Source organism: Cheilinus undulatus, linkage group 5 (genome assembly GCF_018320785.1).
Source record: "Cheilinus undulatus linkage group 5, ASM1832078v1, whole genome shotgun sequence".
Lineage (NCBI taxonomy): Eukaryota > Metazoa > Chordata > Actinopteri > Labriformes > Labridae > Cheilinus > Cheilinus undulatus.
This window is the reverse complement of record NC_054869.1, coordinates 49990496-50114446: the sequence shown is the minus strand read 5'-3', so window position 1 is coordinate 50114446 and position 123951 is coordinate 49990496. Positions and strand designations below refer to the sequence as shown.

At 38.9% G+C, this 123951-nt stretch overlaps 1 protein-coding gene across 1 annotated transcript; it reads right to left on the bottom strand.

Moving 5' to 3' along the window:
* Nucleotides 1-9110: 9110 nt before the first annotated feature.
* adgrd2 (adhesion G protein-coupled receptor D2) lies at nucleotides 9111-101335 on the bottom strand. Its single transcript, XM_041788251.1, has 26 exons — nucleotides 101236-101335; nucleotides 100953-101057; nucleotides 100657-100714; nucleotides 100283-100522; nucleotides 98091-98720; nucleotides 91928-92050; nucleotides 91703-91797; nucleotides 87802-88089; nucleotides 82531-82642; nucleotides 71972-72106; nucleotides 71523-71631; nucleotides 63362-63467; nucleotides 60605-60660; nucleotides 60285-60411; nucleotides 60083-60186; nucleotides 59727-59829; nucleotides 56304-56457; nucleotides 43629-43762; nucleotides 39785-39900; nucleotides 28240-28360; nucleotides 16266-16307; nucleotides 16073-16126; nucleotides 15744-15891; nucleotides 11150-11208; nucleotides 11031-11061; nucleotides 9111-9335 (listed from the first exon to the last, which is right to left on the bottom strand). The coding sequence occupies exons 2-26, from the start codon at nucleotides 100995-100997 to the stop codon at nucleotides 9328-9330; spliced, it is 3198 nt and encodes a 1065-aa protein (XP_041644185.1). The 5' UTR covers nucleotides 100998-101057; nucleotides 101236-101335; the 3' UTR covers nucleotides 9111-9327.
* Nucleotides 101336-123951: the final 22616 nt, after the last annotated feature.

Here is a 123951-nt window from a genome sequence, read left to right as displayed (position 1 = left end):
AATCTATAAAAATAATGGTTACAAAAAGGAATGAATAAACCCTCACCTCATCACTGCTGTAAATGATGTCCGGCTCACGATCCTTTTTGGTCTTCACAGGCTCTCGTTGCTTAGTGATGTGACGTTTTGGTAACAGATCGGCTCATTCTAAAATCTGAAAGCTAGATGTCGCTAAAATGCCAGATTCTACACATTGTACCTTTAAGCATTCATCCATTATCTACAAAACTTTCCCTGATCGGGGTCACAGAGGGCTGGAGTCTGTGCCAGCTGTTGTTGGGCGAATGGCAAAGACTGGTCAAAAGTCAATCACAGACCTGACATAGAGAGACAAACAACCACACTCACACCTGCGGGCAATTTAGAGTCACCAATTAACCCAAGGGGCATTTTTTTGGTGGTTGGAAACCAGACAGAAAGACCCTGACCATGAAGCAAACCAAGAACCTTCTTGCTGTTGGGCAGCAGCGCTAACCTCTGTGCCACTATGCAGCCCACAATTAAGGTCATAAATAATATGACTGGATTGGCACAGTGGCAGGTTATTATGCTGTGCATGCATAGTGATCATAGACTTGGTAAATTAAGTTGCCTAATGGCAACTCTATATAAGGTCTTTTTCTAAATAAAACAACGGCAGCAAAATAAAATAATATTGCCTCACAGATTTTTGATGACTTACTCTTTGATGATGGTATTTCTTGAAAACAGTGGTCCTCTTTCATCGACCATTCTAAGGAAGAAATTTGTTCTTAAATCCCTTTAACACATTTTTTAAGAAGATTCTGATATTCAACATTTGAATATTTGAGTGCTAATATGACAGGATAAAATTACTACTTTTTCCACACACAAACACTCAAATATGTCAGATTAAGAATGACAAAAAAAAACAATAATAATTTTGTTTAACATCATTTTTGTCAATTTTAAACTTTTTATATAATCAAATAATATGCACAAATACATGACTTTAATATGGCCAAGTAATAATTTAAACATGCAGTGTTTGATCTGAACTGCAAAATGTAGAATTGTTAAAACAATACCTACCTGCCTTCACAAATATGGAGCTAATATTGTTGCAAAACTATTTAAAAATGTTTATCTTTTAACAGATCTGAAAATCTATCCATGCATTTGCAGATTTGTGTGCTGATCTGTGTACACATTTAGAAATAGTTTTGCAAAAATAAAAGCTCCATACACACATGGGCATTTAAATGTGTTTAAATGTTGTTCAATAATCTTGAAGTAGCAGGTGTCAGAATAAACCTGCTGCCCCCCCTCACCCCATTTAGCTATTTTTAAATCAAATGCATCCATTTCTTATAACAGCATGATGTGTGTCATTTCAGATCAAGGCCTCGGTTTTGATTTGATTTTAATTTGATTTCATCCAATGAATGTGTCTGTATCATATATTAAATTATGATATATTTGCCTTCTGTGTTTGCACACTGCCCTGCAGTATCATGCCCTTATATGGACACAAAAGGTGCATTTCTCTGTGCTAATTGACAAAGCGAGCACGTAATTGCAACTTTAAACAACCTGGCATTCATCAACTTAAGAACACAGGAGAGAACAAATTAACAGTTTAAGACCTAGTCCAAGTGTGAGGGGTATTTTCAAAACTGGAGGATTTTTCAGCATCCATCTGCAAAAATATTCCTCTTCACTCACACAGCATTTCAAAAGCATCTTAGTCCACATGAAGATACAAAAACACACTGTTTTAAAGGGGACATATTATGCAGAAATCCCTTTTTCAGGCTTTTCTAACAAAAATATGTGCCCCTGGCCTGTCCACGATCCCCTCAAATCCCTCCTCCCTCTCTTTCTCCACCTTTCAGAAAATGTGAGCTGAAACAAGCTGTTTTCAGATTTTCCCCTCATGATGTCATGTGGGGAGTTAGCACCGCCCCCAGGTTCAGTTGGCCTCCCTGCTTGGAAGAAAGTTCCACGCTCCTCTCCTAATCTTCCCCATCAGCTTAGATGCTGGATAGCTCAGTGGGTTACCCTGCTGCCCTTACTCTGGGAAATTGATGGTTTGATTCCCAGTCAGGTCCTTAACTTTGGCAAAAAAGTGTAGGCAACAATGTGACATCAGGAGTGCCACATCCATTTTCTGAGAGGGGTGTGGTCAGGGGCGGAGTCAAACAGCTCAGTAACATTTAAAGCCACAGACACAGAAACGGCTCATTCTGAGACGGGCTGAAACAGTGGGGTTTTGAGTTATTTATACCATTGGGGGTCCCTGGAGCCTATCCCAGCTATCAAATGGCAAGAAGTGCGGTACACCCTGGACTGGTCAACAGTCAATCGCAGCGCTAACATATAGAGACTGACAACCAGGCACACTTACACCTACAGGCAATTTACAGTCACCAGTTAACCTAATGAGCGTGTTTTCGGTGGTGGGAGGGATCAGGAGTACCTGGAGAGAACCAACGCACCCACGGGGAGAACATGCAAACTCCACACAGAAAGGCCCTGACTGGGAAGCGAACCAGGGACCTTCTTGCTGTGAGGTAACAGCGCTAACCCCTGCGCTGCCGTGCAGCCGAGCATCAGACTTCTTCTTATTAAATATTTTGTGCACAGTTCCTGCAATCTCACAATGGAATTCAGGCCTTGTTTGGCTATCTTAAACTTAAGACAAGTGAAACTTGGTTTCAAAAACCCTGTAGCAGGTAGACCAGCTGTAGTACTATACTGGGTCAAATCATCCCAGCACACAGCTGACTGTAAATATTTGACAGTAGCTCTGATATGGAGAGGAGGAGGCCGGATACTTGTGATTGGACGAATTAAAATTGGTAAAATCAACCAGGAAACCACAACTTAATTTCTGCTATTCTTGGTTACAAATCAGCCTGCTCAAAAATCCAAAAAATGAGCCACAAGTGAGCACAGCACATGAGTTTTCTTATTCAAGTAACTCATTCTTAGTTATAATCAATGACAGTTTAACGACTGTAAGGTCACAACATTCACAGGATGTTAGTTACTACCAGTGCAGGCCTTATCAGCCCCATTCTCAGTATCAGACAGCTGACCTAGAGCTCTCACTCTGGGCTGAGTGTCTGTGTATCAGCGCTGAAAAATAACAACTCGTATTTATGAGAGCGACACCCTTTTTTTTTATAAAACACTTGACTCTCAGCGATGAAGACAATGTAACTGTCATCACAATCAGAGCAGTGTGAGTGTGTGAGAGAGTGTGGGTGTGTGTGTGTATTATTGTGCAGCTCAACTTTCTCCCTGTGGACGTTTCTGACCAGTCTTTGTTCATGCATCGAGATGAAGGTATTGTAGACAATCACTCCGCCTGCCTTAACTTAATGTCTGCCTAAAACAAACACAAACGTATTTTCCATTTGAGACCGCTGTTGTGTTTCCACTTTGTACAGTATATTTATGTTGTGAAGTGAATATCTACTGCAGAAAGAAGATAACATTTCAACACTTAAAAAAAGCTTTATGTTAAGGTCAAATGGCTGATGTTGTGGAGCTGATTCTCTTGATATTGCTTTGTTTTTTGCTTAGTTCACGTTTTTATTTTCCTGTGAGTTGACAGTCCGTCCCGTCTTTAACTGAAAGTGTTTTTCCCCAAAAGTTACAGTGACCAAAACATTTTGTTTCTTCAAATTTATTTTATTGTTATAGCATCAAACCAATAAAATTCAGTGAATTAAAGCTCCACTTTGTGTCGGCTATTATTGCATAACATCCATCAGTCATGTTCAAATGTCAAAAAGGATTCACATAGAGTTTATACACACGGGGTTCAGTAGAGCAGTCACTATGTGGCTGTTATTCAGCCTCGTCTGACTTCAGCATTCACATCAGTTAGATCCCAAAACAAGAAAATCCTCACTCAATACCTTCAAAACAGACATTAATCACACTGATACTTTTGTCATTTTTGTAAAGGTTGCTAATGTTTGCCATTTGTGGAACATTTAAATGTTTGATGAAGTAAACAGATGCCCTGAGAGACATTTTATAGAGCTACTTGCAGATTGGAGACCCTGGTTTTTTCCTTCACCTTGAAGGAAAAAACTTTAAAAGTATTTTCTATTAAAGAACAAATTTCCACATCATTGTGACTCAGAGTCTTTTTTGAATGTCTCATTATCTTGTCTTTTCCTCCTAAAGTCACAGTGGACTCAGTGACCTGTCAAGCTTGGATTTGTTCACCTGGCACAAACTGCTGAAATGTCTTATCATGGTAAAAAAAAAAAAAAAAAAAAAAAAAAAAAAAAAATATATATATATATATATATATATATATATATATATATATTATAAAAGTTAGGTATTGTAAAAAAAAATCATATGAGAGATAAAGTCAGTATTTTGGTAAAAAGCATGTAAAATGCTTTTCTAGTCCTCTGAAAACTCAAAGTGCTTTTACACCCCAGGTTATACCCACCCATTCACACCCATTCACTCCACATTAACACACTGATAGTGAAGGCTGCTATGCAGAGTTGACCCTCAGTGTTGTCTAAACCTTTCAAACACATCTGCAGATATTTACAATCAACCAACGCAGTACATTGGAGTTAAGCATCTTCCCCAAGAACACATCGATATGTGAGTACAGGAGCTGGGGTCAAACCCACGACCTTCTGGTTGTTAGACGACGGACTCTGCCGACTGGAAAACTGGGATAGAAGTCATGACTTTAAGATAAAGTCACAATCAGATGGTAATCCATAATTATGGGATAAAAATTCAAAATTGTGAGTTAAAAGTCATAGTTTGATTTACAAAGTCAAATTTAAGATGAAAGTCTGAATTATGATAGAAAATTAAATTGTAAGATAAAAAAGGGCTGTCAAAATCTTAAAATTTTTGATCATGATTAATCCATGGATTTCCATAGTGATTAAGTGATTTGTAAGTGTTAATCATGATTAATGCTAGGATTTTTTGAGATAAGTATGATCAATCCTAGGATCTCTGTAGTTAAGTGTGATTAATCTCAGGGTCTTTGTGGTTAATTGTGATTAACCTCAGGATTTCTGTAGGTAATTGCATTTTATCCCAGAATTTATGTAGTTAATTGTGATTAATCCCATGATTTTTGTAGTTAATCATAAAAAGTCACAGGATTTTTGTAGTTAATCATGATAAATCTGAGGATTTCTATAGTTTATTTTGATTAACCCCAGGATTTCTTTAGTTAATTATGATTTATACCAGGATTTCTTGAGATAATTATGATTAATCCCTGGATTTTTGTAGTTTGCTATGATTTATCCTAGGATTTCTGTAGTTAATCATGATTAACCCCAGGGTTTCTCTAGTTAAGTGTGATTAATCTCAGGATCTTTGTGGTTAATTGAGATTAATCTCAGGATTTCTGTAGGTAATTGCAATTCATCCAAGGATTTCTGTAGGTAATTGTGATTAATCCCAGGATTTTTGTAGTAAATTATTACAGATCCTAAGATATTTGAAGTTAATTTTGATTAATCTCAAGATTTCTGTAGTTAATCATGATTAATATTAGAATTTCTGTAGTTAATCATACTAGATAAGAGGATTTTTGTAGTTAATGAGTCATCCCAGGATTGCTGTAGTTATGATGATTGATCTCAGGATTTTGTGGGTAATTGTGATTCATCCCAGGATTTCTGTAGTTAATTGTGATTAAGCCCAGGTTTTTTTGGTTGATTATGATTTAATCTCAAAATTTCTGTAGATAATTGTAATTAATCTCAGGAATTCTGTACTGAATTGTGATAAGTCTCAGGGATTTTGTAGTTATTTGACAATCTGTCAAATTAAAAATGGTGGAAGTTAGAAAGATAATATGTACAAAACAATCTCCTTTAATTCAGATGTCAGCAATAACAAAAATATTCAAAGTCAAGCATTTATTTTTCTCCCTCTTGTCTCTCAGGGCTTCCATAGATCATGGTTCATGGCAGAATAAAAATCTTCAGAGAGAAATTAATTTACTCCTAAATTAACTAGCTAAAATTAATATCTAAAAGAGGAGCATAATCTGGATTTTGTTGAGGAACAACCTCCATGTCCAACAGTGAAAAACCATTTACACCTCTGCAGACCTTTGGAGTTCTGCTTAACATCAGCAATCTGAATAGTGATGTAGAAAAATAGAAACAGGATTCTTGGAGGAATTGTGACAAAAATGTTTGATGTAACCCCAGACAGTCAAAGCATTTTACAACATGAATCCAAACAATGCTGGGGAAAAAAAAAACATATTTAAAACAATAGAAAAGTCAGCCATCTGAAGACAACAAAGAGTCAGAGTAGATGCTGTTGATAGGTTTAAGAAGAAACAGATTCGGTACAGTCTGATGCGGTTGGTGGAGTTAACATGTTATGTGGGGGCACTTTGGCAGCAGAATGGGAAGCTGATGGCGGAATATAATCACAAGATCCTTCAGAAGTTAAAACTCTCTCTCTAATCAATCATCCATTTATCTGTTATATTTCCATGGTTGATATCCACATAATAAACGAGCAAACTTTTGTGTCTAAAATGAGGTTTCAGTATGAGAGAGGAGGGAATGGGCGAGGGTGAGTAAGCAAGGAGGAAGCAGTGGGCACTATTCTGAATCATCAATCTCCCATTTAAATGACTGGGAATTATGTGAAACTTTGCATAAAATCAAACCTGTTCCAGAAAAAAATATGACATATATGAACAACGTGCTCAATTTCAGTTTTTTACCTGCGAAAAATTCGGATGAAAAAGTGTGCAAAGGCCTACAGTCTGCTTCTTTTAATCATCCAGGTCTCCAGTAACCTGACACACCAGATGGATGTGTGGATCTGGGAAACCTCTCATACACAGTGTTTGGGAAAGGGCAGAGGCTTTGGAAAAAAAAAAAAAAATCGGAGAGTGATTGGATGAACGTTCTGTCTGTAACATCTTTTCGGGCCAATCAGAGCAAAAAAACACGTGACTTTGTTGCCGCTACCCAGGAGTAAACTCCATAGAGAACTGCATAACGCGAACCATGGCAACTGTAGACATGTCAGTGCACGACTTTTGGCATTTTTGAAAAGAAATCAACTCACTGCTGTTCTTTGTTCTTCTTTTGACGAAGAAATGTCGTCAAGTCCTGATGAAACTGAGGCTTTAGCAGCATCCACGATAATGTCTTCTCCCATATTTCTTGCTGCTTGCTTACGTCATGACTCCACCGCACCTGAAAATACTGCCCCTCATCACTGATTGGTCCTGTCACTTTCTAACCGGGCCCAAACAGTTCAGACGGGAGCTTTGCAAGATGGATTCACCAGTAAGGAACAAGAAAATGGGCATCTCATCTGCTTTGCGAGGTTAGGACTCCAGGATCCATGGATTAAACACATTTTCAGCAGGTATGAAATTTGTTCTTGCTGCATTAGGTTTAAGTGAAAAATAGACACAACTATGGACTTCATTGGTTTTGAGTTTGACATAAGCACGGCCAGCAGAGAAAACGCTGGTGTTCTGTCAGATTTTGCTTCCTTGTCAGATTTTGCTGCCACTGCTTTTTCCGATAGACATGTCTATCGACAACCCTAACCATACCCTAACCCTAACTCTTATAGACGTGACGCTGATGGCGTAGGGTGCATGTGCAGAACCACAAAGTAGCAATTTTTGATGGGTAGTAAAAAATAACACAACACCGGCCCTAATTTAAGAAATGCAAAGTAGTTAGCATATCTTGCAGTTTTTGCAGAGCGCCTGCACCGAGAGAAGTTTTAAAGTAGAAAAAAAAGGAAGAAAAACAAAGAAACATTGACAAAAAATTTAAAATCTAGGGTAAAATAAATCTATGTCTCTATGTCTGACAGGGGTAGGTTTGTGGATTTTGGCCTGACGTGGCTCTGGGCTGCAGGCCAAGTCGGTCCAGTCACAGGTAAAGACTCTAACCCATGGGTGTCAAACTCAACCACAGCAGGGGCAGATTCTGGATTCAGGTCTAACTTGAGGGCCTAACAGGGTCACCTTATTAACCATAAACTGTCAACCTCATTTCACCAGTAATAAAAAAAAAAAAGGAAAAAAAACAAACAAACTGTGCACCGATGATAAATGATTTTGAGGTTAAAAAAGTAAAAAAGATCAGTTTAAAAGCTCATAATCTGAGAATAGTAAATTTATTAGTTCAAGAAGGTCAAAACATGAAATTGAAAGAAAAAAAAGTCAAAATTATGAGCTTAAAAGGTCAAAATAAGAAATAAAATTTGTAATCATGAAATTAAAAGTCAAAATTTGATTCAAATTTTTAAAAACTGAGTCTAAAAGGTCACACTATGGGATTATGAAGTCAAAGTAAGGACTTGAAAATATGAGATAAAATACAGAATAATTACTTTAAATGGTCCAAACATGACTTAGAATTTTAAATTACGAATATAAAAGCTCAAAATGTTATATTAAAAGTCAAAATTATGAGTTGAAATGCTCAAAGTATGAAATAAAAAGTCAAAATCGTAAGTTTAAGTCCTTATTGTGAGATGCAAAATTGAAAATAAATTGAAATTAAAACACAAATCAAGTTATTTTCCCATATTCCTGACTTTTTGCCTATTTTTCTACTCCTTTTTCAGATTTTATAGCTTAACAAGGATATCTTAAATCATCAATGATAAGTTCACATTTTTATACTTGAGGAAATCTGCATACTGATCGGCCAGTTATATCAGCCCTATCATATGATCTTGCGGGCTGGATTTGGCACTCGGGCCTTGAGTTTGACACCCCTGCTCTAACCTCTAATTGCAGGGAAGCAGCACAAAACATGAATGAAGCTGCAGCAGAAGTAGTCCCCACTTCCTAAAGTAGCAGTCTTTGACATCAAATCCATCTTTTCCACATCAGTGATAAACATGTGGTGTCTTTCACTTCAGCTGCTATTATGAAACAATGGCTATTACAGCTATAGAAATGGAGAATTTCTCTGGCTTTGCAAACTGTTGGAAATATCTAAAATAATTCAAGAATTCAGCTAAAAAACATTTATGACATAAGAGTGAAAATTCACCACAATGTCCCTTAAGATCACACTGTCCATCTGCTGTTTTGCTACATGCCTCTTATTAAAATAATGAGCGTTCTGGGATCTGATATGTGCAAAAACCACAGAGACTATTAGCACAGAAACTTTGGACCTTTATCTTTTATGTTCCATATTCTCTCTCTCTGCTGCTTTGTGTATGTGCGGCTGCGTACATGCACTTCTTGTAGTTGCTCTGAGTGTTCCCACTTCCTCCTTCCTCCTCGTGCACTGAGGTGCACGTTTATTGTGGTCAAGTATCGGGATCCACTCCATTTGCAGTTCAACAACCTGCAGTGAAATAAAGTGAAAGACATTAGCTACGACTCAGAGCCCGGTCTGATGTTTAATGTTTTTGCATTACAGGAGAGTGAGTGTGTTTGTGCACAAAAGAGAGAAGAAGAAAGATGGAGAATGAAAGGCGGAGTGAGAGAGAGAGCAGGTGTTGAAGTGGTTAATGGCTGATAGCATGAATAGCCAGCGCCGCCCGCTCCTGATTAAGGGAATGAACTTGTCCTTTGTCTCACCAGTTAACAATGATCACTGAGCAGCACTCAAACACCCTCCATCAGGCGTTCTTCACAGACGCCTAAATATTTAATGAATCTGTTTGGAAACTTCTGTCAACATCCTGCCAGGCAATTCAGAGCCATTGACGGTGACTTAACCCTTCAGAGATCCTGGGACCATCTGTTGTGACCGCTCGCACATTCAAATCCACAAAAGACACAGGGGCAGTTTTCACACAGGCCCCATCCTGAACACTGTGCAGGTAAAGGGAGACGATATGGGGAAAATAAAACCCTCCATTTGCTCTTTCTCCTCCAGTCAGCTCTTTGTCTGATCTGTGTATCTCCCCTACATTTGAGCTCCATGTAGGCAGAGGCAGACTCCTCACACGTCTACCCAGAGGGTACTTTTTTAAAAGCTCATACTGTTGAGACTGAGGTCACAACGAGATGGTGCTCTCCACCAAAGATCAGAGACTTTAAACTGTAGAAATATGACTATTATTCTGTTTACTACTGCTTTATGAAGAAGGAAAAATTAAGATTAAGAATAAATTCTCTGCATTCATTCCACACCAATCTACCATTATAGATGACCTCTGTGAGTAGTAGCTGAAATATGAGTGAGTTCATTCAGCCAACCAAAGCCAGGAATTTCAATGAGAAAAAATGCGAATACGCACTTTTTTGTCCTCAGAGCGGCTTTAAAATGCTCAAATGTAGAGGTATGATAAAGAAGACAGAAAGAAGAGAAAGCTCACAATATTCCAAATATTCCTAATACTGGGTTGGAAGAGAGTTGCACACTGGGAAAACCTACAGAAAGAAAACTTTTCAGAAATGTGAAGGGGGTGGAATTGATCAGACTTGTTTAAAAGGATTTATTTACAAGTCAAAGCTTCTTTACCTCCAATTTCCACATACAGCGACCGCGACGTGATCCACTGGTAAATCGTACTGTGGAGTAAATCGCTCTCTTTTTAGTCTATCAGAGAAATTCCACAGCTGCCGCTCCAGTCCGGCATCGGCCGTCTGTTTTCAGCAAAGGTCGCTGCCAAACCGCATCAATCCCCGTTGATATGAAAGCTCCAAACGGAAAGTCAGAAGTGTAAAATATCTGTTTTTTTCAAAATACAACACGCACGATGCACAAACTCCTGACCGTAAATCATCACTATATCAACGTTACGTCTCATCCTGCAGCGAGAGGTCAGTGGGTCGCAGAGCTACCACGGCACCATTGACGAGGAAAAGTTCACTTTTGAGGACATTTAGCCAAAGAATTTTTGACATACTATTCCTGTGTGAACTTGCAGTTCTCCCGTGATCTCTGCCTGCTGCTCAAGGCTGCGCGCCTGTCGCCAAACCTCAGGACCTTAGCTTTAGTGAGGTATTTTCATATAAGTGTAAAAGGCCTTTTTCTTTTCTATTCTTAGACATAAAACCAGAGGAGTTGATAATCTTATTAGAGTCATACCCGATGGCTTGAACCCAGTCAGCTGGACCACCTGTGTAAATTAAAAAGACATGAACAATTCAGTCATACGTAAGAAGCATAATTAACGATAACAGTGCAGAGAAAACACACCAACTTACTTGATTTCCTGATGATGGTTTCAAAGAGAAAGTCACAAAACTCTCCTTCCTGAAGCTCTCTGAAAGACAAAAATGGACCAGTTCAGTTTCAAACATGTTTTTTGTTGTTTTGTTTTTTTTGACAGGGTCACTGTGACATGTCAGAGAGTAAGAGAGAGTAAGGCTGGTCGAAACACAATCCCAGAAATTTGGAATGTTGTGTAAAGTGTGAATAAAAACCCCAGAAAAATTCTTTTCAACCTTTATTCAATTAAACACAGCAAGAGAAGACACCTAATATTCAAACTAATATACTTTATTATTATTTTGGAATCAATTCTGAATTTGATGCCTGCTATACTTTCAAAACATTGTGGAATGCTCACAAACACCAGGAGCTGAACATGTTACACCCAGCTTAAGCCGGGTGTACACTGTGCAGTTTTCCTGCGATTCAGCCACGAATTTGGAGTCGTGCGACTCTCAGTCGGATCGGGCGTCATTTCTCGTGCTGTGTACAGGGGCATACGACGGCCGATCACAGTCCGACTATGACCGTACGACCTGTTCCCAACTGGTCGGGAGGATTTCTGGCATGTTTGATATTTTGGTCGTACGACTCCAGACACTTAACAGTGAGAGCAGAACGTAAAATGAACATCTTTGGGGGATTGTTTTCCTTAGTAAACTGTCAGACAGTGTCCTAAATTACCATGACAACGGCTAGAATTACTTTCTGATGCCCCTCCATCCTCGCTATGATAAAGGAAATAAACGAGCAGAAAATATTCCTACCCGCGGACCTGCATCTGGCACAGATATAATGCTGTTTGTGTGTGTGAGACAGAGAGAGATAGTGGGAGAGAGAGCGAGAGAGCAAGAGGGGGGAAAGAGAGAGAATATGACTGGAAACACTTCACCCTGAGACCCTGAGACTTTTAAAAAGGAAACTCTGCAGGTTTCTGTCACAGTCCGTCCCGACTTCAGTCGCACAGTGTGAGCTCTCGGGTCTTGCACGACTGTCGGATTGTACGGTGTGAGCACACGACTCGTGCACGATGGTCGTGCATCGTAAACGATTCAGTCGCACAGTATGAGATAACATTCTGCCACAACAGTTGTACGGTCGGCTTGAAATCGCACAGTGTACACCCGGCTTTAGAGCTAGGAGTTACAACTGGTCTAAAGTTCTACCCTGTGCACAAGCTGGACTTCAGCTTTGTTTGAGTTCTGCCTGGGTGTAACTTTAATACCTAGGATGGAGCAGGCTTAGTTTTAAAACGTCAGACTTAACCAATGTGATAATCTTATTAAAGAGACTCCATAATTCAATTTTATCAGGGCTGGCCATCTAGGAATTCGGGCAGCATGAGCCTGAATTCAGGCTTTTTCCCCATCACATACCAGTAGGCCTGTGCTACTACATTCATTAACATTCAGAACTCTTATTATTGATTTTAAAATGTTACCTGTTATTTATTTTCTATTATACTGATATCACAATCATATAATATGTTTGCCGTCAACATATTTTCATTTTTTGTTTCTGATAATTTGTATTTGTTCATGAGATCAAAAAATGGCAGCTATAACTGTTAAAAAGTACAAATAAGTAAAGGGATGTACTGGAGTAGAAATATACAGAACCTTCAAATGTAAATTAAAGCAGAGATGCTTTTCTGAAGTATTCAAAATCAAATTTCTGTTAAATGCCACTTATACTGTAATTTACATTATAAATCTGCAGTTTCAGATTAAGCATACATATTAGATTGAGGACTTTCTGATTAAAAAATAAAGTGAATTCTGGCAGAGATTTTTATTTTTATTTTTTTAAATATGTGTAGGCTTTATATTTCCTGCACTTTTACTTTAGTCACCTCTGACCATAAATTAGTCATAAACACCACTAGATGTGTCTTTAGCACTTACATTTAAATTGAGTCATAGTTTGCAGACATTGTTTTAATAGCTCCTCTTAATAAGGGGACAAAGGAACTTGAACACAATTACATTTTATTCGGGCCTGTTGTGAGGGGCTTTTTTGAGACAAAAATGTCAAGGCCAAGTGTTCTCCTGAGTCCAGCCCTGGACGTAGCAGATAAAAACGACTTTCTTTATGCCTAGCTGGTGCACTTGGCTCCTAGAACACTTCACAGATAAGAAGATTCATTGGTGATAGTCAAACAGTTCATGAACTATGTACCTTAAGCTTGGTATACACTGTGCGATTTCAGGCCAACTATACAACAGTCATGGCAGAATGTCATCTCATACTGTGTGACTGAATCACTTACAACGCACGACCATCGCGCACGAGTTGTGTCCTCACACAGTATAATCTGATGGAGTTTCCTTTTCTAAAAGTCTCACACACTGAGGGTGAAGTGTTTCCAGTCATATGCTCTCTATCTCCCCCCTCTCCCTCTCCCACTATCTCTCTCTATACCACACACACACAAACATCGTCATCGTCAGCTGCAGGTGCTTAGGCAGGATTATTTTTTGCTCGTTTTTTTCCTTTATCATAGTGGGGGTGCATCAGCAAGTCGTTCGAGCTGTTGTCATGGTAATTTAGGACACTGTCTGACAGTTTACTAAGGAAAACAATCCCCCAAACATGTTTATTCTGCTCGCATTTCTGCTGTCACTGTGAAGTGTCTGGAGTCATACTACCAAAATATCTAGCATGCCAGAAATCCTTCCAACCAGTCGGGAACAGGTCGTCAGGTCGTAGTCTGGCTGTGGTCGACCATTGTACCACCCTGTACACAGCACGAAAAATGACGCCCGATCTGACTGAGAGTCGGCCCGACTTCAAAGTGAGTTGTGTGACTCAAAATTCGTGGCTGAATCGAGGGAATTTGCAAAGTGCACACCTGGCTTTAGCGTGCACTAGCAAGAGATTTTACCATCTACAATTCATATCATCAAAAGATCCAAAGAACCTGGAAAAAACTCTGCATGTAAAGGCCAAGGTTTATATCAGATTTATAGGTCATTTCCAGTAGTTTGGTTCTGTTTGTTAAGGAATGACACACATTTTTTTGTTTCCATTAAAGCTGTTCCGATTCCAATACCAGTATCGGACATACATCAGATACTGCTTAAATGCAGCTATTGGTAATGGCGAGTACACGTGTTTATGCACCAATCCGATACTGTTTAGTTTAGCTTTATATTTAGCTTTGTTTAGCCATGCTAAATATTAACGCTATAAAGCAGAAATCAGTTCTTCTTTGCTGTTGGAAAACACTGCATGCACGAGCTACCGTTTTAAGAGCACCAACAAAGAATTAAAGGACCCACTGCAGCAGCAAAGAATGAAGACACAGTTTATCAAGGGTTATATAACTTTGGAACCATAAATAGTTGCCTCTTAATTGTTTTTCCTCTTCAAGCTAGCTGTTGTGCCTTCCCATTGACGCTATTGATGCCTTTGAGTCCCTTGTCCACTTTTGGGGACTTTAATGTTTAAATCCACACCAGTAAACCTGATATTGAATGTCTTTTTATCCATTTTAATCCATTTGTTACCACTAGATTGAATGCTGTCTTATTGTTTACCCTTTGTGAAGGTCTGTCAGCCAATGGCAGGCTGTTCCATAATCACAACATGCAGCCCGGATAGAGCATAATGGAGAGACAGGACCTGTGATGCAGCCCCCTGTGTTATATTTATTTTAATATTTAGTTGGAAAACAACTTTAGGATCACAGAGATGCTTTACATTATGATTCTATTTGTTGAGTTATGTTCTTAGTCAAATAAAGGTCTAAAAATAATTTGCCGGTCTGAACAGTCAGTCCAGAAAGTTCACACTGGTATCAGATCAGTGCTCAGTATTGGCTGATACCCAACACCTTGGTATCGCTCTTGGGAAGGAAATAAATGGTATCAGAACATGTCTAGTTTCCACATATCAAAATTTGTAAAGCATCCCAAAAAAACCAACCCATACCATCCCACATTTTGGCACCCTTACACAGAAGTCTGCTCTGTAAGTGGGCAAAAACGGGAGAAAGAACAGATAATATCTGTTTAAATTAGGGATATTTCGACTCGACAGAGATACACACTGTCACTTTGAGCTGAAATAAAGCGGTTTACAGCTTATTCCCCTCCGCCACTCATCCTTTCTACAACTAGAAAGGACTCGGACACCATGTGACATCACACCCATAGCCTGGATAGTCCACCCACCAAGTGAGGGTATGGTATCTGGGGGTTTAGGGTACCAAAACCTAAATGCTAAATCAAACAGGACCACCTAATGGAACCACGGCTTCAGTGACTAATTGAAATACACTTTATTCTCTATTGTCTCAGGATACCTCATATCAGTGTTACCTTTTCTCCCTGCACATATTTTGACCAGAACAGTTTTAATTTTACAAATTCCAATAGAACTGCAAGGAGATGAACATTTTTAATGCTTTCTGATGGAGATCTTCTGGAGCTGAATGCTGTGGGGTTGAAGGTTTGGGCTTGACAAATGTTCAACTGGTTGTGACAAGTCTCAACTCAGGCCAGACCCCCCCCGATCATTTTAGGGCAGGGGTTAACTGACACCAAAATCAGGCCTAAAATCATAATGAAGCCAGCCATAGCTCACCATTCTTGATGACCAGCGATGTGGAGGCTGAGCTGGGGGGTCCAGAGGTCTCACTGGTCTCAGGGCTGGAGGGGGTCAGAGCACTGTGGCCCCAGGAGGAGATGGGGGCCCTCTGGGAGGGAAGAAAGCTGGTTGGCTGGGAGCAATTCTGAAAATCAGACATGCGGCAAAGGGATTAATTGACATGCTTAGTGGCCTTCTACACTGCTAAAGATTCATCCACACAAATTGAAGTCTGAGTTACAGTATGAACTTTTCTTAAGAGGGAATGTCTTCTCTGTACTGTGATGATGGATCTGATCATTATTATGCACTTCTAACTCACTCACCGTGAAAGATAAGGCCTTCCTCTTCTCTTTGATCCTCTTTATGGCATTCCTCACCTAAATGAGAAGCAGCGATTACACCCACTGGTTAGTCCAAAAGGCAGGTAACCTCACATACCACACAAAGATGCATTCAAAGATTCTGCCGCAGTGACGGCAGCCTGCAGCACTGACAATGGACAGAAAGCATCCTCACCTCACTGTTGTAAACAGCATACACCAAGAAGATGTAGAGGCCCTGTGGAGAGGAGAGAGACGCATTAGGAGGCTGATGTGAAAGGACAAAAGTGGAGCAGAATAAACTCCGTTTATACAGCTTCACAGAGTCCATATAATACTCCAATATGTCATGTCTGTTTGTATTGAAAGCAATGAAGAGGGGATAATTTAGAGCAAAATACTTCTCTCACCCTTTAATCTGGGAGGCTTTTCACTCCCTTTTTGGCATCAACTTCAGTCAGATTCAGTCGGGTGTGGCTGAACTGAAACCAAATCTGATTGCTCTCATGTGTGTGTTTTTACTCTTAAAAGTCCTTCTTGTAACCACCTGTACATTCTGAATTTTTAAGAACTGTGCATCGCTAAACGGTAAAACCTTTAAGGGACAGGTTATGCTTCAACTGCACACTGTTTTAGCAGAGTCTGCCAGGAATAAAAGGAATTTACAGTGCTTAACAAATTTATTGGACCACCTGTCATATTTGTCTCAGAGACCATCCAGCATCATGAAGTGCTTCAGTGCAGACTCTTTCATTTTCAGTGAGCTCTCCACATTTTACCATTTTGAACAGGAATGAGGAATTTCAAACTGAATTCACCTTTTTATACCCAAATTTGAGCTGGCTCACCGGGCTTCTTTGAGGAGTCAGAAATGAATCAAACATAACATTCAACCACTAAAACTAACATTTATACTGAGACAGGCAGACAGTTTAGAGCTATAAAGTCATTAGCATTGTCATTAGCTGCTGAAAAGCTTAAACTCCCTGATGTTGCTCTTCCCTTTCCCATGATGATTAGCACTGGAGGCTTTTCCTGTGACAGACAGGAATAGAATGTGTCTATCATCAGATACTTTACTAAACTTTAGCATCTCAAAGCGAACAGTCAGGAAGGATTAAACTGTGGCTGCTTGGAGAGAGACAGTCACAGTCTGCGTAGCTGCCTGGCTCTGTCCCACAGAGAGGCAGAAGTCTGGGATTATATTCACTGTTTTCTGGCACATATCTCTCTGTTATGATACTTGTAATGACTCAAAGGCCAATGTGGCTGATAGATTTGGGATTTACCTCAAAATAACCTAAGCACAGCATGTAGCTGGCTGTTAACTTTCAAAATGGAGGCAGGGACATCAGGGTGTAGAACTGCTCTGTGATTTTACATTGTTGTAGCGTTAGGGGGCAGGTTTTCCCCAGAGGGACTGGTGATGTCATGGGCATCTTATATTTGCCCTGCTTGAATACAAACAAGCCAGGAAAGAGGTGTACAACTTTCTAATGGTCTTAATCCAAACTTCGGCCACACAGTGTTTCACATGTTTACAGCAACCTTATTCTAATATATCTAGATTGTTATGAAACAAAGTTTGGATTTCACTTTACAAGGACTATAATGAACAGAGTAAAAATGACCTAACTGAAGTAGTTTCCTTCTTCAGTTTTATATTGAATGAACCAGTAACCAGAGAAATGTAATATTCAGAAGAAGAGCCTCTGCTGGATGTCATCCTTCAGCCCTACAAGCTCTCATCCTGCTACCTCAGCCCTCAAACCGTCTCCATCATTCTCTACTTTCTTAGAATTCTAAAGCAGCCAAGTGCTGTTCAGTTTTTCTTCTTTTAGAGAAGCTCCGACCCATCGTCTTCCTCCTTCCTACATGAGGAAGAACTCCTACTGTAGTGTTATCTGCCCTCAGCTGGAGACTGGCAGTAAATCTAAATTAACTAGCAGCTCTGTGGGGGTCATTGAGGGGCCAGCTTGTTTTGATTAATTAAAGAGCGACGGAGACGGGGGTGGATGGGATGAGAAGAAGTAGGGAGAGACAGGAAAGGGATGTACAGAATGGACAAAAGGTAGAAGAAGAACAGGGCCAGTGTATAGAGAGGAAGTAAGTGCAGTGTTATCAGGGGAGAGAGAGGTAAATGTGGAATGACCTGTTGTTTTAAGGACTGACTCCCTCTCCCACAGCTAAAATCAGACAGTAATTTTTCATTTTAACATTCTTGTAAAGCTGTGGGTTCTATAGAAACAAAGATCTTCACCTATAAAGCGTTTTAAGATGCTTATGTGTCAAACAACATTACTTGATGGTATTAAGGTGACTATTTCAAGAGCCACAGATATTCATAAAACAGCTTAAAACATCTATTAAATATTCATGAAAGAAAATTAGTTAACCATTCAATTAACAGTTTACAACTAATTATGTGACAGCTAATGAACTAAGGACTAGAGTTGATAATCAAGTGCAAACATGAGCTGTATTTCACCATGCATTCCCTGATCTGATTTTATAATGCAAGACATGATGCAAAAACACCAATGTATTTTACCATTAGTCAACGGTAGGCAACTGCCTTGGGCCCCCAGACTAGGAGAAGCTCCAAGAGTAGGGTGACCATATGTTCAATCCTCAGAATAGGGAATTAGGTTTCATCGCAACCCCACACTGAGTTTCCGTTAGCTGGTAATTGCCGGTCATTGGCTGGTAAAATGGGCGGAAGTCCGGCAGATAAACATATAACTGGTCAAAATGTCGGGCAGAAAACATGCAAATGACCAGATAAGTAAATACTGAATACTTGCATAGTATATTTTGTGTAACCTAGAAGATATGTTGCGAGAATGTGTTAATATAAACTAAAAGTTGCCTAATCTTACTACATCTACTGTCCTGCGGTGCTGGGGTTGTTTATCTCCTCAGACGGCAAGCACATGGCTAATTATGTATGCACAGTGACGTCAAAGTGAATCTATCTCTCTACTGCGCCTGCTCATTACTGCTGGAGACTCTGCAGGGAAAGTTTGACCAGAGCTTTCGCATAAAGCAGAATTTTAATCTAAATGAGGTTTTCCTGGTTAACCAAAGGCTTAATATCATCAGCGGTATGGAGGGAGTCTGTCATCGTTGTGAGTAATGAAGAGGCTGAATCAAAGGAAACTGTACAACTGAGCATCTGAAACCCCGATGCAACAGCAGAGAGAGGCCTACGCTGGCTAATTAGCAGAGGTAGTCTTGGATAAGCCATCAATGAGAGGAGGACTGGACTATCTGCTGTGGAGCTTTTATCTTTTTGGGATTAGTCCAAATAAACCAGGATGGTTGGATTTACTGCTTTATTGGAGGTTACAGTGATATCATCATGAGGACTGATATTAGCAACTGACGGTAAGACTCATTTTTTATTTGGAATGTAGAGTTCTAATGCAGTGTCCAGTTAAGAGAGCACTTTTGTTATATGTTTGAAAGCTTTGTGTGGAGGATGGTATTTGGCTGATGTAAGCTACAAAGAACTTAGCGGCCAATGAGCTAACAGGCTAACGGTGCTAATGTGAAGCTAACTGTTGTTTATGAGTTTAATGTGGGCGATTATTGTGTAACTGACTGTGTGTGTAAGGAAAAGCGCGCAGCCTTTATTTTGATACTTCAAACCACTTACACAAAGAAACATAAGAGAAAGTCGTTGTGCAGTCGTTTCTAGTGTGTAATCACGTGTCTACCAGTTTATAATAACGGGGTAATAATTAGTCAGGTTTATTGACGGCTTGGTTTCTACTGTCTCGGTTTTGGGTCAGGTCTAGAAATAAAAATGTGTCCTCTCTCCCGTTTAGTGCAGACTTGTGTATCAATGTATCACAGAGTATCAGATTTATGCATTTTGCTGCTGTTAATGCAGAAAAATAATGTTAAAGCAAATGTCTGGTAGTTGTTCTAAATGGCCAGAATTCTTGAGGACTGCTGGTCATTTTGACTGGCGACAAAAAAGTCTAGCGGAAACGCTGACCCCACATATACAGTACTGTGCAGAAGTTTCAGGCATGTTTAGGCCAAAATATGAGGCTGAAGTAAGGCGTGTAATGGTACGCCCACCTGAGGGCCCCATTGGGTGGGAAGGAGGATTCGCACAACCCAGGTCATGCTCTGGATGTCCTTGTACATTACCAAGGGCATGGGAAAATAATCTGATGAAAACAAAACAAAAACCACAGCTTTAGGGTGGGGTTATGGGTAGATGTGTTGCTTCAATAAGCCTAGGGTACTGTTAGGGCGGGTAGGAGGGTTGCCACAGCCCCCTGGTTGTCGTGTGTATGTTCTAAGCACCTTAAAACTGTTGGTGGTTGTTGGGCGTATTACCAGGGGTGCAAAGGCCCAGACAAAAGAAATGCTGTCAAGCTCGACCTTGGCTGCTGAGAGACATACGCACATGTCAACACATTTGGCCGCCCTCCCTCCTCTCTTCAGCCTGGGGTTGTGGAACATCAGGACCTGTGAAGGACCGTTGACACTCTACATGCCTCTGCAAACTTCTGCACAGTACTGTATGAGCTTACATCCGAGGATTTTGAAGATTCTTGAGCTTATACATCATTTTAAGGTAAAACAAACAGGAAGTCTGCCATTTTTATTTTTGTGGTCAAAAAGCAGCACATTTAACATAACATAATTCTTCTTTATTGTTTTTTTTGTTTTAAGGTTTGGTGTTTAAATGTCAATCAGATCCACTAATGTGCCTGAGACTGCTGTAGTATGCATGCCAGGCCAGTAGTTGGCAGTGTGACTGACAATGAAACACATGCATGCACACCTATCCTTCCTCCTGGAAGGATAGGTGACATGGCTGACACACAAATGTTTGTGTGGACAGATGAGGTCGGGTTGCTTCCTAGTGACAGTCAACCACAAAATAAATATATATTTAAAAAATGGGAACATATAAATGTTGGCTGGAAGTGAGCAGCACAAACAAACAGCACATTTTTGTGTGGTCTGTGCAGCACCAGGCCAAGATCAAGTCTCTGACGGACTACATGCAGAACATGGAGCAGAAGAAGAGACAGCTGGAGGACAGCCAGGACGCTCTGACCGAGGAGCTCCCTAAGCTGCAGGCTCATGGTTCGCACATTTATATTAACCATTAAAACATCTTAGCTCAAGTAAAAACAGGCTAACTTGATGGAATTTTCCTCTTTGTTTTTCATCAGAGAAAAGACAAGATGTCAGGAGAGGAGAAGGAGAAGGGGGACATCGGCAGACCCGATGGGGACGGGGACATAAAGGTGAGGAGGAAACACTTCACTAAGAATCTCTGTTACAGAAATGACAGATTGAAATAGCTGAATGTTTTTGTGTCTGTGTGGCACAGAAAACTCTGGAGGAGCAGCTGGAGAACCACAGAGAGGCTCACCACAAACAGCTGAGCCCACTGAGAGACCAGATCGGAGACGAGCAGAGGATGCTGGACGAGCTCACAGTAAGTCTGACTGTTTTAAATCCAACTACATTTTTAAAGACGTTAGAGACCACAGACATAAAAAGGAACACATGGCATGAGATATTTGAATCAAAGTCTGCAGTAAAATAAGTATATTAATTATTAAGACCAGTGTTACTGAAAACTGCTCAAAAAAAGAGCCATAATGTTGAAAAATACCTTGCAATAGCCACATTTAAAGTGGTGAAAAGTGGCAAAAATGGATTAAAAGAGGCATAAATGGTCAAATAAAATGGCAAAAACTGTGTGAAAAATGTCAAAAAAGGAGTTACAGATAACAAAAATGGTCAGAAAGCAGCAAAAAAGTGCTAAAAATTGTGAAAAGTGACTAAAATGGCCAAAAAGCGGAAACAGAATTGGTGAAAAGGCGAAAAATAGGCATTAAATGGCAAAAACTAGGTGACAAGTAGCAAAAATGGGGGAAAAGTGATATAAAAAAAGGAGTTATGGATGATAAAAATAGTCAGAAGCTGCAAAAATGTGGTAAAAAATAGTAACAAGTGACTAAAACAGGCAAAAAGCAGAAAAAATGTGGTAAAGATTAATGAAAAGTGACTAAAATGGTCAAAAAGTTGCAAAAATGTGGTATAAAATAGTGAAAAGTGACTAAAATGGCAAAAAGCTGGAAAAAATGTTAAAAAATAGTGGATGTGACTAAAATGGGCAAAAAGATGCAGAGATATGCAAAAAATGAATGAATAGTGATTAAAATGACCAAAAGCAGCAAAAAAATGGTGAAAAGGTGCAAAATTGGAATTAAATGGCAAAACGGGTGAAATGTGACATTAAAAAAGAAGTTAGAGATGATAAAAATGGTCCGAAAGTGGCAAAAATGTAGTAAAAATTAATGAAAAGTGGCTAAAATGGTCAAAAAGCAGCAAAAATGTGGTAAAAAAAATAATAAGTGACTAAAAAGGTCAAAAAGCAGCAAAACAAAAAAAATGGTGAGAAGGTGCAAAATTTGAATTTAATGGAGAAGCGACATAAAAAACCAGTTACAGACGACAAAAATGCCAGAAAGCAGCAAAAAATGTGGTAAAAAATAAATAAAAGGAAGTAAATTGGTGAAAAAGCTGCAAAAATGTGGTAAAAAAGTGAAAAGTTACTAAAATGGGCAAAAAGATACAAAAATTAATGAAAAGTGACTAAAGAAGTGGCACAAATGGGCTAAAGCAGCAAAAATGGATTAAGAGTCTCAAGAGTCTCAAGAGTCTTACTGAGCCAGGAACTTTTAGCTGCATACGACTGTAGTCTGGCTTTACACTGGCTCTAAAAGTCTACACACACCTGTTACATTGTTGTCATGTGAAGGTTCCCTACCTGGGGTCCGGGCACCCCTGGGGGGGCGCCTATAATGAACTTTAATTTATAGAGTCATGATTGAAAATGTAAGAGAAAGTATTAGAGACCTCTAAAAGGTCCAATAAAATAAAGAGGATCTGTACATTTCTTGGAAAAAGGTGACATTTAAAAGTACATTGTTGAGATGATGAAGTCGTATTTTTTCAAGAACCTGAACTCAGAATTTTCTAGTTCAAAAGTCCTAAATTATTTCATCATACACTTTAAAATGTCAGAATTTAACATTCTAAACTAGTGAATTTACAAGGATCCAAACTGAAAACAATGAATAGAAATGTCTCTTCAGAGTCTGGGGAATAATGATAATGTGATCATTCTTGGATCATTTCCTCACTGATCAATCCTACTAAGAAAAATCTCCTGATTAGATCAACTGTAGGACTTATGGAAGGAAAACAGCTTCCTCTGTTGTAATTTTCTTTTTCCACGGCTCTTTTGGATTTTATAATGTCAAAAAATTCTACCTTTTAGTTGACATAAATTTCCAGTTTTCTTTTTCTGGTAAATTTATGACTTGTTAAATTAGAAATGTTTGAGATTTTACTTAAAAATTGACTGAACCTTCTCATTTTGGTATTCTTATGGTGGCTCTTAATGCCGTTGTAATAATGGATAGTTTATATGCAGATATTTATGAAGAACTCATTTATGCAGGCCTGTTATGCTGGGATTTAGTCAACAAAACAATAACAATGATGTTTAATTTTTCAGAGATTGTCCTGGGGGGCTTTAGAGTGTTTAGAGTAGAGGGACCCCTAAAGAAAAAAGGTTGGGACCCACTGATGTAAAGGTCTATCATTTCAGAAATGTTCTGCCTTCTACCATTTTTGAAGCCAAATAACTGTTTGGAGAAATTTCCAGAAACCAGATGAACAAAATGAATCTATGTTGATGTGGTTTGTTGACATTTGTCCAGACAGTTACTCTGCTGTTAAAAAGCAGCCAATCAGAGCTTAGCAAGCGTCTCCTTCAGTCTGAATCAGGGTCTGCTGCTGGAGCAGGAGAGGCTGATGTCAGAACAGGACAAACTGAAGACTGAAGAGCAGGAGAAGGACGCTAAGCTGCAGAAAGTCATGTGAGTAAAGGACTCATCCGTACGTTTATTTATGTGGAATGTGAGTTCATATGGTTTTTGTTTGCAGGCTGCTGAATGAGCAGAGGGAGCAGACCAGAGAGGACCTGGAGGGCCTGGAGGGTCAGGGTACCAAAGTATCATTTATTTTGACAAGGCATTTGAACGTACGGAAATCAAGAAAACGGACAACTTCACTGGTTTTTCCATTTGTGTCCAGAATGGAAAAACCAGTGAAGTTGTCCATTTTCTTGATTTCCGTACGTTCAAATGCCTTTTCAAAATAAATGATACTTTGGTACCCTGACCCTGACCCTGACCCTGAAGGAGGCCACGGTAAGTATTTCCTGTTTGTACAGTGGAGGAGATGAAGTCTCCATGGGGGGCTCAGTGATCATCCATGCATGCAAATAAAGACTCCATCCTGTAAAACTCCAGCTGTGTCTGCGTTTTTGTTGCATAACCCCCTACTTACATCTCTGAAGGATCCCCAGGGGGACACCGCACCGCGTCCCCCCTTCTCCATCAGGCATGCCTTGATCCAGGTACCGGCCACAGTGGGGTTTGAACCCCAGCATCCCCTGCAGAACTGGTCTAGTCCAGTCCTCTGTGCCACCGCCGCCATACCTTTCACGCTACCATCTCTTCTCCTGGTGCATTTATCCTCTTTGTTCAGGATGTGGCTTTAAAATTCACTGAGACCAAGAAGGGGTTTGAACCTGGAACCTCCAGACTCTGAGTCAGTCCACTATCTCTTTAGGCTACAGAGCCAGACATGCAGCAGAGCCTCAGAGGGGCTTTTCCTTCTTCTTTTGGACTCAAATCTTAAAAAACTTAAAGACATTGGTTAGATTTGAAAGGCCAACTCCTGTCCAGGTCTCCTGAAGTCTAGATTTGGGCTCAGACTTTTAAACTAGATGAACCCATGGTAAGATTTGAACCTGTGAACTCCTGATTTACAGTCAGTTGGCTTTTCCACTAATCCACTAAGACACACACCTGCTCATGTTTCTCAGAGGATCTGATCTCTGCTTTTGGGGACTGGACTTAAAAATGCACCAAGAATCAAACCCACAACCTTTCAACTCTATGGTAGAATTCTTTACTCCTGAGTCAGCGATTTACACCAGCAGCTTCAAAAATCCACAGAAGATTTGAACCAACAACTTCATGATTTCAGAGCAGCTACCTGTCCAACTGAGCTAAAACATAGGCTAAACCTAACCGTAGTTTCTCTGAGACTTCACATCTGGAGAAGAACATCTCTACAATCCACAATCTTTGCTGCTGAAGACCACTTTCATGCTTGAGTTGCACATTGCCATGAGTGATAATCTTTGCTGCTGAAGACTGTTTTCACATCTTGAGTTGCACATCTCAATGAATGATAATCTTCGCTGCTGAAGACCGTTTTCACATCTTGAGTCGCACATCTCCATGAGTGATAATATTTGCTGCTGAAGAACATTTTCATACTAGAGTTTCACATCTGTCCCACCGCCGCCATACCTTTCACGCTACCATCTCTTCTCCTGGCGCATTTATCCTCTTTGTTCAGGATGTGGCTTTAAAATTCACTGAGACCAAGATGGGAGTTGAACCTGGAACCTCCAGACTCTGAGTCAGTCCACTATCTCTTTAGGCTACAGAGCCAGACATGCAGCAGAGCCTCAGAGGGGCTTTTCCTTCTTTATTTGGACTCAGATCTTAAAAAACTTAAAGACATTGGTTAGATTTGAAAGGCCAACTCCTGTCCAGGTCTCCTGAAGTCTAGATTTGGACTCAGACCTTTAAAATAAATGAATCCATGATAAGACTTGAACCTGTGAATTCCTGATTTACAGTCAGTTGGCTTTTCCACTAATCCACTAAGACACACACCTGCTCATGTTTCTCAGAGGATCTGATCTCTGCTTTTGGGGACTGGACTTAAAAATGCACCAAGAATCAAATCCACAACCTTCAAACTCTATGGTAGAATTCTTCACTCCTGAGTCAGCGATTTACACCAGTAGCTTCGCAAATGCACAGAAGATTTGAACCAACAACCTCATGATTCCAGAGCAGTTACCTGTCCAACTGAGCTAACACACAGGCTGAACCTAGCCACAGTTTCTCTGAGACTTCACATCTGGAGTAGAACATCTCTACAATCCACAATCTCTGCTGCTGGAGACCATACATGAGTAGCACATCTCCATGAGGAATGATCTTTGCTGCTGAAGACCGTTTCCACATCTTGAGTTGCACATCTCCATGAATGATAGTCTTTGCTGTTAAAGACCATTTTCACATCTTGAGTTGCACATCTCCATATGTGATGATCTTCAATGCAGAAGACCGTTTTCACATCTAGAGTAGCACATCTATATGAGTGTTAATCTTGCTCCAGATGTTTTTCCTCTCTCCTACAGCATCCATTACCATTAAATGCATACCAACAATTATGCAAATTAGGTGTTGACGTCATTTAGCGACTTCTGGCTACTTTCAGGACAGCCAATAGCTTCTTTCCTTACTGAGGAGTTGGCAACACAGAGCCTAGTTCAGTCTGAAGCAGAACTCAGGAGATACAGAAACTATTCTGCCTTTTCACTCCAGGGTGCCATGACAGGGCTGGTAAACCTCCATTGTGTTTTTCAAAGTAAAAGCTTGATCTGTTTGTTTATGTGGGGAGAAAATCTGCGTTTCTTTATGGTACTCTTATTCTTAAAGTGTTTCTCAGACAGCTCTTCTGTTGTTGCAGTAACATGCAAAGTTGATTTGGTTTTTAACATTCCTTTTCTTTCTTCTCCATGTGCATTATCTAAATACATCAGATTATAAGAGATTTTAATTTACATGTGATATATATACATATACAGTGCTTAACAAATTTGTTAGACCACCACCCAAAGTAATTACCAAAATCATTTTTTAGGTTTCTGCAATGGTTAATACACCAATATGTAGAAGCTCTTTAAACCAAATGATATTTTTAATGCTAAAATATTCACATTCACACACTGACAAGTTGTCTTCAGATGTCAGAGGGTGTCAGGTGTCAGTCTTTTTAAAGTCTTTTAAGTCCTCTAGTGCAGTGATTCTCAACCTTGAGGAGAGGAGGTCTCCAGATGCCTAAAAAACAAACCCATAGTATTTTTAAGATTACACATTTGCTACTTGACATCAATTTTGCCAAATTCACATCTGTTTTTATCATTTTCTCCCACCAATTTTAACACATTTTTGCCAATTAAAACCCATTTTTGTCCATTTTAAACCCTTTCTTTCTGCCTATTTTTTGCCACTTTTAAACCAAATGTTGCCACTTTCTGCATATTGTTGCCTCTGTTGACCCATTATTGCCTCAATTAGCCACTTTTTACCACCTTTTTGCCCATTTGTGCCCATTTTAACCAATTTGAACCACATTTCACTTTTATTATCCCATTTTTTGGCAGTTTAACCCATTGCTGCCTACTGTTTCTGCCTCAGTTAACCCATTTTTGCCACTTTTAACCCCCCCTACTAATTCTTATGCCTGTTTTTGCCTCTTTAACCCATTTTTGCCATTTTGTGCTTATTTTTGCCACTTTCTTTAATTTTCACCGCTCCTAACTCAATTTTACTGGATTCAAAATCCCATTTGATCAACTTCCCCACCTATTTTTGACACTTTTAACCTATTTTAATTCTGTTTTTAAGCTAGGGGATTTAAATTTTGAATAAGGCTACTTACTATGGCACAATATAACTAAAAATGGTTTATTTGGTAAGAGTGGTTATATTCCGGTTAAAAATATGGATATATCAGCTTTATTCTACAATGGACCATGATTTTGCTGACCTCCCTGGTCCCCCAGTTTATATGGGCCCCAGAAAGCTCTCCCCTTTTTCCCCCTCTTATGAGCAACCTTGTTTGAACATGACTATTCTAGAATGTGCATGGCTGTGTTCAAACATCTTCAGGCACAGTCAGGGTCCCCGGTCTCTGGCACCTTTATTTTGGGGGTCTCAGGCTGAAAAGGTTGAGAACCCCTGGTCTAGTGTAAGGCTGGCATTATATTCTGGATTTGATAGTAAGAACAAAAACACCTTTTTCCTATCAAAGAGAGCTCTCAGTGCTGTTCTCTGCTCCTCTTTAACTAAAGAAATGTTGTCCAGTTCAGAATCAACTGCCTTTATGACTGAACTTTATGACCGTAAGTTTGGGTTCATGAATAAAAAACCTAAAGTAAAGATGAATAAAATGTGTCTGTTTACCTGGAATGCATTGAGAGCGATGAAGACGTAGGCCACTACTACAGACAGATGGACGAGGACTCCACACAGCCAGGTCAGACCCAGCACAGGCAGCAGGATGAGAACCGGGCGGGTCACGGCCCTGTACCACACAAATATGAGTAAGTGATACAGCAAAATAAATATGAATAGGACTAAAGACTAGAAGATCTATGTAACTAAACTTTTCACTGTGATCCCCCAGTACTCTGTGAACGGCTTTGAAAACACAGGTATAGATCCACAATAGAAGCCAGAAGAGAGGAGTTTTCAAGGTATTTTGATGACATTTTCTTCAAATATGTCCTCCTTGAATCTTCATCCAACATCCCTGCGCAGCTATAGATTTTACCGCCTACCACAGTTGTCATTCTGCTCCTTGCAATCATCCTTTCAATGATACTGTGCTTATACGGCCAATAACCATTTCATGGGGCAAGGCGTAAAAGGTTGCCTTTGTTCAAAACCCCATTGTTGTCAGGCTGCTGCACCTGGGTAGAAAGATTGAGTTTTAAGACTGCGCTGTGTCTGCAAGGACAAAGACAGCACCCACTTCCCTCTCTTCCCTTTTATATTTGAATGTCGATTTCCCTCTAATCTCCTGAATTCTCATAGCCCTCTAGAGCTGGCACAGACTTTAGCGTGTTTGTGAGGGAATGAAGAGAGACAGCCAGCAGGGGAAATGGATTTCTTGCAATACCATCAGTTTAACACAAATGTGTGAAAATAAAGTCGACTGCAGACTGAGTTGAAGGACACTTTAGCTGATTATGAAAAGGGATCCAAGTCTCTGAGGTTTATTAGTAATGCCTTCTAATTCTAGAGCACTGACCTGTGCCTCTGTAAAGGCACATTAGTGTTCAAAATTCTGACAGAAAAACGACCCTGGATATGCTGAAACTAAATCTTGTTCAAGTTATTTTAAGTACAAGATTGAGACAGGAACACTGAGATGGCTTTTAAAATCGTGCATGCACAGTCACCGTGATTCAGCTACTTAGTAGTACAGTATACTTAATTTTTGCACAGAAATGTTGATTAATTGAAAAAAATGACAACACCTTTGTCATTGTTCAGGTGGAGTTCTTACATGACCGCAGACATTTCTATCTGTTTAAAAAGCACAGATATCCTTAATTTTAATATTCATAACAAGCAGGCATAGCAACAGGGTTTATGGGCCCACCTACTTGTCTTACTGGTCCACCCTAAATCATCTGGAGACAGGCTAATATATCATACTTTTATTGATATACACAAGTATTCAGACCCTTTGCAATGAAAGCTTTTATTCAAAGTTTTTTGCAAACTCCAAGCACCGAGGAGAGATTTCCGTCTATCCATCCTGCCATAAAGCCCAGATCAGTGGAGGGCTGCATAGCTCAGTCAGAGTGGCCATCAAGTTCTCGGTCACCTCTCTTACTAAAGGCCGGCTCAGACTACACGAATTCAGCCAGATTTAAGCCCGACTGCTACGTCGCAGCTCGTCATCAAAACTCGGGCCCAATTTTGAGAGTCGGGAATGACAAACCGTCTTGTAGTGTGACATAATTAACGACGCGCCCGGGACTCCTTATGATTCCTCATTACCACAATTCAACAAGTGTAGCATGTCAGAATTTTTCGTACATCGTCGTCTAGTTTGACACCGTGACCTGACATTAACGACGTGAATCCTGACATCTAAAAACATTTGCTCATTATCTTTGCACCATCATTTACAAGATTTACAGCTTTTATCCCCTTTTATTCCCTAAAACTACCTGCACATTTTATTTTATTTACGTTAGCACATGCATATCTTAAGTTCTATCTGAAGGAGAGCCAGCCCATATTGTCCTCCTTTTGATACATCCATACTTATTATCCATAATCCAATCCATAATTGTTTCTTAATTTCCTTTTTTTTAAGCAAAAGACCGCTACAAGCACATAGAGCGCTTCTGTTGTAGAGTGATTCTCTACTCTTTGAGCTTTGAGCTCTGCAGACAGATCCTTTGACCTCATGGCTTGGTTTTTGCTCTGATATCATTGTCAGCTGTGAGGCCTTCTAAATCATGCCCAATCACTTCAATTTACCACAGGTTGACTCGAATCAGGGGCTGCATGGCTGCACAGCAAGAAGGTCCCTGGTTTGCTTCCCGGTCAGGGCCTTTCTGTGCAGAGTTTGCTTGTTCTTCCCGTGCATGTGTGGGTTCTCTCCGGGTACTCCGGCTTCCTCCCACCACTAAAAAGATGCTTATTAGGTCAACTGGTGATTCTAAATTGGCTGTAGATGTGAATGTGAGCGTGCCTGGTTGTCTGTCTCTATATGTCAGCCCTGTGATTGACTGGTGACCATTCCAGAGTGTACCTTGCCTCTCGCCCAATGACAGCTAGGATAGGCTCTAGCCAACCCGCGACCCCCAATGGGATAGGTGGTATAGAAAATGTATGGATGGACTCCAGTCAAGGTGTAAAAACATCTCATTAAAGATCCAGATAAATAAGAGGAACCTGAGAAAATTTCCAAGTGTTTTTGAAAAGGGTCCGAATACTTATGTCAGTGTGATATTTCAGTTTTTTCTTTTTCAGCAATATGAAAAAAAAAATCTAAAATTCTGATTTCACTTTGTCAAAAATATTTTTTTCAACTCTAGCATCGGGCAACAACATTAGAAAGTTGAATAAAATGTAAGGGGTCTGAATGCATTATTTAATTTAAATATTTCTTACAGTTCTGAGTAGTCGCTTAGGGGCTGTATTGTAAACTAAAATCATTCTTTTTTGACGATAACATGAGAATGTGGATCATCAAAATGTACTAAAAAAAAGGACAAGAACGCAAAAAGTCACTTGTCTTACTACTATTGGTGGCTGTTTCTGTGCAGCCAAACAGTGAAATGCTTTGTTAAAAGACAAATTCATCTTGTTGGATGAATATTTGTATCTCTCATATGCATTTTGAACTGAACAACTCACTAGATATCTGCATTTTGAGTAATTTGAGTTCATAAATTCACAAGGACACCACCATGTTTTGGTCCACACTGGTAGAGTGATGTCACAGTGCCACAGCGCTTAAAATGGACATTTTAATTTAAAAAATAATCATTTTGTAGGTTTAAAGAGACCCATGAGAACACAGTATTTTAATTGTACTGCAGAAAAAAGTATCAAAGGTCAAAGCATCAAAATGCCTCTTCATTTGTATGTTCTTGGTGATATACTCATTTTCATGACTTCATTAGTATGCTTCTGCATCCCGCATTGTTTCTGATCAGTGTTTGATTTTCAGCAAACTGGATCAATTTTTTAAAAATGATTTTATTTGTTTTATATCCTTCAAATACATAAATCAAGCATCATGACTACTGGCCTAATTTGAAGCCTGAGAATGAGATTACACTGGGAGGCCAGCGTCTCCTGCACCTGTTTGGAGTTCTTCAGCATTCCTGGATTTAGCAGCCATAATATGCTGCTGGTATGTTACGTGCATACTAAATTATAGCATGGCAGAATTTCTAGGAACGTTAGAACTGCCATCTGGTAGCCATGGCAACATGAACACTCTTGATACAAAGAAAAATATGTATGCTGCTCAACCTCTGACTAGCAATCATGTTGTATGTAGGAGACAGTGAATCCATCTGTGGTTTTAACAGGAATGGGAACAAGATTAGTCTGATGATATTCTTTGTAAATCTAGTTTCATTATGACCAAAACCAACAATGAATGTTTCTGACATGTTTAAGACCTGAGATATCTAACTCCTCTGAGCTGAGGAGCTTCATTGTTGGACACAGCAGAAAGCCACACCTGTGCTGGGCGATATGAAGCTTTACTATCATGAACAGACTCTGCAGTTTATTCTAAATCAGTCCTACAAACAATCCTCCTGTAAAAACTCCCACTGATAAAGCCTCAGCTTAATACAATCAGCCAATTCAACAATTCCAGCTGTTTGTGAACCTTCATAACATCCCTATATGTGCATCAAACATCCCTTTTTACATTAGAATTGATGGGGCAATGTAAGACACTGTAATATTATTTTTGTAAAAAAGGTGTTATTGTAAATTTTAGGGTGCTTTCACACCTATAGCTTGTTTGATTTTTTTCTAAATCAGGTGATTTAATTTTTCATTGTTGCATTGTTTCTCTTGAGTCTGTTTGTGTTCATAATGAAAGCAGGGCTGTCCTTATGGCATGCAACTGCTTCAGTGTTGAAGCCACTAGATGCCATACAGGACCTATAAAAACTATTCACCATCTTGGATGCTTAAACCTTGTATTGATTTTTTAACCCTTTACCTACTGACCCAGCGCCTGCACTGTGTTTTATATGTCCGGAATATTATTACTGTAACTCTGTCAAAGTTTGTCTGATCAGAAAAATTTCAACGGTGTTGGAAAGCTGAGAATTGTGGGCATGTGGACATATATGGCTCATTACGGTACTCGCAACCATATGATTTGGGCATTCATAGCAAAACACCAGAAGTATCACGAGACCACTACACGGACTCTCAACACTGTAACTCCTCGAAAGTTTGCTCAATCTAAAAAATTCCAACGCTGACAGAGAGATGAGAATCTGTGCTTTCCAGCAATATATGATGTGTGGTATATATATTACGGTAACGTCTAACAGCACCACCAAAACCGCAGCTTTAGCAGAAGATGAGTGAGAAAGGAGAGTGAAGGAAGAGATTAAAAGGAGAGCGAGCGAGAGTGGTGTTTTGTTTTCAAAGCTCAAAGCTCTCAGACTTAGGGCATTCCCTGACTATTTTACAGCCATAATAACAAAATATGTCCAAATCACCATCTTTAGACTCAGTAGGTAAAGGGTTAAATCAATCATGCTCAATTCAATGAGGCTCTTTTGACACAAAAACACTCTTTAATGTCAAAGTAAAAACAGATTTCTTCAAAGTAATGTCAATTAAATAAAAATAAGTATTGTAAAATAAGTGACTGCATAAATATTCACTCCCCTATAAAGTGGCTGACCTAATCCAACAGAGGTCAAGCCAATTGCTGCTAGCGGTGGTGCAGACACCTGTGTCTGGAAGGTGCATTCACTGGTTAATCAGTATTTTTGGCTACCATTACACCATGAAAACAAAAGAACACCCCAACCAACTCAGAAAAGGTTATTGAAAAGAATAATTCAAATGATTGATACTGAAACATTTCCAAGGCTCTGAACATCCCCCAGAGTTCAGTTAAATCCATCACTGAGAAATGGAAGGATTATGTCACATGTGTAAATCTGCCTAGATCAGACCATCCTCACAAACTGAGTGACCGTGCAAGAAGGAGACTAGAGAGAGGGGCCCCCAAGACACCAATGACTACTCTGAAGGAGCTCCAACTTTCAGCAGCTGAGAAGGCAGAGACTTTGCAGACAACAACTGTTGGTCTGTTACTTCACCAGTCAAAGCTTTATGGGAGAGTGGCAAAGAGAAAGCCACTGTTGAAGAAAACTCAGATTAAATCTAGACTAGAGTTCACCAAAAGCTACGTGGGAGACTTCATTGTCAAAAGATGCCAAACACTGTTCATCACCACAAACACATCATCCCCACTGTGAGGCACAGTAGTGGCAGCGTCATGCTGTGGGGATGCTTCTCAGCAGCCAGCTCTTAAAGGCTTGTAAAGGTAGAGGGTAAAATGAATGCAGCTATAATGTGGAATAACTTCCATATGATGGCTAGGTTACCCTCTCTGGTACCACACAGTGCTATTTAAGAACTTGTGTCTTAACTACTTAAAAAAGAAATTTAGATGACCAGTGACAGATGACCAAGGCAATGCATGCTGGTCACACTTTGCATTGTGGGATTGCCAAGTGAGTGGCGGGTTGACTTGAGGCAGCAAGGAAATCATATATCTCATCTATATAGGTAGATAAGCATATTTGTCAAACATTTGAAACTTCTCAAAAATACAGAAGTTTTAAATTTGTGAATCAGAGTATAACCAAGAGGGGCTTTTTAATCTCTGACGGTGTTGTGGTTTAACATGTGCCCATGTTAGCTGCTGACTTTCACCAAATTTCCCTTAAGTTCTTCACATCAGCTCTCAAAAACAAACAAAAGGAGTTGTCAGGAACATTTCTTTGTTTAGTTTTCAGTGAAAACATATCTGAATGGATAGTTTTGATATTAAATGAGAAATAAAGAAGATTTATTCATGAATATTTTTTCAGCATCTGCTGTAACTACAGCCATCTCAGATGTAGGTAAAGGCCGGCTCAGTCTAAACGATTTTTTTGGTTATTCACGATGGCACCATGTCAGACTATGCAACCAAAATCTTGTCCTGTCTTGGCCGACAACCTGTCCACATTACAAAAGTGGTCTGGACCGCTCAGTGTATGCTGACATCACCACTGTCTCCGCGACTGAGTGCGAGTTCACAGGTTGTTGCGGGGCGGGCCAAAGAGTGTCAATCACTCTACAACAGAAGCGCTCTGTGTGCTTGTAGCAGTCTTTTCTTAAAAAAAAGGAAATAAAGAAACAATTATGGTTTGGATTATGGATAATAAGTATGGATGTGTCAAAAGGGGACAATACGGACTGGCTCTCCTTCAGATAAAACTTAAGGTATGCATGTGACAACGTAAATAAAATAAAATGTACACATTAGTTTTAGGGAATAAAAGGGGATAAAAACTGTAAATCTTGTAAATAATGATGCAAAGATAATGTTCTCCTGTTGTTATACGTCAGGATTCACGTCGTTAATGTCAGGTCACGGTGTCAAACTAGACGACGATGTACAAAAAATTCTGAATTCTGGTCTTGTTGAATCATGGTAGTGAGGAATCGTAAGGAGTCTTGGACGCATCGTCAAAATCGGGCCCCAGGTTTGGACGACAAGCTGCAACGTCGCAGTCAGGCTTAAATCTGGCTGACTTCATGTAGTGTGAGCCAGCCTTAAGATTCACTGCCTAAGTCAAAGACCGTTCCAACATGGCCTATATCCTGGGGCGGGCCAAGATTCCCTACTCTTACTGTCGGACACGGCAGCGTTATTTTATTTTACTGAAGATTTTTTTTTGTTTTTGCCAACCTTTTCTTCCAAACAACTTCCCTCAGTGCAGAGCCACTGCTCAAAACAATGTGTTGGGTAGGTCTGCAGCCTCTTGCAGCAGCTTTGTGCAAGTTATGTGTAGATTTTCGTAAAATTATGGTATTAAGTCCACACTAAATCCTGCTTCTTACTATGATGATGGAGCAGCAGTGCGCATGCGCCGTCGTCATCAGTTCAATAGTCTTTTTCTTTGGCATTTGATGGGTTTTCTGTTCAGCGAGCATTTTAGCCATCTTTGAGATAATTTAAATAAGTTAATGTCAAGAAAACACATAAATACATTTTGAAAAAGGGGCAAGTGAGAAATTAACATTGACTTTGTTAGAAGAAATATTCAAATCAACAAATGCATATATTTTAAATTATCAGCAAATAATACATACTGGGGGGGGGGCATGTCTTTTCGTCTGTGTGTATTTGCCTACTGGTTCCAAATTGGTGCCACGAATAATCACAAATATGTACACATTTTCCATAAAATCCCAAACGGTTGCTCTGGGTCACCATTCAGGACTTCTGTTGCATTTGCTTTACCCTGGATTTCTAGTAAAATGTTTTCCATTTGCAACGAGCTTGTAAGACAAATAAACAGAGCCAGAACTGGACGTTTTTTAAGACACGCTCACAAGGAAACGTATTTGGTTGAGGGATACACCTGCTCCATGATCCTAATCAAAGCAAGCCCTCTTTAAAGCACTTTTCCATGATCTTATTAAACAAGATAATACAGGAGATATGTCAGAGGCTGTCAGAATCATTCTCTGAGAAATCATGGTTTAATTTGTGTTTTGTCAGCTGTAGTCGCCACTGCTGTGTAAACATGTTTAAATGTGGGTCTGTCTCATCACATGGCAGGTATCGATACAAAGTACCTTGAATACTGTTGGGGTCTGTGTTGACCCCCAGGTGAACACATAAACCAGTCTGGGAAGGTGGACTTGTTAGGGTTAATAGTAAATATTTCTTTCATCAAAACTTCTTAGTATCACTATAACTACTGGGATGTGATGACTCAACCACTACTTTGTTGCAGTTGCTGGGTCAATTTAATTCTCACTGCAATTAAATCCCTCCAGGTTTCAAATGGATGTGAGCCCAAACCACCTTCTCAGGCAATCTCAGCTTGCTTTTGTTCCTCCTGTTTCAGAACAACTCCTCCAAAAGATCAAGGTTTGAAAACAGTGAATAAGAGAAAAAGAGTTTTTGTTTTTCCTCAGTAGATTACATAAGGGCCAACATTTTTCCCCTGAGGGTGCTAGCTTTGATAAATGATCCAGAATGCTATTGAAAGAGTCTGAAAACATTTCTGAATTGATCTCTTCAGAGTTGAGACTTTTTGTGGAGGAATTCTGTTGTTAATAAAAGTTGAAGCAGCATGAAACTGGGGCTTTCAGAGTTAAACTGAGTCATTCTTGGGTGGCTATTCTACCCAACACTACCCTGTAATCACCAGCAGTATTCAACATTAGTTTCTATAAGCTCCCAGAAATATAGCAGACTATTAGGGCCACACGAAAGGAAAAAAAAAAAAAATTAAAGAATATATATTTTTTTGATATCATGAGAATAAGGTTGTAATATTGCGAGAAAAAAGTTGTAATATTACAAGAATAAAATATTACAAGAAAGACAGTCTGCCGCAGCTACGACGGAGTATTGTCCTCAGTATTGTCCTGATTCTGATAGTAATTTGATGCTGATGTGTCAAAATGAAGTATTTCCTTACTTGTGAATTATTAGTGATTCTTGGGGGGATTGTGGACTGGCCAGGGGCAAGTTTTTTTGTCAGAAAATCCTGAAAAAGTGTATTTTGCATCATATGTGAGCAAATTAGGTTAAAAGTGACAGATTAGGGTAAAACAAAAAACAAACAAAAAACAAGACATATGGGTTAAAAGTGGCAAAAAGGTGAAAATGGGCCACAGATGACAAATAAAGTGGGAAAAAGGGACAGAAAAGTAGCACAAATAAATAATTTCAACATCTGAACCGCAAAAAGGCTTGTCACACTTTTCAGCTCCAAAATGAGGGAACTATTAGCCAGCACGCTAACACCAATGCTACTGTTCCAACACACATGCACTGACATCATCAATAAATCTCAACCCGGGAGGGCCCATCCTCTGGGTTTTTCAGGGGTCCAGCTAATTCTGTGAGAAAAACCAGTCACTGGCTCAGCTTTGAGAGCTCCGGCTTTAATAACGCCGGTGCCGGAAAAAAAGGCCCAAACGGAAAGTGCTTAGGACCACCACGGCCTGCCACCACTCCACAGCCTGCTTCAGGGGACTCTGGAGGGGAAAAATCCTCCACCCCAAAAGATCGCTCTGTGGCAGCAGTGCTGCAGGACTCTGTGTCACTTTCTGGCAAGGGGACGTCACTGTCACTCCTGCTTCATCTGGAAAACCCGGTCCCTCTCTCAGTACCAAACTGCCCACTTTCTGAGCATTTTTTGAAATCCTGAGGTGGGCGGAGTTAGCTTTGAGCTGGGGGTTCACTTACACTTAAAATAAGTTTGATCAGGCTTCCTCTTTCTGGGAGATTATAGAATCCACTTCCAAACACTTTTCTCTTGTGAAAACATGTCACTTGGTTTTCATGTGGACTTTTTGCAAACTCTTCGCAAAAACCTCAAACCACTTTCATATCTAATCAATTTAATTTACCACAGGTGGACTCCAGTTAAGTGGTAGAAATGGGAGGAACCTGAGATATATTTACAGTGTTTTTGTGAAGTGTGTGTGAATTTGTGAATTAGTACAATGTTGTGAACATTGCATTCTGCAGGTGACGTTTGCTTCATGTGTCCTATACAGACTGTTTACCAGAGTGTCCAACAAACAACATGTTCTTTAGTGTTTTTTCCCTCTCTTTATATATATTTTAACATTTTTACCTCCACCAAGGAGGTTATGTGATCGGGTGGGTTTGTTGGTTTGTTAGTTTGTTAGCAACATAACTCAAAAAGTTTAGGACAAATTTTCATGAAATTTTCAGGAAATGTCAGAAATGGCATAAGGAAGAACTGACTGGATTTGGGGAGTGATCCGGAACAGTGTCTGGATTCAGAATTTTTTTTAAGGATTTTGTACTATTGGGAGATAGGACTAATGGTGGAGGTCTGCGCTATTACCACGTTACACCAGGAGATGGCGGACATGAGTAACTTCAATCCCAGCAGCATTTTTGGGTTTGTTTCTGTTCAAAGTTTTGGAGTTTATAGAGTTTGAAAGACGTACGCCTGGTCGAGGAGACGAGTCAGAGCATAACAGAGAGAAAGACAGCGAATTGTAGCGAGAATACTCACAATGCTGGGAGGAATAGAGGAATATTCACCCTCTGTCATGACTTTCAGTCATCCAGTGAGACCATGGGTGAGACTGTCAGTGCATCTGTTGGGACCAGCAGGCAATGCTTCTGCCATGACAGTCCACCCGTAGCGAAGCCAATGCTTTGCCTCACCCTACCGGGGAGGGAGTAATCGGCGAATGCCGTGGTGGGGGGCACATGGGGATGGATCCAGGATTTTTTTAAAGGATTCTTCACTATTGAGAGAGAGGGCTAATGGCGGAGATCTGCGCTCTCCGATTGCTTGACTAGTTTAGATTTGTACACAGCTGTCCATGACTGATAAACTAGTGAAATATCTCCCTTAATTTCCATTTCATATGAAGGTTGCATAAGTCACCTGTGTAATCCACAGCTGATCAGACAGAGGCAGAGAAAGAGAGCATCCCTCCCAATAATGTATCAGAAAGGAAAACGTCTAACCTTAAATATGAACCTCTCCTGTCATTTTTTAACAGTTTTCATGCAGGTGATGTTGATTATGTAATTCTGCACTCTATTAATTTAGGATCATTATGCATATAAAACAAACCCTCCTCGTGCACATCAGCTTTTGCAGCCTAACCACTGAATATTGAGTGACAAGTTTCAAATCATAGTTGTGTTATGCATTAAATATACAGCTAAATAATACTGATATATGATCTGGCACTTGCAAAGAGAAATTGTAATAAAAACAGCCATGGTCTTTTAGTTAATCTTAGAATTTTACAGTTAAAGTTCAACCTTTATTCTTAAATTTCATGTTTGACACGACAATCAGGGCGTGGAGTGCGTAGGTAAACACAGCTAACTGTAACGGCAGATTTAAAGATGAACATTATGTTGCAGAGATGTGCACATGTGAGCAGAGATATACTGCTGTGTTGGGACCAGGTGCTGAGCTGATAAGCCCTCACAGCTCCCACAGCAGACTCCCAAGTCTAAACTCACAATCTCTCACACTGTCTCTATTGACTGAGGCTTGCTCGCCCAAACAGGATATTTGTGTGAGAGAGAGAGAGATAGTGCATGCACGGAAGAGAGAGAAAGAGCACAGAAGAGAGAGCTCTCAGGAAACAGAAGAATAGAAAGAGAGCTAGAGAAGCCACTGAATCTCACCAGGTGAGGTCAAAGGTCTGCATCTTTGATGCCGAGCTTGGACTGAGCATCTTAGTACGGCGGCGAGCGCTGGAAACCGTCACCATGACAACCCGACACAGCACAACCGCATTGACCTGCAGGCAGAGGACAATACCGTCAACATGGCCTCCAGCAAACACGAGACGTACCTCTGCACACCCACTTGGCCTTAAGCCCACATGTAGAGGAGGAAAGGTTTCCCCTCCTCCTCAGACGGAACAAAAAATGACTTCACAGTGGAAAGTATTCTGCTTATGTTAATTCATTCACTTTTTAAACCTCCTGGCTGGAAAAAGGGAAAATATAAAACAGAAATTTAGAGTTCAGTGTGAGGTAGTTCTTTATTTTCTGGTCATTTTTAATTATTGATGTATGAAATGACCTTTAGTGACCCCTGTAATTCATTTCATAAGATTTCAATTTCTATAGATTTTCATTTATATATTTAAAAACTACAAATAAAAATGTTGCTAAAGCCTTAAGCCTTGTAGAATTGTTTCCTTCAAGGTCGCTCTCATTGTCTTCCTGTGTTTTTGTAATTTATGTAACTGAAGCTCTTTTGTCTTATGTTTATCTGAAGCTTCTATATGAATAAAGTTTGGATATGTTGATTTAAATCCACGAAAAATAACACCGTCTCACTGTCTTAATACTTTTTGTCTCTCTTTGAAGCCTGGAAAAATCTGAGTACATTTCTTGATCTTAAGAATATTTTTAAGGTGACCTTTTTGAACTTTCTGAAACTTATTTTATTAAAAGTTTGACTATGTAGCAGTTTTCTTCTGTGGTGAAAAACATGAGATTTCCCTTTGGGTTCATGTTAGGACGTCACGGTAGAACAGCTCAAAGGTGATAGCAGTTGAGCTAAAAATAACACAAAAAAAATGCTATCCAAACAAAACAACTATAATGCCTGTCTCTGTAGCTGTTAAATAGCTGTATGAATTATACTCCAATGACGTCAGTGTATTCTGTGGTGATAATGCTGTAAAGACCGGCAGTCCAAGGTTACAGTTTCCCATCATACATGTCCCGTGGTTAAAGATGACTGGTGTGTGGCTTCTCTTTGTGACTTTACTTTGTCTGTTTCAGACTGGATATGTGTTTGCTGTGTGACTACTGCAGCACATGTCAGCTTTGGTTCCCGCCATCAAAGCCCCCATATCTGTGACTGTGAAACAGAAAGCTCCAGCGGTGGTTAGGTTTAGAAAACTCTCTGCTTGTGCCCTTCATCATGGTCATCATGATGCACTCTGCAGACATACAGTGACCAGATGCATTCCAAAAATAACCACATTTTTATAAAACATGCATAAAATCAGTTAAATGTAAAATAAAAACATTGTGATTTTATGAGATTTACACTCTAATCAAAGTTATGTTTAAAAAAAAAAAAGCAAAAATAGTTAAGTCTGCACACGACTATTCTTGAATGTGCAAGGCTGTGTTTGACTACAACCAAAATCAGGTACAGTGGGGGCCGCCAGTCTCTGGCAACTTTATTTTGGGCGTCGCAGGCTGCAAAGTTTGAGAACATCTGTTCTAAATGATCTTAAATGTAAACTTATCAAGCTTTCCAGCCTTATGAGTTATTTATCATGTTGTACTGAATTAGAAACTGACTCAGAGACACTCATACACCTGACTATAACAATGTTATTTTTATAATCAAAGCACAATTACTATTTAGAATCATGCAGCCTACAAGCTAACATCAGATTATTGTCAATAGCCCTCACAAACTAACAAAGAAGCGACTAACTGATGGATGGGACATGATCTGCTACTAACCCTAATGCTCTGCTTTACAACTGGAACAAAGAATGACTGGTGTCTTTTTTTTCCTGTTGTAAGAACCCTCATACATCCCTTCAAGTTTTTAGCTTGCATGGCCCTCATAGTACATGATCCAATACTGCTGTTGGTCCTGACCTTTAGGGCAGGGGTCATCAACTACATTTTCAAGGGCCAGATTATATCTGTGTAGATACTGTGGGGGCCGGACCGCTAAATGACCTAAATATTAGAAACACTTCTGTCAAAATAATTTCATTTTCTTTGAAAGGTACCTTACATTTAGCATTTAGCAGTGAATTCAGTCCCTACTACCTTTACTGAACCCCACCACAAGGGGCCTATTGAGATATTAAAGGCACATATTTCTGGGACTGCCATGTAGTTTTATGTGAAAATGCTGCATCGTGATTGGTGAGAAACACATGAAGGAAACAAGTCTTTTGTTTTGATTCTCAGGCAGTGAAAAATAAACTTTCATCCCCCTGAATTTTGTTATTCGTGCAGAAATCTGCTGCTTCAATCAAGAACACACCTATGAGTGTGTGTCATGCATCTTGTTTGCTAATAGTGGTTAATAAAAGTCGGATTTTTTAAAAACTGATCAAACCCCAGTCCAATCTTTAAAAATAAATAGTTTCAGTCTCACTTGTTTTACCCTAAATGCAGCAATATATTTTTTTCCCCAGCACATTTTCAGAATTCAATCAAGCTGGGCCACCCCTGGACCTCCAGTTTATGATCAGTGCTTTAGGGCAGGGGTGTCAAACTCAAGGCTGGGGGGCCAAGTCCGACCTGTGGTACAGTTATACCCACCAGATCATATCATATTTTTATTATAACTGGCCCACCTGGCCCAGTATGAGGTCTGCAAATTTCTTCCAGTATAACAATGTAAACTTAACCTTGATGATTGAAAATATCCTTGCTAAGTCATAAAAATTAAAGAGTAAAGAGTTAGAATGATCAGATAAAAAGTCAAGAATGTAGGGAAAGAAATTTGTGTTTTAATTTTGTATTTTGTCATTTGCATCTCACAGTTGTGACTTAAAGTTATGGTTTTGACTGTTAGCTAACATTTTGACCATTTAGATTCACCATTTTAATTTCTAAGTCACATTTTGACATTTCAAACTAATCAATTACAATTTTATCTGTCATTTTGACATTTTTAACTCCTAACTTTGAATTTTAATTCTTAATAGAAACCTTTTCGGTTTAAAATCATACATTTTTATCTCACCTTTGGACCTGTAAATTAGTATTTTTTAATTTTATCTCATATATGACATTAAAAACTATTGATTTTGAATTTGATCTTATATTTCACCTTTCAAACTTTTTTATTTTATTCTCATATCTTGACCTTTTCAACTCCTAGTTATAACTTTTAATCCCAAATACTGACCTTTTTGATACAAATTTTTACATTTTTATCCCATATTTTGACCTTTAAAATAATGTTTTTTCTTTTAATTTTATCTTAAATATTTACCTTTTAACTCATGATTTTTTAAAAATGTTATCCCATATTTTGACCTCTTAAACACATGATTTTATAATTTTATACCATATTTTGACATTTAAACTCATAATTGTGAATTTTATCTCATATTTTGACCTTTGAAACTCATGATTTTGAATTTTAATTATTACTTTAACTGCTAAAAATCATGATTTTAATTTTGATTTTTTTTTTTTTTTTTTTTTAAACCGTCTATCATCAATCTTGCGTTTTTCCCCCCCTATAATCCTCTAGCGGGGAAGATGAGGTTGACAATTTATGGGAAATTTCGACCCAGTTAAGCTCTCAGGTTAGACCCAAACTCAGGATTCGGCCCCTGCTGTGACTGAGTTTGACATCCCTGCTTTAGGGGATACTTCAATTGTTTTCTTCAGGAAGTAAGTTTTTTCTTTTTGTGCTCACACATTTCTTAAGATTAATTCAGTTAGTCCAAAAAGAAGTTTGCTCACATGCAGCCTAATGTATCATAAGCAGCTGAGCACACAGAGAGAAGAGATCACGTACCGCCAACACAAATATAACGGGACCCACGAAGGCCCAGATGGTGTCAGTCTTCACATTGAGCCAGCAGTGACCGTCTGCCTTGTACTTGTCCACTGATACCGCCAGTGTTACTCCAACTATTAGAACAGGTAGTCCTGAAAACAAGAATGAAAAAAGAAAACATGGAATGGTAGCACTGTGACAACAAAGGAAGAAGAAGTGTGTTAAATTAGAGATGTATTTATAGAACAATGGCTGCAGCCTGCACAGTACAGTCTATTTAGTCTGTTAGCATCTCTCTTCTATTTAGTCTGACAGAGGAACATGCAGCCCATCAGCACGGTGAGCTGAGAGGAACACCTGAGAGTGATGGCCATTATTCACATTCTGTTCTCAGCCCACTGTGCGTCATAACACACGATCACAGATGGGTTTAAAACATGAACAGAACAGATGCTGGATGTTTAGTGAAGGAGACAACTGGGTTAAGGCTGCATTAAAAACAATATCACATCACATAATCCATGCACAAAATGTTTGTGCAAACACCCACTGATAGAATTTTAATTTGCATGTCAGTCAGCATGACTGAACGGTGATTTTCAGTGTGTCCTATGAAAAATTTTTTAGCAAGATGGTGCACAATCTGGGCACAAACCAAGGCACAGAGTGCACTGAGAATAAGGAGTCAAACCAATCAGTCAGACATTATCAAACATTTCAGCTAGGGTCTGCCTGACTGTGAAAGCCATTATATCTGTTCAAACTTGACATAGCTTGTACCTTACTTCAACAACTCTCCATTATGTTGTTACTTTGACAAACTTAAATCCTGGTACTTGCAGATAAATTCTGTTATATTATACCTTGCATACCGCTGAAGTGAGTCAGACTGGAGCTGCAATAAAACTTATATTCTGCTATTATCATGAGCCTCAAACGGAACTCCAAATATTTTTACATTGCAGAAGTTTACTCCACAAAGAAAAGAAAGTCTGCTGGCTTCATCAGAGGAACCAGAATCTAACTCTGGAGGTCTTCTTTGACTTAGAGTTGCCAAGTGTCTGGTATTAGCCGGGACGTACTGTATTTCAATCTTAATTTGTTTGTCCCGAGCAAGATGTCTCTTGTCCTGTATATTGACATTACTTCTCTATAAACACAAGACAGCACTGTACTGAACCTAGATTACATCATCTGACAAAACCAGTTGCCCATCATTCACTGATCTACACAGCAAAAAACAAAACAAAACAAAACAAAAAAAACAAAACAAGTTTTCAGAGTTAAAGACCCTGTAAAGTGAAAATAAATCTGTATTTAGGTTTGTTGTATGACAAGTCACTGTGTCATGAACCCCTAAATCAAATTTCAGTCAATTAAACCATCTCTAAGTTTATGAAATTAAGCTTAAAACTCATGAAAAATGAGGCAGTAAAATCTTCTCTGGGCTGGTGTGGGCGTGTCTGTTGAATGAGCTGAAGTCACGCCCACTCAGGAGAAATATGATCATCTCAGATTCAAAGAAAACAATAAAATCTGAAAGTTAACCTTATAATCCAAGTGCAGCTGCCTGGCTCTGGTCCAAGGAAGAACCAAAGTCTGTTTTCTGGCTCAAATCTCTGTTAGGATGCTTTAAAGCAGGGGTTTTCAAAGTGTGTGAGAGTGGGCCTCCCCTAAGAAGAACTGATCCATCCGGTGGATCCCCACCCACAATAAGGATTCAAATTTGAAAAAAAAAAAAACAACAACATTTCAAACATTTATGTCTAATCTTTAAACATTTTTAACATTAATATATTTTGGATATTTTGGTTTGCAAATGTCCTTAAACATCTGCCTTTCCCTGTTATTCAGTTATAATGCCATTAAATACCCCTTTTTCATATTTTTTGGGCCATTTTACAACTTCCTTGTGCTTCTTTTTCCCCATTTTTTCCACTTTTTCCCATTTTTGCCATTTTTAACCTTTTTGCCCATTTGAACTACCTTTTATCATTAATTATCCTTTTTTTCTATTTTTTTGTGGTGTCTTTTTGTCACTTTTTCCCAAGTTTTGCCACTTTTATCCCATTTTTTGCCATGTTTTGTCCATTTAAGTAACCTTTTATCATTGAATACCACTTTTATCCCCTTTTTTCCCAATTTATTCCTCTTCCTTTTGCCATTTTTGCCCTTTTTCACAATCTTTTGCCACATTTTGCCCATTTTAACTGCGCTTTGCCATTACATACCACTTGTTTCCTCTTTTTTTTGCCCATTTTTGTCACTCTTGACTGCTTTTTTGCCCATTTAAGTCACTTCTCACAAGTTTTTGCTACTTTCTGACCATTTTTCCACTTTTTCTCCCTATTTTCACCCATTTTTTGCTGCTTTTTGACTTATGTTGCCACCTTTAACCTATTTTTATTGCTACTTCAAGCTGTTTTTGCCTCTTTTTACCTCTTAGATTGTGGCTCTTGCAAAGGTATTTTCAATAATTTGGCTCTATGGTTGAGTAACACTGCTCTATAAGTGACTATAAGTCTATCCATTTAGCTCCATGCACAGCAGAGGTTAGCAAAGCAAATCACCTTTTTTCTGTTTTATGGTTCCACGCCTCCCCTGAAGCTCTGTGGCGCCCCCCAGGGGAGGCCCGCCACACACTTTGAAAACCACTGTTTTAAATGATCCATAAACCACTTTGGCTGATAGATTTAGCAAATTTACCTCACAATGAACAGAAAAACAGCATTTACCTGACTGTTAACTTTCAATAAAGGCAGTGACATCAGCTAACAACACCCCGTTCATTCCCTCCTGTGGGCTCATGACATCATGAGCCCACATATTGGCCCCGCCCACTTTAAACCCAGCCAGGAAAGAGGTGAAAAATTTTCCAACAGTCTAAATCCAGAATTCAGTCACACATAGATCTCAGTGTTTTCACATGTTTACAGCAACCATATTCCAGCATATCTAGAGTGTTAAGACAAAAACTTTGGATTTCACTTTACAGGCTCTTTAAACATTTCAGAGTTGATTTTAACTCCCAAAGTGTGATTTCAACTCTGTTCAGAGTTAAATGGCCTTCAGTGATGAAGTTATTTGACAGTGTTAATCCATCCAGTGTTAATTCAACTCTGTAGAGTCAACTGGTCTAAGCCCTGCCCGCCACCATTTCAAATCTGATGGATGGAGTTTTCCCATCATGCCCCAGGGCAGAGTGTTCAGATGTGTTTGGGTGTGTTAAGATGTGTGCTGTACAGTGATCACTGCTAGGTTTCCTTTGCTTTTGTTTCTGGTGGATTATTGTTTATGATGCTAAACACTTCTGCACCATGAGTGAAGTCGTCCCCTACGTTAGTCACTTCCTGGTTGTAGTGGAGGACAGTTTGTGTGAAAGGCTGGAGCGCTGACTTGCAACATAGCGCATATTCTAACTAATATTAACTAATACTGGCAGATCTGAGTACATCACTCCAATTTTATCTTCTCTACACTGGCTCCCAGTATGTTTCAGAACTGATTGTAAGATTTTACTGATAACTTTTAAATCTCTTAATCGCCTGGCTCCTACCTACATTTTAGATCTTTTAACCCCTCATGAGCCAGCACGTACCCTGAGATCCTCAGGCAGGGGTCTTTTTGTTGTCCTAGGGGCCCGGCTGAAATCTAAAGGGGACAGGGCTTTTCAGTCAGGGCCCGAGGCTCTGGAACTCCCTGCCTGAAGAAATCCGATTGGCTGAGTGAGTGACTTCTTTTAAATCTCTTCTTAAGACAAACTTTTATTGAAGAGCCTTTCCTGATTTTTGTTGAATGTTAGCTGCTTGTATTTTCCTGATTTTATTTGAGTTTGACATGTCTTGTTCTTTTTTCACTGCCAGATTTCTGGTATTTTATTTGCATTGTAATTACTTTTTCTTGTGAAGCACTTTGTACTCTGTTTTGAAAAGTGCTCTATAAATAAAGATTGTTATATTGTAGCTCTGTGTCTGTCTCTTTGCATGTTTGACATAAAACACCTGACTGTATTAGGTATTCAATATGAAGTGGAAATTTTTTTATTAAGTATGAAAAGTGCATATTTTCATATCAACAATTTAAGTAGTAAATACCAAAAGTTAACACTGTAAGTGGAAGGAAATAACACAATACTGTGTTAAAAGTAGACTTTAATGTTTAAAAAATAACAGTGTTAAAATATGAACGCTTTCCAAAGTGTTATTTTAACCCGTGAGACTTATATAAACTTAGAAAAGTTAAATTTAACACTATGGGGGCTAAAATAAAACTGATGATGTAGTCACATCTGTCATCCAATCATAGCCTCTTAGCGCATCATTTACAGCTGCAAAACCCACAAATCCTGCAGATACAAGTGTCATTTATGATTTTCTTTTTAGGGTTGTGCACTAATATGGAAAGAGGAGGGATAATAGATAGATCAAGTAAAGGACAAAAGCTTTTGGAACTCAGCGCTAACAGGAGATTTAAAGGTGAGCATGACCAAACCCAGCATGGTGCAAATGAGATTCAAAAGAAGGCCGTGCTTGCAAAAGGTGCAAGCAATATCAGAATATTTTTGTCACATCAACAACAGAAAACGGCAAAACTGCAGCAGGTAAAGCATCATTTAAGTTCCCTCTACCACACTGGCTGCAGGTTCAAATTAAACTTCTAATATGTGTTAAATGTGTCTGGCCATGTAGAAAAGCACCAAAAACAGCATGAAGCTGTGAAGAGCAGCAAGACATTTCACCGGACAGCTGTGAGGTTGGTGAGTCATGACTCTCTTTTGTCAATTTAATTGAAAGGCTTTGAGCTGTGGTGGTTTATCTAATCATTTATTTTAAGGTTTATTAAAAAGATTCTCAAAGTGGAGTCCAGGGACTGTCAGAGGCCAGTGAGAGGGTTTCAACATGATAGTTTCATTTAAAATGACAGAATAGGACATTCTGGGAGGTAGTTTCAACTCTTTTTAAACGTATAAATATATCTAAAATTATTCGCAGACAGAGGTCAGTGGGTTTTTTCAGTTTATGGGAATTTTACAGGAACAAAGGGGTTCATTAACATGCAAATACAGTTTTTATGACCCCAAAACTAAAGAACCAACTATGACATATGTGACGCATTACATCCCTGTTCATACATATCACCAACACGACTGTGTCCCTTATTTGGCACAGAAAAGGTTTTCAGCCCCTTAGTCGAGCTATCATCATTGGTAGTTTAATTTTTTATTAAGAAGACAGTACTTTCAAGTCAAATAATTGTCTGCAGCATGTGAACAGGCATGGATTCTGTTCAGGCTATAGCAATGATGATTAGTTATTGGCTGATAAAGACTCTGAAGCTTTAGAACTAACAAACATTGTACTAGGACAGAGGTTCTCAACCTTGGGGTCAGGACCCCCATTGGGGTCGCAAGACACTGAGAGGGGGTCTCCAGATGCCCCCTAAAAAAAACTTTTAAATTACACTGTTGCCACTTTAGACCAATTTTGTCACTTTTTTTTTTACCCATTTTCATATTTTTTTCCCACCAATTTTAACACATTTTTGCCATTTAAAACCTATTTTTGTCAGTTTTAAACTCTTTACACCACTTTTTTTCTGCCTCTTTTTGCCACTTCTAAACCAATTCTTGCCCCTTAGATTAATGTTGCCTCTGTTGACCATTATTGCCGCTATTAACCCCTTTTTACCACTTTTTACATTCAATTTCTCCCATTTTAACCACATTTTACCATTTAATATACCCAATTTTGGTAGTTTAACCAATTTCTGACAATGTCTGCCTATTTTTTCTTTCTCAGTTAACCCTTTCTTGCCAGTTGATATCAATGCTTCAACCCATTTCACCAAATTTCCACGCATTTTTGCCCATTTAAACCCATTCCAGCCACATTTTAACTCCCATTTACCACTATTTATGCCCATTTTTGCCACTTTAACCCACTGTTGCCACTTGTAACCCATTTCTGCTACTTTTAAAATCCTGCTTCATCACCTTTTCCACCATTTTTGCCATTATTAACCCATTGTAGCAATTTTTAAACCATTTCAATTCTTTTTTTTTTTTTTTTAACAAAAGGGTTTTACATTTGTAAGAAGGCTTTTTACTGCATAAATGATTAAAAATATATATTTTTGGCTCTTCGATAAGTGTGGTTATTATTCAGGTTAAATATGAAATATAAATACCACAGCTTAACTTTACAATGGACCAAGAGTTGGCTGACCTCCATGGGCCCCCAGTTTGACTGGGCTCTCCCATTTATCCCCCCTTATGGGCGGCCTTGTCTGCACATGGCTATTCTTAATTGTGCATGGCTGTTAAACCACCTTCAGGTACAGTGGTCCCCGGTCTCTGGTACCTTTATTTTGGGGGTTGCGGGTTCATGAGTATTGCATTTACTGGGTGTGCAAACCAGGGCTGAACTGTGCAGTTCTTTGTAAATAGTACATTCTTCATTATGTAAATGAAACAATAATAACATTTAGATAACCTCTGCTCATTGTTAGAAGCCTAGGAGAACAAACAGAGTTATTATTGAGTCTCTGCAGCCAGGTGAGGCTGCCTCCCTGTGTGTCCCCACATGAACTCTGTCTCCCTGACATCACTCTGAGAAAAAAAAGGCAGAAAAACATCTCTTTCCTAACAGCTGCTGAACCAGGCTAAAGCAAATTCCTCAACCAGCAATCTCTCAGAGCATGTACAAGTGAAAAAACTGTAAATGTGAACACTTTGTTGGATCATAGCAGTATCATTCAAGCAATTAAAGCTACTTACACAAAAGGTTAAAAAAAACACAACTTTTGTCTCAGAGTGAATTTTTCTTTGTGCTTTTTTAAATTCTGCCCACCTCAAATGTGGTGCAAATATTACTTCTTGGTTATTACATTTACCAGTAAAAATGCATTAACTGTAAATAAATGTTTGATTCTAAAACAATCATAAAACTTTATATTTTGATGCAAAATTTTGCAGCATGTTTGTGGATAATAAATACAGACAGTCTATACATTCAGGGGTGTTTACTCTGACAGTGTAAGACTCACAGTCTTAACCTTGCTAAGCTGAAAGATTGGCCAGATTCCATTTCTGTCAGCAGACAGACCCATCTTGCAAAGATTCAGGCTGAAATGTTTCAAACTAACCAGACCAGTCAGTGCGATTTGAGGAGAATGAGGCAGAAGCGGCGAGTTTGTGGTTTGTTGATGTTTATTATTTTCTTCTGAATGGCTGGGGCAGAAGTTTAACAGAGCCTAACGGTGCTCATCCACTTTTTCAGAGACTCTGGTTCTAGAGCAGTGTTACTCAACCCTGCTCAACCTAAGAACCAATTTAAAAAAAAAAAAAAAAAAAAACCTTTCTAAGAGCCACAATCTAAGTGGTGAAAAGTGGCAAAAACAGCTTGAAGTAGCAATAACAACAAGTTAAAGGTGGCAAAAATGGTCAAAAAGCAACAAAATGGGTGAAAAGGGGCAAAAATGGAGAAGAAAAAGTGGAAAGAGTCAGAAAGTAGCAAAAAATGGGTGAGCAGTGACAAAAAAAAAGATTTATAAATGGCAAGAAAAGGTCCAAAAGTGGCAGAAACAAGGCAAAAAAAGAGTAAAAAGTGGCAAAAATGGGCAAAAAACAGGAAACAAGTGGTATTTAGTGGCAAAAGGTAGCTCAAATGGGGGGAAAGGGTGAAAAAGGGCAAAAAATGGGATAAAAGTGGCAAAAAGAAGTGGCTTAAAAGGTCAAACAGTATGAAAAGTGATATTTTTGACAAAAGGAAGCTCAAATGGGTGAAAATGGGGAGAAAAAATGGTGGAAAATGGGCAAAAAATGGGATAAAGTTCCAAAAATGAGTAAAAAGTTGCAAAAAAAAGGCAAAAAAGTAGGGAAAAAAATGTATTTTATGTCAAAAAGTAGCTTAAATGGGGGGAAAATGGTGAAAAAGGGAAAAAATGGGATAAAAGTGGCAAAAAGAAGTAGCTAAAAAGGGCAAAAACTATTTTAAAAAAGTGGTATTTAATGAAAAAAGGTAGCTTAAATGGGTGAAAATGGGGAGAAAAAAGGTGGATAAGGGCAAAAATGGGATAAAGGTTCAAAAAATGAGTAAAAAGTTACAAAAAAAGTCAAAAATGGACAAAAAGTAGGGAAAAAAGTGATATTTAATGACAAAATGTAGCTTAAATGGGTGAAAATGGGATGAAAGTGGCAAAAATTGAAAAAATAGTTGCAAAAAATGGGTAAAAAGGTTGCAAAAAACGTGGCAAAAATGGGCAAAAAAGTTGCAAAAAATTTGTATTTTATGTCAAAAGGTAGCTTTAACGGGATGAAAAGTGGCAAAAAATGGTGAAAAAGGCAAACAGGTTTTCCTCTTTTAAGTTTTTTTTGGGAATAATGTTTAAAATTAAGACATAAAAAAGATACAAATAATCATAAAAGAGCCACATGAGGCTCCAGAGCCACACGTTGAGTATCACTGCTCTAGAGTAAAACTCACCATTTAAACCCTCTATGCACATTTAGCAAAATTCTTATTACAACACTTTTAACACAAGCACCAAGCTAACCAGCTACCTGAAGACTCGAGATGACAAAACATTTGATCTGGCACAAAAACAGCATTGAAAACTGAGAAAATTGTGTACACATTTCTTTATGACAACAAAGGAACTACATATCCCACAATCCATTGTGGTTCACTTTATTCGTTGTTAGTGGTAGTTTTTCCTATCTTCACTGTAGTGTTTAAATTTGAAATGATAATATTGTAGTAAAGTTTTAGGATAGATTGCTTCATATTATGGCAGTATGGATTTTTGTCATCAACAGTGCACAGTCATCGTTCACAGATGCAGTGATATAAAACATAATGTTATACCATCAAGCTTGTGTCCCTAATGTGAGATGTGCTTGTTAAAGTGTATGTAGAACAGATCATTCCTGATAATCAGTCACATAACACACAAACAACATACAAATAAATAGTAAAAGTAATCGTTATAATGATATATAATGGCTCTCAAACAGGATCCGGCTCTGCTCATTCAAATAGAAGAGCTGGCTCTTTGAACCAACTCGTTCAGGAACAGCCCATCACTAAAGTGCGAGAAAAGAAGAGAGGGAGAGGATGGGCCGGGCGGGGCTGAGCAAATGGAGCAGTGGGCACTGTTTTGAATCATCAATCACCCATTTAAATGATTTGGACTGATTGAAATTTTGCATAAAATCAAACCTGTTCTGAAAAAAAAAATGACAGACGAAAATTTCAGTGTCAGAGAGCAAACATGATTAGAACAATATAAGCTCGGTTTTATTTAATAACATGCGAAAAATTCAGATGAAAAAAACTGACCAGTGTGCAAATGCCTTTGGTCTAATATTTCTGACAATAAAGCGAATAATCAAATGGAGAAAGCTCATGGGATTTTTACCTCAAGGACCACACTAGGGAAAACAGGAATTGTGACCAGTTTACAAAACAGGGCTACTAAATCCCTGTATTAAACCCTCATTTGTTGATTAGATTAGTAAATGCTCGTTATCTCCACTAGAGAGCCACAGACACAGTATAAGCCAAGCAAAGTGTCACTATCTTCAAGACACCACTTCCTGTTTTCACCAGTTAGTGCACCTCAGACCATGAGACGATCAGCAGATCGACACACTTAAAGCAGTCTGAAAATTCTGCTTTAAAAATGTGATAAAAAGCTGTAAAACCTGAATAATCTGGTCACATCAGAGGTAGAAGTGTTCATAAATGTATTCTTTTAGCTGAACACCAACTGTGAGCCACAGGGAAATACTTCTGCGGAGTTATTAACATCTTAATGAATCCCCGGTGAGTTCAAAACTTTGTTGGCCTTTAGTGTACTAGCTTAAGGAAAACAGACAATGTGGGCTGTTAAGTTGAAAACTATTGTTTCAAAAATGAAGCAAGGTTAAAAGATCTGTTCTCCAGTATTTCTTTGTGTTTGGTGCACTTTGTCATGCTTCAGAGACTGTTAACACTATTCGTTAGCACTATGCGCTCTAATTCTAGCACTAATTCTTCTTGAGCAGAAATGCTAACTGCTAACGCGGGGTGCTAACCGCTAACGCAGGTTGCTAATCCATGATGTTACGTTGAGTTATATGCTTTGTCACTTCATGTTGAAGCAACAAATGCTAATTGTGAAGCTAATTGCTAACTCAGGTAAGTGAGGCAGCTCAGATAGTGCAGTGAGGCCTTTAAGGACATTTCACCTATTTTGTTTTGGGATAGTTAGCCCACTTTAATGGTTTAAGTGCAGTAAAGATGTGGTTTTAATAATTTATTCTGATAAAAAAAATAAAATAAAATTGTGAAAGTAATCTGAAGTAATTACTGCATTTATTTCATGTTTTAGGAGATAAACGAGAGTAAGTGGTTTCAGAAGGTAACTTTCATTTATTTGTATGAAACACCTTGACATTTGGTAATTCATGTGGAGTAATTCATGCTTTTGGTGCTGAAAACTTACTGTCACAATACTTAGCAATTCATTTCATGCTGTTTGGATTTATTTCATGGGTTATACAGTGGATAGACAAGCTACAGTGGATTTAGAAAAGAAGTTAATGAGGTCTAATGTTAAGAGAGAAATAGAACCAGATAACTCACAGTTCTGCACTGTCTGTGTTGGCTGGTTAATTTCATCTAGTAAAGAACTGGAGCACAGATGAATGTTATGATGGTGAACCTGGCCCGGCGAGACCGAGGACAGTCAAGGACACGGTGTGGCCAGCAGATTGACCCGCCCCAGAGGAGGTCAGAATTTCTTGATTCACTTGTTCAGATCCAGATAAGACACACACTGTTAACCTGCCCAGGCAGTAATAGACTGACACTCAACACATACACACATCTGGATTCCTCAAACCAGACCTGAACTCTTTGGGTGTTTTGAACGTTTCAAAACCCCTCCTGACAGAAGAACATCCGGCTTGGGAGGCCAGCTCAAAGCAACTGTTTGTTTGTTTGTTTTCCACTTTATTTTAAAGAGCACTCTATTGTGTTAATATTGTTATTATTATTATTAATGTTTCTCTAAGGTGAAGAGGTATTACATTTTTCGAGTGTTCAAACATTAACTACGTTCTGTCATTTAGGGTTCTTTTGAACCTAGAAGATGTCTAGTTTCTCATCAGCCCCAACAGGTCAAGAGCAGAGGTGTTACAGATGCAATATGTAATGCATAAAGTCAGGAAAATATACTCTCACTGGGTCCTGACTTTTTTGGATGTTATCTATCTGGAGTTAGCTACAGCTCGCATAAATGGAGCTGGAGAGACTAGTCTACACAGTTGGTGCTCTGCAGCCGACTCTCTAAAAGAGCTTTTGAAGTGAATTCTTTTTTAATAACTAATCTGTTCTGAGCAATTTTATTTTCCTGTTAACCCACAAGGTCCATGGTATGAATGTGGAGACAAAGATACTTGTACATCTCTGCTAGAGAACTTGTGCTGGAAAGGTCGGAGCTGTGTAGTACACTTGCCATAACCTGGTATACAAACATAAGTTGTCATATGTCTTCCTACATTGCTACTTATTAATCCTTGTACACATAAGGAACAGTTGTTTTTTTGTTTTGTTTTGTTTTTTTTTGTTTTGTTTTGTTTTTTGTTTGTTTGTTTTTTCCTGGGATGGGGGTATTTCTCATATGCTTATTTTCTGTATGTTTCTTATCGATATTATTTCTGTTGTATATTGTAAATTTCTTAAAATCTAATAAAAAATTTGATCACACAAAAAAAAGGAAAATATACTCTCACTATATGTGCTTTATTGATAATTCATTGTGAATTTGTCCATAAATTCAATTAAATAACGCTTGATTAAAATATTGGACACAGTTTTAGTACTGTCAGCATGAATGCATTAATCACAATGTGCTTAAGGTCCATAATTGTGCATTCACTTTTTCTAACCATGATTAATCATATACCTTACTATCCCTTTCAGCATAGTGGTTAAGAAATGCATTGTCCCCCTGCAGCAATCATGATATCAAATAAGTCGACCACTGTGGCGTTTAAAAAGCTCACAGACAGCTCAGTGGACCGGTCACATCATCTGAACCTTCTGTTCTCTTATTTCCTTTTAGATCCATAACAACTGTTCATGTCATAATCTACTCAAAGTTCAATCTTTTCTTTCAAAAGAAAACACGAGAGTCAGTTTTTCCTTTAGTTTAAGACTGAACAGAAATCCAAATAAAAACAGATTAAAAAAATCAGAGTAAAAATACAAATAGTGGAATTATAAAGTAAAAAAGAGGAGGTTAATCATAAATAATTATGATTTAAAAATGAATCATCTCACACCCTTCCTGTTCCTACTAAACATGTAGAAATTTTCATCTGTGGTGACAGGATGTCTAACAGGGTCACACTCTACATGGAGCAGAGCTTCAACAGCATCATTTAGTTTTAACAAACCCTTGTCAAAAGTACCAGGATGTTTGTGCATTGACTTGAAATAAAACTTTGTCATATGGGGCTCCTAAATCTACAGTTGGGGGGCCACTGAGTACCATTAAGTGGCTTATGTTGAACCATGACAATAGATATTACTAATTCTAGGATAAATCATGGAGAAGAATACAATAAGGAAGTTTTGATGGAGATCTATTTGTAACTAAAAAGACCCAACTTCAACTGATGAGCCATTAGGGAAGATAAGATTTTACCCCATCCAATGATGTAGTAGAGCTTCATCCTGCGGTCCTCGCTGATGTTGACTGAGACGACTTTGCTCCAGAGTAGGAGACCCTCCACCAACATCCAGGAGAAGGAGGCCATGAAGAAGAGGTGGAGCAGTGCGGTTACCGCAAAGCAAGCTGCCTGCAGAGACATACAGACAGACAGAAAATATGACTATTAACCTTAACTAACACAAAAATCTATGATAAAAAATTGTTGTATGGGAGAGATTTTCTTTTGGACTAGTATATTATTTGACTGTGTTAGCTACATAAGCCCTTTTTGTCATGAAGGTTTGTCATAAAAGCCTAAAGAGATTTTACTTTTGTGGTAGTTCAGAGTGTATAATAGTATATTTCATTTGAAGCCAAAATGACTTATAGGACATAAGCTACTCCTGAGAACATTCTGCATTGTGAGTCATACACATGTCCAACAATGAACTTGAGTTTATATGTGAAACTATCAGCTGAAATTATTACCATATAATAATCTTAATTTTAATATTTGACTTAAAGGAACTTCAAAAACATTATGTCTTTTCTCTACATTTATCCATTCAGAACCTGTTGTTTTAAAGTTATATCTATAGAAAAGAAAACCTCATTCTTCCTAAACAGCACGGTAGAGTATTGTATAAAAACCTTTCAGTGGATTTATGTGACTGCATTGTGCTGTGTTCTATTGAGGCTACTGTGGACAGACGGGTCTGATTTTTTTGTGTGAATACTTTTATTATGTAGGAAAGAAGATAAAAATAAGCTTTAAATGTTTCCCCCATCGGAACACACCTTAAACTACAATGCAACTAACACTTTACTATAGGGTACATGGCAACTGGTGTACAGTGCTAATCAACAATATTCACCCTCTCGTATGTTTGATTCTTATATAGTTTTTAATCAATCATGGTAAACATAACTGGGCTTTTTTGACAAGATACAAAGACACTTCAAAACTTTTAATGTCAAAGTGAAAACAGATTTCTACAAAATAATGTTAATCAAATAAAAGCACATCACTTGTGCACATCTCAAATTGACTGGGTCACAAATGGTACAGCCCCCGAAGTGGCTGCTCCCCAAGAGGATCCATCCCATAAATTTCCCCCTCCTTCCTCCTTAACCGTCTATACTTGGAAGTATACAATAACTCTGCTCATAATTAAAGACACATGTCTGCACCTTCTTAGACAAGAACTCACACATCACATAAAAAAACTTTCCTCTCAATACCAGAAAACAAAACCACCTGATCTTCCCCATTATTTTTCTTTTATTCCTTCTTTGCCATTTGTTTTTTTCTGTTTTTTTTTCCCTTGTCTTAACTGATAATCTGATTTGTCTTTGTTTTGATGTCTGCATTCATTTAACTTTATGTTCATAATTACATTCACTCTCTATGTTCTTTTTGCCCGTCTGCTCTGTTACTGTGTTTTATGTTGTATGGCACTTGTGTCACCCGTGTCGTTTCACACTTTGCCTAATAAAAACAAACAAAGAAAAAAACATGTCATGTAAAAAGTGACATAAATAATCACCCGCTTTAAAGTGACTGGCTGAATTCAACAGAGGTCCAGCCAATTGGTCCTAGTTGTCTCACAGTTAGTGAAATGGGGATCACCTGAGTGCAGTGAATGTGTCTCAAATGATTTTGGTGTGAACACACCTGTGTCTGGAAGGCCAAGTCACTTTTTATCAGTATTCCTGGCTACCATTACACCATGATGACAAAAGAACACTCCAAACAACTCAGAATAAAGATTATAGAAGTATAAGTCAGGAGACAGATACAAAAAAAAAAAAAAAATAAAGCCACTATACATCAGAGTTCAGTTAAATCCATCATGAAGAAATGGAAGGAATATGGCACATGTGTAAGGGTGCTTTCACACTAGGGGCCCGGTCCTGGATCTGACTGCACTTGAGCCCAAAGTCTGGTTTGTTTGGGTAGTGTGAATGCAAACGAACCGCGCCCAGGCACCCAGCCCGTGCCCACTTGGGGAGGTGGTCTAGGGCATGATTCAAGAGGACTCTGACATGGTTCGGATGAGATGTGAATATGTCATATCAGCTTTATGACCTCATCGTAAAAACAAAACTTCTTTCAACAGCGCAGAAATTTATTCACATTTTTCCTCAATAAAAAGTGGACATCATCAAAATCCAGCCAATAAATGGTCTGTTGTGACTCCTCTTAAGGATGAACACAAGTTGGAGTCATTGAGAGGAGGTGCAAAGGCAATAAAAGTCTCTTGCCACCTCAAAAACTGCTGTATCTGCCCAGCACGAGCCCATTTAATCCTCTGAGCTGCACGTAGATGTGCAGATACGAAGAACGAAGTTGCTGGCATCTTAAAAAGTGATTTTAATCATCCATGGCTGCAGGATGGCCTTTTTGCTGAGTCAAAACAAAAGCAGTCTTCGCTCAGGTCATTACTCCAGTGGTTGCCATGGTAGCTTCTTCTTCTTTCTCCTCCTTTGCGGGGTTGTAAACCAGCTACATACATTCCGCCACCTGCCTTTTCAGACTGAGTAAATACACTAGTGGGCCTGGGCACAGTTTGATATTTCTAGTGTGAAAGCAAGCCAGTGGAGGGAAGGGGGAGTGGGAGGAATCGCACCGCTGCACGATTCGAAACAACTGGGCCTAATGTGAAAGCGCCCTAAATCTGCCTAGATCAGGCCTTCCTCACAAACTGAATGAGCATGCAAGAAGAAGACTAGTGAGAGAGGCCACTGTGGGAGACTCCATGGTCAAGTGGAAGAAAAAGCACCAAGAAAATTGTGTTTTGTGGCCATCAGACAGGACACTATGTTTGGTGGATACCAAACACTGCACATCAATGCAAACACCATCCTCACTGTGAAGCACGGTGGTGGCAGCATCATGCTGTGGGGATGCTTCTCAGCAGCTGATCCTGGAAGGCTTGCAAAGGTAGAGGGTAAAGTGAAGATGACACAAAATAGAAAAAATCCTGGAGGAAAATGTGATTCAGTCTGCAGGAGGGGAACTAAAAAGGGCTGTTCACACCTGATCCCTGTGCAACCTGACAAAGTTTGAGTATTGCAAAGACGACTGGAGTAACATTGCAGTGTTCAGATGTGCAATCAGGCTTGGATTGCAGCCAGGGGTGACTTAGAATTTTTTTTTCACTTTGACATGAAAGAGGTTTCTTTCTTTGTAATTTTTAAGCCAAATTATATATCGACCGTGATTGATTTATAGAATTAATAAAACGGTCAAACATCTGAAAGGGTCACAAGTACCTCTCACAGTCACAGTTTTTCAGTCTGGATTTCTGGCCTGTTAACTAACAGTTACTGATTGATTTGTCACTTGGTAGTTATGGCATTTTGTTTGCACCTAATTGTAAAGTGATTCCAAAGTATGATATACAAGAGTCTCACCTCATTTGCAGATGCCCAGTCGCTGCACATCAGCAGCAGCTCAGCAGTGCCCAGAGCAACGATCAGGTTCTTGTGAACAGTGGTACGGTCAGATTTAGGGACACTGTGCATGCACATAGACACAAAAAAAAACATTCAGACACGCTAACACACACGAAATAAAGCATCTGAGAAAAGATCTAACGCTAGTTCTTAGGATTTCTCTAAAATGTTCGCTCTGGTGCTGTTGACATATTTGCAGAGCACAATGTTCTGTTTTTTCTCTCCAGTTATTGAAGTGAATCTGGCAGGGTTTTATGAAATGCTTTTCACCCTCTGCGCTTTGCAGAGTGCACTCTGTGATGTTTGTGACTCACCCCACAGCGATGAAGAGGATGAAGGTGAAGAGGAGGCCACACAGAGACACTCCACAGCCGATGAACGTCAGCACCTGCAGAGCTTTTTCGTTCTCCGGGCTCCTCTGACACACACACAAACACACACACAAGCTTTAAAAAGCACACAAACTGCAGATGAAAGCACAAAATACAAAGTGGTGATTGGAGAGAGGAATGTTACCTGGGCTTCATAAACCTGAAGCAGCAATGCAAAATTGGTGGTGTGGTTGCAGTAACACACAGTGTATCCATATTGTTTGGACACTATCTCACAGCCTTTCGTATTCCACCACCCACCTGCCTCCAGTCTAGTCAGACACAAACAGCAAACACTGACATGTCTACATACACAGAGGAATGTTTAAAAGTATTCTCCTATCTAAACTTTGGTGCATTCATCAGATTTTTTAAAATAGAACTGGAGAGATAACTGAGCTATTAAAGAGGAACCTGAGACCTTCGAAATGCCCACGCTTTTTATGTGTGTTCATTGGTCCTTACGTGAGTTCAAAATCCCAGAAGGCACACACCGGATCATAAACAGTACCAGCAGGATTCTGTAAGACATCAAGAATACAGAATCAATCTGTGCGACTGTTAATCAAGACAGCAGTGGTAGGGACGTCACAGGGTGCCAAAGAGGGACACATTCAGGAACACTTTAACATGATGGAGACTGGCACAGGTACCCAGTAACAAACAACCCCTAATTAACCAGGCTAATGAAAGAGGAACTATTGAAAAGGTTCTGATGAAGTGATTGTTAAGCATTGCATTAAGAAACTAGCCAGTGTGATGATCTTCTGAAAGCTATGAGCTGCTTTATAAAATCGATAAGGACTTACTACCTATCTAGAAGTTAACTAGAAGATCACTAATTCACTCACTAATTCAGCATAACTGTACATAATTTTCTGTACCTTATCTTAGATTTATTATCTTTAACACTAAAAAAGATTAACATTTAAAATAAACTATTGGTTAACTGTTGGTTACGCATTTGTTCCCCACTTAATTGGCGGTGAATTTCCCCTTTTCCCTGGTTAACCAGACAGTTTTTTTTCATGTCATGTTTTCCCTGATTAGAAGCTTTTTAACTTGTTCTTTTCCTGTAAAACTAGCGACTAATTACCAATTATTCAAAAATCACTTTTTCTAACAAAAATATGTGCCCTTGACCTGTCCAAAATCCCCTCAAGCAACATCCACTCCCTCCCCCCTCTCTTTCTCCACCTTTCAAGAAATGTGTGCTGAAACGAGCAGATTTTCCCCTCATGATGTCATGTGGGGAGTTAGCCCCGCCCCCAGGTTTGGTTGGCCTTCTTTGCTTGGAAGAAAGTTCTGCCCTCCTCTCCTGATCCTCCTCTTCAGCTGTGATGAAGAAATTGTGCTATAAATGTGGTTAATGATTAATCTGACTTATGTTTAGTAGCCCTATCTACCTACTGGTACCTCTGACCTGATCCTTATCAAAGAACTTTTGAGACCCTCAAACAGCCAGAGCCACACCAAGCCTCTTTTGCTGGCCTCCCTACTGTGACCCCTTTTGATCTTTGCACCTAGCCCTCCAGGCCCTTACGACACCCAGGTGTTGTTTCCTTTTCCTTTAGATGACCCCTCTTCAAGCTGGTCATAATGCCCCCCCCCCCCCCCCCCTTCTGTTACTGTTTCTTTGTTTACCGTTTTGTTCTTTATCTTGTTTAAACATCCTGTTACCATGTATAAGAACCCTTGCTTTACTTTGCTCTGTGTTGGCTCACTGATGCAGCCCTGTGCTGCATCAGTCAGTTCACCAGGATGCTCAGGCATTCTTTAATAAACCTCACCTCACCCACAGCAAATAAATTGGACTTTTGAGTTTTTCTTCAACAGCTGACAGCTGAGAGGAGGATTAGGAGAGCCACATTCTTTAAACCACATCCATTTCCTGAGAGGGGCGGAGTCAGAGGTGGAGTCAGACAGCTCAGTAACATTTAAAGCTACAGACAGAAACAGCTCGTTCTGAGCAGGGCTGAAACAGAAGGGTTTTTTAGACATGCAAAAATCCAATACTAGAGTGTTTTTTTGAGCAACAGACTTCACAGGCAAGTTTTGGGGATCTCTGAGACCAATATAAACTTGTCTTAAAAGAGTAAAATATGTCCCCTTTAATTAGCAATGATTTTTCATTGATTTGATATGTGATTAAGCTGCATTTATACACATTCTTTTCATGTACAGTAAGCAGTTACTAGGGGTGGGAAACATGGAGAAAAAAATCAGGTTTTTTTTATGTCTTCACCATGTCTAGATTTGAATACATTTCTCTTGTATTCTGGTTTCTAAGGCTAATCTTTACCAAGAAACAAACTTATCCACCACATATATTTTTAAACACACTAAAACTGAGTTTAGAAGATAACTCTAGGCTATATTGTGTCTACCTGTCATCCAATGCATGAAACATTTCAATATTCGACATGTTCTCGATGGCCAGGCAAGGTAACAGTAATCCACCAGGAACATGAGCAAAGGAACCCCAGCAGTTCTCACTGTACATCTAAACACATCTAAAATACATAGACATGCATCTAAAACATCTAGAACACATCTAAACACACAAGGCATAATGGGATAACTCTGCACCCCAGAGTTAAATGGCAGTGTGAGGTAATTGGATCAATTGGCTCTCTACAGAGTTGGACTAACACTGAATGCATCAACACTGTCAACTCTAAGGCTGAAGGACATTTCACTCAGAATGGAGATACAATTACAGTTTGGGAGTTAAAATCAACCCTGAAGTGTTTAACACTGAGATTTTAACACTGCAGGTTTTTTTCTGTGTCAGTGAGATATTCATTCTTTTCCTGGACAACTCGCAGGAAGTTACTCATTCAGTCCCTGGTTTGAAATCAGTTTGCATCTCTTTTGTCACTATTCCAATAGTAATGTGGGTAAGTTCACTGTCATGTATCCCCTTGTAACTAGCAGTTTAGAACTCATTGGTTACCCATTAACTACCATGTTTTTGTTACAGTGTCAACTAGATAACTAGCAGTAATGTATTCATTTGTTCTCCAGTTAACAACCCTTCCTTTACTCGTGTATTCCCTGGGTCACAATCAGTTGTTTACTCATTTATTCCTTGGTAACTAGAAGGTAATTACTCTTTCATCTCCCATTTACTAGCAGCTAGATACTTGTTTATTCCCAGTAACCAGCTGTTAATATCTTATATGTTCCCAGGTTTACTAGCAGAGTTATACACATTCTCACCTGCACTCTGTGTTGGAGCTTGAAGTGGACCGCTGTGCTGACCGGCTGGTTGTCTCCAAGAACGGTGGTGGATATAACTGAGGAGCCCAGGACGGTGCCCAAATACCTGGGAATGAAAACAGAATCATATATTACTACCATCTGTTGTTTGGCTCAAAATATATATTCTTTAAAGTTGATAAAGCTCACATAGCATTAGCAGAGGCCCATTAGTAGCATTTCTAATAACAGTTGGCTGCCAATCATGTCTCCTACAGGACCATCTACACCACTCCCCTCTCTGTCCCTGTTCTGTCTGCTCTCGCTCAACAGCTCTCGCTCCATCCATCCATCTTCTCACGCTTATCCAAGGTCAGGTAGCAGCCTAAGCAGGGAAGCCCAGACTTCCCTCTCCCTGGTCACTTCGCCCAGCTCTTCCTGGGGGATCCCGAGGCGTTCCCAGGCCAGCCAAGCGACATAGTCTCTCCAGGGTGTCCTGGGTCTTCCCCAGGGCCTCCGCCCAGTGGGACATGCTTTACCCCACCTCACCAGGGAGGTGTCCAGGAGGCATCTGGACCAGATGCCCGAGCCACCTCATCTGGCTCCTCTCAACGTGGAGGAGCAGCAGCTCTACCCCGAGTCTCTCCCAGATGGCCGAGCTTCTCACCCTATCTCTAAGAGAGAGCCCAGACACCCTGCGGAGGAAACTCATTTTGGCTGCCTGTATCCGTGATCTCGTTCTTTCAGTCACAACCCACAGTTCATGGACATAGGTGAGGGTAGGAACGTAGATCAACCGGTAAATCAAGAACTTCGCCTTTTGACTCAGCTGTTTCTTCACCACGACAGACCGATGCAGAGACCACAACACTGCTGATGCCGCACCAATCCGCCTGTCAAACTCCCGTTCCATTCTTCCCTCACTCGTGAACAAGACCCCGAGATACTTGAACTTCTCCACTTGGGGCAGGATCTCATTCCCAACTTGGAGTGGGCATTCCACCCTTTTTCCGACTGAGGACCATGGCCTCAGATTTGCAGGTGATGGTTCTCATCCCAGCCGCTTCACACTCGGTTGCAAACCATTACTGATGTGGATTAATGGTTCTCTTAGCTTTCTAAAACCTGGGAACAAAAAATAGTGTCCTGGTTGTGAAACTGTAAGCTAAAATGTTCTACCTGTACAAGTGATTGCAACAAAATTAACCCAAGTATCTTTCAGTCTAGTGGTAGAGTCAGGCGTTTCTACATCACTGGATTAGTGGTGCAATCCCAGCTCTTGTAGTTAGATGTTGAAGTGTTGTGTCCTTTGGCAATGTACCTCCTATGGCACAGTCAGCAGCATCTAATGTATATGGTGGGGGTAAATGGGGAATACTGATTGGAACTACACATAGCATTGTCTACAATTAGTTGTGAAAACGTGTATGAAAGGATAAATGCAACATGTGGTAGGAAAACTAGAATAGTATGTTGTAAGTACAGACTATTTACCATGGTATTGAGGATATGAGGACCGTCCTGCTTAAATACTGGATGAAGACGTCCTCCATTGCTACCTGAAGCATAGCTTTGAATCCCTGGTAGCTATATGGACCTTTTAAAGTTAATTCATTATTAGAGACATCATTTACTACAACAGAAGCACTGCTGGCACAGCCTACTCATCACAAATATTTGGGCTCAAAACAACAAAGGTTTGTGGAGATCAGATTTATCAGTGATCTTTAAGCATACGTACACTATATTGCCAAAAGTATTCACTCACTCATCCAAATAATTGAAATCAGGTGTTCCAATCACTTCCATGGCCACAGGTATATAAAATCAAGCTCCTAGACATGCAGGCTGTTTCTACAAACATTTGTGAAAGAATACGTTGCTCTCAGGAGAATTCCAGCGTGGTACTGTGATAGGATGCCACCTGTGCAACAAGTCCAGTGGTGAAATTTCCTCGCTCCTAAATATGCCACAGTCAACTGTCAGTGGTATTATAACAAAGTGGAAGCCACTGGGAATGATGACAAGTCAGCCACCAAGTGGTAGGCCACGTAAAATGGCAGAGCAGGGTCAGCTGATGCTGAGGCGCATAGTGTGCAGAGGTGGCCAACTTTCTGCAGAGTCAATCGCTACAGTTGGCTGCATCCAAGCCATACATCACCAAATGCGATGCAAAGTGTTGGATGCAGTGGTGTAAAGCACGCCGCCACTGGACTCTAAGGCAGTGGAGACGCGTTCTCTGGAGTGACCAATCCCGCATCTCCATCTGGCAATCTGATGGACGAGTCTGGGTTTGGTAGTTGCCAGGAGAATGGTACTTGCCTGACAGCATTGTGCCAAGTGTAAAGTTTGGTGGAGGGGGGATTATGGTGTGGGGTTGTTTTTCAGGAGCTGGGCTTGGCCCCTTAGTTCCAGTGAAAGGAACTCTGAATGCTTCAGCATACCAAGAGATTTTGGACAATTGCTCCTTGCTTTGTGGGAACATTTTGGGGATGGCCCCTTCCTGTTCCAACATGAATGTGCACCAGTGCACAAAGCAAGGTCCATAAAGACATGGATGAGAGAGTTTGGTGTGGATGAACTTGACTGATCTGACCTCAACCCAATACAACACCTTAACACCACTTAATGTCTGGGCAAGATGGTTACAAAGTAGGATAGGTCTCAGAGGGTTAAAGGTTTTGGTAACTCACACCCACCAAAACCTTCTCATTATGATTTTAATCATCATCACATGTGCAGTCTATTTACCATCTACAAACTTTAGGACTGAACTTCAGTCTGTTTCTGAAATATCATCAGTTAAGCTTCAGAAACATTTACAAAACAAGGTGTGAAATGTGCAGGTTCTTTTTGGAAATTTCTGACAAAATAAATATCTTACCAACATAAAACAAAATAAAACTACTTTGCCTGCAAGCACACTCCCCCCTGCAGAGCTCAAGCTTGCCTCTTTTCGCCTTTAGCAAGTTAACTACCTACTATTATGTTGTGCATCTATTTATTTAATTGTATCTTAGTTATCTGATCTCTGTCTCGCCATCTCTGCTTCACAGAGTGTGTGTTTCTGTGCTCTGCACATGCCTCAGTGGAGATGACTGCTTGAACTCTTTTCAAATTGCAGTGGATTTGTAGAAACAGTGGGCCATGCAGTGGTAAATCATTGAAGTGTCATACAAAAGCACTCATGCACTCCTAACCTGGAGCAGCACCCTGCTCTTCAGCCTCTCTATCAAATACTGACCAAAATATAACACGGGGACTTTCCCTTGAAGCACGCCAGGAAAAGTGAGGTTTGATTCATGGTGTCGACTTTTAAATGCCGATTTATGCTCACAATGATTGATGATTGCTGTTCTGTAAAACAGCTCAGTCTGCTGTTAGGTCTTACCGTAAATACATGACGTATGGTCCAACAGAATCATAACCTGACACACACATTGAGAAAGCTCCAATAGGAAACATGTGAGAAAAGGAAGAGGCTTTGAAAAAAACTCAGAATGCGATTGGGTGAACGCTCTGTCTGTCACATCTCTACGGGCCAATCAGAGCAACAAAACACGTGACGTAGCCGCTATCAAGCTGCGCGTGGCAACTATAGACATGTAAGTACTCGACTTTTGTCGTTTTTGAAAAGAAAACAACTCACTGCTGTTCTTTGTTCTTCTTTTAACAAAGACACGTTCTCAAGTTCTGATAAAACTGACGCTTTAGCAGCATCCAGCTAATCTCTTCCTCCATAACTGCACCAGCTCTTGCTGCTGCTTGTTTACGTCATGACTCTGCTGCGCCTGAAAGTACTGCCCCTCGTCGCTGATTGGTCCTGTCACGTTCTATCCGGGCCCAAATGGTTCAGATGGGAGCTTTGCAAGATGGATTCGCCAGTGAAAAACAAGGAAACAGGCATATCCATCTGCTTTGCAAGGTTAACAGAATCATGAGTCACTTTAAAAACTTAGATGTGTTGGCATTAATAAGAAGGAGAGACAAGCCAAAGAGAGAAGTCAACAGATGAAATGTTTCAGGTGTCTGTCATATTTAGTTTGAATGCTTTTGCATGCATATTGGACAATGAAGCTTGTGAAGTGACCTTCAGTGGAGTGAAAATGTTTCTAAATGAAATGTGATTGTAATCTCAAAGCAGCATTGTATATTTAAAAAATGTACTTCATCTGATGGCATTTTGGATGTTAGAGGATCTCTCTAACATTGAATTGCTAAGCTGTAGCCAACAGTGAGAGCATGAAGCTAACTAAAAATGTCTGAATATGTAAAAATTAGGCCTGTTAATATAAACACATTAACGCTCGTGATTAATCTGGAAAGTTTAACATGTTAAAAAAATTATACCGCAATTTAATCATATGAGTAAGTTTGACCACAACTTCCTCCCGTAGTCCTCCTGCACGGATGTTTACATCCCTTTGGTGAAAAGGTTAAAGGCGGGTCAAACGCAGCCAGCAGTGATGAGTGAGGAGACAGACCCGGGTCTGCTTCAGTTTCAATTTAAAAAGCTGCCTAATGGAAGTCTAGATGAAACAAAAGTTGTGTGTACATACTGCAGTGATGAACTGTCTTTACTTCGAAGTACAGCGAGTCTGAAGTACCACCTCCAGGCAAAATGCATCTTTTCTAATGTTAGCAAAGATGCTAACAACAACACGGGATCAAGCTATGATAGCTAATGTTGCTAATGCTAGCAAAGATGCTAACAACAACACAGTATCAAGCCATAATGCTGAGCTTCACCAGCGCAGTCCAGCAAACCCAGATTTGTCCCCAAAACAACATCTAAGCTAACTAATGCGATCGCTAATGGGTCACCAGAGACTGCAGACCATCGACATCCTTGATGACAAGGGGCTTCAAGACATCATCCGGGCTGCCTCAGATGACCTGTACCACAGAACACCTACGAGAACTACAGTCACAAGAATCCGTGAACTGTATGACAGCTAAAAAGGTAACTAAAGTGGAGCAGCTGGCCTGAGCTACATTTATTACACTGACGAGAGACCAGTTATTTTCTACCTGATGTGTTTGTCTGCTGGGCTTGTTTAAAGTTTATAAATATTATTGCTCAGTGAATTAAGACACTCTGATTTACAAACAACAAATAAGTTTAAAAACTAAAGTTTGTTTAATATTTCTTCATTCAAACACTGTACATGTATTTATTTATCTTAAACAAAAATGAAAGTAAATGTTAGTATTTTAAATGTTAATTTAAAGATAATAATTATAATAATAGTGATAATTATAATAATGGTAATAATAATAATACATTTTTTTTTAGTAAACAGCACTTTCAAAGTGCTGTACATAAAGTTAAAATAAACTGAAACGAACTTGCCAACAATTTTGTCTGGCCCATTTTTTTTAGTTTTGTGTAAAATTATGTAAATTTAGGCTTTTTTGTGTTGTTTTAATGCACATAAATGAAATAAACACATGTATACCAAAAACATTGTAATTGCAACAATTTCTGGGAGAAATGCTGTATTTTCTGGAATTCCAGTGGTGCCAACACTGTCGTCCATGACTGTATATATTATAGTTTACATTATGTTTACTTCAGTTTCTGATTTTAGTTTTTTTTTTGAATAAAACAAAATACTAAATCCAAAATGTAACTCAGCTGTAGGAATGGAGGCAGGATTATTCAAACTCACAAACTTGTCACAATAAATATTCAAATCAAAGAAGGAGACTGCAACTAACTCAGTTGAGTTAGCATTATCCACTGCCACAATAATCAACAATAGGCCACTTAATAAATAACTAGTGTTGTATATTTTAGACCTATAGAATACACTGTAAACTTAATAAAGTAATCTTAAAGTAATGTTAAGTGGCAAATATTTGAGACATAGCAGACACCTGCACAACACCCTCAGTTTATCATGGCGGCTTATTTTATTCTGACATTTATTTTTAAAGCATGTAAGGGACAAAGACAGGCAATTTAAATTCTCCTCAGATGAGAACGAACATTCAGCCCCCTAGTGGCTTGTGGGGCCCTATGCGTTTGCATAGTCCGTTGTAGCAAGAACCCTAACTCTGCATATCGAGACATGATTTTTGATCTATGTCGCCCAGCTCTAATCTAAATGAACCAAAAGGTACACATATGGTACACCAACATGCATTTAAAAATGTAGAAGTATTTTGACAGCATGCAACTTAATTTCTTAGAAGACTACCACTTCAGAATAACTGTGAGGAATGTTGAATACACCTGAAAAACATGGGGATGTTAAAAAGTCAGAACTTTTAAATGCCATTATGCAGATAAGCTCATAAAAGGCTGCTATTATTTCTGCATTAAGTAGTACTTGAAGGGCTTACTAAAATGCCTGCAGAAAGGCCTCTAACCCATAAGAGCCCACACCCATTTCTCCACATAGTAAAATGATGGCAGGCATTACAACAACTCAGTAGAGCAAAAACTACACATTTATGACTTAAAAAAAAACACTTATATGTATGTTTGCTGTGTTTTACTTTTAGACATTTTTTCCCCAACTTGAACCCATTTTTGCCAGTTTTTCGACCTGTTTTAACAACTTTATCTGGCTTTTTTTTTTTTTTTTTTTTTACCTGTATTTGCCTCTTCAACCCATATTTGTCACTTTTTAACCCCTTTTCACCACTGTTTCTGTTCATTTATGCCACTTTTTTTCCGATCTATGCCCATTTTCCCATTTTTATTCACTTTTGAACACCATTTTCCTACTTCATCTAGCCAATTTGTGTAACTTTTTCCACTTTTGTCACTTTTTAACAGCTTTTCACCATTTTGGCACCCTTTTTGCATTTCTGTAACCCATTCTTACCACTTTTCCCTAAACATTCTGCAGCTGTATTTTACTTTTAAACATTTTTCCCATGTTGAACTCATTTTTTGCCGGTTTTTGACCAGTTTTTACAACTTTATCTTTTTTTTTTTTTTTTTTTTTACCAGTTTATGCCTCTTCAACCCATTTTGCCACTTTTCCCCAAACGTTCTGCACCTGTATTTTACTTTTAGACTTTTTTTTCCCACCTTGAACTCATTTTTGACCTGTATTTACAACTTTATCTGGCTTTTTTTTTTTTCTTTTTTTTTTTACCAGTTTATGCCTCTTCAACCCATTTTGCCACTTTTCCCCAAACGTTCTGCACCTGTATGTTACTTTTAGACTTTTTTTTCCCACCTTGAACTCCTTTTTGACCTGTATTTACAACTTTATCTGGCTTTTTTTTTTTCTTTTTTTTTTTTTACCAGTTTATGCCTCTTCAACCCATTTTTGTGACTTTTAACCATTTTTCACAATTTTCTTCACATTTTTTATCTTGTTGCATTTCTATATTTTGTATTTTTTGCCATTTGAATATCATTGTTGCTTCTTTTGCCCTTCTCACCACTATTTCCACAAGATATGCCACTTTTTTCTACACCTATTTAATTTCTTCCACTCTAAATTACTCAACCAATCACATGGCCACACCAGAATGTTCAGTTTGTCTCAATCAGGGACTTTGTTACTTTCAATTAGTTTAGTCAAGAAAAAGCTCTGCAAGGTCTCTTACAGGACACTTAAAGGTCATGTGACACCTGGGTTATGGTGGGTCCTTATGGGTTAAGTGTAAAACAGGGCCAGTGTACCTTTACCATGTATATGAAAAACTTTATTTTGTTTTCAGGAACATATTAAGTTGTAAGAGATGCACAAAGGAAAATATCCCTTTGGTAGGTGTTCTGAATACTTGCATAAATGTCCACATGTCAGAGTCTTTAGGAGCTCTAAAGTTTTGATTCTAGAACTGCCCCTGATGTCAGCCCTGTTATCTACAGGTGACCTGTCCAAGGTGTACTCTGCCTCTGCCCAATGGCTGCTAGGATCAGCTCTGCCCATACCATACATCCATTTTCTACACTGCTTGTTTAGAAAATGGATGTATGGTAATGAAAGCTACAATAACTTGGCAATCTTGATGCAATTTGGACTTAGGATAAACTGATTGTGGGGAAATACACTCAGCTGTGTAACACTTAATGCCTTTGTATCGGCTTTTTTCATGTGATAAAACCCCTGCAATAGTGACTTTTGCAGACTGTTGTGTAATCCTCTCCACACTGCGACACAGTGGTGATATAAAAATGCATACATCTCTGGCTCTACTCGTGCTCGTATGTTACCTCTGGCTGCCGTCAGTGACAGTAGGAACCATGGTGATGTTCTCCTCAGGATTGAAAAGAGGCCGCAGGGAGCCGTACCACGTGTTAACCAACGTGAGCCGGTGGAAGCCTGCAATTTCAACACAACAGCAAGAAGAGGCTTTTTCAGCTTGTGCCAGACAAGACATTCAAATAAATCACTGAGAGAAATGTAGTTCATTTAGGATCACTCATTGTTCATGATGAATAGTTGTTGCAAAACTCAACAATGTGGCTCCATCTGCACTTCACTGCAAGACCTTGGGAGTGTAAGTAGGTGAGTGCATGCACATTCACAAGTCTGCTGTTAGTGCATCGCAAGACTTAGGTTAATAAAATACCTCGTCTCTTTGCAAACACTGACAGCTGTGCTGGGTAAGTCTGAATAAGTTGTTGCTCTGAAATGATTGGATCTTGAAGCATTTTCCCACCGTTGTTATGGAGATCCTGTATCTTGTGCTGAGGGACTGAGATACAGTCTATGTCGGTGTGTTTCTCAGACTCAGGCCCACAGAAGCTGGAACCTTTGGATCCTTCCTGAAGTCTCTGCTGCTGCACCTCCAATTCTGAAATTAGAGACAAGTTTTATCAATAATAATATATATATTTTTTTAGATATTTTAAGAGTCTGCGCTGGTGATATGCAGAGCACTTGAGTTTGATTAATTTTCATTTTTGATGTTTGATTCACTTTATTGAGAGTAAAGCAGACACAAACTGACCAATAAAAATGGTTCTGAGTCTGTATAATTTCAAAAATGACTTATAAAATTAAAATACAAAAATGTAACTATTTTATTATTGCTGCCTTTCATGAAACAGAAATAAAAAGATCAGATAATCTGGCAGTAGATTTTTTTAATATATTTTATAAAAGGTCAATCACTCCTTTAGAACTGGAGAGTTTGATATATTTCATATAAAAACAAGTTAGCATTTTTGCTTTGAGTAGTTTGATAGAACAAGATAGGATTAAAGCAGTGTTACTCAACCCTGCTCACCCAAAGAGCCAAACTGTTGAAAAAGACCTTTGCAAGAGCCTCAATCTTAGCGGTGAAAAGTTGCAAAAATGGTTTGCAAGTGGCAACAAAATGAGTTAAAGGTGGCAAAAAAGGGCAAAAAATGGGTGAAAGGGGAAGAAATAGGCAAAGATGGCAAAATGTTTGAAAAATGGAAAAACTGGGTGAAAAGTGGCAAAAATGTGTGAAAAATGACCAAAATAGGCAAAAACCTGCAAGAAAGGTGGGAAAAATGGGCAAAATGAGGAAAAGTGGCACATTATCGCAAAAGCCAGCTTAATTGGGTGAAAAGTAGCAAAAAGTAGCAATAAAGGGGGTGAATTTGCATCAAGGTTGTTAAAGTTAACTAAAACTAACTAAATAACTAAAACTAAAATCAAAAATCAATTTTAGTTAACTGAAACTAAATAAAAACTAAGCTATACTAAAAAAACAAAAACTAACTAAAACTGTATAGTGCGCTTACAAAACTAGCTAAAATAAAAATGGAGACAAAATATCCTTAGTTTTAGTCTTTGACACAACCAGACTGACTGGTACCAACACCCTGATTGGTTAAGACTTCACACAGTGGTAGTTTTATGTCTGGAGTTGTATTCAAACATCATCATTAGGTAAATAAAATGATAAGTGAAGAGTAGCCTGTTTGAATATGTTTTAAAAAAATGTATGTGGTTCTTTCAGCTCTATCCATAAAAAACTTAAACAAAAACTAAAACAAACAAACCAAAAAAAAAAAAAACTAAACTAAAACGAAGAATCTTTGCAAAATAAACACTAAATAAAACTAACAAACCAGCAGTAAAAACTAATATAAACTAAACTGAAATCGAACACAGAGTGGAAAAAAAAAAAAAAACCTGATGAAAAATCCAAAACTATTATAACCTTGACTTGCATATAGCAAAAAGCAGAACAAAGGGGCCAACATTGGATAAAAATGGCAAAAATGGGCGAAAAATGGCAAAAAATTGATTTAAAGTGGCATTAAAATTAGTGAAAGATTTCAAAAATGGGCGAAAGGGGCAAAACAGTCATAAAATGGCAAAAGCTGGGAGAAAAATGGCAAAAATGGTGAGGAGTGACAAAAAATCAGTTGACTTAAATTGGCAAAAAGTAGCAAAAAAGGTGGGAAGAATGGATTCATAGATAACAAATTCATGGATAACAATAAAAATCATATTTTAGCATTAAAAATATCATTTTGGTTAAAGAGCTTCTACATATTGGTGTATTAACCATTGCAGAAACATAAAAAATGATTTTGGTAATTACCAGTGCTGTTAATTTAGGGCAGCTGTGGCATAAACCTTACTTTGGGTGGTGGTCTAATAAATTTGTGAAACACTGTACATAAAGTGTTCTGATATAAAATAATACTAAAATATCTCAGTGTTTTTATCTGTTTATTACATTATAAATAAAAATTTTGGACCATCTGTCCCCACAGTCAACACATTTCTGCATCTCTTCCTGCTGTGGTCACTCAGATTTGCTTGGCTGCAGTGAAAAAAAGCCCAGATTTATGTTGGTACCTGAACTTATCAGTGAGTGGTGTTTCTTTTTGCTGTGATTGTCTGTTTTTCAATGTATTTTTTGCTCTGATTAAACTTTTTCTGCAGTACTTAAGTTGTTATTATTGTGCCTCAATGAAAGGTTACAGAAGGGATTAACTCGCTGCTGCTGAAGTGGCAGAATTATTGACGTCAACTCTGATGTTTTTCTTTTATTTATTTGTGCAAAAAATCACATTTCAAAAAAATAGTGAAAGAGGGACATCAAACAACAAGACGAGACAATGACCCAGTACAGTAACATTTTTACATTATGATTTTGGGGGGTTTTTTGGTGGAGAGATTTTGGATGAGCAGTGGGAGCCAAATAAAAGATATGATAATATAATGCAAATATAATGATGATGATTAAATAATAAGAATTAAAAATAAATAGAAATAAAAAATAATATTGAACAATGATAATAACTTGCATTATCAATAATGATCAAAAATTACATTAACATATAAATATACCTGTAATCACAAGCATTTGAGAAAAATGATTTAAAAAATAATTTAAAAAGTAAACATGGTTTAGATGATGTAAAGATCCAAAGAGATAAATATTATAGTATAGTACAGTGGTTCTCAACGTTGGGGTCGGGACCCCAATGGGGTCGTGAGATGCACTAAAAAACCTAAGAATATTTTCTTAATTACACTGTTGCCAACTACACCCATTTTACTCAATTATGACCCGTCTTTATCACTTTTTCCCGCCAATTTCAACACATTTTTGCCACTTAAAACCCATTTTTCTCATTTCAAACCCTTTCCAACACTTTATTCTGCCTGTTTTTGTCACTTCTAAACCAAATCTTGCCACTTTGTACCTATTGTTGCTTCTGTTAAAACGATATATCATATGCTCATTTTTTCCACTTTAACCAATTTCTGCCAATTTTTGCCCTAATTCTTTCTTAGTGAACTCTTTTTGCCAGTTTGTATTAATTTTTCATCCTATTTCACCAAATTTTCCACCCATTATTGCCAATTTAAATTTATTTAAGCCACTTTTTAATTCCCCTTAACACTAAGCCTGTTTTTGCCACTTTAACCAATTTTAGCCGCATTTGACTTTTTTTTTGCCAATTTAATCACATTTTAACCACTTCTAACCAATTTCTGCTACTTTTAAAATACAATTTCACCACCTTTTCCACCATTTTTTGCCATGATTAACCTATTCTAGCCATCTTTAACCCATTTTATTTCTGTCTTTAACAAAGGGGATTTTTACCCATTTCTAAGAAGGCTATCTACCCCACAAATGAATAAAAAATATACGTGCTTCTTGGGTAAGAGTGGTTATTTTTCAGGTTAAAGCTCTCCCCTTGATTCCCCCCTTATGGGGGACGTTGTCTGCACATGACTATTCTAGACTGTGCATGGCTGTGTTCAACCACCTTCAGGTACAGTGGGGGTCCACGATCACTGGCACCTTTATAATGGGGGTCCTGGGCTGAAAAGGTTGAGAACCACTGGCAAAGTAGGCTTTGCGGTATTGTTGTACTCAAGACCACACTGTCCGAGACCAGAGTGCACCGAGACCAAGACAAGACCAAGACTTCTGGGGGTCGAGACCGAGACAAGACCAAGACCATCCATCCATCCATCCATCTTCTTCCGCTTATCCGAGATCGGGTCGCGGGGGTAGCAGCCTAAGCAGGGAAGCCCAGACTTCCCTCTCCCCGGCCACTTCATCCAGCTCTTCCCAGGGGATCCTGAGGCATTCCCAGGCCAGCCGAGCGACATAGTCTCTCCAGCGTGTCCTGGGTCTTCCCTGGGGCCTCCTCCCAGTGGGACTTGCCCGGAACACCTCACCAGGGAGGCGTCCAGGAGGCATCCGGACTAGATGCCCGAGCCACCTCATCTGGCTCCTCTCAACGTGGACCAAGACCATAAAAATCAATTTCATAAAACCATGACAAGGTTGAACAGTAAAAGAACATTCTCTCTTTAATTTTAGTTTTCTTTTTAATAAATTTGACGGATAAAAACAAGGTGTCTGCAACTCTTTTAGAGCACAACATTCAAAAATCTCAAATCTTAAACTTGTTTCACCAAATTCTTGTGAAAAATAAATCCTTTTATATATTTAAAAGCCCCTGACAAGTCTGGAATTATTTTCTATATGTGAAAATGAGACGTTTATCTAGATTTGTCAGGTGAATGAGGCCTAAAGTAAGTGTTCAGAGGTATCTCTGTCTAGAATTAACATGGGCTGATGTCTGAGTTTTTGCAGGTGTAGCTATTTGTTGTTTTAGCGAGTGCTTCTCCTTATTATCGCATTAATGAAGTCAAAGAATAGCAGATCAGTGCTGGTCCCGACCGGTCTCGATGGAAAATCCCGAGTCCGGCCAGTCCCAGACCAAGTAAAAATGAGAAAAGACATTCAAAATGTGGTCTTGAGACCGGCCTCAAGACCAAAACCATTCTCAAGTCCTACAACACTAGTATGTGGTATAAATAATATTGGCATATATGATCAATCATAGAATTATGAAGTATAATTCAATTATGGCCTTGACTTTGGGCAAAGCTTGTTCACTGATGTTGACCATGCTGCACTTATATATGTGTGTGCAGTGTATGTGACATGGAACGCCGTGGTGCACATCAGAAAATGGGGCTCCCTTGAGTTAAGCCTCATAATTCAAAAACACTTCCCCAAGATATTAAACTAAAGTGTTACTGTCATCATCCATCATGCTTATTTCTGATAGTTGTTCCAGCTGTACACAGGGCCTAAAAAAGCCATGTCTCACTGAGTTTGATCTTTTTTAGGTTTTTGGTATAATTGAAATGAAGATGAGAACATTTGTCTTGGAGTTTTATTCATCAGTAATTAAATCCTAGTGTTGGATGTCTGACACCCTACAGAGCAGTGGTTCCCAAACTTTTTCCACTGGGCCCCCCCTTCACACCCCCATCCCCACAGGACCCACTTGGAAAAAAGTGCCAAATTGTTGTCAAAATACGTAAAACTTTAAATTGTTTTCATCATTTAAAACAAGCACAATAGCCCAAACCACAAGTGTTATTAGCAAAGACCATAGTATGAACCATTTATACAACTTTTATCATGATTTCAGGTAGTTTGAGGGAACCTACTTTTAACAACCTCAGAGCAGACAGGCCATCAGGCCCCCTCTGGAATCTCTGGAGCCCCCCCCCCCCCCGGTAGGGTCCTGTAACCCAGATTGGGAACCAAGGCTACAGAGGACCGATGCCCTACATTTCCTACCTGACGCTGTTTAAGATTCACTAAATGCCAAATGGTAATGAACAGGGATCCTGCACACTTTTAAAAATTGATTTTGAGACTTTTAAAGACCTGAAGTAAGAACAATTGACACCACTTTTTGTGTGCCTAACAGTCAAAAATAATAAAAAGCATTTGAGATTCCTCAGAACACTGAACCAGGGCAGAATTTTCTAATTTTACGGGCTGTTTATGAAATGTCAAATGGTATACAGCGGGGGTATCTGAACTTGTTCCATTTGGGGCCCACAAACAGAAATATATACCTCACCTCGATATTAATGTTTTTAAAACCAATCCAATGTAAGTTAAGATATGCTCAGTGATTAGGTATGCTTAAATGGCTGGTTGATGGCCAATCAGATTTCATGGGGTCCTGGTTGGCTCTGGCTACCACCACATTACTGGTGCTGCTATTTGCTACTGTAATCCATAAGGACGTTATAAGTCAAGATTTCTTTATCATTTTGGTTGCCAGTATGTTTACTATTCATACTGTTGTCTCAGTTAAGTCCTTGAAAAAAACAGCATAAAAACTTGTCAAAATGTTTGTTTACAGTGTTAGCATGGTAGCACTGCTTTGTGCTGAAGCTAAGAGGAATAATACAGTCTAGCACAAGTTTCATGCTCCAACGAGGGCCATATTTCATTTAATTTAAATAATTTTGGCAGGAAAATCAAAAATGACCCATGGGCAGGCCATACTTTAGACACCCCTGGTATAGGGCAAGTACAGTACCTTTTCAGACCATAGATGTCCAAACGTGATGTTTTCTGGCACATTTATTGCCTCTAATGTGTTGTATTCTGAGTTTAACTATTGAACAGAATAATTTTTTTTGCTAACTCCCCACATGACATCATTAGGGCAAAATCTGAGAAAGGCTTGTTTCAGCACACATTTTCTGAAAAGTGGAGCAAGAGAGGGGGGAGGGAATGGATTTCTCTGATTCCTGGGGGGGATTGTGGAAAGGCCAGGGACATTTTTGCTAGAAAAGCCTGACAAAGAACACTCAGTGCCACCGTGAACCACAAGGTTTTATCCTCAGAAGCACCGTCCCATTATTTATATATAAATCTCATTGTTGTGTTCACAAAGCCTTTGTACCGTGTAGCAGGATCTTAGGAGAAACACCTTTAAAGCATTAATCTTTTATAGTGACTTTAAAAAAACTGCTAATTTTTACTATTTCTATACTCCTATTCAATTGATATTTATTCTAATCAACTGAATTCTCTCACACTAACTCAGCCAATCAATAAGAAATAAACATTTCTTCCAATCACACTACCACAGAACCCTACCAGCCCTTCTTCTTGACCCACTGCTGTATGATAACTGTCTGGTAAGGCTTATTTGATTTGAAGGAATGTATTTATTCATCTATTTTAAAAGCCTATGAGATTAAATGCACTGGACCTTGTCAAATATAAAAGTTGATAAATAAAATGAGCTGGAAATGTTTGTAAGCGAATGTTTTCTCGGATGTAAAAACACAGGTTTCTTTCTCATTCTGCTTTGGCTTTTTCTCTGCCTCCATTCAGCCTCTTTTAAAGGAGCGTGCTGTCAAAACAACAGTAATAGTTTGAATTTCAATCTGCATTGATTAACGTGTACTGGAACGGTGTTACCATGGCAACTTTAGCATATTTCTGCTGAACTGTACGAGGGAGGTGCTTTATTTCATCAGAGGAATCTACTTGAAATTTTTCTCGCCATGTTGAGTACAAAGCCAGGTAGGAAAGAATGTAATCTTGAGAAGTTCTGAGAGCAAATCTCCACAATACAAAAGAATTTATGATGTGGTAAGTTTGGTTTGATTATTTAGAAAGTTTCTCTCTCATCCTGCCCAACACATTGCTAAAAATAAATCCTACTGGGAAAAAAGTACAGACCGTGAACTGTTTTGTGTCAACAATTATGAAAAATGATTGCTGAGCTCATGCTGAGAACTAAAAGAAGGAGAGAGAAATGGAAACGTTTCTTGTAAGAACAGAAATCTGTTCATTCATATACGGTCATATACGCTCCACAAATTCTGTTGTAGTCTATAGCAGTGGTTCTGAAATGGTGAAGCAAGGTGCACTAAAGTGAGGCAAGAATAGGTGCATTGTGGGAATTTGTGCAATCATATGTCAGTTGTAAAACTGTACAATAGATTGAGCTGGTAGTGTTTTATCTTGCAGTGCCTTGTCACTGAGCACAGCTGATGCCATGGAAGCCTACAGCTGACTGCCAGCTGGTTTATGCTAAGCTTCCTATCGGCTAAATGTACTCATCCTACCATAATTAAGCTGCTCTGGTTGCCAGCTCTCTCCTTTTGCAGCATGCTTTTGCAACCCTCCTCCACCCCAGCTCCTTCTTTATGCTCTATCTGACATAATCAATGTCATTTTCTCGTCACTGATGCCGGCTCTCCTCTGGGTTCCTTGCTGCTTTTCCCCCTGCCTCAGGCTTTCCTCATAGGCACAGGAAAGGCAGGAAGTGGGCTGTTTCTGCATGGACCAGCATGAGTATCCCAGAACAGCCATACAGCCAAATTTAAATCACCACAATTAGTGCATAATAATAGCTGCAAATAAAATGAAAATATTCTGACTGCAAACTTTGTGTGTTTCTTGACTAAGTGGGTCTGACTGAACTGACGATACTGTATCATGTAATAGAGGTTTAGCACCCTTACACTGACTTCCTGCAAGTTTTAGAATTGATTTTAAGATTTTACTCAACACTTTCAAAACACTTAAAAGGAGCCTGGCTCCAAGTTACTCAGCAGAAAATTTAACCCCTATGAGCCAGACTGCAGCCATAGATCCTGGAATGGGGCCTCCTGGTCATTCCAAAGTTGGGGTTTAAATCTAAAGGTGACAGGGCTTTCTCTATCAGGGCCCCTCGACTTTGAAATGACCTGGCCCAGGAGATAAGCTTGCACAATCAGTAATATCTTTTAAATTGCTTCTTAAAACTAATTTTTTATAGACCTGTTTTATGTCATGGCTTAATCAAAGTCATTCTGTTGTAATGAACTGCTTCCTCGCTACCCCAGGCTTTCCTGGTAGGCACAGGAAAGGCAGGAAGTGGGCTGTTTCTGCTTGGCTCACAGACGGGCATGAGTATCCCAGAACAGCCATACAGCGAAATATAAATAATGGCAATTATTACATATTAAAAGTTGCTGATAAAATGAAAATATTCATTTTTCAATATTCAAAATGTTCTAGGATTTTAAAATGTGTCTGTTAGGTTTTTATGATGTTGGGGTTACAATGCTGGCTGAATTTTTACAGGTTCTTCTGTTGTTGGGCCTAATATTTCTTTTTGTGTTCTTATGTTTGTGTGATGATGCTTTGTCTTAATAGTGATTCTTCTCATTTTCAAAGCACTTTATAAAACCTCTGTTTTTACAGGTGCTGTACAAAAAGTAATTCAATAATAATAATAACAACAACAACAACAACAACAATAATAATAATAATAATAATGATAATAACAATAATAATAATAATAATAATGATAATAATAATAATAATAATAATAATAATAATAATAATAATAATAAAAACAATGGATAAACATTTTTATTTTGAATATTTTCATTAGTAAATACTGAAAATTAATATTTTCCAAAAGTGGCCATTTTTCCCCAAACGTCTTTTGGGCTGGATGACACCACATGAAAGTTTGTCGTCCCTTCTGACTCTTCTCTCAATTTTAAAAGAGTCGGAGTCACTGTGGCTCCGACGCACCGCTAGTCTCGGTCTCACGTCATCGTCACAGGGGTGAATATTCCACTATTCCTCCTGATATTGTGAGTATTTTCCCTACATTTCGCTCTCTTTCTCTCTTGTACGCTCCGACTACAACCACTTCTACCACTTCCTTGTCTCCTCGACCGGTGGTGCGTCTTCAAACTTCCAAAACTTTGAATAGAAACATGCTCACAAATGCTGCTGGGATTGAAGTTAATCATGTCCGCCATCTCCTGGTGTAAAATAGTAACAACATAAGGCACCATGTTTGCAGCTAGAGCCTGTTTAATTCAGCAGTGTTGCTTGTCGCAATTTTGTGATTTTGGCGCTTAAAGGGTTAAAAATCTGTGACAGAAAACCATTCATATATTATCAGTGTCGCGTCCTCGAGAAACAAAGTCTCAAAGTCTTAAAAATGTTTAACATGCCTGTTCTGTAAAGAAGATACTGCCGACTTGCTTTACCTCCGTTTAGTGAAGAGAGTGAGGGAGTGAGAGAGAAGGAAGCAGCAGATACTGATCGGACTCATCAATCATCCATCTAAATGACTAAAATAACACAAAAATCAAACCTGTTCTTAGAAAAACAAGAGACATAAGTTTCAGTGTCTATGTGTACAAATAATTAGCACGAAATGAGCTCAATATTATTTTTTACTGTGCAAAAAATGTAAAAAAAAAATGGACTTAGTGTACAAAGGCCCTTAAGAGGCTGACATGGCAATGTAGAGTCTGGACACAGGCTGTGGATACACTCTGATGACAATGAGGGCATTTTACAAGTTTTTTTTTTTTTGTGTGGTTACCAAAATCCCACGCTCACTCCAGTGCAGGATTAAGCTTAGACCATACGTAGCCACAGAGTTAAAATGGATAATGAAGGCATCACATAGATTTGAGTTGGAGTGGTGGTGAAAGGCTCAGGAACCAGGCTAGTTCAATTAATATTAATTTTTTTATTGCATGTTTATTTTTTCATTGCTTGTAAGCTGTTTCTATTTTTGCTGCTATCTTCATGTGTTTAAATGTTAAAAATGTTCAGTTTTAATTTCTGTGAAGCACTTTGAACTGCTCTTTATGAATGGTGCTTGAAAAATACATTTTCCTCATCTTACTTAATATACCTCTTTTTAATTTTGTTTGGAGAAATATCACAGAATAGTCATAAGTTAAAAAAAGTGAATTTTGACAGTTGATATGAAAATAAGAAAACAAACTCTAATTTGCTGGGGGTTTTTTTCAGATATTTTTGTTAACATATTTTGCAGACCATCCCCTCAAGGACTGTCCCGATGGACCCTCAGCTAGTTAAGCATGCAGCATTTATATAGAAAATTCCTCTGGTGTATTTCTGTATTCTTTTTGTATCAGTGTCTGTGTGTATGTGCATGAGCGACTCACTGATGTTAGGGCTATGAATGGTCAGGTGATCAGTCTCTGCCATCAAGCGAGGGCTCAGGGTGGTCACCATCCGCTCAATGCTCTTGACCACATCCATGGGGCCGTTCACCACCTAAAACACACAGAGCACCCGTATCTCAGCAGAGTCAAACTTACCCAATCTGCCCTGCTGAACGCTCATCAAGGCTGAAGAGGCACATTTCAAAATGACCATTCAAATGCCACACAATAGAAAAATGCTTTCAGCGCCGCTTAATGTTTGCCAGAGCCCACACACAGTTTGGATGAAAAAGGGCATACACAGTTCAATGGATCAGCCTAAAATGCAGGGTACAATCGTAGATTTTACCATTGTCTGCTTTGAAACCCCTCACTCTGAATTCAATATCCCAGTCTAAGAGCTGAGCCTTGGAGGCAGAGCTGGGAGCAGAGCGAGGGAGGTTTGTGGATGAGTACAGCCACAGCTTTTTTCAGAGTGCTGTTCATCCATTGAGTCTGGGCTGAGGTGGCCTTGGAGTGCTGAGAGGACTGGAAGGGGGTGGGGGTGGAGGGGGGGCGCTAAGAGAAACACAACACTTGTCATAAGGCAACCTCATCAAGTTGCACACATCAATAACACAGAGACAGAGGGGAACAAAAACAGACTTGGTACGGTAATAGAGTTTGGAGGGAGTGCAGAGCGGCCGCTGTGGAAAGCGTGGTTTCCTCGCAGAAATTGTTTTTACAACATTTATGGGGGCTGCTTCAGCATTTGTCAGCTCGGTTCTGCTATTCTCTTGGTAACTTTCCAATTAAGATGTTGAGCTAGGTAACATAAATGTGGATCTGTAAAAGCATACTGCCCTCTACTGCTTTAGAGCTGAAACTGCATCTATCTATCTATCTATCTATCTATCTATCTATCTATCACAGAAATATGAATGCAGGAGTTTGATAACACTTTGTTTTAGTGAGCCCTAAATACCAGGTAATTTTATAGTAATAAGGTGGTCATCACCTTGAAATAAGTTGGCATTTTATTAAGTTATATCTTGGAAATGTGGTGTATTAAGACAGTATTTACCTAGTAATAATGTATGAATTATCCTGTAATGTCGTGTGATATTGCAGCAATTCTCTGGTAATTAGATGGCAACCCTACCCCCTAACCCTGACTCTGGTCCTAAAAACTATTTAGAATTATTCAGGAATGACTTACTTTAATATAGTGGGCCAAAATAAAGAAATCATAAAACATTGGCTTCAAAAACTGTGGCCTAAAGTACTTGTACTAAAAGCATATATAAATGACTCTAAAAACAGCAGGGTGTGTAAGGGTAAGGGTAAAAAACCACCTAAATACTAGAGCAGTGATACTGAACGTGTGGCTCTGGAGCCACATGTGGCTCTTTTCTTAGGGTTTGTGGCTCTTTTATGACTTAATTTGAAAAATTATTACCCCAGAAAACTTTAAAAAGGGAAACTTTGACCTCAGAAATTATCCCTTGCAAGTAGCATTAACCAGTTTGTTACCAACACTTACACAGTAGGCTTTAAGGGTCAAACTTAATTGTCAACCTATTATTTTATGTCTGTGTCTCCTTTGCCCTTGTTTGCATTTTTTGCCACTTTCGAATCAATTTTCACTGCTTTTTGCCCATTTTTGCCACTTCTTTTTGCTACTGTCTGCCAATTTTTTCATACCGTTTTTGTCATTTTACACCACTTTCTGCCTCTTTTATCCTGCTTTAAGCAAATTGCATTTTTTTCCCCTTTTGCCCATTTAAGTTACCTCTTGCCATTACCCATTTTTACCCATTTTTCCTACCTTTTTGCTGTTTTTGCCCATTTTAAACACTTTTCACCCATTTTTTTTGCCAACTTTGTGACTGTTTTGGCCACCAGTAACTCATTATTTGTCACCTCTCAACCGTTTCTGCCACTTTTATCCCCATTTTTGTGACTTTTCACCAAGGTCATAATACTTCTGGAATTTTCATCAGTTTCTATTTTTATTTTGTTTTCACTTTCTGTTCAATTTCAGTTCAGTTTTTATTAGTTTTGACTGTCGGTTTGTTAGTTTAGTTTAGTTTAATTTTTATTTTGTAAAAATGCTTCGTTTTAGTTTAGTTTTTATTAGTTTTAGTGTTAGTTTTAGTTTTTATGGATAGATGTCGGGGCTGAGTGTGCCTCATACATTTTTAAATATATATTAAAACAGGCTACTCTTCACTTATCGTTTTATTTACTTAATGATGATGTTTGAATAAAACTCCAGACATAAAACTACCACTGTGTGAAGTTTTAACCAATCAGATCAGGCCATTTTTACATTCCCCAGACTTGGGTGTCGGTGCCAGTCAGTATGGTTGTGTCAAAGACTAAAACTAAGGATATTTTGTCTCCTTTTTTATTTTATTTTTGCTAGTTTTGTAAGCCACTATACAGTTTTGGTAAAGCTTAGTTTTTATTTAGTTTCAGTTAACTAAAATGGTTTTAAAATTTTAGTTTTAGTTATTTAGTTAGTTTTAGTTAACTTCAACAACCTTGCTTTTTGCCCAGTTTTTGCCATTTTATGCTGCTTTTTGACCCTTTTGTTTACCAGCTTTAACTCGTTTTTATTGCCATTTTACAGTTTTTCTCAGTCGCTTTGGTACATTTCTCGAATCATCCTCGACATTTGCAAAATAGTAAGCGCATTTCTCAAACAATTTGTACAAATAGCAAAACACCATGGATTACCTGCAAAAGCCAGTCTCCTGCTCAAAATTCTTAGTTTATCTCTAAAAAGTGAATTTCTGTGTCAATGAACATGTCAGTGCCGTCAGAATGATAAGTCCTTGTGTCATTGTGTACGGATAAGACAGTCAGATTGCTTAGTCATGTTGTCAATATAACAGTGTACTCTGGAGGGATGTTCTGATGTAAACTATGGCTAAAGTTTTGATGACAATTAATGTAAATTGTAAGTTACACCTTAGTGTATGTGGGAGATTGCAAGAGACTGGACACGATTCACATTTACGCTTTTACTGTTTGTACTGTAATTTGTTGACAGACCATGTCATTGCGACACAGAAAGAAAAAGACAGAACTGCATATCACAAAGGAAAAAAAAATAAAGAAAAAACAAAAGTAGAAATGTGAACACAGGACAGTCTTCTTAGGGAAAACTGTACATGCAGTGCTATAGGAATTACAGTGCAGTCTTCCTACACCTCCTGATGTTCCTGTATGTTGGGCCACAAATTCTCATTCACATCACAACGAATATCTTCTCTTGTGACGCAGCGTGGAAAGAGTCTTTTAGAGGGTCTTATCCAACCTCTGCAGGTATCTGCTGTAATGTCATCACACGCTGCATCCATGGCAGCCAGAAGGGTCATCTGTGTATGTGGCTGGCGATCATATACTTTCCATCTCCATGCTGAAAAAATTCCTCAATCATCAAATTCTCCTCAGTCAAATTCCTTGATCATTGGTTGATCTAATGCTTCACACATTTCCCAAGATTCACCTGGGAGCAATTTACCAATTCAGGACAGATTTAGGAAAAAAAAGTCTAATGCTTGACATAGCTATTATGACAAAATGTTCAACCATTTTGCATGTGAAGACTTATGCGATGAACTAATGCCTTAATGTTGTGAGGGGTGAGACTATTCAGCAGAGACCCATGATAATACATTTTGATCAACATGACATAAGCAACTGATAATGTAGAAAACAGCAAAGAATTGTACATAATCATTTGCATGGATGTACCAAAGCATTTGCAACTTGCTGAAAGAAATGAGAAACTGCTTTTTTGATGTGCACAAGTGACACAATGATGTGAAGACTGAACAGCTAGTTTTGAGAATTTCAATTCTGATCTGAGAAATGTACCAAAGCGACTGAGAAAAACTGTAATACATTTTTTTTTACCACTTTTCCCCACTTAGATTTGTGGCTCTTGCAAAGGTGTTTTTCAACAATTTGGCTCTTTGGATGAGCAGGGTTGAGTAACACTGTACTCAAGAATTGCCACAATATTGCAAGGAATTTCCTGATAATTAATACATTATTACTAGGCTTAAACCTCCTTAATATCATAGATTTATTACTTGGTATAATGTGGTATAATGCTAAATTATTACCAGTTGATTGCAACTTATTCTTGAGAAATAACTGGATGATTACTAGGTAATTAGGACCCACTAAAATACAGTGTTACCAACCTTTCTGTGTGCAAGTGTTACTGTAATGTCTTTTAAAGGCTTAAAGTGTGTAACAGTTTATTTTGGAATTTATTTTAAATCCAGTCTTTAGATTTAAGTGTTTATTGGTGTTAGTCACATTTCTGCTCCCCAACTTTGGAACTCACTCCCACCAGACATCCGAAACATTGACTCTCTCCCTCTCTTCAAATCCAGGCTCAAAACCCACCTGTTTAGATTAGCCTACTCTCTGTAATTACTTTGTCCTATTTTATATTTTGTTTGCATTTATCTGTTGTTTTTATTTTATTCATTTTTATCTGTAAAGTGACCTTGAGTGCCCAGAAAGGCGCTTATAAATAAAATGTATTATTATTATTATTATTATTATTATTATTAATAATTATCTTTACTTCTTGTCCCCTGCAGGATTGCCGGGGCTGGAGCCAATCGAAGCCGTCATTTGCAAAGATGTGGGGTAACACCCATTCCCAATCTCCACCCTAAAGTGTAAGCGCTGAGCCCTCAAGGACTTTAGTGGCAAAAGCTGCAAGGTGCGTGAGTCCATGAGGGCTGGTATCCAGTGGTATCCAGTGTTCATTTTGTCAACTAAAACTATGTCTAAAGACAAAAGTCTGTATAATAGAGGAACACACCTTACATCTTAGAAGACCAAATCCTATTAAAGAAGACATTACTTCATGGAAGAAAACATTTATGCCACTGTCAGTATTATTAGCTGTCTCTTAAGGTGCGATGAATTCTGCTCTGGTGATGTCACATCTTTTACACAGACTGTACTGATCTGCAATCGACAGAAGAATCAAGGGAAGTTAAATAATTTTATTTTTTCTCCACTGCAACAAAAAGGGCTTGGATTTGAAAAATCATGTATTTGCAGTTGACATAGAAAGCAGCAGAAGCTCTTTTTACCTTAATGACACTGATTTATCTTCATTACTGTTGCGACCACTGGGGACGTCAGTCTCACATTTAAAAAATGTTTTTATTTATCTATAAAATAATATCGATTCAGATAAGAAATCAGAAATCACACATACATAAGAGCAGTGGATGAAGGGAGAGCGTGTACCTCCTTGATGGCCTGCCACTTGAGGGCGTTGTCTTCACTGATGATGCTGTCGGCCACGCTGATGAAGTTCTGGCTGAGCTCCTGGATGCTGTCCTGGCTGTGATTGGTGGTATCAGCGAGGGGCTGCGAGGGGACGTCAGCAGCCAGAGACAGCAGCTGGATGAGGGACACCATGTCGGTTGGCTGCAGTCCCTCCTGGGTGTCCTCCAGGGCCTGGACAGAGACGTCCAGCAGGGCAGACGCCTGAGCCAGGCTGCTCAGCTCAGCCGGCTGATTTCCCAGCACAGCCTGGGAGTGGAGACAGAGACGTCAGGACTTTGTTATCTTATACCAGTAAAATGGTTTATCACTAACACTACTGACATTACTATGATGGAGCTGGAGCTCCATGTGGCCTTTAGCTATGCTCTGTCTCTCCATGATGAATAAAGGTCAGTTCAGACTGTCACATATTGGCTGTGCTGCTGGAGGACTGTATAACTAAATTAGTTTAGTCAGTTATTTTTAAATAGCATGCTGTATAGTCCAGGGTTATGCTATTTTTATTTTTAAAACATTCAGGCTATTCTGTTGTATTGAAATAAATTTAGTATTGAATAAAAGTTGTTGACAGTATGAAACATTAGGCTTTCAAGGAAAAAAATGGCAGGTGTTTTATTTTTATGTGCAAGCCAAAAAAAAAACAAAACAAAAGGTGTTTGAACATCTTAGAATACAGATAACTTTATTTGTATGAGCATCTGAAAAACCCGTCCCTTGACAAAACCTGACAAGAAAAAATAAAAAAAGTTTCCCATCTACACATACGGAGGATAAAACTTAAGAGATATCCAAGGCCTGGTTTCAGTCTCAGTGTGGTAAAAACACTTATGACACAGTGATTCCACCAAAGTGAAAACATCAGACTTTTTTATTTACTCCAATTCTGTGAGATCTTAAAATAAAACTAATCATAACCATTCCAAAATGATAACCATCCTTTTTAAATCGATGAAGATGTGGAATACTGAAAATTCACTTGTAATTTATCAGGTTATAGAAATTCCAAATCTTTTAAATAAATTTTGTGATATTCCAGATTCTCATCAACTTTAGACAAAACTGAGTATTTGACATCTCTTTTTGATAAATTAGTATTTGAAATTGTCAGTTTTCTTGTACAGTTTATAGGAATATTCAATATTTTTTTGCAAAGTTGATGAGATTCTGGTATATTCCAAATCCTAATCTTTTCAAAGAATATTTCAGTTGTTCCAGAATTGAATAAATTGTACAGGAAAATTGAACATTCCACATCCTGATTTGTTTAAAAAACAGATGTGGAAGATTCCATATTTGTTATAAAGTTAATAAGATTCTGGAATATTATAAATCTTTATCTACTGACAAAGTGTTGGAATATTCCATAACCTAAGAAATTATGCAAGAAAGTGGAATCTTCATTTATTAAGGAAGCATGTAGATTAACCAATAATCCAAGTGTTTTTTCAATAGATTGATTTGGAATATTCACATTATTATATAAATTATTGGATTCAGAAATTCCAGAATTTCATAAACATTACAACAATAAGGAATAACAGATAAGGATGTGGAATATTCAGTATTTTTGTCTAATCTATTAGACTCTGGAATATTCCAAATATTATTTTGATGGATTAAGCTGTGGAATACACCAGAATCTAATAAACTATAACAAAAATACCGAATATTCCAGATCCTAGTCTTGGAATTTTTCTAATTGCAGTTCAGTTCGTGAGAATGTGGAATGTCCACAACTGAAGCTGGAAAAAGGGATTTGGAATAATCAGAATCTAATCATAGATAAACAGTGCTTAACAAATTTATTAGACCACCCTAACCCTCACCAAAGTAAGGTTTATGCCACAGCTGCCCTAAATTAACAGCATTGGTAATTACCTAAATCATTTTTTATCTTTCTGCAATGGTTAATACACCAATATGTAGAAGCTCTTTAACCAAAATGATATTTTTAATGCTAAAATATATTTATTTTTGTTATCCATGAAATTTCAAATTTACTTATTTATAAAAAAAATGAAAAAACTGTAAAGCACATTATTATTTCTTGATTAATATGTCAAATTATAGTTATTTACTTGCATTCCTGAACAGAAAATAAGTTTTAGTGGTTGAATGTTATGCTTGATTAATTTCTGACTTCTCAGAGAAGCCCAGTGAGCCGGCTCAAATTTGGGTGAATTCAATTTGAAATTCCTCATTCCTGTTCAAAATGGTAAAACGTGGAGAGCTCACTGAAAATGAAAGAGTCCGCATTAAAGCACTTCATGATGCTGGATGGTCTCTGAGACAAATATGACAGGTGGTCTAATAAAAATGTTAAGCACTGTATGTGAAATTAAATATTCCAAATTCATCCATTAAAAAGCATGTGGATTATGGATAAATCTACATCTTTTTTAAATAAATGAAGATTTGGACATTCCATATTCTTGTCATTTACTAGATTTTGCAGTGGTGCAAAACTTTGTGAATTGGTAAAGATTTGGAATATTTCAGAATCCAATGCGCTTTTAAACAATATGGAATATTCCACATCTGTTTTTAACAGGTAAGGATATGGAATATTCTATATTTTTGTATAATTTATATGATTCTGGAATATTCCAACTGTTGTTTAATTGGTAAGTTGTGGAAAATACCTGAATCTCATCAATTTCACAACCTATGGAATATTCCACATCTGTTTTTATAGATTTAGATTAGGAATATTCCATATTCTTGTATAATTTACAGGACTCTGAAACAAGCCACATCCTATTTTAAAAGATGAAGATTTAAAATATTCTATATTCTTCTACAATTTATTTGACTCTGGAATATTCAAAATCCTTTCTCTTTAGATTTATGAGTGAAATATTCCACATTCTTTATATTTATACATTTTTGTTGACATCCTTACTGCCTGTTGTTAGAGAAAAAGTAGTTTCATAAACATTTGAACATATTTTATGCATATTTGAGGCAGTAAAAAGGTTGTTTTTTGTTTAGATTCTGTTCATTCAATGTTGTCATGATTATTTCTCCATAAGTTTGTTGTTTAGGATACACTGATTTACTTTTTTCTTGTTTAAGTTAGTTAGTTAGTTTAGTTTATGCAATCATAACACAGTTCCAAACATTTTGCACAGCATAGACATTTCAAACAAAATCAATAGTCATGTGTGGAACAATGACTGAAAAGGCATAGGCAGAAGCAAACTGCTTCTAAAAGCCTATCCTACATTTTCAACTATTTAAGCGACCAACTTCCAGAAGAGCAAAGAAACAACAAAAGAATATCAGCAACACTTATAAGCTTCAAAGATAGCTTTACAAACCATTTTCTTGAAAACCAAAAGAGAATTACATGTTTTTAAATTCATATTGGCTTCTTTCCAGAATTTTACTCCAACAATAGACACACATCTCCTTTTCATACCTTTTTTAGCTTTTTTGCACAATAAATTTCCAAACACCTCAGAGATTATACGGACTCTACTGAATTGAAAAGAACCTCTTTACTGAGTCAGGGAGCGTTTTTGACTTTGCTCTGAACATCATTTGCATTATTTAATAATAAAACAAACCATAACATTTCATTTAATTTAGAATTTAGAAAAAGTGGATTCATGTGAGCATTATAATCTGCCTTATTGATGATATATAGGCTTGTTTTTGCAGTTTTATATTAAAATCTTTTTTCTTGTTTTCCATTAAAGTAAAGTACTATGGGCATGTTTGAAGGATGAAAACGTAATATTGAAGTGTGATCGTGTCAGGTCAGTAAAGTGGTGGCAAAAGATGGAAAGTAAAAAAAAGACATTTTAAAAAGGAGGAAAATTTTGAGCTAAATAAAGATGTGTGGGGTTTTTTTTACCTGTGTTTTGTTTGAAAGTTTCATCAGATGGTTCATGAAGGCAGACGGCTGCGAGCTCTGAGATTCACTCATCTGCTTCATCTTCAGGTATCGCTCTGTGCCAAAGACAATATATAGATGTTAAAATATTCTGCTGCTCAGGGAGCTCATCTTTTAGTTTATTTATTCAGTTTATCACCTTTTATATAACATACTTTTCTTTTAATGAGAGAGTGAGAGGCTCACCTCTACTGCTCCTGCAGATGAACGGTAGATGATCAGAACAATCCGTCGGGTCAAACAGTGGGAGCTGATTGGACCAGCCCTGCAGAGTCCTGCAGCCCTGCAGCTCCATCTGCTGGAGAGCTGCTGCTAACACATTCACATGATCACACATTCAGAAACACAGACACACAAGAGTTATCTCAAAAGTGTCCTCACTGTGAACAATGGGTACAAATGCAAAACTATTCAAGAAACAAAGGCATTAGGAAATCTAAAGAAACATTTGTTTAAATTATTTAATAAGGAAATTCAAGCTTTACATGTTTCAAAATGAAACGTGACTGTATGGACAGTGAAGCAGAAAACAAAACTGAGATAGTGGGGGAGTAAATGTTCACCACAGCATGGAGCTCTGTTGTTCCCAAAGCTGCCCCCGCACTGCTGGAACGGCGGGAATCCCCTCCAACCATCCAGCCCTCCCTTCCTCCCTGATTTCCTGTCTCACTCCCTTTCATTCTGAGTCCTCAGTCATCCCTGTGTTTTTCTAAAGGTGTCTTAATCTCATTAGCATTCATTCTTCTACTGTCTGAATAAAACTAAGGCAGACCCTGTTTACATTTGGCTTCTGAATCCACGCTGGGTAATCATCAACAAAGAAGACCGCAAATTAGTACATGCATTCACATTCTGGATTAACAATACATCTCCAGTGACTCACTTTCCTACCTCTTATGCAAATACCAGCCTATGCATAGTCTCTGAGCTCCTAGTACATGGAGTATGCAAGCATGCTATGTGCAATGAAGCCGTTGGCAACATAAATAAATGGAGTTGAATTTGCAGCAGCACCTAACCTGGATGATGCATGATGAGCAGAATAAATTATGATCCAAGAGCCTTAGGGCAACTCCTTCGTGCTTATTTTGTCATCAAATTGTTTGTAAGGAAAACAGTGCTATACTATTTAGTAAAATAAATGAATACAATTAAGCTGTGCCTTGTGTTTACTGGTGGACTACTGCAGATTGAGGCTATATCTCAACATTCCTCTCACTGCGAGCTCACTGTGATTTTAAGCAGACTCTAACAGTCGTCAGTCGCCACACAGTGAGACTGAATTGCTTACAACGCACGACCATGGTGCATGATTTTTGTGCTCACACTATACGGTCCAGTGTTAATTTTGGCAGCTATTTTTAATTTTAGTCCTATTCTTAGTCTTTAGACAAATTCTTTTATTTTTGGTCCCATTTGAGTCATTTCTACCCTTTTAAATTTCAGTGTAGTTTTAGTCAACAAAAACTCAAAAACATTTTATTCTGGTTTCAGTCCATAAAAAGTCCTCACATTTTAGTCTATATTTTCAGTCCAAGCATTTATTTTCCTGCCTAAAGCTGGTACTTAATCATGGTAGTGTGTTCTCTGCACTCTACCAAACTTGGGGTCCCTACTTTCAGTACGGAGGCAGAATAGCTACAGATGCATAGTTTTTTGACAGATTTACCCACAGAGGAGAAATATCGTGGATTTTGAATGTCTGACAGAAACTACATTACATTTTAGTCTAGTTTTAGTCATCATAGATCTATTTTTGTTACCCCCAATTTCCATATACAGCGTGCGCGCCGCGGAACGCCGGCGAATCGTACTGCGGAGCACTTCGCTCCCTCTCTAGTCTATCAGAGCATTTCCATAACCGGCGCTCCAGACCAGCAGCAGCACGTGCCTGGACCGACACTTCGCTCTGCTTCGTTTCAGATACGCTGCAGGTCTATTTTCAGTGCTGGCAGCTGCTAAACCTCGTAAATTCACTGTCGTTCAGAAAGCACCAACCATGGAAGTCATAAGTGTAGAACATTCGGTTCTTTCAAAATACAACACAATGCACGGACTCCTGATCATAAATCATCACTATACCAGCATTACGTCTCATCCTGATGCGAGAGCAAAGGGTCACCAAGAGGTCAGTGGGTCACAGAGCTACAATGGCGCCATTGACGAGGAAAAGTTCACTTTTGGGAATATTTGCCATAGAATTTTACATAAAAACCACAGATCCTTTAAGCAAACATTAACCTTTTAACTTCCTAATGTACTCACTCAATGGAGGAAGCAATAATATCATGGACTTATACCAGAAAGGATGATAAATTAACCCCAAAAGGAAACAGTCCACTGTTGACATACTATTCCTGTGTGAACTCACAGTTCTCCTGTGATCTTTTCCTACTGATCAGGACTGCGCGCTGCGGCACTGCGCTCTAGACTCGCTTCCAGTGGGCAAGGTCGCTCTCCTTTGGTCGGAGAAAACCCGCGGCACTTCAGTACGTGGCGCGCACGCTGTATATGGAAATCAGAGGTTAGTCTAGTTTTTGTCATGGAAAAAGTGGCTGTCGACAAACATTTTTAGTCATAGTTTTAGTCGACGAAATTAGCACTGATACGGTCCGATGGTCATGACCTGAGTGCTCAAACTGAACAAGTGAAGTCAGGATGGACTGTGATGGATATCGGTGGAGTTTCCTAGGAAATAGTCTCACACACTGAAGCTGAAGTTCAAGTCAAATCCTCACTCTTTCTCTATTCCATAAACATAAACAGCATCACCATCTGTGTCAGCTGGAGGTCTGTGGGTAGGAATATTTCCTGCTCGTCCATTTCCGTATTATAGCAGGCGAGGGTGAGCATTGGAAAGTCCTTCCTGCTGTTGTCATGATGACTTAAAGAATACTCCAAAGTTGAGGATTCTGCTCATGGTTCTGCATTCAGAATCATGAGCATGGTCGTACGACCAAAATATCAAATATATCAGAAATCCACCTGACCAATCGGGAGCAGTTAGTTGGGCCATAGGAAGATTTTATTCCGAATGGAGTGTGTATGAAGCATTTTTTATTCAGATCAGGCATTTATCCTGACTACAAGTGGTCCATGTAAACATAGCTAAGGACTCAGGAATCACAGTTGAATTGCTGTTTTGTCGTCTGTAGTCGCCGGTGCCACGTAAACATGCTTTAACCCCTTAAAGTCTGTCGTATCATATTTGATACATACTTTATGATACCTCTCTCTAATCAATATGCTCAATAAATTACTAAAAAAATACTTCTGAATATAATCAGATAAATTATAAAAATGCCCTCAAGTGGATTATCAGTTAACAGAAACACCTAATGTATCAAATGAGATACAAAAATATACATGTTAAATTTTATGGAAATTATTATTATTATTATTATTATTATTATTATTTTAGTAGAAAGTGAAATAAACATTTCAGTTCCAAAAAATGAGAATTTTATGGCTGTAATTTGTGTTTTCAGGCTTTAGTGGGTTAATATGGGTCTGTCTGTGTTGCCAGATTGACTCGGCAGGTGGGCCATATGATGCTTTGTTTAATCTCTACAAAAAAGTGCATGCACTATAACTTTGTAAATAAGTCAACATGCACTGGTGCTGCTTAATGCTGAGCTAATATGCAGTTATTTAGGGAAAACTCACCCTTTCTATGCAAATTGGCCTTAATGCACTAGCATCTACTGCTGAATACTGCAACTGCATTGCAAAAATAGAATACTGTCTGTGAGAGATGATGGAAGCATGCTGCAGTTTTTATGACACACAAACTTTCCAGAGATCAGGGAAAAATTCCACTTCTGCATGACTTTGAATTAAAAGATGATAAATGGTGTGTTAATACCACATGGAGAATGCATGCATGCAAGTGTTACTTTGATGCTGCTAGTACTGAATCATAACCAGGAGTAAAATCAGTCTGAGACCCTCAGCTGTTGTTTGTTTTTATCCATGTGTGGTGCTGCCACACACAGACAGAGATGTGGTTTTCTCAGGTTTTCCTTCACTCAGAGAGGACATTTAATCAGAGTGAAGCTTAAGTGAACATATAAAAATTTCCTTTAATCAAATACTCTGTCTGTTATTCTGAATATTTACCAGGCATTGAGAATCCATGCAGGATGCAGGCAGGAGTGGATCAGAAATTTAGCTGGATTAAGAAAAGAGCTATGCACAGGGCTCTAGCGAGGTTATTCACAGTTGTTTCTTTATATGTTATTCTCCAAATGCCCTCATGTTTTGATCCTAATGCTGACAAAACCCATGGTCATCTCATTTTCATGTATTAATTGCACGCTGGTAATTTCTGCTCTGCATCTTTTAGACATCCTTTGGCTTTTTTGGAGAGATCTACTTTCCTCCTTCTGAAATCATGATAATATAAGGTGATCTGAGTCAATATAGTTAAAACTAATCAGTTAAGTTTTGGAAGCACATTATAGAGTAAGTTATAGTGAGAGCTCAATAGTGATATTTTGTTGATATGGGACTTCAAACCTATGGTCTCCTGGGTAAAAAGTCCTCCATTAATTGACCCATCCATCACCATCGAGCACCATCCTAAAAGGAAAGCCTCTCTTTCCTGTCACCTCTCTCTGATCTATAAATCTGCCCAGAATGACATGAACTCAACAGCGAGTGAGCTCGGTAATGTCTGCTTAGAAACCTAGCAGAGTTATTTTCTCAGACCTGACAGAATGCATTCAGTGGACATTTTTAATCTTTTACTGAGGCATGCTCCAATGACTCCAGGTTTTCAGATGTCAGAGAAGGTTCTGGGTATCTTGGTGCCAAGTCAAACTACCCTTGTCCTCACTGATCTACAAAAATAAACTTTGTTAGAACTTCCTATTTAGCAGAACCAGAGTCTTATTTTTGTAGTATAGTCAATAATTCCCATAGCGCACTGACAAAATAATCTGTTTCTGCAAAAGTACACTGGTTTAATGAGCCTCAGATAGTCAGAAGGCTGAGGGCAAATGGGCTTTTTATAATCTGGCTATGTTTAGACTAACATTGTGAAACAGAGTCCTCAGCCTTTAAATAAGGCCACTTAAGTGACACAGTTGGAGGTCTTATTCAGGACTGAAAGCAGAGCTCAGGCCGGGAAAAGCTGCAAACTTGGCTGAGTTTTTCAAGCAATGGAGCATTAACTGGAAAAAGCAGGTGGAAAATTCTCTGATTGTTTGTATATTCAGCCCTGGATCTCAAATGTTTCAACAAAAAGATCCCATGAAATTCACTATGATCTGTGTTGTTATGACATGATTAAACTCACGTCGTAAAATTACATTTAAAGAAAGCTGATCTATTATTTGATTCCAACTAACACTGGACTTTTAGGTTTCACTCACATTTGTGCTGTGCTTGGGCCCAGTGAACACCATTGGCCCCTGCATGGATGGAGGAGGTGGGCTTTGGCGGGTATTATTACCCATTCATGTGCAGAAGAACACGTGTGCAGTTTAGGCATGATGTACAATTGTTAGATCTGAAAAATATTTTAAAGAACTTGGATTGTATTCCTGATTTTTTTTTGTTTTCATTACTGCAGTTATTGCTTGTTGTCTTTTGGTCTCGACACTGTAAAGTAAAATGAGTTGAGCTAAATTAAAAATGTGGAAACTCATCGCCTCAGAAATCACAAGTAAACTAAGCCTGGTTTTTGTGAGTTTGAGTAACTTGTTTATTTTACATGAACTGCAATGACACTAACTTAATATTTCTGAATAATAAATACTTATGCTAACTTAATTATTTGATGTGTACAATTCTAGTTTAGAATTATTTGTTTCAATTGTTCAAAACCGAGATTTTATTTAATTTACTTAAGCTAAACCAGCTACTTTGAGTGTGCAATACTTCTTATTCTATCACTTTTAGATCCTAAAAAGTTCATAGAACTCAAACGCCAATCAGCATTGAAACCTGGGTGCCACTGACACAGTTAGGGTATGGAATCACTTCCTGTTTACCTGTTGCTACTGTTGTTTTTCATGCTGACAGAAACAGAGCTATAAATGTTCATTTTTCATAATTTTTGATCATGCAATTTTACTTTTGCCTATTTATTACATTTTGCCATCATATTAAACGTCAGTTAGAAATGTCTGTTATCAGCCTCACCGCCTACCAATAATCGGTATCGGCTCTGAAATAATGACACTGGTCAACCACTAGTTTAAGTTTTTATTGTTAACGCTGTTGTCGTCTTCATGTTTTAGTATTTAATTCATCATGTGAGTGCACGCCAGCTAGGACTTAGGAGGGGGGACAGGCATGCAGCACAGTACATGAGTATGGAACTGAGCAGATTATGTGATCTTACCTGGGCAAAACAGAAGGACCTGTACCTGTTGGACCACTAGGTGTTTGCTGAGGTGGTCCAAACTCCAACCAAAGACCACCTCTTGGTCAAGGGGTGAACATGCGTTGAGAGCACGGACATGCCTTGTTTCCAGAGTCATATTCCAAACATTCAGGTCAGTGATATTCCCAAAAAAGGGCTCTGTGAAATTCCCACCAAACGAATCTTGGTCCTGACCCAAAATAAGTATCCCATCACTATAAATATCTCTGGAAGTGTCTGTGTCTGAGCCCAAGTCCTTCTTATCCCCGTCCACATAAATAGCCCAGTGGCCATTGCTCCGGCGCCACGTGACACAGATGTGATGCCAAGCTCCATCATTTGGAAAGGACGCCTTATAAGGCAGGTGCTTCCCATGGATGATCAGTGCCAGCAGGATACGTCCCTGCATGTCTGCTTGGCCTCTTAGCTGGAACTCGTTGGTGAAGACGGGTGCAGCGTAGGAAAAGATAGTGGACACCTCATTCCACTCTGGGTTCCACTGAACACGAACACACACACTGACTGATGGCAGGGCAGGAAACGACATGTTGACCCGGACAAACCCTTCACGAGAATCCTTTGGGAAGCTTAGAGCTGAGAACTCTGAATCTAAAAAAGAACAGAGGAAGAAATCAGAATGTTTGGTTCTTATTAGGAATGCCCTGATCACATTTTTGATCATCCGTGAGTCAGATTGGCTGATAATGATTATAAGGAGCAATGCAGCAGGTATCCTATAGTAGGACAACTGAATCACACAATATGACGATTAATTTATTACAAGTAATGCCTAGGTATTGTCTTTGACATGTCAGGGTTTCATTTTTTTTTTGTGAAGCAGAAAGGACTACCGTTGCACGCCACTCACTGGCTGAGAATGGTGGATATACTACGAATGACGAGGGAGATTCAGTCTATCCGTATGTCTGAGTGACTGCAGTTTTTGAGATTGCAGAGGCTCCAGCAATTTTTAAATCTGACGTGAATTATTGCATTGAAAGGTGTTTTCATTGTCATACTTAATGAGAAAAAAGTACAAAAATAAAGAATGTAGGATTTTTGGTATTCCAAAAAATGGCTCTTGAATGATTGCATATGCATAACATCTCTGCTGCAAAAAAAAAGTTTAAAACTGGTATTTTGACAAAAATTTTAGGCCAAAGAAATATTGCACCTCCTGTGATTTGAAAATTGCTGCAGGCCATTTTGGGATTCAATCTAATTTTCGATGAATCTCCCAGCCCTGGTGATTACATTCGATGAAATTTGGTTCTTCCAATACGATCCTGAGACACAGCGGCAGACATGAAGAAAGACCACAAAGCAAGCTTATGCAAGCCATGCTGATTTTTTTCTTTGGCATTAAGGGGATTATTTTGGAGTAGTGGGTTCCAGTTTTAATTTTGGCAGCTATTTTTAATTTTAATTTTAGTTTTAGGCTTTAAATGAAATGCATTTTAGTTTTAATCCCATTTTAGTCATTTCTACCCTTTCTAGTTTAAGTCTAGTTTAAGTTGACGAAAACTCAAAACATTTTAGTCTAGTTGTAGTTCATAAAAAGTCCTCACATTTTAGTCTTTACTTTTAGTCCAAGTATTTATTATTTTAAATGTGGTGCCAAATCATAGTGTGTTCTCTTCACCCTTCCAAACCTAGGGTCCCTGCTTTCTACAGCTGAGAGGCAGAATTTTGACAGATTTACCTACAGTGGAGAACTATAACAGATTTTTAATGTCCGACGAAAACTAAACTACTTTTTAATATAGTTTTAGTCATTTTGACAAAAACTAAACCTAGTTTTTGTCAGTTTTAGTCATCACAGATCTATTTTTGTTAGTTTTAATCTAGCTTTTGTCATAGAAAGAAAAGACTGTCAATGAATAGTTTTAGTCATAGTTCTAGTCGACGAAATTAACACTGATGGGTTCCAGAAGGGTCAGCGGTGAATGAACACTATTACAAACAGGTTCTAGAGAAACTGTAAAAAAAAAAAGTCTGAAGATAGAGACCACAGAGCACGTTTAGAGTCTGTGGCAGAAGTTCAGAAAAGAACCACAGACGTTCTGAATACATTGAAAAATGTTTATGTTCAATAAAACTGTATTACAGCATTAGTCTCATTATAATGAGCCATACCTCTTATTTCTATAAGCTTAGAAGAGTTTTCTTACATTGCTTTGAGAGGGCCACCGGCTTGCTGGCTTCTTTGTTTGGGTTCTGGACCCAGATGGGTGGGCGAACTCCTGTCTGTCGAAGCAGCTCCATGACTCCTTCTTGCTCCTCTGATTGGTCGAGGTTGGCAAGGGAGCTGAACTGACCTCTGCAGAAGCTGTCAGCCCTGGAGTAGGAGAGCGAGTTATTGAGCAGCTGAAACGCCCAGTGAGAAGTGAGATGGGCCAGTCTGGGCTGTCCTGTAGAGTCAGAAACAAAGCAAGGCAGGAATAACTTTTAGAACAAGTGGGGATTTAAAAAGACGTAAAAATTAGTACAACAGATTCAGACTGTTGGTCTCTGAATGGCCAATAAAAGTGATTAATAGTCTCACCATGCGAGTCCCCCTCTCTGTCTGGCCCAGCATGTGTGGGCTCACTCTCACATACCACCTAAAGGAGGACAAGTCAAGTTTACATTGATGCAGTTTCTGCAGAAAACTTCCCTGCATTTACCATTAGCAGAATGCACAATGTGGAGTTTAATTCTCCTGGAATTTACTGGCAATTTTAAAACTCCAGACTGAAGCACTTAAATATTTAAATACATCCATGCATAGTGGGAAAAAAGAGGCACAGAAATATGAACAATTTTCACTGTACTAGGAATGCAAAATGAGAAGGTTGTTACCAGTAAAGTGAAGAGCATGAGTCCAGTGTGCAGGGCACAAATCATCTCTGAGCCAGTGGTGTCTCAAACAGAAATAAACCTCTGGGTTTCTTTAAAAAAATCCTGCTGGATGTAGATGTGGAGAAAATAGACAAAATAGACTCAGTTTTGATATTCACATCAATTGTAGCTCAGAGCTTCCTTGGCTTCTGCATACCAAGGCGAGCAGAGTTCATTCTGGAGATGTTCTTTAAAAGGTAGTTTCCAAATATTCTGGAAAGTATGTCTTGAGTCATTGCTGTACCTTCAGTTGTAGAATCCTCATCGCCCTCCAAAGCAGCAAAATGTTCCTTTGAGTAACTCAAACTCCATGTGTGGTATGATCAAATCCAAATCAGGTCCAGACTCCTCACCTAGAACCCCGGCTTCAACGTCCAGCATATCCAGCTGAGTTTCTGGTCTCCTAAGAGCCAGCAATCCCCAGAGCGTCTGTCCAAAAGTGCCCGTCTGTCTCCTGCCTTCCTTCAGATCCCCCACCCCTCCCTCCTTAGTACTCTGAAGCCATCTGCCTTTGTCATGCAAATGCAGTCATTTTTTAAAAGAACCCTACTTGCGCAAGCAGTGTCAAGCGTTTGGCAGAGAGAGTCCATCAAGAGCGGGACAGCAGAGGACATTTTTACCACACAGACTTCTGCAGAACTCTAAAGTTCATTGAAAGATCAGTTGGACTGCTGCATTTCATAGTCAATTAAACATTAGTGCTAGTCGTGAAATTAACCTACAGTTAACAGTGGAGGCTGTCTTGTTGGAGGACTTTCATCTGGTGGATTTGTGCAGCATGCTTTGGGAGCATTCACATCAACTGCATTCACATTACATTCACCAAATGTTTTCCTAAAGGGTCTTTTCATTTGCAAATAAATGTAGTTGTATAGATAATAGATGTCACTGGATCCTGAAATGTAGTCCAGGGCAAAACAAGTAAGCTGCAAACATCGAGACTGGCTGAGAAGATTTTATTTCATTGAGGGTTTATTTATTTTTTGGTCATATTGTCACACTTATAATCATTGTAATACTATTTTTGTAGGCACTGCTATGACACCATCCTAAATTAATGGTTGCCTTAAGCCAGTTACAAACCGCCGCGTGGTAACTACCCTGAAAACCGCCTCCCTGCCGGAGGAGTCCTCCGAAATGCCAAGCGTTTTTTAAAGCGGCTGCTGCTGCCGCAGTACGAGGTGGCAGTGACGTAGAGGTGCTTCTGTGAACGTCACAGCAGAGCCTGCCCACAAGTCCATCATAATCCCCCCTCCCCAAAAACACGTAAAATGCCTCAAAATCTCTGTATTTTAACATGTATAATGTACTATAAAAACAGAGGGAAAAATACGGTAAGTAATTCCCCCTAGAAAATACATTTCAATGGTTGGTTCCACAATTTTACATTAAAGTTGAATCGTATATATATATATCTATACATATATTTTTACACTGTACAACTAAAATCACAATGCATTTAACGTATTGTTGAATATGTATTTATATTTAGAATAACCTTTGAATGGCTAAGAACCGTGTTGTAGAGCTCAGGATATTCAGACACCAACATTATGAGCTCCTCCATTGTTTGCTTTGACGGGTTCTTTCCCTCCTTCGATGTGATTGGCTGCTGCCAGGCAGCTGCCGCCAGAAAGTTCAATACGCTGAACTCTGAGGGGCAGGACAAAATCCGTGCGGTTCTGGGTCCTACCGCCACGGTTAAAACGGCATCCCGTCTGCCACCCTTCCCTCATTAAAATGACTGGAGGCGGTGAGTTGTTGTGCAGCGGTGTGTAACCGGCTTTACGGTCAGCATGTTTCGTATGACTGAAGTACTCGACTGACCTCCTGGAAGTGGTACTAGCCCACCTAGATAATGTGGTAGGAAATTGGTTATATCTTACATGTATATCTTGCCTGCATGCTCCACAGTTCATGTCCTGGACTCTGACACAGAAGTTGATGAGCATGAATGTATGGCGTAGCAGAAGTCACTTTGTTATTAGCAGACTGTAGAGCCCTGTGCTGCTGTGGCTCAGTAGGTACCTGTGGCTGAGCACCTGGTCAGTGGCCAAAGCTTGCATTCTAAAATAGTGGCAAACAGATGCTTTCTTGGAGAAAAATATAACACTCAAAAAATTGTGGTAATGCTTACAATTGAGCAACATTGTTTTTTATTCAATTTCTACCTAAAACTCACTCAATTAAAGGGGGCAACTGTACTTGTCTGTTGTGCTGTACAGTTGAGCTTCCACAAGAATGTCCTGTGTGAGCGGCAATGCACTCTGAGGCCTCGTTTATATGACGTTTTGCTTCATTTTCGTTTCCAAAAAGTTCCAGGTTCAGACAGCAACATTTTCAAAATGATCTCCGTTCACACGAGACTGCGGGAAACACCAAAAATGATGTAGAACACACCAGGCCAGTAGATGGTGGCGGGATTTACGTGCCTGCACCAGATTCTGAGGTCAGGTCCATACGCCGTCGAATGGCGTATGGATCTGTCTCTGCTGATCCAAGTGATGGTGAAGTAAATCAACACTTTGTTGGAGAAGTACAGTTAAATTCAAAAGAATGAGGCACACGAACAGTACACTGGTATCCGCCATCTTTGCTTTGGGCTTCCCACCCGCGCCTGCGTTATAAGCCTTCTTGCGCAGGGATATTTACTGCAGCAGCAGGCTGTTTTCAGAAAGTGCCGGTTACCCATGTTTACACAGAGATGGGGGCGTTTTGAAAAACTTCCACCCTGGAGCCCGTTTCCAAAAAGTTCAGTTTTCAGGCACCAAAACGCCATTGCCATGTAAACGGACAGCCAAAACGCTACAAAACTTTTGTGTTTTCACTCAAAAACGTTGTCGTGTAAACGGAGCATGAAATTCTTGGAGGCTAATAGCACAACTATTGCCAATTACCTCATACCAGTGGTTCTCAACATGGGGCTTGCAAGACAGGGGGTCACCAGATGCCTTATAAAAAGCTTCGAATATTTTTTCAGTGATTTAAAATTGTATATTTTACCCATTTTTATGAAAATATTTTTTATAAAATTAGTTAAATGTAAAATTAAAACATGGTAATTTGGTGAGATTTATGCTGAAATAAAAGTAAATAAAAGAGAGAGAGCGAGTCTGCACACAAAATTGTCCGGGCTCCTGACAAACCCAGAGAATGGGCCCTCCATGATATCAGTGCATTGGATCAGTAGCATTGGTGCCAGCATCCTGGCTAATAGTTCCCTCATTTTGAGGCTGAAAAATGTGTCAAATTAACCTTGCAAAGCAGATGGATTTGCCCGTTTCTGTGTTTCTCACTGGCGAATCCATCTCGCAAAACTCAAAACTCTCAAAACTCCCATCTGAACCGTTTGGGCCCGGTTAGAAAGGGACAGGACCAATCAGCGATGAGGGGCAATACTTTCAGGTGCCGCAGAGTCGTGACGTAAACGAGCAGCAGCAAGAGGCCAATGCAATTATAGTGGAAGACATTAGCATGAAGATTGCTATAGTGTTAGTTTTATCAAAACTTGATGACTTTTCTTCATTTAAAGAAGAACAAAGAACAACAGTGAGATTTTTTCTTTTCCAAAGGTTAAAAGTCGTGCACTGACATGTCAACAGTCGCCATGGTTCGCGTTATGCAATTCTCTATGGAGTTTACAGTAGTGGCTATGTCACGTGTTTTGTTGCTCTGATTGACCCGTAAAGATGTGACAGACAGAACGTTCATCCAATCATCACCCTCCAAGCTTTATCATTCAAAGGCTCTGCCCTTTCCCAAACTCCATCTATGAGTAGTTTTCCAGATTGATGTTTGAAACAAATCCATCTTGCGTGTCAGGTTAGTGTCAAACTGTTATTGGGTGCTAATGTTGAAAGTATCTTTTTTTTCCTACTTTTACACAAACTCTCCTACCAATTTGGCCACTATAATTTGCCACTTTTAATGTTTTTTGCACAATTTGGACCCATTTTTCCCACATTTTAACCCCTTATTATCACTTTTCTTAACCTTTTTTTGCCAATTTTAACCTATTTTTGACACTTGAAACCCATTTTTTTGTCACTTTTAAACCCTTTCCACTACTTTTTCTACTGTTTTTGCCACTTACTGCCTATTGCTACCTCTGCCAACCCACTATTGCCACTATAAACCCATTTTTACCACTTTTTAATGCCCACCTTCCAATTTTAACCACACTTTACTATTTGTTATGTCTCTTTTTGCCACTTGAATCCATTTTTGCTATTTTTTTGGCTCATCATTTGAGATTTTTATCAAATTTTTGCTACTTGTAACCAATTTCTGCAACTTTTAAAATCCCATTTCAACACCTTTCCATCTATTTCTGCCATTTTAACCCATTTTAGCCATTTTAACTCCATTTTAATTGTGTTTCCAAGAAAAGGAATTTACATCGTTAAGAAGGCTATATAGTACAGCTCAAATGGATAATAAAAAGATATCTGTTGCTTTAATAAGAGTGGTTACTATTCAGGTTAAGTTCGAAATATGGATATCACAGCTTAACTTTACAGTGGGCCATGGTTTTGCTGACCTCCATGGGCCCCAGATTGTTCCGTCCTTTATGGACAGCCTTGTCTGCACACAACTATTCTAGAATGTGCTTAACCACCTCCAGGTACAGTGGGGGTCCCAGTCTCTGGCACCTTTACTTTTGGGGGTTGGGAGCTGAAAATGTTGAGTTGTCCTGCCTTATACAACCTAACTTCAAAAACACTGAAATATCCCTTTAACCCAGACAGTCTCTTAAGGAGAACATCTTGCTCAGTGAGCTTTTCGTGTCTACACAGACAGACTGATGTACTTAAGAATTAGCCTGCTGAAGTAAAGCCTTCACAGCCCAAATGCCCAGAATCTAGTGATGCAGACAAAGATGGATTGAGACAAAGCCATCCATTAGTATTCTACCTCAGTATCCGCTCTGGGCGTGAAGAGCTGGACGAGAGCCCGCAGGGACAAAAGGTCCGGCAGACTGAGACTTCTGGACATCGCTCTCCCTCGTGCCTTACTCTCCTGACACCATTCATCTCACTGCACAACGGCTTTCTCCTTCAATCACAGTGAAACTTCGACACCAGTGTGAAAACCCGAGCATTTACTCTTCAGTGTTTGAGCTGAATAGAGCTGAGCAGTGAGCAGCAGCTCCTGAAAGGTTTGTATGGAGAACAATCATGTGTTTATGTGTAAATTCTTCGGTCAGTGTAAAGACATATGTCATGTAAAAACTGTTACTTTTCTTGCTGTGTTGCCTTTACAAAGGCCCCATCAACCAACCAACAGCAGAACAAGTTCTCGCTTAGAACTCACGGTCTCAACGCTGAGATATTCTAAAGCGGGTCAGAGGAGACGTTGTTTGTGTCACAGCCTTCCTTTCTCACTTAATATGTAAACAAATGCCATGCATAACCTACTAGTTGTACTTTGCATTCAATGCACTAGATATCGAGTTAACCTATAAAAAAAATGAGCCGCATGCGACTTTGAGCAGCAAGGAGGTCAAATGCCTCATTGACATTTTGGCAGATGAGCATCAAATGTCTGACACTACTGACAAGAATACAAACTCAGCACATTAATAAGAGAGGGTTTGAAAGCTCAGCGGGTGTTACAGTCTAACTTGGTACCATATAAACTGTTAATGCTAATTGACATTCTCCTTGAATGTTTCTTTATTTTACTAAAGAAACTCTCCTGCTCACCTGCAATGATTTTCCAGAATAATTGCATAATACAGCAGACTTAGGACAGGCAGGAAAAATCTGGATAAATTTGGGTTAAAAATGTGGCTTTTTGCATTCATGCTTGCAGCTTTCCCAGAGGGCTGAGTTTTGCACATATCTGAACAGTTCTTTGGAAAACAAAAGATTTGAAATAACTGGAAATAAATCAGGAAACCAATCCATTCTTTATCCATACTGCTTATCCACTTTAGGGTTGTGGATGCTGGAGCCAAACCCAGCTGAGAGGGAGCACTACACCCTGGTCTGATTGCTACTTAGGGATATGTAGAGTCAAACAACCAGCCAAACTAATGCTTCCAGCTACAGTCAATTTACAGTCAGCAGTTAATCTAATGAGCATGTCTTTGGCTTGTTGGAGTACTGAGAGAGAAACCAAACTCCACATGGACGCCCTGTGTGATCAAGATTAGTACCAGGAACCTTTATGCTGTAAGGTAACTGGCTGACCAGCCTGATATATATCACAACTCTTCAGGACCAGTGATGCTACCCAGGGCCGCCACTGGCCAAAGTGAGGCCTTAAAGGGATACTTCAACATTTTGCCAAATTCACCCATTGCTATAATCCCTATAGTCTTACTAATAGGTCCGTTACCTCTAGCTGTCCGTGCAAGCTATTTTTAGATCGGCCGTGCCGAGTTAGGAGCTGCTTTGCCAACACAATGGATTCTTATGGTGTCCCGGCTTTCCCTCATCAAACTCATCAAATACACAATCCAACAACTCCAAAATGCTCTCATGGACAAGTTGTGACCTGCACTACATAAATCTACAGATTTTCTTCCCTGAAATTCTTGGCTGTATTGAGTAATTACTGCATGAAGGGCACTGTTTGCATCAGTATCTGTGCGATGTAATGACAGTAGCACTCATGTGGGGGATATTCATGCATAGGACTTTTTCTAAATCTAATTCTCTGTCATATGAAAGTGTGCTATATGAGAGTGTGTGAGACCCTGAATGTATTCCTGCGTGTTTCTGGTTGGCTGGACTGAGTGCACAGAGAAGAGCTTGTAAACAAACAGAATCAAAAGCGTCCACTTTCTCCATTCCATTGAAATCTTAATTAGAAAATGCACTGATATTATTCTGTGGAGTTGTGCTGTTGTGAATCCTGTGTGATTGGAACGAGCTCTGCAGTTAAGTATAAATTCAACGCACATCCATCTTTCAAATGCATCCTGAAAATATCAGGATCTAGACTTCAGACCAGGGTTTGATGATCTGTGTCCAGCTTTGTACCAGTTCTCTCCTCTTTTTAAGACAAACACTGATGTGTTTACAAAATGAAAGCTCATTTTCTATCTCAACAGTGTGTAAAACAGCAAAGACACCTGTGCTCCATGCCTAAACTCTTTGTGTCATTATATTCAAAGGTTTTCTGTCTGTCTCTACATCCAGGCCATTCTTGTGAACATGATATCTCTAAAACATTTCAAGAGATTTTCTTCAAACTTCTCACACATGTTCACTATGACTCCAGGATGAACTGCATTAGTTTTGGAGGTCAAAGATCAAAGTTCAAGGTCATTGGACCTCATGTTCATCCATCACTTGTGATTCAAACCTTGCAAAAATGTCTGCTCTAAAGGAAGAGCGCACTGATTAGATCTTAGAGGTTAAAGGTTAACATGACAATCCAAATACCAGAGCCCTTTCTTTAGACCCAGGACTACCCTGACTGTCTGGTTACCTCACAGAGGCCTGTACTGTGGGTTAGTAGTTCTAGTTCTAGTTTATATTATGTATTTGTTCCAGTCAGTAGCTTGCAATATAAATAATAAACACCTGCAAACTTGCACTATAGATGCACTACTAAAACTCCAACACTGCTTTAATATCAAACAGACTGATGGAGGTCCAGAAAGGCTGATAACAATCCTCTGTCTTTAGCTTTTATTAAAGTTTAGATAATTCCTTGAAGCAAAGCAATTGTTGAGTCTGACCTAAAGCTCAGATTAAGAGACACCACAATGCTGCATTACTGCAGTGAAACCCACTAAGGGTTAATGTGCAGTATTAAATAGAGGTGTAACAGTACAGAAAAATTTAGAATCTGTACCAGGGGTGTCAAACTCAATGACAGCAGGGGCCGGATTCTGGATTCAGGACGAACCTGAGGGCCTAACAGCATCACCTTTTTAACCAGAAACTGTCAACCTCATTTCACAAGTAATAAAATATAAGAAAAAAAAAAAAAAATAGCACTGATGATAAATTATTTCTAAAATTTCAAAAAGATCAGTTTAAAGGCTCACAATTTCAGAAAAGTAATTTTTTGATCCAAAAAGGACAAAAAACATGAATTTGCAATTGAAAAATAGTGTTTTTTAGAAATATATTTGGAAGAAAGTCGAAATCATGAGTTTAAAAGGTCAAAATATGTAATAAAATTTATAATAATGAAATTTAAAGTCAAAATATGATTCAAGGTTTTAAATTGTGAGTCTAAAAGGTCAAACTATGGATTTATGAAGTCAAAGTTGAGTTGAAAATATGAGGTAAAATACAAAATAATCATGTAAAAAGGTTTAAAATATCACTTAAAAATTAGAATTATGAATCTTAAAGCTCAAAATATTATATGAGAAGTCAAAATTATGAGTAGAAATGCTCAAAGTATGAAATAAAAAAGTCAAAATCCTAAGTTTGAGTTCTAATTGTGAGATGCTAAATTAAAAATGTGAATTTAAACACCAATTTATTTCTTTTCCCACATTCCTGACTTTTTATCCAAATATTTTTACTCCTTACTTTTTCAGATTTTATGACTTCACAAGGATATCTTAAATCATCAAGGATGAGTTTTTATGTTTATACTTGAGGAAATCTGCAGACCTCATACTGAATGGCCCCATTTAACAGTTTCACGGGCCGGATTTGGCCCCCAGGCCTTGAGTTTGACACCTGTGATCTACACAGTGTTTCATAAATGAGACCCCTGATACATATCTGCTTTAGTACCATGTGTGAAAGTGGTCTGAATCTGATTTGAAAAGATCAGATCCAGTGTGACTTGTGTTTACACTTTCAGAAACAATCAGATATGAGTCACTCATGAGCAAAAAAATCTGGTTTGTGTCACTTTGCCTGTAGTGTGAACATAGTCTCATAGTAAGGTATTACCAAATAATTTAGATCAATGGAGAAAGCTAAAGAAACTAGATTTTTCCTTCACCACTGACTCTAATTGTGGTGCAGTAAACTGGCTGTAAACTAGGCTGCTGGGGGAGGAGTGGGGAGGAGCTGGGCTAGGTGGACAACAGTCATTTGACTGGGTCATAAAACAGCACTAGTCAACAGAAATGCAGAGCAAGACATGCTAAAGCATTTCACAGTGCATCCCAGAGCAACACACAACAGGGTGACACGGCTCTGACCTACTTTACAATATTCAACATCGGAAGATTTCTGTTGTGAAAACAGAAAAGGCAAAAGTTGAAATGTGCTTAGCCGTCTTAATGTTTACTCTGAATCACATGTGCAGAAGCAGGAGCAACATTACTGAAGGCCGAAGTCAAAGTCGAATACTTGTGTGTGCGTTTATGCACAAGCTGAGTGTTTCTTTACACCGTCAGCGCTGAGCTCAGAGTGCAAACACTTGTTCAGGCCTCTTTTACTGGCTCTAGGTCAACACTACACTCTGCACTCTTCAGTTCAGTTGATTAGCAACAGACTGAGCATCCAGGAGAGGACTATTCAGGCCTATTGGGGACAGTTCAACGCAGTCAGAAAACCCACGTAAATGTAACATCTCTGACCTGTGTGTTTTCAGCACATTGAGGAAGAGTCCCGCTCCTTAACGAGATTCCTCTGCGATAAAAGTGCTCTGATTTTTCAGTTATTTGAGCGGCCTGTCCTACCTTTTTGCTTGGAGTCAACAGATGCCTGTGGTCAGAGCCCTCCTCATCAACACACAGCCACAGAGGCTCACAAAAGAGGCCGGGCTAATTGACCTCCTCCTTTTCTGCTTTCTCTTCCCCTCCACTGTAACTTTGCTGCCACTGCCACCCCGTGCATTTCCATGACAACCCCAGGATTGTAAGAGCGGTATGGAAACGTCAAACACTGAGTGGGCTCGCATCGCAGCACACAAAAGGCCAGTGACCTACATGTGGAGCAAGGATGAAGGCTTTTCCCAGCAGAGCAATAGAAGACAGGACAGAAACACAGTGACAATCCTACACTCTGCTGTTTTTGGTCTCACTCTGCTGCTAAAGCTGCAGAACAGACCTGACATGAAGATAACTTCTTAAGTGTTTCTTATCTCAGGGGAGAAAGCTGTAGCATCATGAAGTAAACTCCGAGCAAGCTCATATTCCAATGAGAGATAGTCAGTTCAAGCTAAATCATTATTTGTAAAGCAATTCTTTGAATAAAGATAGAGCTATCATATCCCTCTCATCACTCTCTGTCATTACTCATTACTCTGAGGACAGACCATGATGCAGGAAAGAGAGAAGGGGAAATGCACAAATGTGCTCATGCTTACAGAGTAGTGATTGCAATGAAACTGAAAGAGGAAATACAGGGCGAAAGTATTGGCACCCCTGGAATTTTTCCAGAAAATACACAATTTATCCCAGAAATTGTTGCAATTACAAGTGTTTTTGGTATACACATGTTTATTTCCTTTATGTACATTGGAACAACATAAAAAAGCAGACAAAAAAAGCCAAAATTGACAGAATTTTACACAAATCTCAAAAAATGGGCCGGACAAAATTGTTGGCACCCTCAACTTAATATCTGGTTGCACACCCTTGGGAAAAAATAACTGAAACCAATCTCTTCCTACACCCATCAACAAGCTTCTTACACCTCTCAACTGGAATTTTGGACCACTCTACTTTTGCAAACTGCTCCAGGTCTCTCAGATTTGAAGGGTGCCTTCTTGCAACAGCAATTTTGAGATCTCTCCAAAGGTGTTCAATGGGATTTAGATCCGGACTAATTGATGGACACTTCAGAACTCTCCAGCAGTTTGTCTCCAACCATTTCTCTACCTTAGTCTCATCTGTCCACAAAATGTTCTCCCAGAAGGATTGAGGCTTACTCAGGTACATTTTTGCAAACTCCAGTCTGGCTTTTTTATGTCTCTTTGTCAGCAGTGGGGTTCTCCTCGGTCTCCTGCCATAGCGCTTCATCTCATTCAGATGACGACGTATGGTCCGAGCTGACACTTTTGCTCCCTGAGTCCGCAGGACAGCCTGAATTTGTGTGGAAGTTGACTGAGGATGTTTATCCACCATTCCAACTATTCTGCGTTGTATTCTTTTGTTAGTTTTTCTCTTCTGTCCACGTCCAGGGAGATTAGCCACAGCTCCATGGGTTATATACTTCTTGATTATATTACGCACAGTGGACAAAGAAATTTCTAGATCTCTGGAGATGGTCTTGAAACCTTGAGATTGTTCATATTTTTCCACAGTTTTTCTTTGTAAGTCCTCAGACAATTCTGGGCTCTTCTTTCTCTTCTCCATGCTTGGTGAGACACACACAGTTGAGTCAACTTTTACACATTCTAACTGGCTTCAGGTGTGATTTCTAGATTGCCAACACCAGTTACTGCCACAGGTGAGTTTAAATGAGCATCATATGCTTGAAATAAAATGATTTACCCACAGTTTTAAAAGGGTGCCAATCATTTTGTCTGGACAATTTTTTAAGTTTTGCGTAAAATCATGTCAATTTTTGCTTTTTTCTTCTTTCTTTTTGTGTTGTTCCAATGCACATAAAGGGAATAAACACATGTATACCAAAAACATTTGTAATTGCAACAGTTTCTGGGAGAAATAGTGTATTTTCTGGAAAAAAATCCAAGGATACTGATTCTTTCGTCCATGACAGTATGTCTAAACTAGGGGTTCTTTTCCGCCCGTGACCCCCCCCAAAAAAGGTTCCAGAGACCGTAGACACCCACTGTACCTGAAGATGGTTGAACACAGCCATGCACAATTAAAAATTGTCATGTGCAGACAAGGACGTAGGGGATAAATGGGAGAGCTTTCTGGTGCCCAGCCAAACTTGGGGCTCATGGAGGTCAGTAAAACCATGGTCCACTGTAAAGTTAAGCTGTGATATGTATACTTTATATTTAACCTGAAAAAATAACCACTCTTATCAAAGAAACAAATATCTTTATTTATTCATGTGTGTAGTAAATAGTCTTTTTAGAAATGTAAATCCCATTTGTCAAACAAAGAATTAAAATGGTTAAAAATAGCTGAAATAGGTTAACAATGGTGAAAAAATGTTGAAAGAGGTGATGAAGTTGAATTTTAAAAGTAGCAGATATGGGTTAGAAGTAGCAAAAATGGCTTAAATTGGCAAAAATGGGATGAAAAATTGATGTAAACTGGGAAAAAGCATTAACTGAGAAAGAAAAAATAGGCAGAAACTGGCAGAAATTGGTTAAACTACGAAAATTGGACATATCAAATGATGAAATGTGGTTAAAATGGGAACGATTGTGTGTAGAAAGCAGTAAAAAGGGGTTAGGTAATAGTGGCAATAATGGGTCAACAGAGACAATGTTAAGCGTAAGTGGCCAGAATTGTTTTAGAAGTGGCAAAAGCAGGCAGAAAAAGTGGTGGAAAGAGTTTAAAACTGACAAAAAAGGTGTTAAATGGCAAAAATGTGTTAAAATTGGTGTGAAAAAATGATGAAAAGGGGTAAAAAATCTGACAAAATTGGTGTAAAGTGGCAACAGTGTAATTTAAGAAATACTCTTAGTTTTTTGGGGGAATCTGGAGACCCCCTCTCAGTGTCTCCTGACCCCAAAGGGGGTCCCAACCCCAAAGTTGAAAACCACTGGTTTAAGCAATGGCCCTGTGATTAAGACACAGAATCCTAAATACTAATCTGTGAACTCGTTAATTGGCTAAGCCAATAGATTTAGCTTAGATCTGCATAAAATTTAACTTTAGAAAAAACACATTTTTCAGCAACAACACATCCCAGAAAAGTAGGGACAATACCGTGTTTACCTCCTTAAGCAACAGTCTGCAAACATCTTGGTAGTGAGGAGACCAGATGCTGCAGTTTTGGGAGAGGAATGTTGTCCCATTCTTGTCTGATGTAAGATTCTAGCCTCTCAACAATCCTGGGTCTTCTCTGTTGGAGAAGTCCTTTTATGAATGTTTTTAATTGGTGAAAGGTCTGGACTGCAGGGATGCCAGTTCAGCACCCAGACTCTTCTATTGTGAAGCCATGCTGTTGTGATGGATGCGGTATGTGCATACCATCAGAGATGCAGGCTTTTGAACTGTGTGCTGATAACAAGCTGGATGGTACCTCGCCTCTTTAGACCACAGGACACAGCAGCCATGGTTTTCCAGAAGAATTTTAAATTTAAGTTCATGTGACCACAGAACAGTTTTCCAATTTTCTTAAGTCCATTTTAGATTAGTTGAATTTGGCCCAGCTTCTTCTTTGCATAATACAGCTTTAACTGTCATTTGTGGATGGCTAACTGTGCTGACAGACAATGATTGTTACAAGTGTTCCTGAGCTCATGCAGGTATGTACAGTACAGAATCATTCTGTTTTAATGCAGTGTCACCTGAGGGCCCCAAGATCATGAGCATCTAATATTGACCGTCAGCCTTGTCCTGAGCTCACAGAGATTTCTCCAGATTCTCTGAAACTTTTATATTATGGACTGTAGATGGTGGGGTAGTTTAAGTCATTGCAATTTTACATTGAGCAATATTTTTCTGAAACATCTTCACAATTTTAGACACAGATTTTTGCAGATTGGCGAACCTCTGCCCCTTCACTACTAAGAGACTCTCTCTAAAATGCTCCTTTTATACCCAGTTTTGTTACTGACCTTTTGACAATGAACCTAATTAGCTGCAAAATACTTTTCTGGCTGTTTTTCCATTAGTACCATTTACTTTTCCAGCCTTTTGTTGCACTGTCCCAACGTTTTTGAGATGTGTTGCTGCCATTGAATTCAAACTGAACAAATTTTTTTTAAGAATTTCAAAAAATGTCTGTTTTAAAATCTGATATGTTGTTTTTATATGTTGTTTATGAGATTTGCAAATCATTGCATTCTGTTTTTATTTACATTTTGCACATGCCACAACTGTTTTAAAACTTTCATTTTGTTATTCAATGGTAGCTCACCAACTGCATTTAGATGCGCTGCAGCCATCCTCTACTAATAATAACTCATTGCAAGCAGGCATGGGTAAATATAACAGGAAAGATATTTTAAAGAATTGTGCAATCTTTTATTTTGTTGAAATGTATGACTCTGTGAACATTTGAAAACCATCTCCCATTCTTAATTAACAACATCAAGATCATACACAGTGAACATGTTACCACCAAAGCATAAATATGTCATGTTTTTTAATCTGCATGCAGAAAATGCTGGAATGCTTCCTTATAAACAAACATTCCTGACTGGTCAGCATGAGAGGGCCATGTTTGTCTGGTCTAATCTGGCAACAGCAGATAGTCTTTATGGCCGCCCCTCGGCCATCAATCAGGCCCACTACTGAGGACCTGGTTGACAGCAGTAGGGGTCACTGCGTCACCACGGAGACAGTCTTTGAAAGGGGCCATATAAACGATATTGGCTGCTGGGATGAAACAAAGAGAGGAGAAAGATGGGGAGTGAGGGGACGGGCCTTGTGTCCTCTTTGGGCAGAATTGGGCTCCAGATGAGTGAGACAATGCCGAGCTGAGTCAACCCCTTCTGTGCAGGGAGGTCATCCAGTGCAACACAGCAAGGCTCCATATGATACAATGGAAGCATCTGATTCAAAATGGCATCTCTGATAGAACATGGAGTTTAAGTTGAACATCAGATAAGACAAATGTCAGATTTCCAGAAATATCTCTGGTGGACTGCCTCTGAAATCATTCTGAGTTGGCTTTTCACACGTACACCTCATAGTGGGAGGCTATCCAGCCTGAGGAAGGAGGGGGATGTAAAAAGACTAATGCAGAAGTGATGGATAAAGCAAGCGCAATGACAGAAGACTTTTTGTCTTGATATCAGTGCTATGTGTGGGTCAACATCTTCGCAATATCAGTAAAAGGGTGAAGAACAATATACTGGTGAAAAAACACAAAGGTGCAGTTTGATTATAGGAACCAAGATTAATTGCTTATGGTCTACTTTGACCTCTAAATGAAATTAACAGGTCATGAAGTTGTGTATTGTAACGGCTAGGAGCTTAATTGACAACTGTTTGGGAATATTGTTGATAGGTAACATGGACACCAAAACATCACTTATCCTTGTCCATTTTTGAAATTTCATGGCTTCTTCTGGTACAGTACCAAGCTAAAAACTCAAGTCCATGGGTTCTGCATTGCATCACCTTTTCTTTTGACAACACTCCATGACAGGGTAGTGTGATCATTTTAATGACCCATACATTTCAGTGGAGGACAGGTCTGGACTGCATGCATATCGGTCATTTTTGCTGTGAAGCAATGTTGTAAACCATGCAGAATGTGTCTTGGCATTGTCTTTTCAAACTAATCGGGGGTGGCCCTGTGAGAGACAATGTCTGAATTAAAGCATACGATGCTACAAAACATGTAAGTACCTCTCAGTATTAACTGTGTCTTCACAGATGTGCAAGTAACCCATGCTATAAGCACCAATACACCGCCAGACTGTAACAGATGCTGGCATTTAAACTTTGTATTGTTTTCAATCTAGATGGTTCTATTCTCTTTAGCCTGGAGATTAAGGATGGGGCTCCTGAATGATTTTGTTATATGGATTTGGCTCTGCATGGAAGATTCTCTGATTCTTTTGATATTATTGACTGAAGAAATGGTTAAGCCTTTTTAAGCATTTTATTCCCACTGTCCCAACTTTTCTGGAATGTTTTGTTGTATCAAATTGAGAATGGCTGTATGTTAAAAATAAATTAATAGAAAATAAAGTTGTCTCTGCTCTAGATTCTATTAAAAATTGTTTGGAATGGATTTGCAAAACACTAAATTGCATTTTTATGAAGTTTTAAACAATATCCCATTTTTTTTTTTTTGCAAATAGGATTTTTTTACATTTTCAAGACAAAATGGATTTCTAAATATGATAAGCACCTCTCCTGTAAAACAAGATATTTTCACAAGGTGATCACTGGTTTGCCTGTAGAAAAATCATAAAATGGTCCATCTTCGACCTCTGATAGGATGAGGGGCGTTTTCATGCTTTAAATGCAAACCCTCTCCTGTCATTAACTATGTAGTTTATTGAACTTTGTGCACAGATTGCCCTGCATTTAAGTGGGGACTCATATTCAGAAGTTAATTTTCCAAGTAGGTGGCCCAGGTTTCTGTCCAGCCCGTGACTCCTTTACCATTTGACATTTCCTTCCCTCTGTCCTGATTTCCAGCCCTCCCCTGGCCTAACAGGTAATGACTAAAATTTCAAAATAAATCTTAAAAATATTTGGAAAGAAAGAGTAAGCTTGGTGTATGTTCAAGCATCAAATCGGTAATTAAAGAATTCCCATACTGTTAAGAATGTAAAATTCCTGCACTTGGTTTCATTAATTAAAACTATGTGCACAGATTTTACAGACTTTATTGCAAATTCATTGTAATTTGGGACACAAAAATCATGCAGTAATGTGACCTGAAAGCGTGAGCATAATAACTGAGATTCATTCTTCCATCACTGGTTTAGAAACCTTTCTGTGTACATGTGATGAGCTCCCTGTGTATTCTTTATATTCACTCATATAAGTATCTTTTATTGTGAATCCCTCAGGAGACAGATGGCGGTCTGGAATCCCATGAAGAGAGAACTTGAAAATGAATAAAAGCAGCAGTAAAGGGACCTAGGGAGAGCATAAACCATGTTCCTATCAGCCCTCAGAGACTCCTCTGAATTAATGGAGAGGGATTTTGCAGTTTCATTTATAAGAACAGGTATGCCTGTGTTTCTCTAATATTACCTTCTACATTGTTTCTTCTTTTATGAGTAAATAGGTATTCATTCATTCTCTGGGGGTTCTATGTTGCACCTGCATGATTGTCTTCCCATTATAGTTTTCGGTTTATGCAAAAGTGTTCAGAACGGGTTCATGCTGTGAGGACTGTGTGATACTTTAGTACAATTTCATTTGATGCTCCTGAACCCTTTAAATCAGCACTTATTTCACTGTAACAGTCAGAAGTTCAATCAGGAGAGTCTTTGGTGATTAGACTCCATCAGGATGACTTCATACTTGAAGGGGTGGTGAGGCAAACAGCAGGAATAGGATACCCCCCATGGAGCCTAGATCCTGGTGGTGGTGTTGATGAGGGATGCAAGATCAGATCATGAGTAGACTTCTGAGAAGCTGGACCAGGACCCAATGAGGTGGCATGGAGGAGGAGACTGTGGTATGCAGGGTGAGATGAGCAGAAGACCTGTGAGGATCTGGGCTAGATACTGATGAACTGAATGGAGGTGGCTGGGGTGGAGGAGGGTTGCAGCATCCATGCTGAAACAACAGGCTGACTGTGAAAGAGAAAAGGACAGATTTAAAACCTCACAGGTGCATGATGATTGGTCAAACAAGGTTGTTGAAGAACCTGATTAGGTTAGTACCAAATAGAGTGATCAGCTGATCATTAGAGCAGGAAGAGAGAAGGAATGGAAGAAGGGAGAGATATGAACGGGTGATGGCTAAGTCTTCCTGCTTGAACTTTTGCTGAGCTCCACTTAGTTTGTGGATACCAACCTGACTGTTTCATATTACTATTCATCTGGGAACACTCCCATATACAGTGTTGGACAAATGTTCTGTCCGTCACATTCATGACAGCCAATCAGAGTGACAAGACAAAATGAGGTAGTGAGGCATGTGTAGCTTGACAGTGCTGTAGTTAATGAATGGTGGAGCATCTTGGAGGATAAAACTAATGCTGAGGTCAGTCAGGAGAAGTGCAACAGCAACCTCCCTGCAACTTGCTGAAAGTGAAGAATGGTGTTCTGACTGATGACTGCTGTTTGTCAAGCAAACGTGCTGTTTACTCCTCGGCTTCAATAGTAAAGAGTCTGCCCTTGTCAAGCACCATCTACAGGGTGTAGATGGGTTTGATATAAATCCCATGCCTTAGTGAAACAGTCTATCTGGTGTGTCAGTTTAACCAGATGCCCCTTTAAAATATGGTACATTTATTAAACCAATAAACAGTATTTACAAAGTTGGAATAATGAATCAGACCTGGGACAGCCTTTTGGTTGTGTTGCCTGTGTCATGTATCAAAGATTTTTTTCCTTGGTTTGGACAGCTGAGCCTGGGCACTCTGTCTAGCTTGTCCTGTTGGTGCTATTTTTCCCTCTTGCAAACATTCACGACCCACTTTTAGGACCTGATCCACCAATTGAGAACCACTGGTTTAGAGTGAATACTGGCCACACGGAGATGTTTTGAGATCATGATGGCTTTTACCTATTAGAAAAAAAAAAAAAAAATCTGGAATTGTTCCATTTATTGACTGTTTAAGGTTGAAGACCAAGACTGAATGACTTCTATTTTTGGTTACAGAAGTTGTCTTTTATCAGAAACTGAAACTTACTTTGCTGAACCTAGACAAAGAAAAAAGACGAAGCTGTGGTCCAGCAGTCTCAAGCCTCCTGACAAAAAGCCAAATGTGCTACAAAAGAAAAAAAAAAAAAAGATTCAACTGCCCTGTACGGTACAACGATATAAATAATTCTTGCTTAAAATCTTTTCTTGAACAAAGCTGTTAGCATGTTCATTTCTGCAGAAAAACTACATTTTTACATGGATGTGTATGTGACCTGTTGTAGCTCTGCAGACAGCCTCTAGTGGACAGTATAGGAACTGCAGCTCTTTGCATTCAGCATTGCTTCATAGTTCAGAGGTTTCTGCTGGGTTTCAGTATACTGGGGGCATCTCATCTTCACCCAGTTTGCATATCTACCACTACATGCATGTGCAATATTAATAATAGTAAAATATTTAAAAAGTACAGTATAGACTCAACAGTGATAAAGACAAGAAACAGATAAGTGACATGAAATAAATAAGTTGCCTGGAAAGTTTTGAATTTCACACAGAATAGCTACTTTAAAAAAAGTTAATTTTAATTTACTACTATAGAAACATGTCTTGATGTACTGTCTAGGTTTTTTTGCCTCTTTTTCAGATATATAGAAGATACATACAACTAAATCCTCAGATATTAGCTGAAACTTATTTTAGCACACTGCCACCATGTGGCGAGTGAGAAAACACAACACATATCAACACCAGTGACTTTTATTTTTTTCAGCATTTATTATGCAGCCCAGAATAATTCATTTTACTATAAAGTAAATAGACTTTCTCCCCTTTTGTTTTTATTTTCTCACTTCATAATCATGTCTGTATGGGGATCTTCATATTGAACATAATTTTATTGAAAAAGACTGAAACTGGGCAGCTTTGGTCACTGACAGGGTCAAAATGTGACAGATTTTCAGATATTCTTAGTTTAACTAATGTGATGACATCTAATTTAACAAAAGAAGGAAAATAAAGCTTTTATTATAGTTCATTAAAACAACATGTTTTCTTTTAAAAGGCCGTTTAGACCTTTTTATCTAGACCTTTGTACAAACTAGTTAATACCTGCTTCATCATGGTTTTAGTCAATATTGTGGGGGGGCGGGCTTTGTCCCCTCCCAGAAACCAATGATCTACAGAAAATGTGCAGGTTGACCAACCATGACTGGTCGGTGCATGGGTGTAATTTCAGTCAACCAGGTTTGCTTACAACCCAACCTACACCTACCCTTTCAAAGCAGATGGATAGGCACGTTTCCTTTTTTCTCACGGGTGAATTCATCCTGCCAAGCTCCCGTCTGAACCATTTGGGCCCAGTTAGAAAGTGACAGGACCAATCAGCAACGAGGGGCAGTACTTTCAGGCGTGGCGGAGTCATGACATCAGCAAGCAGCGATGGGAGGCCGGTGCAGTTATGTCGGAAGAGATTAGTATGGATGCTACTAAAGCGCCAGTTTTATCAAAACTTGAAGGCATTTCTTTGTTAAAAGAAGAACAAAGAACAGCAGTGAGTTCTTTTCTTTTCAAAAACGACTAAAGTCGTGTACTGACATGTCTACAGTCGCCATGGTTCACGTTTTTCAGGTCTCTATGGAGTTTACTCCTCGGTAGCGGCTACGACGTCATGTTTTTTGTTGCTCTGATTGGCCCGTAAAGATGTGACAGACAGAACCTTCAACCAATCACCCTCCAAGTTTTTTTTCAAAGCCTCTGCCCTTTCCCAAACACTGTATATTGAAGGTTTTCCAGATGGATTTGTGAAATGAATCCATCTGGCATGTCATGTTAACCTAAAACTAGACTGAATATAAACACACAGAGGAAAATCAGGTCTGATTTAACCGGATCTCACTCCAGAGAAAAACTTTATTGACACATACTTGACTTGTTGTGATGATTGGCTGCAGCTACTGTCAAATTCATTGATGAGTTAAAACTGAACGGGGATTGATTTCTGAGCACAACAAATTTCAATAGGAAGAAACTTCTGTTTCTGATGAATAGGAGCAGTCAGATGACATTGCACATCTTTAAATGCTTTTATCCTGATTAAATATTGGAGCATGCAAGTGCATGTTCTAACCGCATTACTTTATTTAAAGCAGTGGTTCTCAACAGGTGGGTGTGGACTCAAAAGTGGGACGTGGCGCTGTTTTCAGGGGGTCACAAGCTGGTTCCTGGAAAAAAAAAGCAAAAAACCTAGAAATCCTAGGTTGACATGTGTCCATATACATTATTTTAATCTGTTTTGCTGGACAAGGAGTAAATTCAGTTTTTTCTTGAGGTCATGACTTGATTATGCTGTTGTCTCGGACGTAAATGTCTTCGAGAAAGTTGTTTTTCCTCTAATAACGTTTTAGTCACTTCAGACATTTAAAAAAATCAAACATAATTCACATTATAAAAGCAAAACAGGCTGAAATGAAATGTTTACCTTTGGCTGGACCAGTTGAGAACCACTGATTTAGAATCCATGTAAACAGTGAGTTTGCAATCCCAAATCTGAATGATTTTAGAGAATTAGAGAATGATTGCACATATAAACATAGAAAATAGTCCCTACAGACCTTCTAGAGCAGTAGAGTCTGTTTGCTCTCTCAACACCTCCTTTAGAAGGACATTCATGATGGTGTGTGAAGCACGATCTAGACTCTAAAACTCTCACAGAAACCTGAAAATAATGTCTGCAGAAGTGTGAGTTTGTCTGAAGAAGAAGCTGAACAAAAGAAGCAGAAAAACAGGGAGACTTTAAATCTTCCACATGCTTTAAAAAGATCCCAATGCTGCAGAACATCTTCATTTTTCCCTTCCTGTTCTCTGTTTTAACCAGTAGATGGTGCTGTGATGTAAGCCTTGACAGTGGACTAAATATGCATACAGTCTCTGTGTGTGCAGCTCATGTGTGTACTGTGTATGTGCTCACCCAGGAGAAGCTGTCAAAACATCTGTCCCAGTTGTCCCGGCACATCTCTGCTGATCAGAGAGCAGACAGGTTTCCTCGTCCCGTTTTACCTGCAGTCACCTGCAGCCGGCCTCCGCAGAGATGACGGAGGAGGAGGCAATTACGGGAGCGAGCAACGGGAAGCAGATGTGCAATTATGAGAACAGAGGTTTGCACTTAGCCCGCTCATTGCCCCAGCGTCCTCCCTGCAATCCACAATGCAATCCACAGCAGCCAGCTCCACAAACTGCTAATTAAGTCCTCATCACAGCCCGAGAGTTACAACACTGATCATCACAACACACGAGTCAGATCCTCTGCTCATCACGATCACTGCTCATTACGCTCATCATTTTACAGGAGCACTTAAACTGAATCCAAAATGTGCTTTTAAACAGGAAGTAATGGTCGACATAGTGGACTAGAGGTCCTTAATGAGTCACATTTAGACTCATGCTACTATTTTTCTCTTCTTTTCTGTCTTGACTTTTCCAGGTCCTACAGTTTATACATTTAAAGTTTTGCTTATGTTCAAAGGAACAATATGCAGAATTTTCGCACTGAAATATTAAATTTTTTAATTAAAAAAAGGCTTGACCTATGTTTTTTATTTTCTAAGTTTAGTTTTACTAACACTATCTCAAATATTTCCAACAATCTTAAAAGTCAAGGATATCCTTACTTTTTATAGCTGTAACGCAGAGGTTGTGCTGGACTTTTTTGTTGTCACAGCCAGAGGTGTCAAGGAACAAAGTATAGATACTTTGTTACCTTACTTAAGCAGAAATTTTGGGTATCTATACTTTACTTTAATTTTCTTAACTGTAATTATTTTTCAGCCAACTTTTTACTTCTGCGTCTTACATATTCACACAATTATCTGTACTTCCTGTTCCTTACATTTTAAAAATAGCCTCGTTACTCCTATTTCATTTCAGCTTGTTTTCATTCTGGCTTGTCATCGTTCAAAAAAAATATGACCCCCCCCCCCCCCCACACACACACACACACACACAAGTGAATTTGATTGTGGTTGGATGAGAAGTAGGCTATAAACATAATACCATTCTGACACCCTACTGGTTTGTATGACACAAATCACGTCATGCTCCAGCAAGGAAATAGCGGACGTATGTAGCCTAGTAAGAAGATGTCCGTGGCAGAGACTCAGGAGAACTCGAGTGAAATGTCCCAACCAAGCATCAGTGAGGAGGTTGGTAGCCAAGAAGACCAATACTTATAGGCAACTAGTCATCATTTCTTCCGCTTCACGAAACATGTTAATGCTCAGTAGTACACATATATGGTTCTTGAAAGAATTTCCTTGGTACTAAAATACGTTCATTTTCAATGGGCATAAATGCGGCTGAAACAGGTGCATCCCAAATTTTTCAACATTAACATTTTAATATAACATTATAGTCATTATGGCCTTTAGGAAAAAGTTTTTTGGGGAGGTGGAGTAGTGCACTGTAGGCCCCTGTGGCGCGGCCCAAGCTCTGGTCCTTAATGGCATTTTTTCCCCCTTACATTACTTTTACACTTTCACTTGAGTAAAAAGCTTGAGTTGATACTTCAACTTCTACAGAAGTCTTTTTAAACCCTAGTATTTATACTTCTACCTGAGTAATGAATGTGAATACTTTTGACATCTCTGGTCACAACCATGTTTTGGAAACCTCTGAGACCAATATAAACTTGTCTTAAAGGAGTAAAAAATGCGACCT

What these genes read in the sequence shown, in the direction of transcription:
- adgrd2 (XM_041788251.1), bottom strand. Translation starts at nt 100,997, where the DNA reads ATGATTTGTGCCCTGCACACTGGACTCATGCTCTTCACTTTACTG. An exon ending in AACTTTCAAACAAAACACAG is followed by an intron (nt 88,090 to 91,702) that starts GTAAAAAAAACC and finishes CTCCACTCCCAG; the next exon opens with GCTGTGCTGGGAAATCAGCC. An exon ending in ACAGGATCTCCATAACAACG is followed by an intron (nt 71,632 to 71,971) that starts GTGGGAAAATGC and finishes TTGAAATTGCAG; the next exon opens with GCTTCCACCGGCTCACGTTG.